Genomic DNA, 143496 nt, shown 5'->3' on the forward strand with positions numbered 1-143496 from the left:
ACATGAGCACGCATGGGACACCAACCCAGGTGATTTATACGCGTAAGAAGTTACAAACAGTCCCTTTAATAATTATAATAAGAATCACAATAGAAATACAAATATGGCACATTAAAAAAGAAAACATTAAAGGGTATCTATATTAAAGGTTTTCTAGTGTGCTGCATGGTTTGAATGTACTGTTGCATTTAATTTATTAACATTTTAAATATACGTTTTCTGTTAGAATTTGGTTATCTGTTATATAATAAAATGTGCTTTTGTGGACATGAATTTATAAAAAAAAAAATTGTTATATAATACAATTTTTGTTTTTATGGCAAACATCATAAAAAATAAAAAAATCTACAGAAATGTTACAACAAATATGAACATCTATCCCAACACATGATGAACTTACTGTTCACTGCTTTTTCAAATCAGCATGAAGTCCACTCATCAAGTCTTCATCCAGCAACTAGTCAAAGAGCTCCTGCAGCTGCTTCACAGTAACAGCTTTCCACCTGTTTAGGGGGAATAATTAGTTATCCATGTCTCGGGTGATTCCTTAATTTTAAAGGGTAACTATATTAAAGGTTTTCTAGTGTGCTGCATGGTTTGAATGTACTGTTGCATTTAATTTATTAACATTTTAAATATACGTTTTCTGTTAGAATTTGGTTATCTGTTATATAATAAAATGTACTTTTGTGGACATGAATTAAAAAAAAAAAAAAAGTTATATAACACAATTTTTGTTTTTATGGCAAACATCATAAAAAAAATCTACAGAAATGTTACAACAAATATGAACATCTATCCCCACACATGATGAATGGGTTGTTTTGATGTTTTGATGGCCCCCTGCTGGTCATCCGCGTTACTGCACCAGCGACGTTACTACCCGGTGTGACGTATGTTCCTGTGACGCGCAGAGATTTTAAACTATCGTCCTTCTCAGTGATGGCGGCTTCGCTTCGTTCTCCTCCTGCAAGCTGTAATAACAAATGGTACTACTCCCGGCAGCAGATCGACAACAGCCCATCACGTCGAGCTGGACTTGATCCGGACAAGGAGCTGTCCTACAGACAACAGGCGGCCAACCTGCTGCAGGACATGGGACAGCGGCTCAACGTGTATCTTTTGTCGAGGAGACGACATTAGCTTGTTGTGGCTAGCGAGGTTAGCTTCTCCGAGGAGCCGGTGAGGCGCACAGCACGGCCGGTGCTTTGTTATTGTGCTCAGTTAGAAGGCTTTTTGGTTGTTTGTATGTCTCCCATCTGTTTCACGCGGTGGTTCGTGATTTAAATCCGTTAACGGGAGCTTTATAGCGTTACTCCGGAGCGGCGTATCGGGCTAACCCGGGAGCACGAAGGCCTGGTGTGGTGCTCGGGCCTAGGTTAGCATGTTAGCATTAGCTTCGCCTCTCACTGTGAGTGTTGGTGGAGAAACTGTGTAGCTTTACTGGAGTTACTATGTTTAGAAACATTGTGTTTGTAGTATGTTTTAAGTATTTAAACGTTTTATCTTTAGAGTCAACCCTTTTATGTGTTAAAATAACTGCTTCCGGTTAGCATGTGAAGCTAGCTGTTGCTCTGCCCCTGATGTGATAGTGAGTGTTGGAAGTCATTAGCTTAATCAATACTTTTATGTAGGAATTAGAGCTGTGTTTCTAAATGCATGGGCAGTATTTGCTCCTGTGTAACATAGAGGTTTTGTTTTACTCCTCTTTCCTAAACTTACTGTTCTCTGCTTTTTCAAATCTGCATGAAGTCCACTCATCAAGTCTTCATCCAGCAACTAGTCAGAAGTAATTAAATCAAAGATACATGTGTAAGTTTTATCATGATTTGGAAAACAAACATTTAGGAAAAAGCTTTCAATTATTAACTGAGCCTCAAAGTCAGTGGATAATGTAAATTGGAAAGAAAAAAAACATTTCATTCAACCCTCCTATTTATTATTTACTGGAGCATCATTTTCTCAGTCCTGGGAGGCATTCAAGCATGTTATTTTTCATTTCTGTTACTTTTATGTAGGAATTAGAGGTGTGTTTCCAAATACATGGGCAGTATTGGCTCCTGTGTAACACAGAGGTTTTGTTTTACTCCTCTTTGCTAAACTTACTGTTCACTGCTTTTTAAAATCTGCAATGAAGTCCACTCATCAAGTCTTCATCCAGCAACTACTCAGAGAGCTCCTGCAGCTGCTTCACAGTAACAGCTTTCCACCTGTTTAGGCGGGATAATTAGTTATCCATGTCTCGGGTAATTCCTTAATTTTAAATCAAAAAGGTGCATTAAATCACCCACAGTTCCCCAAATCAAACAGAAAATGTGAGCAAGTTGAAGCAATGAATGTATTGACTGTGAAGCGTGAACGTTCAACATCTTTGCTTGATAAGAGTAGTCTTAAATCTAGATTCAGACATTTTGGTTCATTACTTTGAATATACTATTACAGTTATGACTAAGATGAGCAGATCAGATATCAGTGAGGTTCTTACTTGTTGGATAGAGATATGAAACCAACTAACTCTATCAACTCCTTCAGTATGCAGGACTAAAAAGTATCTAAAATATTCTCTCATTATAATCAGTGCAACAAGAAAAATTCAAATTTTAGACCGTGGAAATAGAAAAATGTGTAATACATTCCTTCAAAAGCTAATGTTTTATCTTTAGAGTCGACCCTTTTATGTGTAAAAAAAATTGCTTCCGGTTAGCATCTGAAGATAGCTGGGTTTCTGTTGCTCTGCCAATGATGTGATATTGAGCTTTATAAGTCATTAGCTTAATTAAAACTCAATTAATTATGTTATTTCGCGTATAGATCAATGACCCCAGTCATATACATTGTTGTGGTGTGTTAGTACGGTTTGCTACATTGTCCTTAACTGTCCCTCATCAGGTCCCAACTTACTATTAATACAGCCATTGTGTACATGCATCGATTCTACATGGTCCAGTCATTCACCAGATTTCACAGAAATGTAAGTATCGCTTGTGCACCTGAAGTCCCAGATACTGCTGTCCGTACTTTAATTCAATCATCTCATGAATTTATTTTGTTTTTTCCCTCAACAGGTTATTTCTCCTGCCGCACTCTTCCTTGCTGCAAAGGTCGAAGAGCAGCCCCGAAAGCTGGAGCACGTTATCAAGGTGGCCCATGCATGCCTCAATCCTCAGGATCCTTCACCAGATGTACGCAGTGATGTAAGTGTTGGGATGCGGTCAAAATCGCCTGCAATTGTGCTCTGTCTCCTCCCGAGCTTAGCTGATCGGGTACAGATTTCATCTCCATAATACTACGGCTTAAAGGGAGTGTATTATTTCATCAGTTGAATTTGTGAAGATTGATAATGTTTTAATAATTTTACTGATTATTTTGTGTTTCTTCAGAAGCAACAATTTGGCTGTAAACATTACTTTGTGGCAGCACTTTGGATTTAAATTAAGAGAGGGACTCCTTTTAAGCTACAAAATTTTGCTTGAATTTTTTATGCTCATCGTTTTGTTCTCTTAGAATTGATGTTTTCTAATAGCAGCTTGGATGCTGATGCTCTTATATGGAATGTATTTTGGCAATAAGTTAACAGCTGTTTGAGTTTCTGTTCTGTATTCTTGCTTTTCGCATTGCATTTAAACTGGGTACAATTATTTCATGAGGTGTTTTGTTTTGAGCTTCCTCAGGTTAGGGGTGGACGATCTGACGATTTTACATTGTGATCAATCTTGAAGGCATCCACAGTCTGCTTTTCAGGCGTATCATAGAGATCGCGGTATTTAATGGCTTCTTACTTCTGTTTTCAAACTTCACATAACCTCATTGACTCGCTGATCAGCGCTAACAAACTACTAGAGTGATATAGCCAACTAGATGGGCTATGCTTATTGGATGTGGCTCTTCCTTGGGTGATGTATTGTAAACAATGCAACATGAGTTATAGCTGGAGGCATGGCGGATAAGGAGCTTGTGCCAAAAAAAAACTCAGCATCAATTGTATGGGAAAGGTTTCGATATGCAGTGTCAGATATTTCCCAAGCCAAAGTTATTTGTAAACTTTGTTGAGCACTGGTTGGGCTCTTCTGGAGGTAATACAACAAACCTATTAGACAGTGCTTGATTCAGGGAGGCACAGCCTCACTCGTCCGCATCCTACAAGACAAAACAAAACACTTATCACTGACTGAAGCATTTTAGCAGGCAAAAAACACAACCAAAGCAGCAAAAGATTGAAAGCGGTAACTGAGATCGTCACATTGTATTTAGCGAAGGATATGCTGCCATTCAAAGTTGTTAACAATATGGAATTTAAAACGCTGGTGAAAAGTTTAGCTCAGCGGCATGAGCTGCCAAGCCGCAAATATTTTTTCCAGTACCGCCATCCAATATTGTGTTATTTTGAAGATTTATTTGCCAGTGTGAGATTTACAGAATTTGAAAAGAGCAATTTTGTGTTGTTTACATCTTACTAATTATTGTTTGGTGTTAACGTTTTGCTACTTTTTCTATCTGAGTTGTGAGTACTTAAAGTGTTATTTTGTGATTATCTTTTGACTTTTGTTTACAAATTCAAATTAATCTCAGGTTTTAATCCCCATTTTGAAACTTGTGTAGTATCTTTAATGCAATGGTGCAAATGGAGATTGTGACATTGATTTTTTGGCCAGATCGCCCACCCCTACCTCAGGTGTTGTTTTCTCTTGATACATGGGTCAAGAGAGCAAAAGACAAAATGCATCCTGGTGTCTGTGTGTGTATGATTTTCAGTCACCCAGTTAATGTGATGTTTAGCAGTTGTAAACCAAAAAAACATCTGTACTCACTGTATAGCTTTTAATAATCTCAGTACTTGTCTGTGAGGCTTCATCAGCTCTACATGACAGGTGGGTTCAATGTGTTTGACAACGGATAGAGGCCTCCCAGTGAGTAACTTGCCTGTCCTCTCAACCTCAGGCCTACCTGCAACAAGCCCAAGACCTGGTCATTCTTGAGAGCATAATACTCCAGACCTTGGGTAAGTTGGGAAGGAAGAACTGAGCCCCTTGATTTCCCTCCAGAAACATGTGATTATAAAAATAGTGCTAACCTGTTTTACTTTTGTCCACAGAAAGCCCATAAGCACAGGAAAGAGACATTCACGCTTCATATAAGCAGCACTGTTGCATTACAATGCTTCCGCTTTTGTTTCTATTATGTCCATAACTTTTTACATTTCCCTCTTTTTTTCCCTTGTCTACATATTTTTAAGCCATTTGTTTGAGGACTATGTGACGAATCGCTGCATTATGAACAATGGCTTTTTAGTATGTTCACTACAGCCGACTTAAATCCTTTCCCACGTTTTCAAGCTTGTAGGAAGAAGATAACTTTTTTTACGTTTTAAACAAGATTCAGTGTTATGCAACAAAGCAAGAGTTGGGAAACGACTCAAAATTGTACCGGCATGCCTTTTAATGTTTCACATTCATCTGTTGTTTTCACGTCGTCTAGGATGTTATTGGAAGCCCCCATGCAAAGCGATTATCCACGTTATTTTCTGCAACACTTAGTTTGATATAACTATATTTATTTTCTGGTTTTCAGGGACTTGAATGAAATCTATGCGGTGCATTAATGTTAGTTTGACTTCTGCATTTCATTTATCGAGGCTTGTCTCTTTTTGTCCCTTTTTTTATTACAGCTTTTGAAATCACCATTGACCATCCACATACTCATGTTGTCAAGTGCACTCAGCTTGTCAGAGGTGAGCATCGACTCTTCAATTTAGCGACATTCTGTTTGTATATTTCAGCACGATAGGAAGTTTGCATGTTAAATTGTTAACTCGCAGGTTTTAAAGTGTGTTTGTTTGCTCTATTGTTGTTCCAGCGAGTAAGGATCTGGCTCAAACGTCATACTTCATGGCCACTAACAGGTATATTCACAGTTCACTGTAAAACATAAGCTTCTGTAATTTTTTCATAGTCAAATGGCGCAGCATGTTTTTTATATCTTTTGTGTTTGTGTATAATCCTCTAACTCAATATGTCTGCTCTCTCTTCTCTCCTGCTGTTTCTGTTTTTTATTGCCTTCTGGGATGTATCCTGCCACGTAGTCTGCACTTGACCACGTTCTGCCTGCAGTATAGTCCGCCGGTTGTGGCCTGTGTGTGCATCCATCTCGCCTGCAAATGGTCCAACTGGGAGATCCCCGTGTCTACAGACGGCAAACACTGGTGGGAATATGTTGATCCCACGGTTACCCTCGAGCTGCTGGATGGTAAGTGCTGTAAATGACCAGTTCATTCCAAGTACAAGCAGGAAAAATGTGTCTGAAAAGTCGTATATCAGTTACTTAATCTGAAGCTATTTAAATTTCTCCAGCTGATCTGGTCTCCACTTCTTCATAACTTCTTTCAGAGCTCACTCACGAGTTCCTGCAGATTCTGGAGAAAACACCCAGCCGGTTGAAACGGATTCGCAACTGGAAGGTACAGACTTTTTTTCTACGGAGTACAGACAAGACATCCTGCGTTGCATTGACATATGTTCTTCACTGACTTTACTGTGATTTTCTGTTTTCTTGGCTCCCAGGCTGGAGGTCAGACACCAAAAGCCAAGCCAAAAGTCCAGGAGGAGGGTGACCAGAGGGACACCATGATGAGCATGATCTCCATGGCCTCATCAGAGAGCACTGTGGCAGGCTTGATGAGCCTCTCAGCTCCACCTTCCGCCTCCTCTTCCTCATCCGTTGGTGACAAGGACAGGGGTGAAGCTGGAAGTGCTGCGACTTGGAGTGGAAAAAATCAAGCTGGATCTGAGCAGCAGCAGGCCAACAACGAGGTTCACGCCCCAGCTAAGGTGTCTTTGAGTGAGTACCGGGCCAAGAACGCCGACGTCCTGGCTGCCCAGAAGAGGAAGCTGGAGAACATGGAGGCCAGCGTGAAGCGGGACTATGCCAACGCTGCCCAGGCTCTCGGTCAGCAGCAGAGGAAGGAGAAGCAGCAGCATCACCACCAGCAGTCCAGCTCCTCCTCCTCTGACATGTCCAACCCGTCGCCCATTATTCTGAAAATCCCCCTAGAGAAGGAGAGGCACGAGAGGACCTCCCTCAAAATGCGCTTCCCCCTTGCTGGGGGAGGCACCGGGCAAAGCGGCAGCGCCCGAGGTCAGGAACAGGACATCAAAGTCAGAATACGAGTGCCTGAGAAGCAAAGGGGGAGTTCTGGAGAGGAGGGCAAGAGCAGGGACAAGCACAGGGAACGGTCTAACCATCACCACCATCATCACCACCACCACCACTCCTCTACCGGTGCCTCACTCTCCTCTTCACACAAACATTCATCTAGTTCTAGCGGGGCTGTCGCAGGGAGCAAAAAAGTCCCCAGCGACTCCTCTAGAACGAGCTCTTCGTCCTCTTCCGCATCACGTAAGAGGACGCACTCCCAAGATCCCACAGCAGGTACTCACCCTTCCACTAAAGTCAGCAAGTCCTCTAGGAACCCATACCAGCTACCGTCCCTGTCTTCCTCCTCTGGGCAAACTCTGGGCCACGGCCCTGACATTCTCCCCGCGCTGGGCCACTCCCACCACCAAGGGAGCTATCCACACTCCAAAGGCGATAAGACAGACACTAATGGGCACGGTGCAGCAGGCGGAGCGCAGTCGAACGAGTACCAGGACACTTTTGAAATGCTAAACTCTCTTCTGAGCGCACAGGGGGTCCAGCCGTCCCAGCCGTCCATGTTTGACTACAGATCCCAGTATGGGGAATACCGGTACAGTGGTGGCTCCAGAGGGAGCAACCCCAGACCCCCACCCCTCCCTTCAGAACCACCTCCCCCACTGCCGCCGTTACCCAAATGAGTTCCTGATCAGGAGACGTATTATGTACATTGTACTTGACATCAAAAACATCCATCTTGTTACATAAAGTATTGTATGTTTTTTTTTTTTTTTTTTTTTAACTCACCCAGCATTTTTTATAGGTTTCAGTGTGACAGCAGTGAAATGTACTGGTGAGATAAATGAGTGTTTTTGTTTTTACACTTGTGGGGCAATAATGAGAGGCTTTAAAAGCTTAAAAAATGTGAGAAAAAAAATACAGAAAAGTGTAGATAATATTTTTTGCTCTTCTGTTTAACTCAAATGAAATGTGATGATGGGACCTGGTATTTTTAGCATCACTGTTTTGGAGGAAGTCTTGAAATCATGAGGAAACTAAACGATTTCCATCACATACCTGTTAGGTCTTCTTTCCGATTGTCTTTTTATAATGTTTTTATAGTATGTTATTTATTAATTGAATGCTTTTAAAAAAAACATAGCCCCCCTTTACTACCTTTTTTAAGGTTTCCCCTCTTTGTTCTTTTTTTAGGCAGGGGGATATTTCTTCATCAAGACTGTACAGGCTAGTTTGAGAGTGCATGTCTCCAAAGCCATCTTTTCAATATATTTGTCTTTTTTTTTTTTAACTTCCTCTTCTTCTTTCTTTTTTTCAAACAGCCATAACCTTAAAAAAAGGTGATTGCCCACCCCTGGTGTTTATTTTATTTCCTTCATTATTTGGAAAACCTGTACAAAGACTGTAAAATGTTTAAAACAAACATGAAATATTTTTTACATTTTGTTATGAAAAATTGCAAAAAAAGAGATGTAAATTAAGGAAGCTTGTACTTTTTTGTTTTTAGATTTTGAGTGTTGCAGTCATTGTTTTAAATGGTTGTAAAATATTCATATTCAGTTCTCTAATGATTACACTAATGGACAGAGTTCATACCAAGGATATGGTTTTATCAAAGGGTTCAAAGAGTTCAAACATATCGACACGGTATGGTCACAATGAAGGAATTCCCAACAAAAAAATCCCTCTAGAGAAGAAATGTGAGTTTTTAATCCTGTCGTGTAATTTGTCAATTGTTCATCAGTTTCCTCTGGAGGGCAAGTCTTTTTATGGTGATAATAACAGCTAAATGTAAAGACAGAAATAAGCAGAATATATGGATATACAACATTTTAAATGATGTTGACAGCAGCGCCCTGAAACTGTGCCGAAGGAAAAAAATAGTTTTCTGCTGGTGTTCGCTTTGTGGTGACCATATCGAGCACAATCCTCAATAAAAGTATTCACAATACTCTGTATCAAAGACTAATGAAACGCCATCTGTCTGTCTTTTATGGTCGTCTTTCGTTTATGCATTTCCTGCTGGGAATGTTTTTAAAATGTGTAAACTCCAGTGCACGCCTGTCAATTCATGCTGGTCTGATTTAATCATGTTAAAGCTGTCTTTTGACTTCATACCTTCAAACGAAAATAGCGGATATTCAGCTTCAGATTGTTGTTTAAAATCCATCCACAAGCCATGATTCATCAAAAATGTCTGCACGTGTTCTTTAGTTGTGTACATGATACATGGCAAGCAGGTTATCGACATACCTCCACTACAAGGTCATGAGCATGAAGTATAATACTCTAATTAATTTGAATTAATGATGAATTTGTATTGAAAAATAATGGAAGAGGTGCCACTAGTTGGCAAGAGAATTGGGTATCATCTGTACATTTAATCCATACTAAGCTTTATGTGGTTTTAATTGTAAAGTATTACTGCTCTTTACCTGCTTTCTTTTATCAGTTTGTAATCAAAAACATTTGATTAGGCAATTCACAGTAATGCAGTACAACAAATCATCATTGTAAAATATTTTGTTCCCGTGATTATATGGAAGATAAGCTGAAAAGAGTACAGCTCTTTGCTCAGGCAGCAGAGGTTTTATTGGTTATTCAACTCTTGGTTGTAACAGGGAAACAGTAAATGCACTGAATATTTATCTCAGTAGGTTTGCCTACAATGCAATTGACAACGTGTTACATGTATAATGGTTAGGCTATTAGAATAGATGTCCAATATATTGCCATTTTTGAAAATTGTTTTATTTGATCTGGACAAATCTTCCAATTTAAGTATTAACTTTATGCTGTGCTGTGAGAAAGTCACAAAAAAGGACACACATTTTAAAATAAAACCCATATCTGAGGAAAAATGGAAGACACTCATGCAACCTAACAATGCAAAATCACATAGCTACAATAAGTTTCATGTTTTTTCATGTCTTGGTGTTTTTAGTGACACTCAGGTCTGGAAATGAAACGTTTTGGGATTTTATTTGTTTTCAGTTAAAACGTTATATGTGAACACTGTTCTTTTTGATATAATGTGGTTGCTTTATTCTCAATTAAAGTCAATAAATATTTTAAGAAAACGCCCGCTGCCCGCATTACATGTTTTTATAAAACTTCACTGCTGCAGTATTCGTATCGTAAATTCGTGAGCCTGGTTTGATAGCTCGGGGCTCTTTTTCTATCCATAGGCAATCATTGGAGGGAGGAGAGAGGAGATAGAGGAGGAGCCGAGTTGGTGTTGAGGCAGCATGGCCCATGCCCGGCCAGTTGAGGAGTTTTTTTTTCTTTTGCTGTTTTTCTTTATATATATATACATATACATATATATGTATATATATATATATTTATTTTATTTTTATTTTTTTGCTCTTTTCCTTTTCTTTCTTTTCCTCATAACAAAATGAAATATGGATAAAACAAAATGGAGAGAAAAAAATAAAAAATTAAATTAAATTAAATAAATAAAAAATATATAAAATTAAAAAATTAAAAAATGAAGAAATAAAGAAAACTTAAAAAAGGACAACATAACTGCTGCAGTATTGTGGGTGGAAGAGAAATGTATACTGTTGATGCCACTTTGATTGGCAGGTTTTCTTTTTTCACATATGTAGATATATATATATATATTTCCCTTTTTTTTTTTTCTTCCTTTTCCACATAACAAAATAAAATGAAATATGGATAAAACAAAATGGAGAAAAAATAAATTAAAGACAGAATAAAATAAATAAACAAACGAAGAAAGAAAACTTAAAAAAAAAAAAAAGGCCAACATAACTACTGCAGTATTGTGGGTGGAAGAGAAATGTATACTGTTGATGCCACTTTGATTGGCAGGTAGATCGACCAATGAAATGCCTTGATCTCTGACCAATCAGCGCTGTGAGTGGGCGGGCTCAGCTGGGCTCTGCAGCAGTGGCTTTGGCAGTTATTATTGGGGGAATGCAGGAAAACCGTCGTAGTGTGCCTCGGAAGATAAACCAGGTCGGACCGCTGTGAGCAAGGTAAGCAGTTATGAACGAAAAACACGGATATGTTCATATACCGGCACCGAGGCATGTCGATGATATCGAGAAAGACCACCGTCTGTTGCCGTCGTTCAGCTAAACTCGCTTCTTTAGCCGCGAATTGTGAAAAGTAGCCGTTGGCTAACGTTAGCAACTGCTAACAAAGATGGCGAGTCACTAACTGAAAAAGTGACGCAGTAAAGAGAGGCGGGGCTAAAGAGAGGCGGGCTGAAGCCAAGGCCTATGGAAAGGAGGCTGGGTCACTCGTCATCAACGCGTCATATCTCCGGGGGGGTATTGTACATGCGCAGTAAAATCTGGCCTGCACAAAAGTTCCTTCTAACAGATAAGGTAAAAGAGGTGTCATTTGTCCACAGATTCTATCCAGTGAAACATTTCTTACAAAAGTTAAAGAGTGACATAGATGTAAATTGTTCCTTCTGTGAATCACATCCTGAAACTTGCTCTCATTTATTCTGGTCCTGTAAATTTAACATGTGAATTGTGGAAAGATGTCAATAATTTTATACTTGTTAACATTTTCTCAGATTTTGCACTGTACTATAGAAATATTATATTTAGGTTGCTATGATTACAGTGACAAAGACAGTAATACATTTTCTTATTCATTTAATTTTAATTCTTGCGAAGTTCCAAATTCACAAGTGTAAATTTACCCCCAAAAAAGCCTAATTTCTTTGTATTTATGAAAGAAATTGATCTATATCTGTCAACAATTTCTTCCTCGCATAACAAAAAAGCAATCAAAACAATGAATGTATGCAAAATCTTTAAAGATTTTAAGTGAAATTATTGTCACTCTCGCGTGGTCTTTTTTTATTATTATCTACTTATTTATTTATTTTTATTGTTTTTTTTATTTGTTGTTGGTTTTGTTTCATTTCTGTTGTCCTTTTATGTTTGTCACAGTAAATGTTTTTAATGTTTTCTGCTGTTACCATGTATACTGTAATTTAAAAAAAAAAAAAAGAAAAGACCGCAGCTTGAGTTACACTGCGCATGCGCAGCACCCCACACAAAAGACCCGTGTCCCATCCTCCTTCCATAGGCCTTGGCTAAAGCTCGGCGTGCTTTGGTGGCGCCTGGTTAGAAATGTACTACTTCTACTACTGCTTTTAATGTGTAATTTAATATTGTGTGTTTTATATCTTTTTTATGATGTCCTTGTTTTACGATCTTTTTTATCTATGTAAAGTGTCTTTGAGTTGAGTTGAGTGAATACAATTTATTATTATTATTACTAAATTTAAACCTACAATAATCATGAGTTTATTCTTTACGTTAGCAGGGCTTTATTTGTTTTGGTATTAATGACCGTTATGTATGTTAATAATTTACTTAAAAGTTAGTCTTCTGTAACCATGAACAATAACATTTGTAATTCAAACTGGATTGACTTTTGTTAACGCGGTTTCTATTGATGTTAAGTCATATAATAGCAGTTTAGTTCTGTTTGCATCCTGCGTGTACATACTACCTAACGTTAATGTTATACTTTTAACGTCTCTGACCTTTGGACCCAATTTGTGATTGAAGGGCTAAATAAGCCATGTGGATCTCTCAAACGTGGGCATTTAAATTCCACTAGACCGTGACACCTGCTCAAAGCCTCATGTGTAATTTCCACAATTTAAAGAAGAAATAACCATTTTCCACCCCCTTCTTCTTCAAACTGTTTTTCTATTTGCACAGACAGGGTTTGTGTCTGAAAACAGCTATGTGTGCCTCTGTGCTTTGGGTAACCACACCAGAAGGGGTCCATTCAGAATCATCTGCAATGACATGTATTTATTTTATTTGTAATATGTAGTTGGTGTATCCTCTAGCCTTCATATTACTCGATTAATCCTTTTGTCTATATAAAATTAAATGATGAAATGAGATATTTTGTCTGACTAGTAGTACTAAACCTAAAATGTTCAGTTTAACATCGTTAGCTAATTTCACAAGTGCCAAAGATTAGCAAACAGTCCTCACATATGAGTAACTGAAATGTAGGAATATTATATAATGTCCAATGATATTTGTAAAAGTCCTTGTTTTGTTCGACCGATATAACAACACCCAAAAATATTCTGTTTCCTGTCAGACAAGACAGAGAAAAACAGCAAATCCTCACATTTGAGAAGCCAGAATAAGAGTGTTTTCTATTTTTTCTTAAAATGAAACAAATGATTAACCCACTATCAAAATAGTTAATTACATTATTGGTCTCAGTCGATTTAATCAATCAACGGACTATTTGTTTCAACTATTTATTTTTGCAGACTTGCTATGAACAGGATACGAATCCACGTTTTGCCTTCGAGCCGGAACAGGGTGACCCAGACGCCTCGTCCTCAGGAGCCCCAGGCCTGCTCCTTCACCCAGCGACCATGCTCTCAGCCCCGCCTGGACGGCCTGGAGTTCTGCATCAAACACATACTGGAGGATAAAAATGCCCCGTACAAACAGTGCAGCTATGTCTCTGCCAAGAACGGCAAGCGCTGCCCCAATGCTGCGCCAAAAGTCGAGAGGAAAGATGGGTGGGTAAAAAGTCAAAATTTCATCTGATTTTAACAAGTGAGAAACAAGTTACACCTCAGCTTTATTATTAACTGTAAGTCTCAGTATGGAAGACACAGACATTAGACACCTAATAACAAATCCTAGCAGCTTTCTGACATTTCTTTTCCAATGTTTGTTCTTTAGGGTGACGTTCTGTGCAGAGCATGCTCGCAGGAATGCCATGGCCCTCCGAGCTCAGATGAAAAAAGCGTCTGCCGGTCCATCCCCAGAGTCACTGTTGTCTCAGCTTAGTGGATACAACCGTGCAGAGACGCACAGCATTGATGGAGGCCGCTCTGAAGCTAGCCGTATTCTAGGTAAATGATCTTGTTCAGACATTGTCAATTGTAGACCCAAGTTAATCTCACATGCAAAAAAAGGGAAAAAGTCCAGTGTGCTCGAAAGTTCAAATCAGTGTGATGAAGGTGCTCTTTGGTGGGGTACGCAAAGGTTAAAAAAAGGGGGGATTCCAAGGCACGCTTCTGGCAAAAAATATAAAAAGCCTTTATTCAATTGGCTATTTCATGATGAAATGCTAAAAACAATGCTGGTACATGTAAGATTGGGTAACAACCCACGCGCAGTGGCACAAACAGCCTTCTTCAGGGTGTAACCCTCAGCACACAGCTTTCCCTTTTTCAGAACATTCAGAGTGGTGATCGACTAAAATTATTACTGCATAGGGGAAACTTTTTACATCCACCAAAATGAAGGCCACAACATATCCAGGACTAAATGAAGAAATTGATTTTAGTCCATTTTTGTAGTGGCTCTTATGCATGTGGCCGGTACTGTATAAATGGTTATATATTATTACTTATTTACTTTTTTTCTGTCTTATCTGTATATTTATGTTTTCTTATTTTATTTTCATTATTTTCTCTGCTTTCTTGACATCCTGTAGAGCCATCTAGTGACCACATTTTGCACTTGTCACCTGAGAGTTTATTGGCCTCTTGCTCAGGTGTTTGCACCTAATCTCATGTGCATTGACATTTCTTCTGTTATGTTAGAGGTAAATCAATGAGGTCAGTCGTCTTGCAGTTTATATTAACCTGTGTGAATATGATTTTAATGTTTAACTACATCTTCTCTGGACAGACGAGGACAGTCTGAGTGAGGAGGAGCCGGGTCCCTTGGTACTAGACCAGACATGGAGAGGAGACCCTGACAGCGAGGCTGACAGCGTTGACAGTGATCACGAGGATCCTCTAAAGTAAGTAAAAGTATCTTACCATGTCTTAAGTTTTTCATCTAAACTTGCATAGTCATTTAATTGGATTTATGTTGTCGTGTGAATGTTATTTTTTGGATGATGGCTCAGACGTTCATTTACTGCCTTAAGCATTAGCTGTGATCCAATTCATACTACAAACTAATTCTCAGCAGGTTTGCGAGTATGTAGCGTGTTAACACCGGAGAGGTGACAAAATTAATTTCAGTCAAAAGTCAATATGCAAACTAAAGAAAAACACAGGATTTTTGAGTGTGCTGCAGATGTACAGTAGTATAGTCCCACAATACAATGAAACTGCAAAAAAAATATTAACACCGCTGCAGAAAGATCTTGGAGAAAAAAAAAGATGACGCTCAATATCTGTAGAGCACTTACTTTGATCTTAAATGGTGGATGCGCAGGCCGCAGGTTTCCACTCGGTGCTACCACAGATCCTGTATTAATTGAATGAAGATATTTACATTTAATCCTTTATTTTTAAATTAACAAACTAACTGAGGTTCTCTGCTTATTGAGCCATCTTCACCATGGCCTCGATCAAGACTAGCAGCTTGAGGTAGCTGCTGGTTTCAAGGAGAGCCTACATAAACTCCTTCCTGTGGTCTGTTGATTTTTCCCAGAGTTACAAAGGGGCTAATCATTTCAGTTGGAAGGTACAAAATCCTTTCCCAACCTGCCTTAATTTTAAACCCAAATCATTGAGGGTAGACTCAAGCACTTACTATGATCTTAAATGGTGGATGGCTGTGTGTCTGATCTGGCCGGTCGAGCTTTCGCTGCGGTGGCGCAGGTTTCAACTCGGCGCTGCTGCGCCATGCACACTGGCCGTGACTGCTCCGTCCTCCGTACCCCGATTGCCTCATTAACGTTATGGTTCCCTTATAGCATTGGGTTTAAATCTGAAATATTGCCAAATAGGCGCTTTTGCTTTTCGCTTTGACAACAAATCCTCCGCCATCTCGTCTTGTCTGTCAACTCTCTCTCTCGTCCTGCGTGAAATATGACTCCTGCTACTCTGTGCTAAGACTCCGCACGGAGCAGACACTTTCACTTTGTAGCGCTCGACTGTGTAGGCCTATTGATAATATGGCGCTGATATGTGGAAATGAACTAAATGTGTTTTATTTCTATGAAAGAAAAAGAAAAGGAGAACGACTGTGGGGGCGGTGGGCAAGTAATGTAACCGGTGTATGCCAAAACACTGTGTAACACTGACTACTGCGGCAAGCCTAGTAGTCAGAGTGGTTGCAGCTAGTTTAAAGAATACAGCGATGACATGGCCCTTTCACAGTGAATGTATTTGTTTATTTTTTTCTTTGTAAATCGTAGACATGCAGGGGTGTACACAGCAGAGGAGGTGGCACTCATCACTCGAGAAAAACTCATCAGACTCCAGTCCCTCTACATCGACCAGTTTAAACGCCTGCAGCACCTGCTTAAGGAGAAAAAGCGCAGATACCTGCACAACCGCAAAGTGGAGCATGAAACTCTAGGTAAATATACGACTAACCGGTTACTAACTACACGTTTTGCATTGTTTGCGTACCCGTTCAATAGTTCTTTGTAGGAAGTCACCCCACACCTTTGATGTTTGCGACTTCACAGCCCTGAGCATTATCTGTATTTGTTTATGTTGATCTCAGGAAGCAGTCTGCTGACAGGGCCTGAAGGTCTGTCCATGAAGGAGAGGGAAAACCTGAAGAAGCTCAAAGCTCTGCGCCGATACCGTCGTCGGTACGGTGTGGAAGCCTTGCTGCACCAACAACTAAGAGAGAGGAGGCAGGCTGTGACAGACGGAGCTCCTCAGGTGTGACCCCATCACAGTAGAAAGTAGTAAAAGGGTCCGTTCACCAAACCACAAAAACTGTCTCACTTACTCATAGTGGTATCTAGCTATGAAAATAGTTTCAAGTTTGTCTGTTCAGGTTTCAAGATATCCATGTCTGAAACTTCTGCAGCCATTCCAGTGTGCATCTGGGAAGGGAATTATGTTTGTTAGGGATGAGCTAGTACACCATCATCTGTATCTGTTCAACCAAATAAATCATCTGTATCTGTATCCATACTCGGAATGGGCAGGGTTTTCCCCTCATCCCTCTGTGTATGTGAGTGTAGATAGAACGTTTGCAGGCCCTCTCCCTCTAAACGGCGGCATTTTGAGGCTGTCTCCATGGATTATGCACCGCCTCTTCCACAGTGCCCAGTCCAGTGGCGAGCCTGTGTGTAATGCAGCCTCTGAGGTTTCCGCTCAGCCCTTTCAGACGGAACAATCGGATCTCAATGTGGACAACAAAATATTAACACCGCTGCAGAAAGATCTTGGAAAACAAAAAGATGATGCTCAATATCTGTAGAGCACTTACTTTGATCTTAAATGGTGGATGCGCAGGCCGCAGGTTTCCACTCGGTGCTACCACAGATCCTGTATTAATTGAATGAAGATATTTACATTTAATCCTTTATTTTTAAATTAACAAACTAACTGAGGTTCTCTGCTTATTGAGCCATCTTCACCTTGGCCTCGATCAAGACCAGCAGCTTGAGGTAGCTGCTGGTTTCAAAGAGAGCCTACATAAACTCCTTCCTGTGGTCTGTTGATTTTTCCCAGAGTTACAAAGGGGCTAATCATTTCAGTTGGAAGGTACAAAATCCTTTCCCAACCTGCCTTAATTTTAAACCCAAATCATTGAGGGTAGACTCAAGCACTTACTATGATCTTAAATGGTGGATGGCTGTGTGTCTGGCCTCTCCGGTCGAGCTTCCGCTGCGGGGGCGCAGGTTTCAACTCGGCGCTGCTGCGCCATGCACACTGGCCGTGACTGCTCCGTCCTCCGTACCCCGATTGCCTCATTAACGTTATGGTTCCCTTATAGCATTGGGTTTAAATCTGAAATATTGTCAAATAGGCGCTTTTGCTTTTCGCTGTGAAATCAAATCCTCCGCCATCTCGTCTTGTCTGTCAACTCTCTCTCTTCCTTTGTGAAATATGACTCCTGTTACTCTGTGCTGAGACTCCGCACGGAGCAGACACTTTCACTTTGTAGCGCTCGACTGTGTAGGCCTATTGATAATATGGTGCTGATATGTGGAAATGAACTAAATGTGTTTTATTTCTATGAAAAAAAAAAAAAGGAGAACGACTGTGGGGGCGGTGGGCAAGTAATGTAACCGGTGTATGCCAAAACACTGTGTAACACTGACTACCGCGGCAAGCCTAGTAGTGGCCACTGGAGACGCATATAAATACGAGGTGTAAATGTTATCAGGTTAAATCATATCTAGATACAATCTGGATACGAGATGCATTTTAATGCAGGGTGTAAAGGGTGTCAGAGTGGCTGCCCGTGACAGTGGTCTGTGTGTGTGTGTGTGGTGCAGAGCTGCAGGGAGCTCTCTGTAGGGAGGAAGCAAGTTTGGATATTGACACATTTTAATTTTATACTATACGCGTGCTCGTAAAAGGTACATTATTCGAATCAGATACTCGTTTCACCTATCACCTAGTATTCGGCTCAACGCTAATGTTTGTTGTAGAATGGTATCAACATCACATGTCATTTCTCCCATTAGGGAAGTTGAAGAATATACTCTATACTCATTTGGCAATATATGACTCATATTCTGTGTTGCACTACCGGACTAGAGATGTATTTGATAGTTAATATCTGATGACCTGACAATCATGTAAAAGTTTTGACGTGAACTATAAAAGTGACCGCTTGAGCTCTCGTCAGGGGCCGCTGTTTGCCTACCACTTAATCTCCATGTATTTACCATATTTACAAAGACACTCTTTGTGGAAAGAGAGGATGCTGTAGGCTTTTAATGTATTCTTTTTCAACGCTGTGAGTACTACAAACAAAATGCTATTATTCACTTCCACTGTATTGCGGTGAAAGCAGAAATCTGCATAGCTAGATAACACCAGAAGGGATATTTTTGGGTAATCTGGTGAACTGGCCCTTTATAAAGTGAACTGACCCCATAAAATCCAGCGTTCTGGAGCACAGAACCAAAACATCAGGATGCTGAGTGTAAAAGGATGTTCCTGATGTTTTGTTTGACTTAACATGACCTTTTTTTGATTTCAAAAAGAGAATGCGTCCCGTTTTAAAATGTCGATGTGGGCTTTATGCTTTAAATGTAGCGGGGCAGTCATGTCCTCTATTATGTTGATTACTACAGTGAATAGGGGAGAAAATGAATACTTTTGAGTTTGAGCTTATGCTCAACATATTTGAATGCAGCAGAATGGAATTTCTCTTCATTTTTATAGGCTTTTTCCTCAGACAATTTTGTGGCATCCGGGACTGATAATGTGTTTAAGGATGATTATAGTTATAAAGGACATACTGTTTAGGTTCTGTTTTGACCTTATCTAACGCTTCTTTCCTCTGTTGTAGCCACACACAAGAACAGCGCACGAGAAGTGCATCTCGTTTGTGGAGGGAATCCGGTGTACCAACCCCTGCCTGCCCATGACCCGGCACTGTGTCTCACGTATCCTAAATGATGTTTTCAGCATGTGTTTGACAAGAATAGTGTGGTCTGTTTACATATAAGAAACCACAAATCCTGTATTAATTGAATGAAGATATTTACATTTAAACCTTTATTTTTAAATTGACAAACTAACTGAGGTTCTCTGCTTATTGAGCCATCTTCACCATGGCCTCGATCAAGACCAGCAGCTTGAGGTAGCTGCTGGTTTCAAAGGGAGCCTACATAAACTCCTTCCTGTGGTCTGTTGATTTTTCCCAGAGTTACAAAGGGGCTAATCATTTCAGTTGGAAGGTACAAAATCCTTTCCCAACCTGCCTTAATTTTAAACCCAAATCATTGAGGGTAGACTCAAGCTTTTTATATTTTTCAACAGGATTTACATAGTAGTTTTGTCTATCAGCTAACGACAACAATAGTTTTATTGCAAGGACTTTTCTTTGTGTACTTCTAATTGTCATTTTAGTTGGATGGTGATTAAGCATTGTCCTGACACCAGTGTTGCATTGTGAACTGTACAAACCCTGCAAAGTGTTAATGCTCAGACAAAATCACAAAACCACTCAGGCATATCAATAATACAGTCGAGCCTTTTGCAACTTCACAACAAGTATCTTTATGTTGAGAAATAATTACAAGAAGATTTTTAAGATGGGAGCAGGTTTCTTTATTTCTTGAAGTCATGTTTGTGTATTGACATCATGTGTCATTGTCCTTGACAACCAGACCCTTAGACATCTTCCAAGACAGCAATCAGGTGCTTTTCAAAATGTGTCCAGGCTCGAAAGATGTCCCATGTGAACGCACCGTGCACATGGGTCAGTCTGACGATCCTCGTTGCCCGCTTCACCTCAACCTGCCTCCCCCCATGTACCAGCCCGAGCAGGAGCCTCCGCCACAGGAGCAGATCACCACAGCAAGCAGAGACATGTATCTGAGCGCAGCAGAGCTTCAGCCCACAGAGAGCCTTCCCCTAGAGTTCAGTGATGTACGTAGAAATGATGTTCCCCTATCACTGTCCTCTGATGTATATGCATCATATTAAAAATGTCATGTTCAGCACTTATGGTTAGGTAATATTGCTAGTGTTTTAGGGTGCTTTCACAACTACTGTAACTTTGCTGCTGCGGTTCAAACAAACTCTGGTGCGTTTCCCTGTGTGGTCCACTCTGGTTCGAGTTGGTGAACTTTCACGTTGGTGCGATTTCTTTTAAGACAGGAAAAATTTCAAGCGAACCAAAATGCATTGCTAAAAGCCACATGAGAACGTTTACTCATTGGTTGGATGCGTCTTGGGCGGGAGCGAGAAAGTAAATGGGGGGGGGGAGAATCTATCCATCTATCAAATATCAAGAACAGGTCAGACCTCGACATGCTACAGGACCTGTTTAGCTCAAACTTGCAGAGTATGTCTTGTAGTTGAGTAAGATCACGTTCCCGCCACAAAAGAACCGCTCCATTTGTTTGACCAAATTGAGGCCGCTTCTAAAGGGCCTCGATGAGGTTGCTTTGATCCTCACCGAGCACTATTATTGTGCTCAAATCTGCCCAAATGAAATGATCAAAGGGGGAGTCTGATTACACCGGACTAAACAACGCAGGTTTGAAAACACCCTAATGCCGGAATTGCACCAAGCAGTGGCAAAGTGCGGCCTGCGGCTGTTTGATTCTGCAGCGAAGTGCGTCCAAACTAAAAGATAGGGATAGCTTAACTTTTGGCGGTGAATTGTGGCACAGAATACCCGAAGCCAATCAGTTAACTCCTGTAACACGACCAATGTTACAAGAATTTCGTCCTGCCTGAAACACATGAACACGCCTCACGTCCGCAGAGAAAAAATGTAATGCAAGCCGCACTTGGCTGTTGCTTGGTGTGTTTCCAGCATAACTCCGGTCCGCTGTGTGATAGTGGATGTGTGATTTTTAGCATGAATTGAAAAGCTAAACCATTAAATTCATAATTCTTCAAATGATTATAAATTGTTGCGTGATCTATATATATATATTTTAGCAATTTCCTTCAGTAATCTTGGTAGCACGAGAGTACAGGGCTGATGATGCAGGACAATGGTTACAAAAACTGTCCATTAACTGTCAGTCAATATCACTTCAGCTCTTGGTTCGTTTGTAAAATGTCAGTTTGAACACAAACCAAACCAGAACTATAATAGGCAAAAATATATCACTTTTTTGCTTGATCCGGACCAAATGAACCGAACTATATGTGAAAGCACCCTTGAAATACTACGACCGGCATCTTTAGAAGAAGCAAAGGGCAAATGACTTGTGTTTTTAAGTGTAGTGACTGTTTGCAACTCTTAACAAGCCACTGCGGGGCTGCTACTGTGAGATTTAGTTGTGACGTCATGATGATCAAAAGTTGATTTATTTCACAGACGTTTGCAGCTCACCATTTTGGTGTTTCAGTATTGTACAATGTTCTATGAAAAGTATAAACACAAAATTGGACATACGCAAAGGCTGCATCACGAGCTCTGTCAAAAACTGGATGCTTCTCCCACATGCAAGGCAGCAACACCTGAAGCTGATTGCCTTGCCGTCTGGTGGTCAGAGGTGTAAACATAAATAAAACAAATAAATATATAACTTAAAATGGCTCCTACAAGTTATATGTTGAGATTTAGATTTCATCCTGTTATACAGGACCTGGATGTGGAAGGGGACGGTATGCAGGGTCCTCCGTCCCCCCTACAGTTTGACACGGCCCTGGCCCTGGAGGACCAGACCATCAGAGCCATCGCTGAGGGCCCGATGGACATCCTGACTGGAGAAGACCCAGACCAGGTTGACCTGGACGCCTCGGGACAGGAGCTCTCAGAAAGAGATGTGGATGCCATCATGCATGACCAGGTTAACTCTCACTCAGGGGCATCTTTAAGATCTTGAATCTTTCCTTTGAATGATGGCACCCATACACTGTTCATTGTATGTAATGTATGGGTCTAATAAAATCTTGGTCACAATCTGTGTCAGTAAAACATCAATTTTAAGGCGTGTCAGATTGTTGATGGTTGACTGGTAAATCGTAAAAAAGATGCGACTTGAAGGATCGCTTCACATTTTTGTTACATTTTCTGTTTTAAAACAACATGCACAGTACATTGAAGCAATATTTTTTTTCTTGCTACAACAATTCCTCCTGTTCATACTGACGTTAAGACATCCTTTCCTAACGTGCTGACAGTGTAAATTATAGGGAACAAAATCCACAGTTCTTTTATCTGAAGTTAACATGAGACTTTAGAAATCTGCGTTCATCAAATCAAGTTGATATATTCCAAACTCAAACTTTTTAGTACAAAAGTCCCAACATGTGTTACTCTCCCTCGACAGGAGCTCAGCAAGGAAACGGTGTCCAGGGAAATGTAAACAAAGATTTTCATACTAAAAAGATACATACACACATATTAACTTCAGATAAACTTTGGAAAATACTTTTTGCATAGAATCAGGACTGTGGATTTTGTCCCCCACCTCGTACATTGGGAGCATTTTAGGAAGGCATCTCTTCTTCGACCAGTATTATCCATAGACTGTATATAAAGATATATTTAGATATACAGTCTATGGTATGAACATGAGATGATTTTTGCAAACAAAAGCTCTTCCAATGTTCATATCACACCTGACGATAGTTTTCAGACAGTTTAGGAAAAATTGAGAACCTATTGGTTGATGACATCTCTCTGCTTGCGTCACCAATGTTTTGAAAATGTATCAAAACTATAAACCAGCTTTGGCTGTAGGACATAAAAAAAGGAGAGAGTGAAGCCGGTAAAAGACGGAAATATGGATTGAGGTAGTTTGACGTAGATGTTTTTTTATTGGGGTTTCCTTTTTGTTCAGAGGTTTAAGGTGCTGACTGAACTGCAACATTCACAGTTCAAGTCTGACTGATTACCTTTTGATGCATGTCATTCCCCATTTCTCTCTCTCTTTGCCACTCATTTTCTGTCATCTCTCTACGGTTGACTAAAAATATGACACAAAATGCCATTAAACATTTATATTAATGTTTAATTGTATTCATCCCCAAAAAAACTGGAACTTACAGTGCTCCCATCTCCCATCACCAACCAATGCTGATTGACCAAAACATGGGAAATAGATACCCATAAAATTAAACCACAGGTAAAAAAAATGACTATATTATATAATAATACTATTGAAAACTGTTAAATAGAACCGTCTAAACAACAACATAAAAGTAGATTAAAATCATTTAAAATCAGTTTACATGCAACTTAGAAATTTCTGGTCGTGCTGTTAAGAGAATAACGTTGAATGTGTGTGAGACAGCTGGTCTTACTGGGAATTAAAGCGTTCCTTCAGTTCTCTATCCTGAGAACCAGACGTCAAACTGTCTTCACCCGGCCAACTAAAATTTACTGAACAAAAAAAGTTTTCATGTAGAAATCTGCTGTGTTTTCATTAATTTATTGATTGACTGATTTTTCCTCATAGCCACACTGTGAGGGAGCCTTGATCAGTCATTACAGATACTGTTAATAAGTCACAGCATAGCAGATTGGGATTTGTGTGATTTAATTGCACCAGAAGGAGGAAAAATAGACCATTTAACCCGGCGGTGCGGTGAACAAGACTATCCACACTGTCCACATGCAGCGGATGTCCTTCATCCTCCAAAATCTGACTGAACATCTAATAAACTGCAGAGAGTCTGGGGTCTTGTCTCTTGTTGAAGCAGATTGGTTGGTTTGTAGATTTTGGTTGTAGCAGCAGTCACATTATGGGATTTTGGCCCTAAATCTCCATCATTTTTAGAATTTTGAGGCAGCCTGTCTTGAGCCAGGTTTCTATCCAAATACAGGGCAAATTGCAACCAAATTTTCAGAAAACTAGCTAAACAAAAAGGCAAATTTGTACACATTTCCATCCACTACTGTTCTTTGAATATTAAGATGGTAGGGAAGAAATGTAGAAAACATGATGTCAATATTGCATTTCTGTTTGTTTCATGTATTTATTTGATATTAAATTGAATTCAGGTGGTTTTATGTGCAAATTGAAAATGCACATAAAAACAGGTGGATGGAAACATACTTACAAAAACAAGCCACTGAAGCAAGTCAACAGAGAAAGCAATAACTTTACATTCTCTTAATGCATCTCAGACACAACATGAAGGAATTTCAGCCATGACATGAATGCAAATAATCAAAGCATTTTTTGGCTGAAAATTACACCTTATTTTAGCCAAAACAATAGAGCAGTAAATGTACTACTGTCCTCCTAACTTCCTGTTCTTCCACCTAGGTGGTGTCAGAGGATGTGGGAGGTGAAGAAGAAGAAGAAGCCACTGATAATTCACTCCAAGACTCTGCTGCAGTTGACACTCCTAGATAAACAACCTCTGCAGCATCACATAAACAACATGTTTCACTCCCACAAAGACCTTTACAGCCTATTTCAATAGATTATTAGACTATACATTCAATTTGTACATATGTTCGTCATGTGGGTGTATTTTTTTAGTTTTTTTCTTGGTTAAATTGCCTTAAAATTGTACCGAATCAGTTTGTCTGTTTAATTAAAAGGAGGACACTCATCTTTCATCCACAAATAAACAATTTTATGATATATTTTCTTGAACTTAATGATGTCAGATAGTATTTAAAGGTCCCATATCATGCTCATTTTCAGGATCATACTTGTATTTTGTGTTTCTACTAGAACATGTTTACATGCTGTAATGTTTTAAAAAAAAACTTTATTTCCTCGTATTCTCTGTCTAAATCTACCTGTATTTACCCTCTGTCTGAAACGCTCCGTTTTAGTGCATGTCAATTGTGTCGCTAGGCAACAGTTTGGGTCCATGTTTACTTCCTGTCAGCTGATGTCATTCACATACACTGCAACAGGAAATAAACTAGGACACATTCAGAATGTTTACGTTTAATACCGTGTAATGGTCTAAATATTGTAGATTTGTGACATCACAAATGGACAGAAATCCTAACGGCTTGTTTAAAACGCACAATTTCTGAATACGGGCTGTGTGTATTTCTCCGTATATTGAGCGTTTTGATAGTTTAACAGTATTTATAAAACGCTTAAACCTGCTTTATAATATAAAAGACATGAAAATCTCACGTTTTATAATACGGGACCTTTAAAGTGTGCAGAGAATATTTCAAGGCACTAAAAAAAACACATATACATGCAGCTCTTTAAAAAGTAGGCCTATATGGTGATGAAGTTATGTTTGGCAGCATGGGGACAGCCTCTAAAAAAAAATTGGGGCGGGTAATGCAATTTCATGCAATGACATCACTTTTCCTCAACCCAAAACACTAAACGCCGAGGCAGAGAGAAGAAAGCGGCTGCTGCTGCAGAAGGAGGACGCTGCAAAAATGAGCACAAGATAGACATATTTTAAAAGAAAAACTAGTGTATTTCTGTCTTTTATTAACCATGGAGAGGCAGCGTCGTCTTCGGCAGTTTCCAACCAAATGAGGTGAGTTTTGACCAGGAAAATGTCGTTTCATGTCCGCTTGGTCGAGAGATTAGCTGGAATACCGACAGAGGCTTTTGGCATGCTTTCACTGATTTAACAGCACCGGTGAAGTGAAGGTCTGAACGGATGTACAGCTAACTGTGAGGGTATCTGTCTTCAGCGTTAAACGCCCCGGTGTTTCCACCGTTTCTGTGCTTGTGGGGGAAAGGAAAGGGCGTAACAGCATCAGTAGTGTCGGAGGGGACTCATTTCGGTGCAGGGTTTGGGGTTTTTTTTTTATTTGGAGGGCCTGTCCCAGGAAAAAAAATGTAATTTTTCGAAGCCTACGTTTTTTGTTTGACTGCATGAACATGCTAGCTTAAAGCCTCGTTTAAAGAGGTGAAACCTGAAAGAGGAACATGGAAAAGGAACTGGCACCCGAGTCCTAACGGTACACTGTTTTATTTTTATCCTCACAATGATGCAGAAAAGAAGCATTTTTATGATTGAATTAAAACCCCACTATGTCAAACCTCCTGGCTGCGACTAGAGACAGTGAAACACACACAACCACCAGCTTTCTTAAATCAGCCAAATAATGAATGAATTAAGGTGTGAATGTGTCTGCAGCAGGGATGTAGTGGAGGATGAACCACCCTGGTTCATGTTATGTAAAGTTAGGATCATTTTAAAAGAGGATAAAACACATTAATCATAGTTTACCTTATCACTAGTCTTTAGGCATGCCAATTTAGTTTTACCAGCTGGTTTAAAGTCCCCCTCCACACCAAAATGTGCTAATTTGTGCATCATGTTTGAGCTTCATTGTGCAGAATCATGCTTTGGTAGAGTTTGATGCTAGAAGATTGTGTTCTAAGGGAGGAAGTTGACATCTCAACTAGTTTGCATGCTGATTATGATCTAATATGCAACTTCCAGCACTCATAAACTAGAATAGACTTTTCAGTAAAGTGGGTCAGGTGTTGGGAAAGGAAAAACATGAACATATTCACAGATTCTGGATTTTTCAATGAGAGAAGAAGTACAGTATATCATTTAAAAATGTGATAGTAAGGTTATTAAACTTTTGTGGGGAAAAAACACGACAGACTGAAAATGACTATCGATATATATTGTTATCAGATTTTTTTTAAACTCCCAAACATTGATATCAATAACAGCCTCAAAAACCCAGTATCGATCGGGCTGTAGCTGTAAACACCACAAAACTGAGAGGGAAAGGAAGTGAAGAGTCATTAGACAGATTTCTGTCCAAATGTAGAGCAAATTTTAATCAAATATCCAGTAAATTTGGCAAAAAAAGTGAATGAATGCACATGTAAATAAAAGAGCACCATTTCAATTTAAAATGGTGGGAAAACAACATAGAAGTTTGGCATTTTCTGCGTTTCCACTCAGGTTTTTTTATGCACAAAATGTAAATGTGCATAAAAACAGGTGGATGGAGTTTGGTGTTAGTAGCACCAAACTTACTATTTTCATTATTGATGAATCATTTGATATATACAATGTAAGAAAACAGTGAAAAATGGTTATCACAGTTTCTGAAAGCCCAAGGTGACTTCTTTAAATTGCTTGTTTTGACTGACCAAACTTAATGATCCTATAAAATGGAGAAGAGCAGCAAATCCAACTGAGAGGCTTTAACTGGGGAATGTTTGGTATTTTTGTTAGAAAAATAATTGACTAGTAGTTTGAGCTTTAATTGGGGTGCTCCCCTCAAAGTAATGGGCTGGATTGGAGCCCATGTTGGCCAGTACAGAAACTTATTTGGAGCAGTATTGGCAGTGAGTATGTGTTATTGGATCATACTTTAACAATGCTGCTTTTCAGTAGATGTGATACCCTCCACATTTTCTGAATGGCATTCTAATCACGAGGAGTGGATTGTTTCTTGTTTGTTTTCACATTGTGAAGGATTTAATTGGTCATAAAACACGTGCCAGTAATCTTAATAAGTTATAAGGCCTATTTGGAGATTTAAAACATCTAAAATATTGCTGTGTAGCTATTACGGAGTCCTTTTGAAGGGGAAAACATCCACGCTTAATGATCTGTGTCTGTTGGTTTAAAGCCAGATATACGCTCATGCTGTTTTTCATTGTCTCATCGTCTTCTGAACAAAGACCAAACTTTAGGTCGAAAGAAATGAGGATGGAAGGATTGTTTGAACTCTGGCTGGCGTTCAGGCTGTAAAATATTTAAGTTTTGCTGAAGATCTCCTATGAAATGCTCGATGAATCTTTTAGTGTTTGCAGAAATGACGTATCCTTGTGCCTTTTCCAAATTGTATGTTGATGTAATGGTGCAGTTTGTTGTTTTTGGCAATTGCAGACAAATACAGTATATCATATAAGAAATCCATCCTAGACTTCATGGCGCAAAGACTCATCGAGACAGTGACCTCATGATTGGAACAAAGTGATTGGCTTGTTTCCTTAACAAGTTTGAGACGAGGGGATTCAATCGTCTTTTTAGCATTTGAGAGGTCATTCAGATAAAAGTTTGATCTTCTGAACTTAAAGATCCCATCCAGACATGTTTTAAAAGCTCCACTGATAGATCATTGCACTCCTGTAACATTGTTGGACTCAACAAAAAGGATCAAAATCGATGCAGCAGAACCAGAGACATAATGCATTCGTCTTCCTTGTCAAAACCTTCCGCCTACATTACCCAAAATGCACCTCAACTGCCGCCAGTGCAGTCTGAGATTTGAGTGTGCTATGCTAGTAGCGGCTAATGTATCCTCGAGTCTCTAGCCTGCTGCAGAGATGAAGAGCGGGGTACGGAGGTCTGGGAAGCTCACTGCTTTCTAAATCCACACCCACAGTTTTCTTTTTTTTAAATTTTCTTCAGCCCAAACCAACACTGCCTCAAGTGTTGTCACTTGAGGCAATTTGAGGCATCTGTAAACAGACTGTGATGTGTAAAATCGTCGGAGTTCCCGTATAATAAACGTAAAATAATAATTTATTTCTAATAAGTTTTTCCGCAAACAAAATTGCGCTTGAAGTGCAGGTGAGCGTGCCCCACTGGCTAGCTTACAGCCACCACTCTGCACTGCTCTCATACAGCAGTTATAGCTGATAACGCCGTCCCAACAGACGGCGCCCTCAGGGAAGCTTAGCACCCACCCTCCGCATCCCCCTCAGGTAAACACCGTTAGCTCTGTCATCACTTTCTCCGTTGTTTGCACTGTTAGCGCTGTAAGCACCATTAGATGCGAGCCGCCGCCTCGCTGTCGCCGTCACCATGTTGAGAGCCGTTGAGAGGCAATAGAAATGCTCACAATCCTGTATTTAGCACCTTTAAGGTGAATGTTCCTCCTTTTAGGATATGAATGTGAAAACAGTCTGCTAGTGTCAAACATCATCCTGCACAGTGAAGGTTAAACATCCAAGTGAAGATGTTTGGAGTGTGAAGAGACGTTAATAATCAACCACGAGGGCAGAAATTCAGCCGCGTAAATGTAAAGTTCACTCTGTTGATTGGCTGGAATTATTGCTTCTTTTTTTTGGTGGATGCATGTAACAGAAATAATTTAAACATGAGCTTAGGAGGCTGGGGAGGATTTAAGAATAAATGTGTCACATTTGGAACAATATTTGGTCAAGAACACGAGGACCCAGCGGCCCTGTGAACATTTTATCCTGAGGAATGACCTCAGAGCTTCAGATAAATCTGGTTCCACTCTCCGCCCGCTGCATTACATTTACGGCCCGTGTGCTCCATGTTTGAGCTCGATTGAAGTTTTTGTGAGGGGCTCTGTCCCAGCGCAACTTTGAGATTGCATATCCAAGCTGCGCCGCATTACATCATGAAGAGCCGAGCCAGTGACTTATTCAAGTGTAATGGGCAGTATAAGTGCTTGCTCGCTCTGTTCGCCTCTAATTGTTCACAGATGTTCTGCACGCCTTTGTGTCCCACATCTTGTTGCAGCCACAGACGGTGTTCAGACTTTATTATAAAGGGGAAACGTGGCATGGAGTAAGTGTTTAATTTGGCTGTTGGTCCTGCTAACTGGTTTTAGTTATTTATTAGGTGTTGCAGTCCAAGAAACATGCTTCAGTTGAAACGATAAGTCGAGCACTTGATCATAATTACACAATTAATCAAATCAGGTATCAACCAACAAGCCTGATGACAAACAACGAAAGTCACAGAGGAAATGAAAGGAGGAAGTGCCATCACAAGCTATCTCTTCTTCATCTGTCAATTCAGGAAGCAGATTTTTACTACAAACAGTCACTAAGTAACAAATAAAGCCGACTAATAATAGTTGATCTTCGAAGAATTAATAGACAACTACTTTGATAATTGAGTAATCATTTTTCATTTCATTATCGTTTAATCATTCAGTCTATGAAATGCCACAAAAATGGCCATCACAAGTTCCCAGAGTCAAGTATGATGTCTTCAAACGCCTTGTTTTGTCCAACTAACAGTCTAAAACCCATATATATAATAATATATACAGTATGTTCACAGTGATATAAATCAGAGAAAAGCAGCAAATTCTCATATTGGAGAACCTGGAAACAGAATATTTAGCATTTTTCACTACATTTGCTTGAAAAATGGCTAAAACAATTAGTCGATTATCAAAACAGTTCCCTGTTTATCAGTAATTCAACTAGTTTCACGTCTACGCAGCAGCAGCTGTTGTGATACCATCTTGAGGCAAAAATGTGGGTTTTATAGAGCAAAAGACCTTACAGACTGTCAAGGTCAGTCCGTCTGTGAAATATCACTTTATTAGGTCGTAGTTCAGCCGTTTTACAGGGAGGAAAGAGCGACGGGACAGTAATTTAGTCAGTTTGAAGTCTGGTAGGGGTGCGCAGACGGGTCAGAGCCTCCTGCAGTCGGCCTATCTCTCCAGTATCGACCCCCCCTCCTCCCCCTCCCTTCTGCATAAACGACCATGCTTTGAAGATAGGCGGCTGGGGCTGAGACCTCCTTATCAGCTATCAGAGTTTTATCACCCCGCTGTCTGATGCATGTATGCAGGTACTGTAGTTACCATGGTTATACACCAAAGGCACTTCTGTAGCCTGCATTAGCATCGCAAAATATTCATTAATTACCCCGCAGAGTCGGCGCGATACAGCAGAGCTCACAGCAGAGCTCACAGCAGGAGAGAAGACTGACAGAAAGGGAGCTCTGCACCATCACCATCATGACTGTTTACAATGCAGATATTTAGATCAAAGGGATATCATCTTCTGCGTTGTCTCTTCTGAGTCGAGCCACCTCAACTCGAGTGTTATCGTGATTATTTGCATGCAGAATATCAGCAGAAGAAGTCGGAACAACTCAAAAACGCCGGCCTCGTCTTCTCCATCTTCACATGAACTGTGTCGGCTGCCCGCTGTGTCTGAAATATGCGTGATTGAATATGCCCGAGGAATCCTCATAGTATACCAGAGAGAGAGAGAGCAAAGAGCTCACACTCATTCAAAGCCCACCCTACAGAGGAATCTGTGGTCATGCAAACATTGAAGTTGGCAAAACACTGCTTTCGCTGCTGCAGCTGCAACAAACATCCAATTCATCGGTCTGGCCAAAGAAAATATGGCTAGGAATTTTAGCTTTAATCAATTCAAGCAAACCGGGTCCCCACCACGTCCTGTTTGGCCAAAAAAGGATTAAACAGCCATAATTTTATACTGTTTTTATGTCGACACGATGTATTATATCCCACGCTCAGATTTATGACCCGTGATAACTCGGATTAAGACTGTATAGATAAAGAATAACAGTGACAGTGGGAGGTTATCATCTACATTCAGGCTGTCTTGTATCCTAACAGTGTTGCTTTGTGCACCCCTGCTGTTTATTTTCATTTGTCTTAAAATAAAGTTGTTATAGGGGAGCTTTATGCGCCCCCTCCCCCCAGCCCTCCAATCCCTAAACCCTCTCCCACAAGGTGCTTTAGTGAACTGCTCCTGCTTCAGTGTTTTCAAATTCTCACGAGCTTCCTGTTTCAAAACTCCAACCTATATGCCTTGAAAAACATCAGCGCTCTTCCCTGGGAGGTCGTGTTTGTCGGCGTGGTGGAGAGCAGATTGTTTTGAGGCTTAAATAAGGATCTCCATATATAACCCTCCATATTATCTTTGATTCTGTACCATAAATAGGTCTTCCTCTTGGCCAGACCTTGGGAAGAGGATGTGGATGATGAGTATGCCCGACTCCTGGTTGAGTTTGAGCCATTGCGGCTGGTGGCCAGATGTGGAGACGCTGCCCATCGCCAAACCACTCACGCTCCTCCTATACCTTCTTTTATCTGATGTTCACATCATAAAGTTCAACTTAGTCTCTTTAGCTCACCTGGCTTCAGGTAGTAGTGATTCTAACTGGGTTTGCAAATGCATAAGAATGTGTTTCTTTTTCATTTATTTTGAATAGACAGTAGTGCAAGTTTCAAAGACAGACACAATCCTTTTGCTGGGGACTGAGGCAGCATTTTGCCCATTGGCAACTTTGGTAAACTATTGATAAATAAGGAACATTTCAAATGCTTCTTCTTCAAACAGGTCACAAAAGGCTATAAAACTGAAAAGCATCTCTTGTGCTATGAAATTGAATATACAAAATACTAAAATTAATAATAAAAACGTGTGCATTAGTAGGAGTGTTTTAATTAGTTCCACCATGTCTGTATTAAACATTCAAAGTACCCAAACAGTTATCATCCCTGGCACATATGGATGATGCCGTCGAATGTGCGTTAGCATGTTGGATGTGTTTCTGTTCACATCCCGTACAGCGATAGAGCAACACCAATACACCCTTATTGTCTTATACACAACCCTCTCTCCGTTGTTGTTGTTGTAGCTGACCGGTAACCGGCAGGCGGGTCTTCCGGCTCCAGCGTTTCATTTGCGCCTGACTCGCACGCCAATCAGTACATGTTGCTAAGGGGGAGCTGCTAGGGGGAACTCACGTTTCGGTTCCACATTACATGCATCAATCTACTTACCATGTGTTATGCGTGCGGCTGCGTGCACCGGACCATACCAAAACGGTTCGGGATGAATACATTAAACGTTACAGCCCTTCAGCGAGCTGATGGGTCAGTAGTCGGGCTGTTTTGACACGTTTTGATCCATGCAGCATAAGCTGCCATGATGATCTACCCCGGTTACCATGGTGATAAAAGTGAGCCAGCGTCATGACACCAGAAAGCCCAAAAATAGTTGGATAACTCACTAATCTTGGTTTTGTGGTACCTTTTTGTTTTACAGTGTGCTCATGCTACTATAGCAGCTCTATTAGACTGGACATGATGGCCTGGATTCACTTGTCTGGCCTCGTCACCAGCGTGTCTTGTTCAACCTCCACATATTTTCCAGGCATGTCAGGGTTCAGTAGTTTGGTGCGAATATGACTCACTGAGGAGTCAGGTATTAAAGCCGTTTGCTGACACACATGGAAATGTAGTGTGCAGCTGGACAAAATGTCAGTCTGGTTCCACAGCTTGTGGTCTGGTTGGCGGGGGACGCCACCTCTCTATGGAGTATTTACGGTGGTATGAAACCTGCCTTTAATAGAAGCCGCGACAAATGGCTTTCATTACTGTGCTTTTATGATTGTAGAAATGAACTGGAGAGCATACTTTGAATCTTTTCACCTGTGAGGGATTTATGAAGGTCACCGTAGCTCTGGAGTGATAAAAGCAAAGTTACCTCTAAAATCATGAATAAGGCTGCAACTAATGATTATTTTCTTTGAGATTATTTTCTTAATGAATCGGTTAATTGTTTGGTCTATGAAGTGAATCAGATAATAATGAAAAGTGCCTCATTTTCACAATTTTTTTAAAGTTTATATTTTAGCTATATATACTAACCTGTACTTCAGATTTGATATTGTACATACATAGCTATTCGCCACTTGCATATCTAACCTGTCTATTAGGGGTGGGAGAAAAAATCGATACAGCATAGTATTGTGATATTTTGCGTGGCAATATTTTATCGATACACGGACGTCAAGTATCAAGTATGATCAGTCTTAAAGCTTGTCGGGAAGAACGCTAAATAACGCTCCAAAGTTATGTTAAAATTTTGTCGTGGAAAAACTGACATGGCCATTTTCAACAGGATCCTTTGACCTCCGACCTCAAAATATGTGAATGAAAACTGAACAGAGTGAAAGCTGTATCTTATTAGATAAAACAGAGGTTGACAAACAGCCTAATTTTCATTGACAAAAGGTAATAAATCGCAATATATCTTATCGCAATACTCAGCATAACGCAAATTTTTTTAAATTGCAATAAGATCGTATTGTGACTTAAGTATCGTAATAATATCGTATCGTGGGGCCTCTGATGATTCACACCCCTGCTGCTTATATTTTTGCCATTGTGTATATTTTGGATTTGCACGCTTATTGATAGTTTATATTTGCACTCTTTCATACTTTTTTTCTGCAACTGCTGAACAACAACTTCTCTCAGGATAAACAAAAAGTTCTATATCTCATATTTAAATCACTTATTTTGTCCAACAAACAGTCCGAAACCTAAAGATATTCAATTTGATATCAGAGAAGGCAAAGAAATCCGGTAAATAGTCATATTTGAGAGGCTGCAATTAGTGATCTTTGGCATTTTTACTTAAAAAATGACTATTGATTATCAAAATATCTGCCAATTAATTTCCTCTTGATCGATAAATCGTTTCAGCTCTACATGTCAAGGTAATTTTCTACTGGCTTGGCACAAATAGCTAACATGGCTCCCAAAGCCACGGCTGATGGCTCACTGGCTTCAACTCCTGACTTCCTAATGAGGTCCGACTGAGCTGAGGCTTCATGCAAATTAACACAAGGGGCCTCCACCGACACCATCGCGGTGTTTATAGCCCCGGCTTTAAACCCTGCACATCTCCTCTCCGAGGCCTGAGTGTCACATTTCTTGTTGGTGGATTAGCTCTCCATCCTCACATGGAGCTGTGGCCATCAGTGCCCATTAAACTGTCGGACCCTCAATGGAGGTTTGTACCCCTCGAGTCTGATTTACAACTCTAATTCAGAACTTTCCTGACAGTTCCCTCGCTTCAGCCGCCATCTGACCACAAACACGTAATGGTGGACCATCTGCTAACGGATCGTTGCTTTCTGTATCTTTTACTACGGCTGCCGGCAACTAACCATTAATATCACTATCTGTTAATCTGCCAGTTGTTTTCACAGCTAATTGTTTAGTCTATAAAATAGACAGTCAAAGAACCCCAAAATATTCAGTTTATTTTTTGTTACCAACATAAGCGCAAAGCAGAAAATCTTCATATTTATCTTCACATTTACATGCAGTTAGGTTCCCAATTATGCATCAAAATAATATTTAATCAAACGCTGTACTCATTTTATTATTGATCAATCCGTTCATTATTTATTGAATATTTGTTTAATTGTTTGGGCTACAAAATGTCAGAAAATGTTGAAAATGGTCCATCACTATTTTCTAAATCCTTAAAGTCTTTAAATTGCTTGTTTTGTCTAAACAGTCCAAAACACAAAGATATTAGATTTTGAATTAGAATTGAGAAGCTTGAACTTCATATTTGGTCTTTTTTTGCTTGAAAAATTAACTAAAACAACTAATCGATTATCAAAATGCTGCTGATTATTTTTGTTGATCGACAAATCAATTAATCAATTAGTTTTTCAACTTTAGAAATTGCCCATTATAATTTCCCAGACCCCAATGTGACTTATTTAAATCGCTTGTTGTCTGACTGACAGTCCAAAACCCAAATATATTCAGTTTACAATCATTTATGAAATACAAAAAGCATTAAATCCTTTAAAGTGAAAAGCTAAAACCAGAGAATATTTTGCAAAAGATTAATCGTTGCCGGTTAATTTTCCATCTGGTTAATTGACTAATTGTTCCAGATCCCTTCTTTTTCTGTGGATGATATTATTCTTTTTTTTTCGGGGGTTGAAGTACTTCCTTGTTGTCATCTTATGTAATCAGGACAAGAGGAGCTGCATGTGTTTAAAATAGAGACGTGACGTCCTGTTTTACATGATGTTTGCATTGAATTTGAAATCAGTCACATGTGCTGGTCCAGTCTGTCTGTAGGAGAAGTTCTTTCCACTTAGTTTCCAGGCAAGTTTCCCTCCATTAAGAGACACCTTTTATTGCCCCTTGACTCTCTTTATGTCCACCACATTACCGAGTCGAGTTTTTTGACTTGGGGAAGATCCTCACTTGAGGGGAAAGTGGATGTCTGAGGGAGGTGACAATAAGGCTTTTATGTAGAGAGTTATCCTCATTTCCTTGTGTTTGCTCCAGGGGACCATGTGACCGGCTCTCATTCAGGTCATGTCGGCCTGTTCAGCCTTTTAGAAGGAAACTAGTCCCTCAATGTCCCATTCATGCCATACAGATGTCTGTGTGCGTTAATGTCTGACACAGCAGAGGTATGACGATCCCCCGACAGTCCTCCATTCAAGTGTTGTGTTGGTTGACTGTTACTGTGCTGCTATGTGACGTCTGCACTCGCCACAACAACACAGATTCCTCCATTTGGTTATTAAACGATAAGTTCATATTTTTTTTTAAGTCTGTCTTAAATGAACAGTGTGTAGCATTTCGGGAGATCTATTAGCAGACGTGGAATATAATATTCAGAACGTTTTCATTAGTGTATATTCACCTGAAACTAAGAATTGTTGTATTTTCATTAGCTTAGAATGAGCCCTTCATATCTACATAGGGAGTGGATCCTCTTCACGGAGTCCGCCATGTTGCTCCGCCATGTTTCTACAGTAGCCCAGAACGGAAAGAACCCCAAAACTGTTTTTATGTTACCTGAAGGCCACCGTAGTTCCCTGACACGCTTGTGAAACTGCAGTAACGCTAGCCGCAGAGTGCAAAACCGTGGTACCGCGAGTCGCTGTCATTATGGTAAGGATGGTTTTCCTAATATTCAAAGAACAGTAGAGGAAGTAGAGGATTTTCTTTTGCAGATTTTCTGGAAACTCTGTTAAAATGAGTGCTTAATTTGTATGGAAACCAGGCTAGTAAAGATATCTGGCTATTAAAAGACCCCCTCCCCCAACAGGCTTTCAGTGGAAGACATGGGGGACAAAATCCACAGTCCTGGTTGTGTGCAAAAATATCTTACATTTCTACTAACAAGTCGAGTCAATTTAGCCCAATATCACAACTTTGCCTCAAGGGGCTTTACAATCTATACAGCATAAAACACCCTCTGTTCTTATAGCCCCTTGATTCAGATGAGGGAAAGCTCCCCTCAAAACAACGTTTAACAAGGAAGAAAACAGAAGAAACCTCAGGAATAGCAACTGAGGAGGGAGCCCTCTCCCAGAAAAAAACAGATTGAGTTTAAAAGTTAGTCTTTTTAGTACGAAAGTCCCTCTTTGTGTTTCCCTGCACTAGTAAAGTTTCCATCCAAATTTAGCACAAAATTTATACGAATTTCCAGAAAATTTGCAAAAGAAAATGCAATTTCATGCACTTCTCAATGCGAATATTAGGAGTTAACAGTTGGTGGAGCTAGTTCTCCAGTTGGTGCTGTTGAAGCATTGCAGAAGAAAATGAAAGAACACTGGTTAAACCTGAAACTTACAAAAAGATGTGGAAAAGATAATGGAAACAGAAGTATTATCAGCAAAATGTACTCTTAAGTATCAAAAATAAAAGTACTTATTATGCAGAATGGCTCATTTTGTTATAGAATAGTAATATATATATATATATATATAATCCGTTTTTATCACTAATAAGTACATGTAAGAGCATTGTAATGTTGTAGTTTGGCAATTTTAGATTAGTCTTTTTATACTACTGGGTAGATTATAGTATAGTACTTTAGTATCACATAAATGTAATGGAGGAAAAAGTACAATATTTCCCTCTGAAATGTGATGGAGTAGAGGTATAAAGAAGCACTCAATTAAAGTATGAGTACATGTACTTAGTTTGTTCTTCATCTCTTATGTTGTTGGCACATAATGGGATCTTTTAATAACCGGTGTAAACAGGATGAATGATTAGAGCAAGTAAACACTGACTCGTTGTACGCACCTGACTGTTTGCACATCTTTTAAAACCAGTTTTAATTGAAGCGGTGATGTTCACATGCAGGTTCTCTGTGTTTTCCAGCCACTAGGTGGACACAGATTAGAGGCATGGCGATGAGGACAGACTGGGCCATATGTGTTCAGTAATAAGAGGATAAATCCTCCCTGGACACAAGCTCTTTTGATCTGGGTGATTTTTGATGTGAAGCTCAGCGTCTGTCGTGTGTTTTTTTTTCTTTGAAGTGGTTCAGTCTTCATGACCTGTGCAGTATTTTGACTTTGGGGTTTCCCCCTGATTTTCCATATTGTATTTATCAGTGCCTTTTTTTTGTTTCCAAGCATAGCTCTCCTTCTCTCATTACAGCAAACTTCCTCCTTCAGTTTATCACAAACAAACAGTCAAAATCACCAAATTTGGAGATGCACGGTTCTCACTGGACAGGAAGGAGCTGTAAAGTAACGACAGCTGTCAGAACAATGTAGTACAAAGTACAATACATGTAATGGAATAGAAGTATAATGGAAATACTCAAACTACAAGTACCTCTGTACGTAAGTCTGCTGTGAATCTGGGACAAGTTGTATACTCCCCAAACTGGCTAGACTGTTTTGGGCAGATCTGATTGACAATAGCTTGAAACAACTGATATTCATGTGAGCACCCTGGGGCGCTTGATTTAGACTATAGGAAGTCTGTTGTGGGGGCAAAGTCGATTCAGGTCAGGTCTCTTGTCGACTCAATTAGGGTCAAATTGAAAAAGCTCAACTCTGAAATGAGAACATATAGATCTGCTTTTTTAACACAATAGTTTGCAGAGGCAGTCGTTGGGTTGTTTTGTCTTCCGTTATTACTTTATCGTATTATCCTCCCACATTCTAGTCACGAAACCCGTGTTTTCCTCCTCCTGCTGTTGTTGTTGCCTTGGCGCCCAGTCATTTTGTCATCAGACTTGGTTTAGTGTGTCTGGTATGTCTGAGCATGATGTGGCTTCATTAACAAGGAGAGCAGATGAGTCACACGGGGGAAAACCTGCAGATGAACCACACTGAGACACTCGTTTAGAAAGACTTCATGCTGCTGACCAGTTGAAACATGCTGCTGCTGTGATATTCATTCACAAACAATCATCTCTGTATGTGAGAGAGTAACTGTAGAGTTGAAACCAAGTGTTGGTTAATCGATTGGTTGATTGACGAGTTTTTTTCAAACCAAAATGTTAAATATCTCTTGTTCCAGCTTCTCAGATGTAAAGATAATGTTAATTATATATGATTGTAAACTAAATATCTTTGGGTTTTGGGCTGTTGATCGGACAAAACAAGCTATCTGAATAAGTCACATGGAGCATTTTTCTAAAGTTGAAACGGTTAGTCGATAATCCGCAACCATTTTGATAATCGAAAATGGACTAAAATGAAGTAAATCTTCCCTCCAGAAATACCAACTATTCACTCATTACAACTTCTCAATTGTGACGCTTTTTTATGTGATAATAAATTGAGTATCTTTGGGGGTTTTTGACTCTTGGGTGAACAAAACAAGCTCTTATAAGAGGTTTAATTCACTATTTTCTGACATTGAATAGGCCCAACAATGAATCAATTAATCCATAAAATAATCAGCAGATTAATCTACGGCTACAACTAACGATTATTTTCAGTTTTTATTGAAGTGTCATCTATTTCCTCAATTAATCGATTAATCGTCTATAAAATGTATTTGTGAACATTTTTCTAAATTGTGAAAGATGCCTGCAATAACAGTCCAAAACCCCCAAATATTCAGTTTATAAACGGATATGACAAAGAAGAACAACAAATATCACGTTCGAGAAGCTTTAACCAGAACATTTTTGAATTATTGCTTGAAAAATTACTAAAACGGTTGATCGATCATCAAAATAGTTTAAGTATTTTGTAGTATTTCATTTTCTGTCGATTGACAAATCAATTAATCGACTAATCGTTGCTGCTTTAGATTGATTGATAATGAAGATACTTGCTGCCCTAAATTATTTGAAATCATTTTGTAAAGCAAAGATGCCAAAGATACATTCACTGGTTTCAGCTTCTTAAAAGTGACGATTTTTGCTTTTCACTTATGTCGCCATAACCCGACCAATACTGGATGTTTGAGCCCGACACTGATATTGATATGTCCTTAAACAGGAATACATAATGTAAACAAACAATATTGATACGTGATCTAGTCGTGATCTTGATCTTTTATATTAGATTTCTTGTTTTTTTTAATTTGTGACATTTTACAGTTTGACAATCCACTTGTCAGTGCCCTCTGGAGGACAAACTGTCACGGTGTCACTATTTTAAAAATGACCTCAAACCAGCCAATATCCACTGATATAGATATATCTGCAATAAGTTAATATGGGCTGATATATTGGTGTAGCTCTACTAGTCACATATGATGAGACAATTCAATAACTTTGGTTTTTAAAAAATAGTCAATTTTTCACTATTTCTTTGACATTTTATACCAAATGATGAATTGATGACACGAATGATGGTTAGTGACATCCTTATACCTCCTGTGACTTCTCTGTTCCTCAGCGCGGTCTCACAGGACTCAGTCCAACACTTATCACCGCTGTGATTGAGAAAGACAATCCTCTTAGCACAGAGCCTGTTTTATTTCTAGGGCACTGAATGACTCTTTGCAGAAGTCCTGTCAGTTCAGCCTGCCTGTCGGATATCCTCTCTCTGTTAAGTTCCTTTGTCCGCTACATGCTAGGGTCTCTTTTGAAACACAACCCCCCTCTCCACCTCTTTATGGGCCTGAGCCGGCAGCTGCAGGGTTAATATTTAGCAGCAGCGGCAACAGCAGCAGCAGCAGAGAGGCAGGAGTTGTAGGAGGAGGAGGAGGAGGAGGGGAGAAGGAGAGCGGCAGAGAGGTGGGGGCTGGTCCACAGCTGTTGTAGTAGGCAGGGTCTATTGGGGTAGGAAGCTTGCCTCACTCGCCCTGGAACAATGGGAGACATGGCAGCCTCTGCAGACAGCACAGACACACACACAATGCACATGCCCAAGGACAGGCCTTTTTCTAGCTGAAACGCAGAGGAAACCGGCTTCCTCGCCACACTAGCAGGGTGACGGCACTTCTAACAGGGATGAAAATAATCTCCTCCGCAGCCGGAAAACAGAAATGTAAGGTAGTGGCCTTTCTGTCGCTCTCTTTTTTTTTTTTTTTCCTCTTCTCCTTCTGGTGCCTTTCATTCTGCTGTGAGGAGATCTGTGGATGCGCTGACTGGATGACTGTGAAGGCAGCAGGAGGAAGGTGAGGTGACCCAAAACTAGACTTGATGGAGCGGGGATTTTTGTAAATATGTGATTCAGCTGACGTGATGTTTTCCGGGCTTCTCGCTGTGTCTTCCTGTTGTGACGGCGTCTCTGTGTCACGCAGATTTTTACTTGTATGAGATTTAAGTGATGTGACAGAGAGGGAGCACATGTTTTGTGAGGTTTTATGGTGTTGACTTGACATGAATGGACTTGATGACTCTTAAGGGCAGGTCTGATTTGGTGTGTGTGTGTGTGTGTTTAGGTTAACACTGATGTCCGTGGGTTAGCTTACATTTCAGGAGCTCTGTTACTACACAGAGTGTCGTTTTGATTTTGGCCGAACCAACCCTGAATGTCAGATTGTTTTGGTCGCAGCGAACAAAGTGTCATAAATCTGCCAAATGTGTACAGCAGTGGTGGATAGCGCAGCCTACGTGTTGTTTGTGGTTGATGAAACAAAAACACAGTGTGTGTTGTATCAGAGATGGAGGAGCCCGTGATGCGCTTCCTCCCTGGGTGTGGAGGTCTCCTGGCACAGATATTAAGAAGCATCCCTGCGATCAGTTTGATTGCTCTCAGCCATACATGGCGCACATCCAACCTTTCAGGCCCTTTTGGGAAAGAGAGCTTCCCCTCCTCCATCCTCCCCCACCCCCTCTCCGCCGCCTCCGCTCCCTCATCCCAAATATTGCTTGTGTGCGATTCGTCTCGGTTCTTATAGCCAAACATCAGACAGGAAGCAGCACCGAGGGAGCTCCCCCAGCCTGATTCTGTCTCACCCGCATCCCTCCTCCTCTTTGATATATTTATCTGTATTAATGATGCAGACAATCGCGTGGTAATGGTGTGTCTGCAAAAAAAAAAGGCGACTTTGGCCTACATTTTCAGTCTTCCCCCCGATCTTGTTTAATTCCACCATGTGAGGATTTAGGTTTTTGTCACATTGTTTACATCTCCCGCCTACACACTTTGTCTACACAGCAAGAACTTCAATCTGCCTTCCCCAGATTGGCAGATGGAAAGGGTGGTGTTTGACATATCCTGAGACGGCCTTGCCTATGCCAAATCCCCAAGAGTGCGACTGACATGATTTAAGGAGCTTTTGTGCATTTCTTCTCTCTGCTTCGGCTCAGTCGCCTTTGAAATTGTTTTTTTTTTTCCCTGCCCTCATTCCTTGAATCTCATCTCCTCCTCCTCTTCTGCAGCATCTCACCAAACCTCTTTGAAAAATTTGCTTTACTCTATATTTCATCATTTTCTCAGCGTCCAGCCGTCGAAAATCAAAGTCCGTCCTCGGTAAATAAATACTGGTGATGTGCAATCGTCGAGGTCTCTCGGGCTTTTTTACTTTTGAGCTCTGTGATCTGCCGTCTTTGTGATCTCGCTCTCATGACACGGATCGCAGATCGCGGCCTGCTTCTCTTCCCGGGACCAGGTGTACCGAGGAGGACTCTGCTCGACCAGCTGATCTGCTCTTGCTCTATTAAAACCCAGATTGAGAGGGCAGATGCTCAACACCGCTAATCCCCTTTCAGTTTGACAAGATCTAAAAGGATCAGGCCGTGTTACCCTTTTGGAAATGAAGAGTTACTGTTGCAGCTCGGCGTCTAAACATATCTGTCGAAGGAAGAGACGCCGCAGACGGAGCGTCCCATTTAGTTTTTTTTAAAAGAAACCTTTGTAGAATGTGAACATAATTAACAAGGGACTCTGTTAATGGGGAATCCCACATCAGACTGGAAAATCATTGTGTGGCACTCAATGTGTAAAGTCCTGCGTTATCAGAAAGACATAAAAGGGGAGTTCTTAAACGCTGTGTCTGCTGAATTATTCATCCATCTTTCTTTCATTACACTTTACAATGACTCAGAGATGAAAGGGAAGACGAGAGGAGGAGAGCGAGAGGGAGGGGTGGAGGCTTGTGGTCTTGGCATGGCTGGCGTCTGCCGAGCGCTGGTATCTCCCGAGGGCAATGCAGCGTCTTCCTCTCCTCCCGGTTTCCTGTTCGCTCGCAGATCGGAGGAAAGCTGCAGCCTTTGCCCTCCACATAACGGAGGTGACATTGGTCTCAACCCCCCCTCTGACGACCCCCAAACTCCTGCCATCAAACTCTTCAAGATCTCATGACAGACAAATCTTGTGGTTTCTGTCTTATGATTTCAAGACACAAATAGGATTGGCAGAGATGTCAGGAGGTTTTGTTTTTTTTAATCAGAAAGCCCGATGAAGAATGAAGGAGGCTGAGATTTTAATCATTAAAATGTGTCCTTGTGTTTTCTCTCCCTCAGCTCCTTGCTTTTGTTGTTGGGAGACAGAGGTGCCTGACAGGAGACTGACTCCTCTTCAAGGATCATAACAAGAGCTGAAACCGCAGGTGAGTGTCTTCATTATGTAGTCTACAGTAATGTATCAGTTCTCTAGAGCTACAACTAACAATTGTTTTGGTTGTCTATTAATCTGCAGATTAACTGTTTGGTCTATAAAATGTTGGAGAGAAAGTGGAAAAAGCCCTTCACAATAACCCAGAGGAAGGTGATGATTGGTTTAGGGCTGCAACTAATAATTGTTTTCATTCTTGATTCATCTGCCGGTTGTTCTCTTGATCGATCAATTATTCGTTTAGTCCAAAAAATGTCAGACGAAGTGAAAAATGCCCTCAACGTTTCCCGGAGTCCAAGTGACGTCTTCAAATTGCTTGTTTTGTCCAAAACCCAAGATATTCAATTCACAATGATATAAATAAGAGAAAAAGCAGCAAATCTTCACATTTGAGAAGCTGGAACCAGAGAATGTTTCAAAATCCGTCGATTATCCTGAACCGCTTATCCTATTCAGGGTCGCGGGAGGCAGGAGCCGATCCCAGCTGACATTGGGCGAAGGCGGGGTACACCCTGGACAGGTCGCCAGACTATCACAGGGCTGACACATAGAGACAGACAACCATTCACACTCACATTCACACCTACGGGCAATTTGGAGTCATGTTTCAAAATGACTGAAACAATGAATCTAAATCTAAATTGCTTGCTTTGTCCGACTTCAAGTTCGAAACCCCGAACATACTCAGAAAAGCAGCAAGTTGTCACAAAAATGATAAATCAATTGGTTAATCCATGATGAAGCTTTCAATTTGCTTTTGTCTGACCAAAATATGTTCATTTCACTATTTTATATGTCAAAGACAAACAAAAGAAAAGGTGGACTATCAAAATAGTTGCAGATTAATTTCCTGTAAGTTTTTTTGATTCATCTTTTAATGTCAGAGATAAGTGAATAAGTGAATATGCCCATCGAAGCTTCCAAGAGCCCAAATGTGACCTCTTCAAATCTCTTGTTTTGTTCAACAAACAGTCCAAAACTTAATGATATTTAGTTTACAGTGATGTGAAACAGAGAAAAGCAGCAAATACTCACATCTGAGGAGCTAGAACCAGAGAATGTTTTGGCATCTTTGTCAATCACCTAATCGAATAATCGGCGAAATGTTTCTGCTCTAAATTGATTGTAAAGCAGCAACTTGTTAAAACTGAGAAGCTGGAGAACTTAGGGATCTTTAATTGAAAAATACTTACTTACCAAAGTAGTAGTCAACTATGATTAATCATCTCAGTGTTTTATTTTGTTAGTTATTGACAGAATGTGGAGCAGCTTGTTGTAAAAAATCAGCTTCCTGAATTGACTTAGCTGAAGAAGAATTGATTGTTGACTTGCTTTTCCTCTGTCTCTGCTTGTTTGTCAGCAGGCTTGTTGGTAAATGCTTTCTGGCTTGGTGATAATACACCCATGAAAACTTAAACCGACATTTGCACAAGTCGCTGCGGGCTAATTTGTTTAAAGGACACGTTGCATATTTATTTACAGCATATGACACGTAAGTTTTCCTCTGGTGTCACGTTGCACTTTATTTGTTTGCTGATGAATGCTCACCAGTGTCCCCTCAGCTCACATTCTTCATGTACAGGTATCCATTTGAGAACAAAAGCAGCACATGCTCTCTTGGCTCAGAGGCGAACACATGATCCCCTCTTGTGTTGTTCAGTGATTGGACCTTTAAGCTGCGAGCGCTGAGCCTCGCTGCTCTTTGTTTACACTTGGCAATGTCGCGTTGAGTGGCTTTTTTTTTTTAGGCTGGATTTTCAAGAACAAAACAAAAAGCTCTGCGCTGACTTTGACCTCCAGTCTTATCTGTTCACTTCTATTTGTCTTCCTTCTTTTTCCTTTTTATTATCTATTATGGCGTCCTTTCTTTTATTTGATGCTATATTTCTTTATTTTTTTATAGTCGCAGTAAACAAAACAAAATGTTTTATGGCTCGATCATTGCAGATAGAACCAACTTGATTGTTATGTTTGTTACTGGGCAGCATCCATTACACTTGCCCTTCACCTGTGATGGTATCTCATCAGTAGGGCTGCAACTAAGGATTAGTTTCATTATTTACTAAACTGATGATTATTTTCTCAATTAATGGATTAATCAATTAAAAATTGAGAAAAATGCTCCCACATTCCAAGATAACGTCTCCAACAGTCCAAAACTCATAATATTCAGTGGTCTATCATATATCACAAAGAAAAACATTAAATCTTCACATTTGAGAAGCTGAAACCAGCAAATGTTTGGCATTTTTTTCTTGAAATATTGCTAAAATTGTTATTTAAATCGTAGCAAATTAATTTTCTGTCTATTGACTTTTATCGATTAATAAACTAATCTTTGAAGCTCTACCCACAAGGCCATTTGTTTATTGCTATATTGTTTTCTTATCCAAATCATTTGTCTCTTTATCTACAATTTTGTTTTTTGATGAAACACTTTTATTAGTTTTTATTATATATTTGATCTCAAATTTGCAATATTATCCCCACTGTGTGTTTTTAAAGTGACTCTTCCATGAAGTTTGGGGACTTTTAAGAGACAGGTTTAAAGACCTGAAATTTGGTAAAAATGGTGCAGCAGAGGCTGAGATATCCTGCCATTTAGTCTCTAGTGTGGGGTCAAAAACGCTGGGGTCTACATTTCCCATAATGTAAATGGATAGTGACTTTCTTTAGAACCTCCCTGCTCCCAACACTTCTTTCGAACTTTACACCTCCAGTTTTTAACGCAGACTTTGTGTTAAATATCTCGAGCCCATACTGCGGTAACCCCCTGATGACATCATAGTGACCTCATCATGACAGCATCAGACTTCAGTTTGCACAGATGTAAATTAATCTCCAAACGGATATAAGGACATTTTGTTTTTTTTATATGATGAATAGCTTGTGGTAATGTATATAGATGTGCTCTGAATATTGCATCGTTACATACTTTAGGATGCATGGCTTTCAACAGAGTATTTTCACAGCGTGGTCTTAGTACTTTTACTTGAGTAAAGGACCTGAATACTTGCTCCACCACTCAGCAGATCAGTGAGCTGAGCAGCAGCAGCATTAACTCTCTTTGCATTCCCCCCGTGGCTTCTCTCTGACAGCAGCAGCGGCTGTAAGTCTGCCAGCAGAGCTCTGTGGAAGGAGCTCCCTGGCACTGCAGCCCCACTGGGACGTATTGACCCTCTCCTCTGCCCCGTCAATGAGCCTCTGTGTGCTCAGTCACTGGCTCCCAATCCACCACCACGATTACAATACTGCAGTTTACAAAGCAGCCGGCAGCTCCCTCTCTCTCTTTCTCTCGGCCTTGTAAATTCAGACATTAAGACTTGTAAGTGCCGTACATTCGAGATAAGAAGGCATTTAAGACGAGATATAAAAGATACCAAGATTATAAAAAAAAGACATATATAGATTAGAGGTACAACGCTTAGTCGATGTCACAAAAATATCAAACTTCAAATGTCACACAAATAGATGTGACAATTTGATGCTTTTCTTTGTGATGAATGATAATACATTTTTGAGTTTAAGACAGTTGGTTGGGCAAAACTAATAATTTGAAGACATCATCTTGGACTCTGGGAAGTTATAACGGGCATTTTTCACATTTTTTTGTGAGGAGTGGGGGAACATTTTTTGTATCAACTCCATAATTTGCAGTTGATAAAAGGCAATAAATCACTATATATATATTTGCAATATATCTTATTGCAATACTCTGCAAAATGTTTAAAATCGCAACAAGATCGTATCATGATAACATCGTATGGCGGGGCCTCTGGTGATTCCTACCCCTAATTTTTGGACATTTTATAGACAAGATGATTAATCAAGGAAATAATTGACACAATTGATAATGAAAATAAGCATTAGATCAAACTACACCCACACAGTACCGATGAAGCAGATTAGCTCAGTTTTGAGTGTTTAATACTTGGGTATAATACCGGAGGATGCTTTTTTTTCCCTAACTCGCACATCAATGTTATAGAGACATATTAAAATTTGAAACCATATTTTCAAGAGCTTTAAGAAAGGCAAATCTATTTATGTTTCATCTTCCAACAAGGCAATTTAAAGTGCTTTATATAGGACATAAAAGGACAAGATATAAAAGAAACACAAGACAATATAAAGACTAAAATAAGATTTAAAGACAATAAAATAAGATTAAAAAAAATGGAAAAAAACAGATAAAACAAGATAATAAAGATTAAAGTGTGACTAAATACTCCCACATTTAGAAAAGTCTAAGTTTTCTGGGAGTTTTTTCCACATTTGTGCTGCGTTAAAACTAAGTAGATCAAACAGAAAATAAATTGGCGTCTATTTTGATCATGGATTATTAATCATTTTTGTCATTTTTTAAGCAAAGATGTGAATCATTCTCTGGTTGCAGCTTCCCTAATGTGAGGATTTAATGAATATTTTGGTTGTCAGCCTGTTGGTCAGACACAACAACACATCTGAAGACGTCACCTTGTGCTAAATTAACTACTTGGAAAACCAAGATGGACATTTTTCACTGTTTTCTGACGTTTCACAGACTAAATGATTCACTGAGTAAAACAATTGGCAGATTAATCAATGATTAAAATAATTGTTAGTTGCAGTATTTTGTCCCTAAACGTTTCAGTGCGTCATAAACCAACAGTATTTAAAGTACTTTGCCACATAGGAAGCCTGTGCAACGATCTGAGCACTGGACTGATTGTGTGACTAATAATGACTGAACCCCTTCATGTTCTTTCATCATTTGATTGTCTCTTTGTTCGGATATCAATAGGTCTTACATCCAGCACTGGTTTTAAGCCTGTTGGATTCTGGATAAATGGGACACAAGTTGTTTTAAGAGATGCTTCTCTCTGGTGGCATTTTCAGTGAAGCTTGTGACGTTAACTGTGCACATCAAAAAGAAACCGCAGCAGCAGAACCACATTTTCATGTTTATATTTAGCTGCACTTTTGTTTCTTTTGCTCCACGCTGTAATTTCTATGTGAATGTTCTCACAGAGAGATGTGAGCCTGTATCTAGGCCCTGCTGCCCCGAGCTTTAATGTGCATTAGTGAAGAGAAAAGCTGGTATTTATAACCGCTCGGTATCCAAGGTCAAACGGACGGCTAATAATCCGCTTCCGTTCTTAGATGGGCTGCATTGATCAGCCCTCCATTATACGTGTAGATTTGGCTGCATTCAGTCAATCACAGCTCAATAAGCGCCCTACTCTTTGGATGGTGCTGCTTAGGTTTGTCAGTCGGGCTTCACAATCCACAGTAATGTTCAATAATCTTCCTGTAAACGCTTTGCAAACAGCTCCAGTTACACAAGGCCAGCATGACTCTACTGATCTCTTATGAAACTATTGAACATTTCCCAGTATTGGCTTTTATACTCTCTGTATGTTTGATACCAGTGCCAATACAAAACCTGAGTGCCTGTAACAAAGACAACATGATGCATTAAGGCTACAACTAAATCTTATTTTAATAATTGATTAATCTGCTGATTATCTTTTGGTTTATAATACATCAAAAAAACTGTGAACATTTTTCAAATGCCCAATGTGTCTTCAAATGTCTTGTTTTGTCAGAGCAACAATCTACGGCCCAAATATATTCAGTTAACTGTAATAATGACATGGCATAAAAAATGGTTTGGCACTTTTGCTTAAAAAAGACTTAAATGATTAATGGAATTTAAAGGATAAGGCTGTTGTTGTTCTGTATTTTCATTATTGTCAACAAATCCAATGAAAAGACCAAAACCAATGTATTAGTCTGTTTCTCAATACTTTCCAACTTCCCCACTCTGGCTCTGAGCCCTAAGACCATTCATCCCTGCTGAAGACATAAATCATTTAAGCAGCTATAATCAATATTTTTATCCTAACAATGGATCACATGACTTCTTGTATGTGAAAGGAATCACTTGTATTGATGAAACCAAAGACAATTATCACCCGTCTCTTCTGTTCCCCTCAGCTCTACAGAACTTTTTAGCGTGTTTCAGCTCATTGTTTTGGTTTTATGGCCAGAGACTTGTTTTGGTTCACCCTCACCACTCTGATAAACCCAGTGGGCAACCTCCGGGGTCTGAAAAGTGAAGCCAATGCTGAAGTGCCTTAAACTTGCATTCTTTCTAATATCCAGCAGGGGGCGACTCCTCTGGTTGCAAAAAGAAGTCTGATTGTATAGAAGTCTATGAGAAAATGGGCCTACTTCTCACTTGATTAATTACCTCAGTAAACATTGTAAACATGAGTTTATGGTCTCAATACCTAGTTTTAAGTCTCCTTCAATACAGCATGATGTTCATTTAGTAAATTATGGTCCCATTTAGAGTCAAATAGATCATAAAGCAGGCTATACTTTAGGGCGTGGCTACCTTGTGATTGACAGGTTTTTTAGAGCTTTAACCCTTTCACAGTGTGTTTTCAGTTCATGAAAGTTAATTGTAACATTTTGATCGCCTAAAAATGTCTTATTCAGTGTTCGGTTGTCCTTATCTCCACCCTCTCGTGTCACTGGTAGCAAAAAAACAAGATTAGCCGAAGATTGCGACGGCCAAATTGCCGAACCTGAGGCTTCAAAACTGTAGTCCACCCAAACCAATGGGTGACTACGTCCACTGCTTATATACAGTCTATGGATAAACCCCATGTATACTAAATGTGTCTGTCTGCTGTTCGGTGCTGAGTAGGTAGAGACTGGCTGGTGAACATAGTGGAGCATTTAGCAGCTGATGAAGGCTCAGTAATTTCCTGAAACAGCTGTACACTGTAGTGGACTATTTTCAGTGGCGGTATTAATCCACATTTGGTGCTCTAGTGAGTATTTGGGGCAGCAAGATAATGTATGTAGGATTAAGTGAAAATAAACTACATGTGTGTGTTCATGGTAATGACAGAACATGTCACCCAGAGCAACAGTGAGGCTCTTTAATGTGTTTTTAATATTTTCTGGACAACAATTGAGCTCTAGGAGGAATAAGATATAGCAGGCTTTGGTTACACAGATATTAATTGTTAGTAGATAGACTCATTGTTGGTTTAGGTATTTTTATGGGATTTACTGACAACAGGATATCAATTGGAAATGTCTTATCAAAGAATAAATAAGAGTCTGATAATCTGACCAGGAATTTATGTACTCCAGTTTTTGAGTGCTAAAAACACATTTTAGTTGCTTGGTTACTCAGCCCTTTAAATATTTGAATGTCTCAGTGTACATTTACACATACACGGTTACTTTGTTTGTTTGTATGTGTCACCTGTAAACTGTGCCAGTTCCTGATTGGCCTTCAGCCACAGAATCAGACTCGTCTCATCCGCTCTAATGACTCCTTGATGTGATGTGACGGTTGGATCTCGGTCCATGTCGACACACCTACTTTACCCTCTGACACACACACACACACACACACACACACACACACACACACCTGGAGCCATGCCTACTAGACTGGTCTTCAGCCATATGTCCTGCAGTGTAGTGTGCTCACAGATTCAGGCAGCCTGTGCAGCTCAGTGTGGTTTCAGCAGGTTGAGCCGTGGACTCGTTTGAAGCTGCAGACGAATATGGAGACTTATCATTCTACTCAGTCTGTGTATCTGAAACAATGCAGGATGGATGGATTAATGCGTTTGCTCACTAATCCTCAATATTCAGTAGGTATTATGTCTCAGCCCTGTAGATGTGGACTGTCCATTTCCAGACTCTGAAGCTGTGTTGAAGCGTAAATGTTGTCAGATAAACAGAACATAAACAGTGTAACGGTGGTAATAATGTTAACGTCAGTGTTGGAGATGAGAGCAGTGCACGATGTGAAGCAGACCTCAGCTCCTTTAACTGGTGTTTGTTTTGGTTGGCTTGGAGAAACCAGCCGGGTGGGGTTTACTGCAGCAGAAACAGTCAGGTAGGGCTGAAATGATTAGTCGATCGACAGAAAATAAATAATCAGCAATTTTGATTAATCGTTTAAATAATTTATGATGCAAACATTTGCAGTTTCCTTCTTCTGAAATGTGAGGATTTACTGTGTTTTTCTGTTTTATAGATTATATTATATTAGATTAGATTAAACTTTATTTTCAGTACAAGTACTGAGATAACAAAATGCAATTTAGCATCTAACCAGAAGTGCAGTAGTGCAGAGTAATCTTCAAATATAGAATGTAGAACCAGCATTCAGGGGTAGATGTAAATATGCTACGATATATACTGAATGAATTTCATTATAAACTAAATATCTTTAGGTATCAGACTGTTGGTTGGACAGAAACAAGACATTTAAAGATGTCAGCTTTAGCTCTGGGAACATTTTTCAACATTGGCATTTTTTTTTTTACTAAATAATTAATCATCAGTGATGAAAGAAGTATTCAGATCCTTTACTTAAGTAAAAGTACTAATACCACATTGTGAAAATACTTCAACACTACAAGTAAAAGTCCTGCATTCAAAACTTCAATTAAGTAAAAGTATGTAAGTATTATCAGCAAAATGTACTTTAAGTATCAAAAGTAAAAGTACTACTCACTGTACAGTAAAACATTCTGTCAGTGTTGTTCATGTTGCATTAAACTGCTGTAGATGTTTAAGGTTGTGCTCATTTGAACTCCTTTATACTGTATACTGCTGGGTAGTTTAATCTACAGCAATGCATCATATTCTATAAAATCATTAAATGTTTGTGAGAACCGCGTATCTCTAAAAAGGTCAACGTTTCCTGAGCTCAGAAGAACAGGCCGGTTTCCAGCTTAGTGACGATGCATTTTCCAGCTGATCCAAGAGGGTTTTTAAATAGTTTACCGTATTTAGCTTAAGAAGTAGGAGGATTTCCTCAACACATAAAGAAACACTTCATCCTTCAGTTTATCAGAAACGTGCGTTATCTCGGACAGAAGTTTACTTGTTAATGTTTTTATGCCTCCACACCAGCGAGAGCCGTGGCCAGAGGCATTACGGTATGTCTTCAGGTTGTTCGTCCGTCCGGTCCATTCTCGTGAATGTGATATCTCTGGAACGCCTGGAGGGAGTTTCTTCAAATTTGGCACAAACATCCACTTGGATTTAAGGATAAACTGATTAGGTTTTGGTGGTCAAAGGTTGTGTGACCTCACAAAACACTTTTTTTTGGCCATAACTTAAGAATTCATATCCTCATTATGACAATTTCACACAAATGTCTAATAGGATAAAATGATGAAGTGATGACTGGTTGACGGAGGCATGCAGCTGTGAGGTGATAATTCGAGTTTTTCATTTTTTTTGGCACCCCAGCTGCAGATATGAGGATATAAAAAATCCTGTTTTTGTCCCCTTTCCACTTTTTACAGTTTTCAGTTTTAATTACTTTAATCTATGTAATCTCTCTGAACAGCCTCCTCCTTATAGTCCAGCCACCAACGTCTAGATGAGAGGAGCAGGGAGTTAATTAAAATGTTTATACGTTCATTATTACTGTGCGCTCACAGCGATTAGCTTTACAAGCAGCAGCGAGTGATTAGTGGACTTCTTTTGCCCTGTGTTCCACTGCCCTGTGTGATTAGGTTGTTGAGAGAGGAAGACACCCAGTGCTCAAAAAAAAGAAAGGAAAAAAAAAAAGCATTTCAAATTGTTTTTATTGGATTACCATTAGTATGGAAAGCACAATAGCAATACATAACACATAATAATAGATAACATTTAAAAATGATTTACTATAAGGAAATATTATTATGTGTTCTTCTTTTCATCTAATGATGACGACATGGCCGATAGCTAATAGTTTGAGTTAATTAGTCTTTTTTTGACCAAGATGAGACGAGACAGAATGGATCTTTTTAACCTATATCTTTTCATTTATTCATATTAAACTTTTTGATATGGAGTTAGCGGCTTAGGAGGATTTATTTTGCTTTTCGAGCAAATTTAATTTACGGTAGTCGTGGTACTTCTGGAGAATAGAAAGGAGTGCTGCTAAAATCATTATAATGTGTTGTGTTCTAGATTGATGTAAAACTAGAGTTGTTTTTTTTTACAATGAGTGAATGCCCCGGACTTTATTGTGATTCTGATACCTCAACTCAGGCTATCTCCAGATACAGAGTGCAAGTAATCCAACACCGGCACTCTCTTTTCACAAATTTAAGATTTGTATATCTCACTGCTTGGAGCTCATTGCAATTATTTTTATGTAAGGTAACATGAGACCAGGGGTTGCTGAACTGAGTCAGCAGCTTTTGGGTAGTAAATATGAATATAACTAATTACAGAAACAATACATTTTTATTATGATATTGACAATAAAAACTTGTATTTAATGTGCTGCATATCAGATTGGGTCATAGGAGCAGGATAACAGCTTGTGACAGACCGCTCAACTGTGAGGTATCCTAACAACCGTTAACTATTTCCAAATTTGTTCGTAGTTTCTGTCAGACCCAGATCTGATGTGTGATTTTAATCAAAAATAATCAGTTGTGTCTTGCAAATGAGAAGAACATTACACAGAAGCAATCATAGCTACAGCGCAGGGCAGCACAAAGAAATAACATTTGCTCTGTGACGTTTAAGAAATAGAGGACGGTCTCATAATGTTGAACACATTCCAGAGCAGCGGATGTTTTATTGCTGTGCGTTGTGTCCAGAAGCCAATCATTTGATTTGCTGTAGAGATTATGACGGTGATGGTCGCAGTGTCACCTTGTGTGTTTACAGATGAGAACAATGTCTGATGAGGCAGAACAGAGAATGTGTGATGAGGACTTTGGTTCGGACGAGGAAGGCGAGGAGGGAGACGTGGAGTCTTTCCTGGAGGACAACAGCAGCGAGCTCATGGACCGACTGAAGGAGCTGGAGGTGAGTAAACAAAGAAAACACACTCATCACGCATCACTAATTAAATTAAAGGAGTTAAATAAACTTGTGTAAGACCCAGTGCTGCCATGACGGTCAGAGATTGTCAGTCAAAACAACAATAAACATAAGAAAGTATATATATTAAAGGGATAGTTCGGGTGTTTTGAATCGGGGTTGTATGAGGTACTTATCCGTATTCAGTGTGTTACCTACAGTAGATGACAGCCAGCACGTCCCTAGTTTGGAGACACAGACAGGAGTTACCGCATGGAAGCAAATCAATGTACTGCTGTGGTCGGGCGGGGCCGGCAGCAAAATGTATTTTAGCCACCTAAAAGAAAGGTCGACCGAAAGATATTTGTTTAGTGTTCATTCTATGTGAAGCAGAATTGAACTAAAAGTCTAAAAGATGTTGTGTGCACAGTAATATTCAGATAAACTGCCATTAGCTTTAAAAAGAGTAAAGGTTTACGAGAAAAGACCTTGTTCGTTACAAGATTCAGGTGAGATTGAAGAGTTAATTTCATGCTGTATTGCTCGTTATATAATGCTTTAAAAGGCAGAGTTCGACATTTTGGGATATATGATTATTTGCTTTCTCGCTGAGAGTTAGATAAGAAAATTGATACCACTCGCATGTCTGTAGGTTAGCTTAGATTAGCATAAAGACTGGAAAGACAGGGGGAAACAGCTCGCCTGGCTCTGTCCAAAGGCAACAAAAGCCACCTACCAGGACCTCTAAAGGCTAGCTCACAAATTAACACGTTGTTTAAGCCGTACAAAATCAGAAATGTAAAAACAACAATTTGCCATTTTACATGTGGGGTTATGCACTGAACTATTAATTGACTGGGACCAGTAGCTCCCTTAGGTCTCTGCTAGTCGCCTGGCAACTGGTCTTTGCAATAAAGCAACTGAGTGTATTTCCCAAACTATTTTAATAAAATGTTCTTCCTTTCTGATGAGTTCTTCTCGTTGGATGATTATGAAAACGTTTGTGTTTTTGGAAAGAAACCTTTTTTTGTTGGCTAATTTTATTTGTTTGTTATTTCTTCGCATTGAAATGTCATATAAGAAGTTACACTGTGTTCACGTCTGACACATGTTTCACCGGTGCAACTGTATTTTTGGTGTTTTATGAGTCCATGTGAGCTGGGCAATTATATGTGCATGACACAATAAATAATGTTTTATTGTTGTTTCCCTTCCAGGCAGAAAACTCTGCTCTGATGTTGGCGAATGAGAGCCAGAGAGAAGCTTATGAGAGATGCTTGGATGAGGTGAGTTCACATTGCAGAATATAATTTAGAAACTAAGAATACAATTATAAATTCTGTGTCAAATGTGACGTTCTCTTGTGTTATCAGGTGGCCAACCATGTGGTCCAAGCTCTACTGAATCAGAAGGTAACATACAGCTATAGTTCTGCATCTGTGTTGGAGTTTAACCAACTGTAGCACCATCAGTTGTCTCACTGCTCCGTGTGTCACTGAACAGGATCTGAGAGAGGAGTGCATCAAACTGAAGATGTTGGTGTTTGACCTGGAGAGACAGAACAGAGCACTTTGTGAGCTCTTTCAGCAGAAACTGCCCAACCACCCCACTGCTCACTACCAGGTAAATCAACTGTAGTGATTCACAAATGAACTTCTTCCACTGCTGTATTCAGATCATTTACTAAAAGCTGGAGTTGGTAATCTTCTTCACAAACATTTTTTTTGCCTCTGCTCCGGCGAGGCATTATGTTCTCGGGTTGTCCATCTGTACGTCTGGAACATTCTTGCGAACGTGATATCTCAGGAGCACCTTGAGGGGGATTTCTTCTAATTTGGCACAAACGTCCAATGAACTGATTTGATTTTGACGGTCAATGACCTTACGTCCGTCCCATTGTGATAGCGATATCTCAGGAACGCCTGGAGGGAATTGTATTACATCTGGCACAAACATCCATTTGGACTCAAGGATGTACTGAAGGTCACTGTGACCTCACAAAACACGTTTTTTGGCCAAGAATTCATATGCTAATTATGACAATTTCACAGAAATGTCTTATAGGATAAAATGATGAAGTAATGACATTTTGGACATGCATGGATGTAAACTGCAACTTAACCGGTTGGCGGAGTCAGACAACCGTGAGGTGGTAATTCTAGTTTTTTATATTTGTTGAAATTCTCATTACATCCCGACAGCAAACAATGAATCAAATGCTCTGTCAAAAAAAAACAACAATCTGGTATCTGTGGCTGTTGCAGGACGGTAATAAGCCTGTCCAATCATTTAATTTGGCCCGAATTAAATAATTAGACGGGAAATGATTTGCTACTGTAGATTTCTGGACTTGGAGCTAGTGCTGCTAGCTACTGTTATTGGAAAAGAGTTTGCGACACTGGGCTTGTTGTTCAGTTGGATAATTATTGAAATCCAGCCTACTCTTGCTAGTTTCTTAAGATTACCAAACCTAGCTTTAAGTGAAAGTAGTAATACAACAATGTGAAAACACTCCAGTGCAAGTCCTGTATTGACAATGGTATTTAATGTCACTCCAGTCAGTGTTGGTTGAGGCTGAAGACTACAAGTTTGAAAATGAATAATCTGGGGGTGTGGAGTTAGAAAGAAGTGAGTTTACCAGACCGCTGCTTCAGGTTAGAGGCTCCAGACTACATTAGCTACTAGCTCCTAGCTTAAGGTACTTGGCATGAACTGTCAGCGGTGGAATTGCATTGTGGGTAATGTAGGTGCCAGGTCAAGGACGGAGAATGTGTGGAATAAAAAAAAGATTGTTCTGGTTTCTCCTGCATCGATTTTTATTCTGTCCATTGAGGGTCTGACATTGTTGAAGTATTATCAGCAAAATGTACTTAAAGTATCAAAAGTAAAAGTACTCATAATACAGAGTCAGTGCCCCTTTTCCAAATTGCTTAATAACATTATTGTTGTAGCTGGTGGAGGTGGAGCTCATTTAATCTATAACAATTCATTATAGTTTATTTGATGATCATATATTTGATATGTAAAATCAAAATCTTCAAAGTAACTGGTAACTACAGCTGTCAGATAAATGTTGTGAAGTAAAAAGTACAATATTTCCCTCTGAAATGTAGCAGAAAATGGAAAAATACTTAAGCAGAAGTACCTCACAGATTAGCTTGAGTGCAGTACTTGAGTAAATGTACAGAGTGCACAGCTCTGATTCTCAAAGACCAGATGGAGATGCTAATTTCTTTTTCACCTCAGCCTCATTCTTTCAGACGCTGCTGAGCCAGTAATGCATCTCAGGCTTTTCACTTCTGCTCTATATTGTTCCAGCAGATGCCAGAACAATATAGCTCCTAGTTGTCTGTGCATACAATAGCCTGTAGTGTATACAGTGTCATCATAATTGCCTCATGAATCTCCCGTTACAGGTCCAGGCGGGACCCCTCCCAGACTACAATGCACAGCTGCACAATGACTCTGCCAAACAGGTGGAGCCTGCACAGACTGAAGCACAAGCCAAGGTGGTGATTGCAAAGACTTTATCAAACATTGAGAGTGAAACTGTGGGATTATATCATAGCTTCTGAGTGAGACGTGTGTGTGACGTTATAGCGTGCTCTGACATTTGCTCCTGTTTTCAACTATTGTGCTTAAAAAAAGCTAATCTGCCCTGCCCTCATTTCCTGTACGCAAACACTCTATAAAGGTCTTTGGTGAAGTAAATTGTTCATTGAATTGCATGCTGATAGAGATCTCTTTCTGTCCAAAGGGAAATGGCTACCGCACACAACATGCCTCCCCCGGCCCTCGTGGCCCTGCCGCCTCCATGGAGGCCCTGTCTCCCTTCTTCAAGAAGAAAGCACACATCCTGGAAGTCCTTCGCAAGATGGAGGAGACGGACCCTCTGAAGTTTCACCCGGCCACCGCGAGCTTGTCTTTTTGTGACTACAGCCAGGTGCTCATGTCCACAGAGGCTGTTTTGGCCACAGCGGATCCCCTTCCACTACCAGGCAAATCCCACCACACACACTGCCACTGCTCCTGCTCTGACACTGACTCACACCAGCATGTCAACGGCGACGGGGCAGTGAAGTGTGAGGGAGGGAACACCTGCTGTTTACACTGCAAGAGGAGCCCAGACAGTCCTCCAAAGCCATGCAACCACGTCTGTAGTCCTTCAAAAGCCAACTCCGCCACCCAGAGCCATGTAGTTCCTGCAGCTGCTATAAGCGAATGTCACAGTAAGAGCAGAACGGCGGAGTCTGTTCCCCCGCCTAAACAATGCACCAAGAATGAAGCCAACCAGCAACCAGTGGGCGCCGCCACCGCCGCTGCCGTCCACTCTTCAGTCACAGAAGCAGCCGAGATGATGGAAGTGGAGCAAGAGCAGGATAGCTCTGAGAGTTGTCTAAACGCTAGTGCCTCTGAAGAGCTCACTGGTTTCTGTCCCACCTCCCACCTGCCCAGTTCTGTGAAAGAGAGCGCACAGATCTCCCACTGTGACATGGAGACCAGTGATGGCGTTCACAATGGCGTCAACACCGCCTTGTCGAACAACCCCTCAGCCGTCCCGGAGAAAGACGTCGCAGATCAGGAGGCTTCTTCTGTGAGAGCCGGTGCCTCCGTCAGCCCCAGCCCGTCCTGCCTCAGCGAGGTCAAAACCGCCGCCATCAACTCGCCGTCCAAGCTGCTCAAGTTTTTGAAGATCCCCTCAATAGGGGAGAAGTCTCAACCTTCAACCTCTGCTGTCCGTCTGAGCCCCCAACTCACCCGCAGCTCCAGGATCCCCTGTCGCACCAACAACTACGAGGTGTACCACTCTCCCGTTCCCACACGCAGAGCCACCACCACAGAGAGGTGCAGGCAGCCCCCTCCGCCGCCCGCCAGGTCCGAGTCCTACCCCGCCACACACTCAGCCCCGACCTCCCCTCCTCAGCCTGAAGACGTCTGCTCCCCGCCAGCAAAGGAAATAAGCTATAGCAGCCTCTCTGCACCTAAAGCCAGTGCTGCTTCAAAGATGGGCGCTCCTCCCTCCACATCCTCCTCCTCACCCAAAGTATCTCAGAGGGTCCCTCATTATGAAAATGTCTGCGTTATGTCTACCAACTCTAGAGAAGAGGAACCAACCCAGGGCCTCGAGAAAAGAACCACACTTCCATCCCAAACAAAGGTGAACGGCGGTGAGAGGAAGCTCGTTAAATCGCTACCAGAAAGTGTCCTCAACCCTCCTCCTCAACGGAAGCAGTCGTCCTCGTCCACGTCAGAGTCCACATCAGACGATGAAGAGGATTCAGACAGCCCAGTGTGGGTTAACCATCACGGCCTGCCCAACGCATCCGCCGTCGGCAAGGCCTCACAGGGCAGGGCCAACTACTCACAACCCAGAGAGAAACAAGAGGCAGATGTGAGGGAGATCACTGTGCAGAGCTCCGAGGTGGCCCAGCCGCCGCTGCCGCCTCCACCTCCAGCCAGGAGGGGTGACTCCTCTTCCATCCCCAAGAGGCCTGCGGCCGGGGCGGTGAGGCCCCAGGCTGATTCCAGTCACCACGCTTTCAAAGACAGGCTGGCTGCGCTGGGAAAGCTGAGGAGCTCTGAGGATTTACAAGTCGGCCTCAGGCCAATCGACACGGTGAATGAGGGCACTTATGAAGAAGAAAGGAATAAGGCAGCAGAGAGGCCCTTGGAGCTCCTTAAAGAGGAGCAGAGACATTCAAAATACACAGACTCTTTGGATGGCAAACCCAAAGTTAGTAGTGGTGGTTTGAAGTACCCGGGCTCATCTCAGCTGTATGAACAGGCTGTAAAATCTTCTTGTGCAGTGGTGGTTAAACCAGAACTGTGCGTGACCAAGACAGAAGGCTCCAAGAGTAAAATTGGTCTGCCGTCGCCCAACGCGGATGCTCCGCAGGTACTACGCAACAACATCAAGTGTCCTGGCTCCCTGAATCTGGCCTATAACCTTAAACCTGTTGGGCCTCACATTAGCAACAGCCCCAACAAAATCCCCCCAAAATCGCCGTCCAAACCTTGCCAGGGCCCATCCGTCCACAGAGGGGGGAAGCCAGCAGAGTCCCCACGTTACTCGTCCAAATCAGAGGAGAGGACCAAGATCAGCGGGAAAGGGAAAAAGAATCCGATGTTTGGAGACAGCCTGCCACCTCCTCCACCGAGACCTCCGATGTCAGAGGGAGAGAAGCCGTTGCCGCCGGTCCCCAGCCCGCAATCCGCCATCGAGCAAAAGGTGATGAAGGGCATCGAGGAGAACATGCTGAAGCTCCAGGAGCAGGACAGAGGAGGGCAAGGCAGCGAGGTCAAGCAGAAAGCCTCCAACGGCATCGCGAGCTGGTTCGGCCTGAAGAAGAGCAAGCTGCCCGCGTTGAGCCGCAAGGCGGACGCCGCCAAAGCAAAGGACGAGAAGAAGGAGTGGAAGATCAACATCCCCTCAGTGGGCAGGGACTCTGTGAAAATGGCCACCAGGTGTAAAGAAGGAGTGGAAGGCCTGAACATCTCGACTCTGATGGAGAAGGCGGAGGGGCTGAGGAGGGCGCTGGAGGAGGAGAGGGCGTACGTGGAGAGGTCGGGGAGGGGTCACTCCTGTGAGGTGGTGATGGACCAAGCTCAGGGACAGCTGGCTGTCATGTACAGGGGAGCGCGCTCTGACAACTTCATGCAACAGCTGCTGAACAGGTGAGGACTCAACAAGGTCAAGTGGATTGGAAGGCTGCCATAATAACAATTAGTAGTTTAAAGGAATAGTTTGACATTTTGGGGAAACGGCTTATTCAACTGGTCATATAACTTTTTTAAACTCTTTTTTTCAGCTTCTCAAATATGAAAATACGCTGGATTTTTTTGTTCTTCTCATCTAATTCTCATCTTGAACATGAATAACTGTATTTCCCAAAACTGAAAACTCTATTTTTATTCTCAGTGAAATCATATTATCCATTACAGTTTTGCATAATGACATAATAACACAGGAATAAGTAAAACATAAATACATAGTAAAAAAAATAGTAAAATAACTTAAAAAAAAAAAAAGAAATCAATAACAAGTCCGTCTGGATCTTTGGGGTTGCAATCTACTCTTTCCAATGGGAGGATGCTAACACTAACCTTTTGTGTGGTAAAGCTTGGACATCTTAACTGAAACCCAACTTATGCTTGATAAATGTAGAGTGGACGGGAAGGACGTGATCAGCGTGCCCCAGCGCCGGCTCTCGTTCGACTGTAAGAGCTCCAAGCCGGTGTTTTGTCAGCAGGGCGACATCATCGGTCACATCACCAGTCGTGACGATATGGAGAAGGTACTTCATTAGTTGCACTACTTACTTCTCTGTTGTCAGACACAAACTGACCAGATTTTTACATTTACAATAGCGATAAAACATCCTGACTGGGAGAAAGACACGACTCACTTTCCTTTAATGCATCAAGCTCTCAGGTTTCAGTAGTGCATCAGTAAAATACAGTACTTTATTTAAGTATTTCCAATTTATGCAACTTTATACAGTACTTCTACTCCACTACATCTCAGACAAATGTAGCAGAGTAAAAAGTACAATACTTAAACATCTGGAGCAGTAAAATGCAACATACACATTAATGCAGCAGTAATATTAATCCAGAAACATCATATATAATAGTAAAACACTAACGGAGAACCTTTTACTTTTCATACTTTAATTTATTAATTCATTTAGATTTTGTTGATAATACTTGTGTAGTTTCAGTAAGGCTTTGAATGCAGGACATTGACTTGTAGTGAAGTATGTTCACAGTGTGGTATTAGCACTTAAGTAAAGGATCTGAATACTTCTCCCACCGCTGGTGAAGTTAATTCTACATCGTATCAACTTTCACACCTAAACCTGGCTTGGAATTTGTTCGACTAGTTTCCTGCGTACTGATGTGAAGAGCCAACTTTCGGTACATTCACTCCTCCACCTGCTGCTTTGTTGTTCTTTCATGCAGGGATCAGACAGAATCGGCAAGATCACGTCAGATGAAAACCTCGCAGATTCAGTTCACTCTCAACACTTCGCAGGTAAGAGTGTCTGCCAGGAATTTATCAGAGCAAAGAAATATCACACATTTTTAAGGTTTATGAGCGTTACGACCTTCTTGAAGATCAAACCAGACTTGTGGGGAGCTAGAAATAGATGAATGAATGTCAAAAGAATTTCACAGAGTGAGAAATGAGTAAATGAATATATTTTTGTATGTATTATCACAGGAGAACACATCACAGGTGGAATGTACATTTACTCAAGTACTTCTTCTCTACTACATTTTAGAGACAAATATTGTACTTTTTACTCAGCTATAGTTACTTCTCTGTTAAATAATTTACATACAGAACATATAATCAACCTATAAAATATGATGCATTGTTATAGATTAAATTCTCAGTATAAAAAGTATTTAACATCAACTCTGCCTCGACAAGCTGCGATATTAATCTTTTCCATTCCACACCCTTTTGGCGGGAGATAACAGGTCAACAGTAGATGTCACATAGAGGTGGTGTACATCATCTGGGAACCTGAAGATTAATTTTAGATGCAGCTCAGCACTGTGTGCCAGGTTGTTCTCGTCACAAATCAGAAATAGATACTTAATTGATTAATTAATTAATTATGTAACAAAAGTCATAATATACTATGTCAAAAAAGTCATAACAAGTAATTTTATTTATGTTAGTGCTTTTACTTAACTCACATTTTCAATATTTTCTTGGGGGGTACAAATTTGTTTTATTGAAAGATGCACAATTTACAGTGCAATTGTAATATGTAAGAAACCTAAACATTTCCATTCATGCATGAGAACATAGATTTAAAAGAAAGGAAAAGGAAAAATATGCACGTACACAGATACACGCCAGTGTACTTGTGTATATATTATTAAAGTTGATGATAATCATTATTATGTTTTAAATTAACCTTTTTTTATACAAGTAAAACAGTGATGATTACTAATAATAAACCCAACCTATTGTAGTGGTAATGAATGAAAATGGTATCTATAAAAAATAAGAATTGTAATAATAATAATAACAGTGGCAATAAAAGAAAACCTTAAATAAAAATATAAAGTAAAGTGAAACGAATGAAGAAACACACACATATAAATAACAAATGTATTAATTTGAAAAATACAGGCACATATACATGTGTATTAATATTCTCATAAGGAGTAAACGCACCAGACCGTAGTTGATACATTTTTGAATGCTTTTTTATCTGTAATATACCATTACACTGAGGTGTTACTACTTGTACTTCAGTAAAGGATCTGAGTACTTCCAGCATTACAAATCTATAACAATCCATAACGGCTTTACTGAAACATAATTTGCATATTTAAGGGAAATAATTTGGCTCACACCTTAATTAGCATATCAAAGGTAAAAATAAATGAGGCCACGCCCCTGAGGAATATCTATTCAGAAGCTTCAGATAAAGATAGAATAAATTATGAGGAATTCATGAATTCACACATTTATTTCTTAATTCATTTGTGCCTTTTGTATTTATTAATTTTTTGCAATTATTCATTCATTTATGCATTTACACATCAGTCACAGAATCTCTCCCACGTCTGCAGGTTCCGGTGCTTCCACTTACACCCTGGACAGCGGTATCGGTACATTCCCCCTGCCTGACTGCAGCAGCGGTGCAGCAGGACGGAGCCTGTCCAAGACGAGGCCCGGGGCTGAGCGCCACTCATCCGGCTCCCCGGGGAGGGCCGGGCGACGGGCCCGCACCCTGGACAGAGAGCCCACGTCGCAGGAGGAGTGCTACACGCCTCACAAACAGCTGATTCCCACCATTCAGTACGCCTCAGTGCTGGAGGGAAGAAGCTCCGCCGGCGTCATCCGTGAAGGTGTCGTAAAATTGTTCGACTTTTTCCCATAATAACGGAGCATTCAGAGCATTGTTAGACGTCGCAGTTCTTTTATATATCCTCCAAACTTTGTACTTCTGTACAATATTTACATACTGTAGAACTTTGAGTCTGCAAATTGTACTGCACTCAAATACACATAAAGCAGGGATGCTATAACAAGAAGTTCTGGTCATCTAATAGGGAAATATTCTGATGATATCTTTGTCAATGTTTGATTCACAAGGATAAAAGATCAGGTGTTGATACTTTCTATTGCTATCTTAAAGAATATTGTTGTATTGTTTGTTTATTGTAGCTCAGACTGACGTGTGGCCCTGAAAAGAAAACTATAGTCATGCTGTGAGGCTGTAAAGAAAAGTAAAATGTTACAGACAAAAGTTTAGGTGCAAAATTTGTTTTTGATTTTTTAAAAAAAAAAAAAAAGTCACGCATAATTTGAAAATATTGGCAATTGCTTTCCTGCTCACATAAATTGTTCTGTTCATGTGCTTGTCTTAAAAGATAAACCCTTTACCTCAAAATACTCCTGGGTTTTGATAGTGAATATGCTTCTAGTTATGACGTAAGGAATAGTTAATTTATTATTCATCATTAAATTCAGTATCTCAGTTTTGTGTGTTAGCAGGTTAACATACCATATGCAGTTCAGGCTGATGGGAATGATGATAACGTTGAAGGTATTTGGTCATAAACCAAAGCTTTGAAAAAAAAAATGTTGATCTGATGATGGTGCCAGATGAGAAGTCACCACAGTTGATAAAGACCATGAATATCTACACCAGTAGTTATCAAGACATTTCACTCAAAACCACAAATGTCAACCTCATGGTGGGGCTAGAGGAAAAATCCGTTCAGATACATCCTCTAGGGAACATGAATGTGTGTACAAAATGTCATGGCAATTCATCCAGTACTTGTTGAGATATTTAAGTTTGGATCAAGTGTCCAACATTTTAGGTTGTCATTTAAACATTTTTAACCTTCCTCGCCTTGAAATGGGAATTTAGTCAACAGTTTCTGCTCCTGATAGATTCTGTTTAGTAATGACGTGTGGAAAAGAGATGAAAATGTGTTTTTAATCACTCCGTCTACAGACAAAGAGGCACATGGACCAAACATGTTTTCGCCTCGCTCGAAGACTTGGACCTTCCCCAACCTGAAGGCTCCAGCAGGACCTGCAGAGGTTTACCTGGCGGTGGAGGAGGAAGAGGAGGAAGCGGTGTCCTTTGGATCTCCATTCAGAGGGGTAGGGATAGAAGTTAAATGTGCAATAAGTATTAGTATATAAGTATGGTTCCATACAGCTGCTGTAACTGCTCTCTCTGTACCTCTCTATCTCTCTGACTCCTCCCTCCCTCTCTAGCTCCCAATTCAAGTCAACATGCTTTATTGATCAGCCATAACATTATGACCACTGAGAGGTGAATAACATTGACTATCTCGTTACAATGGCACCTGGCAGTAGGTGGGATATATTAGACAGCAAATGAACATTTTGTCCTTGAAGTTGATGTGTTGGAAGCAGAAAAAATGGTCAAGCGTAAGGATGTGAGCAACTTTGAAAAGGGCCAAATTGTGATGGCTAGACGACCGGGTCAGATCATCTCCAGAACTGCAGCTCTTGTGGGATGTTCCCGGTCTGCAGTGGTCAGGACCTACCAAAAGTGGTCCAAGGAAGGAAAACCAGTGAACCGGCGACAAGGTCAGACTAGGGGTGAGCGATACATTGAATATAGTTGATGTATCGCGGCCTGTCCCAGACCTCTCCTGGGCGACTGTTTGTGACGTATTTGGCCAGCGTGTTTTTGTTTATGGATGGAAGGAGTGGAGAGAGAAAACCCGGAGAAAGCGAAAGAACTGAAGCGGCAAAGCAAGTACGGTAGCGAGAACACGACCAAAGCAACCAGAACCAGCCCAGAGGCAAATGACTCTGGCTTCCTCGCTTTCCAAAGCAATCCCATATGACAAAAAAGTGCAAAATTGAAAGAAATCACGGCCGCTGTAAACAACTACATCACAACGCCGGTTAGCGTAGTTGAAAAGCCCGGATTCAAAACACTCATTAAGACACTTGATCCAAAAAGTTGGCCAACCAGCTAACTGATGTGACCCACTTCTCCACAACTACCGATCTGAACATCAGGCTAACATAACCAAAGCTGTGAGCCTGAATAAAGTGGACAAGACTGCAGTTTTGACCACAGGCTGCACCTCGCGATCGGTGAGTCTTTCTACACTAGTGGGAAAATAATAATTTTTATTATCAGCAATGTTATAACAGCTTACTGGTAAACATAACAATAAGTACTTTACACTTATAACACACCTCTAAAAAACAGTCAGTGTTATGTATTTATCAAAACATATAAAGCATTTATTGCCAGATAATTATTTGTTAAAAGTGAATACTGTTGGATACTGTTTTGTTAAATTTAACTTGTGATTTCCCCCTTTTTGCATGCAAGATTAAAATTGTTCCAATAGAAACCACTAATGAATATAAACAAGGTTTTAATGAGACATATGCTGCAGGGACTACAAGAATCATCATATTGGTGTGATTGTATGCACAAGCATTTGTGAAGTGCTTAGAGGATATTTGAAAATATCGCGATATATATCGTGTATCGCAATATCTCCGAAAAATATTGCAATATTATTTTTAGGCCATATCGCCCAGCCCTAGGTCAGACCCAAGGCTCATTGATGCACGTGGGGAGCGAAGGTTGGCCCATGTTGTCTAATCCAATAGAAGAGCTACTGTAGCTCAAATTGCTGGAAAAGTTTTCTTTGACATCAATATGGATGGATGGATGGATGGATGGATGGATGGATGGAGTTCGAGGTGTTGGCTTGGCCTCCAAATTCTCCAGATCTCAATCCAATCGAGCATCTGTGGGATGTGCTGGACAAACAAGTCCGATCCATGGAGGCCCCACCTCACAACTTACAGGACTTAAAGGATCTGCTACTGACGGCTTGGTGCCAGATACCACAGCAGACCTTCAGAGGTCTAGTGGAGTCAATGCCGCGACGGGTCAGGGCTGTTTTGGCGACAAAGGGGGACCTACTCAATATTAGGCAGGTGGTCATAATGTTAAGGCTGATCGGTGTATATAACATGTTATAATGGCAAAATGTAATCACTAAATTATTTACAAATCAAATAATGTATATTAGTCTAACGAGAGGAATTATAGGCCTACTGACCAGGTTGACTGATGTAAACAAAAGAAGAAGGAAACGAAAAAAGAAAATCTCACAATTAAAAAAGAAGAATCAAACAGTTATGTTTCTCAGGTTCCAGTGGCTGTCCTCAGGTCATGACATGGGGTGATGAATTTTGCTGGAATCCCCCAAGTAAATATGGGGGTTTCTCTATGTCTGTTATGTTTTCAAATTCACGGTGTATTTTATTATGTTGGAAAAATGTTTCTCCGGGCCTGGTAATTGGGGCATGAGGTGATATACATTATAGAATGTCGAAAGAAGTGATAAAGTTATAGAACATTACATTGAAAAAAAGTGCTAAAAAAGTCATTGTATAGTATGTCGAAAAAAGAGATAAGAAAGTCATTGTATAGTATGTCGAAAAGTGATAAAAGTATAGTATATTACTTTGAAAAAAGTGATGTAAAAGTCATAGTATATTATGTCGACAAAAAAGTCATATTATAGTGTGTCGAAAAAAGTCATAGTATAGGATGTTGAAAAAAATTAAAAAGTCAAAGTATACTATGTCAAAAACTTTACAAATTGTCATAGTATAGTATGTCAAAAAAAAGTCACAGTACAGTATGATCAAAAATAAATAGGTCATAGTATAGTAGGTCTAAAAAAATAAAAAGTCATAGCATAGTATCTTTAAAAAAAAAAAAAGTTTTAGTATGGTATGTCAAAAACTTTACAAATTGTCATTATATATTATGTCAAAAAAATTAAAAAAAAAGTCATAGTAGAATATGTTGAAAAAAAATCATATTATAGTATGTCAAAAACTTTAAAAATTGTCATAGTATAGTATCTCAAAAAAAGTTATAGTATGTCGAAAAAAGTGATACTATAGTATGTTAAAAAATAAATAAGGCATAGTATACTATGTTAAAAAAATTCAAAATGTCATAGTATACTATGTTAAAAAAATAAAAAAGTCGTAGTATAGTATGTTAAAAGACATGTCATAGTATACTATGTTGAAAAAATGCAAAATGTCATAGTAAAGTATGATGAAAAATGTCATGAAGACATAGGATAATATGTCAAAGTCAAAGTATAATATGCCATCAAAAATAGTCTTAATATAGTATGCTATAAAACTCAGTATAGTATATCATAAGAAAATTATAGTATAGTTCGCCTTACAAAAGTGCTAAAAAAGTCAGTAGTAGTCAGTAGTATGTCATAACAAAGTCATCAATGTAAAAACAAATCATAGTTTGTTGTGAAAAAGTCATAGTAAAGAAGTCATACTAGTGTATGCCATAAAAGCCATTAACAAAGTCATAGTATAGTTTTTTGAAAAATGTCATGAAAAAAAGTCATATAGTATGTAAAAAAAAAAAAAGTGATTAAAGAAATCATACAATAGTATGCCATAAGAAAACTTTAAATAAAAGTCATAAAAAAGTCACAGTATAAAAAATGGACTACATTTAACGGGGTAAAAACTTAAACCTCAGAAAGAGCAACAGAGGAGGGGTCCCTCTTCAAGGATGGACAGACATGCAGTAGATGTCTTGTATACCTAGTAAACAGAAAAGGCAAAATTATGTAAAATCAGGGTGACAATATTATAGACTTAACTTTGCAAATTATTATTCTTTTTTTCTACCAACATTAATGTGTTTTATTTTTTCTACTCTTACTGAAAAACTGCTTTGCAGGAGCATGCTAAAAGGAATTATCTGGGTCACGAACAAACTGAAAATACTTTGCAGGCACTAAAGTCGAGATACATTTTTAAATCTGCACTCACATCTTACATAATGTAAAAACACAGAACCACATTCTCCCGTTAGAAATTATTAATCAGCTGAATATTAAAGATTCACAGTTGGATTATTTATGTAGCCCACTTTTGTTTAGTTTTTTTGCACCTGAAGGCATTACATAAGATGAAACACATGACCTAAAATGTTTCTCATCCCATTCTGTATCCTTTCAGAGCCTGAAGGCCGGCGGTCCCTCCTCCAGCCGGGTGGTCGACCCAGGCAGCTTGCCCGTCCCAGCCCAGTCGGGGATGAGCCGCAGGGGGAAGATACGCACTCCCAGCGTCCCCGAGATGAGCCGGGAGGCCGGGCTGGAGCTGCTCAGGGAGCGGCCGGAGGAAGCCCTCTCTCCGAGCCGCCCTCAGGTCCTGGAGACCCCCGAGTCCCTCAGCGATTCTCTGTACGACAGTCTGTCGTCCTGCGGCAGCCAAGGATGATCCAGCCAAGAACGGGGGTGGAAAGAGAGGAGCTCATCTAGTCCACACACAAGAAGACCCAGCACCGCTCTGAACAGGTCTCCTGGTTGCTGGCTGTACTGTGATGCTGCTGACCCCACGCCACCTTTGAGGAAAAGAAACTGTGCCCTGTTGATGTCCGCAAGAATATTGTGGTGATGATGCTTTCTCATCAGCTGTTTCTCTGTTGCAACTGGAAAGATTAAGTTTAATAGACTTCTCCTCAGGATTTCAAATAAACATGAAGCCAAAAGCCACCCCAAATAATATAGGTTGTTCACTTTTTTCACAATCAGACTCGACTGTGGACACTCTTTAATTCATGTGTACAGGAAAAACAAAACGCATGGCTAAGCTAATGATTAGCACAAAAGTTGTCACTCCTGGTAGTTGTTCAGCAACCTGTCTTTTGTTTTTAAATCATCCTGGTAGACGGATCTTCATTACACGCATCACGGAAGAGCTGATCAGCTCAATAGCTGACGATCTGCATCAATACATCCATTCTGTTCTGGACATCATTTTGCCACATAATGTATTGGAAAAAACAAAACATGAAGCTCCCTTAAAAAATGAATGTTCATGTCTGTGATTCTTTATTGCTAAACTCATGCATCACGATTTTAAATGTATAAACGATTTTATTGATCATGTTGATATTGTTTTGAGGCCGAGAAAGGTTGTCAGAATATGTCCGTTTTAAATCATAATACATTTAAAGGTAATATATACCAGCAATAATAACATAGATAAGAGAAATGGCTACACTATTCAATGAATATGTATTTCTATTATTTATTTATTTTAAATGTACATCATTTGCAGTTGTCATCTTTTTTTTTCCTTTTTGTAATCTTTCTGTGAAATTGCAGTCTCTTCGCTTAGTAGATTATGTTCATATCTTGTATTTCAACATCTCTGTTGCTGTTCGTTCCCTAGCCAATAGAGGTCCTATGTACCTACTGCCGTTTTTCAACTTTCTAATTAAAATGTTTTGATTTATTTATTTGTGTGAAGCAGTTATTTTGTAGTTTTCAGTCCCAACCGACGCTGACTCGAGTGACCACACTTTTCAACAAGTGACATCCCTTGACGCAATTTTTGAGGCATCTAGAGAAAAATGTATACAACTTTTTTCCACATATGCAGTAATACTCCCCAAGACCTCTGCTTTGGTGGAAGTATTCAGATTTTTTAAATGCGCTAAATGAGTTCCAAACAGCCGTGGGTCGGGATGGTGTTATCAGTTGTAGCCGCCACAAGAGAGCAGTGCAGAGTGGTGGCCATGAGCTAGCCAATGGGGCACGCTCACATGCACTAAAAGGCATGCCCGGCTATGTCAACAAACATGGAGAAGCACAGAGGGAGACTTCTGGTTCACTACATTTAGTTGACAGCTGTAGTTACTTTGCACACAGGATTTTACATACAAAATATATAATAAACTTATAAAATATGATCATTGTGGTAGATTCTCAGTGCCAAAGTTGACTTCATCAAATTGCTTGTTTTGTCTCACCAAAAGTCCAAAACCTAAATATATTAAATTTACAATATGACAAAAAAAAGCAGCAAATATTTGGCATTTTTGTTTTTAAAAAAGTACTTGGTAAACTAACGATAAACAGTTGCAGATTATTTATTCAATCGGCTAATTGATAACTTGTCGTTTTAGGCCTTAACATTTTAAATGCATAACTATTACTTACAGTACATAAGAGTATTTTTTTTTTTTTTTTTTTTATATAGGTATTACTACTTTTACTTATTTAAAAGGATCTGAATATTTCTTCCACCACTGTTAACAGCAGCAACAAAAAAAAATATGCAGGGAGAATTTTAAAGTAGCCAGATTGAAAACGGGCAAAGATCACTTTGTTTCAATACGTTCAACACATTTATTTGAGCAAATGTATCAAATTATTAGTTTAAATTTTACATCCATAAAATAAATTCTTCACAGTATACACTTCCAAAAGATCGTAAAGGTTAACGTCACATCATTTGGCAAACTAATTTCTAGACAACAGATATTTAGAGAAATTTACACTGGGAGAAGTCTGAAGAACTCGCCTGCTTTTCCAAGATGGAAAGACAGATGGCACCGACTCGTCTTCCTCCACCTGCCAACATCCAAAATCCCAAAAGTCCGTCTGAATGAGTTAGTGTGGATCATCATGACTCCGACAGGCTTTCGGGGTTTGGGTCAGTGTTACCAGGCTTCACCATTTTTACTCAAAATGTTGGTCACAAAACAAAATTTGTGGGAACTAAAACAATTACAGGGAAATTTCTCAAAGGGGGGAATCTGTTGTCAAAATCATGGGACACCATATCTTGTGACACTCCACTAAAGAGAAAGGAGGAAAACTATAAATAAGCAAATCAACAACTGTAATTACATAACTTCAAATAAAACAATGATCAGCCTCAGAAGCTCACAAGACCCACTAAAAAGGAGCCTATCATGTCATTTATTTATGGCACTAAATAACGAGTATCTTCATTGAGTGCTGCCAAGCTTCTGGGAGCCTTCATAGGGCAACGCTCCCCTCTACAGGCCAAGCATGTTCACTGCAGCATTAGTCTAATTCTCCATTCACAGCCATGTTGGGGACTAGCATTAGTTTACCAGAAACTTACATTCAACCCTTGTTGTAAGTTTGAAAAATAAATCAAAGAAAAATTTCAATAATATAAGACCACAGAGGAGTTAATTCAATAAATGAAGACAGAAAGTGAAAAGCACCAAGTGCGTTGCAAATTGTGCCTCTTCTGACAAATTGTTTTTAATTTCCAAATGTTCTTTACTTCTTTTCCTTCTTCTTCTCCTGAAAAAGGGACAAACGATCAGCGTTATAAGACACGACCACATTACTCTTAGAAATTAAACGTTATGAAAACAAAACAAAAACTTTACTCAAGTGGTATCGAGCCATGCAGATAGATGTGGTTAAAGAGTGTGCTCTGATAGTTTGGAAACTGAAAGTAAAAGTACTGTAGCATTATCAGCTGATCGTACTTAAAGTATCAAAAGTAAAAGTACTACTCAATTTCTCATATCCAACACTATTTGATTGTTAATACTGATGCATCAATGTGTAATCAGCATTTTACTGTTGTTTACTGGTTAATCTACTTTATATAGAGTCAAGTAGTTTAATTCAGTGGTTCTCAACCTCGGGGTCAGACACCCTTCAGAGGGTCACGAGATGAATGTGAGGGATTGTGAGAGGATTAATGGGCGAGGAAAGAAGAAAAAACGATATTCTCCTACACAAATATATATACATTTTTTTGGACTTTTTAAAATTTGTTTTTTTTTGTGAAATATTGGATAACTAACTTTGGACTAAAAACAATCATTTAAATGAAACCATTTGACAAGTTTAGAGGGGAAATGTGTTTTTGGTAGAACTGCTAACGCCTCATAAACATCTGAAACATGAGAAGAGGTTCCAGCTAGACACTGCTATTTGTAAGAGGTCACAAATAAATCTAAATCTGAAAAGTAAATGGCAGCTAAAGCGGTCTACAAAATGTAGTGAAGTAAAAAGTACAATATTTCCCTCTAAAATGTAGTAGAATTGAAATATAAAGCACCATAAATAATCAAGTAAAGAACAACCTCAGAAAAGTATTTGAGTAAATGTACTTAGTTACTTTTCACCACTGGTAAACACGCAATGTGTAAAATAAGAGTTCCCCTTTAATACTTCTATTCCATGACATTTAGTTGACAGCTGTAGTTACTTTACACATTAACATTTTACATACAAAATGTATAATAAACTAAATATGACCATTGCTATAGATTAACTACAGAATTATTAAGTAACCAGTTTTCATGAGAAACCCTTTCTTTGGTAAAAATGTAGGTCCAATGAAAAAATCTCACAGATGTCCAGAAACCTGAACAAGGTTTTAAGATATGTTGTCGCTGAGTTATTTAAATGTCATTTGCTTTCTCATTGTTTTGTGCACCACAAACTAAATTCCCCTAACATCCCTTGCATTGTGGTGGCAGAAGTCTCACATACCTCAAAACCTCAGAAAATAAAACCAAAAGTATCTGCATGGCTAGATTCTACTACAGCTAAATAAGAAAATATACTGCTTTTTGTTGAGACAGACTAAAGGGTCCACACCAAGAGCAATAACTATAAAATGTAAAGATATACAATGTGAGCATCCACACTGATGAACGATAACGTTTTGTAAACAGTGGCACGAAGCATGCACTACGCGCTCCAGCTGTCCACCTCTTTCGGGCACTGTCACCTCAGAAAGGTTCAAATTACGTTTAAAAAAAACACGTAGGGTCTATTTATACACATTCAAATGACCTACATGTAAATGGCTAGCTGTTTATATAATGATCACAAAGAGGCGATAATCATCAGTTCCTGGTCAGAAACGACAGAACGTATGAACCGTAGCACTCAGGAGTACGAAGGTGTATTTGTTCTACACAAAAGTAAAATGGTCTTTGAAACTATTTTCTATCAGCAATAGAGAGTAGGCTACTTATTGAAATCAACAGTATCTCTCTCTCTCTCCCTCCCTTTTCTTGCCTCCATGGTGCTGAAAGATCCACAGCAGAAACTACTTTTCAACTGTTTTCTTATTCTTATTCTCATTAATAAGAACAAGATAAACAAAAGCTAAATCAAGTGCTTAGGAATGTTGTATCTGCCGTTTCTGACCACGAAAACTATTTACGTTTTTCATGTTTTTCATGTTGGCGCGTCCCAGCTCTGCAAATTGGCTGGTTCCCCCTGGCACTCTAATGCAATATATGGATAATCCGGCTCAGATTATTAATTGATTATTGATCATAAGGAGGCGAGACATTATAATAAATTTGGATGCATTTTGATTGGCTCCGTGTTTCTATTGTTCATCAAATTGCTCTGAAAGTGATCCCAACGATATTGCTCGCCACTGTCGTCGTTATTGTTGTGGTGTGAACTCAGTCATCCACTCGAGTTAGAACAACAAATTTGTAGTTATCGTTCTTGGGGTGGATGGCCCTTTATCCATTAACTTTTAAGGATTGTACTCTGTACCTTGTCGTTCATGGCGAGGATGACCATCAGTTTCCTGAAGATGGTGATGAAATCAAGGAACAGATCCACACAGTGCCTTAAAAAAACAAAGTATATCAAGTTTGTTTCAGAATCGTTACATATGCTTTTCGGAAAAACTAAAAACATCACCATACATGATTCAATAACTCAAAAAAAAAAAAGTCCATCTGTTGTCCATGTTGCACCTCTGAATAAAGACAAACTTATTTGAACCGGTCATTTTTTTTTTTTTTTCAGGAACTGATGCCAAGTTGTACACCTCACTATGAGATGATGTATTTGCATGGTATTTGGTTATTATGGTTGTTGGTGTGAGCCAACACATAAGGGAATACAAGAATGCAAGTCCTCACCAGATGTAGTCCTTGTCTCCGTTCTCTGCTTTCTCAATAATGAGCTGAGTGTCAAACAGGACGAAGCCGCACATGATGAGCAGCCCGAGGTACATGTGTGCCTGTCACAAAAGATGATAAATGTGATTTACGTCGAAACATTATGACACACAGCTGATCAAACGTTTAGTGAGGAATGGTGCCACTTGGTTCAGCTACCTTAAACAGCATCACAGATCCAAAGAACATGTTCATCACAGACATCAGGAACAGGAGGGAAAGGCCAGACATCAGTGTGCCTGAAAAGAATAATCAGTTAAGGGAAACGGCACGTATGGGTTAATTGACCCTTCCTAAGTCCCGCCCCTTTTCATTCTGTGCTCCAATAACAGTTGAGCAAGCTTGGAACCCGGCAAAACCACGGTCAACTTTTCCTTTTCGCATATACTTCGATATGCTACGTCTGTTCAAAGGTAACATAACTATGCAAGACAAATCGGACGCATTACCTTATACATAGTTACGAAGAACTTTCATTTTGTGTTGATTTTGGCGGTCCCTGTGGACAAAAGCGGTCGTGTTTCCGAGCACCAGAGTCCCTGTAGTAGGCAGGGTCGGACAGTCTACCCGGCGCTGTCCTGGTTATGATTCTCCCGTGCCTCCCTTCCCACCAGTGGGCCCAGCAATACGACCTTGGCTTCCAGCAGCGTGGTGCCGATGTTGGCTCCCAGAGGGGACCGGCAGAGCAGCGAGGCGAAGCTCTGCTCCTGGCTGGAGGAGAAGCCGCTGCTGCCGTGGTGCAGTGCCCTCCACCTCCCGCTAGAGCTCCGAATGCAGGTCGCTGCTGGAGGCCCCCGCTGGATTTCTGAGCTGAAAGTGTTTCTGGTTCGTGCCGCCCCAAAGTAACTTTTGGTGTTATTTATTTTGATATACACATCGTCTAGCATCTAAACAGGAAAAGTTACCCGAGTAAAGTTTATGATCGTGACTATATCCTTCCATCGCATACTGTAGTCCTTGCTGTCGGCTTCTAGAAGCTATATTGCCTGGCGCCCAGAAACTATCTAATAATAATACACATTGCAGCACCCAGCTAAACGAAACTGCAGCTCCATTTTTCTTTTTGTCAAGCTTGTCCGAGCTAGCAACAGTAACTAAGGGAAGTGAGACTTAGGATCGGTCAAGTAAACCAAGAGAAATTCTGCATAATGGCCAAAAAATTGGTGTACTTTAAAGTCTTGTTGTAAATGGTTGAGAAGAGAAGTATAAAGTGTAATGGGTCACAACATTAATTAACCGCCTTTACCTCCAAGGAACAGGTAGCTCCTGCGTTTGGCATAGAGAGCGCTGAGAGTGAAGCAAATGAAAATCACAGAGGTTCCCATGAAAGCCGTCACGATGATGCTGAGGAGAATCAAACCAGAAAAAAAACACACATTCAATTAGATGTGTACAGATTCACAGATGTCTACCAATCATTATTCAATACTCTTCTCATTGCTGTTCAGTTTTATAATGTTTAACTTTTTAGTCAGCTAGCTGCCACCCGCTTATGTGCAGGTGTTAAACACTGAGTTAACTTTTCACATACCTCGGATTGACAGCGATGACAAAGTCCAGTGTGGGGCCAAGGCCAACACCTGGGGAGGGATAGAGGAAGGCAAAGACTGCTCATAGACTCTTACATGACTGCAAATTAACCACGACAGGTCGGTTCACATGCAAAGTGACAATTTTGACTTTAACCTGCCCGCAATATCATTACTTTACCTGTGAGGAAGGCAAATCCTGCGAGGATTGTCAGTCTCTTCTTCTCTGTCTCAGAGTTGTGTGGCGTCATGGCGAGCCAAAACATCATCCCCAGGGAGCCGAGCACAGACAGCAAACCTCCCTGAGAAGAAGGGCACAAGGTTAAGATGGGGCAGGAAACATTGTGACTATGATACTGACCTCTCAGGTTTCTCCTTTCCTTTTAAAGGAAGTGCAGTGTCCATTTCTCACAGCAGCTGGATGAATATTGCTGAAGCTACAGAATCACCATAAGATAAATATAAGACAGAAAAAGTCCTTTCAGACAAATAAAGTTCTGTCTTATCTTAACATCTCATGGCGTCCGTCCAATCTAATGTATTAAACACAACAAAATTTTAAAACTTGTTAGATAAATGCTTTTGTTGCGAATCTTATCTTTCGACGTCCAGTGTACAATTGGTGGGTTGACCTCTAGAGAATATGTCTTAAGTCTGTCTTATCTTAAAATCTTATGGTGATTCTGATTCAAATTACAGGTTTTCCAAATATGATGATCTTTTTTGGCTAGGCCCAATATTTTTCCCACGTTGAGACCAAGAAAAAAGAAATTTTACCATCGGTATTTTATCCATCATACATTCAGTATCTTCTAAAACTTTAAATCCTTAAATAACAACGGGGGAATGCTGGTAGCAACGATGACACACACAGTCTGTTTAGCTCAGTTTCACTTTCTTCTACCAGCGCATATGCTGTTGTCACATGAAACATGGATAGAGGTAAATAAATAAAGTGGCTGTGATGATAATGCTCACTGTAAACTTCACAAACAACACTGACTTCAGGGTTTCCCCTCAGTGTTTTATAGGGGAGGCGGTTCGCACCAAAGATAAAGACCACTTCTGCTAAAATCTTAAAAAACATAGATTTATCTACAGTAAATTTTTGCAAGCACCAGGTAACTAAAACGTAATGCAAAAATTTGGTTAGATTAGGTAGGATAAAGTATTCCTTTCGGTGCTTTGCTTAAGGCACCATTTGCATTGAAATACAGGATCGACCTGGACAGGTAGACTCTGTTGTATCTTGTTAGTATTACCTGAAAGAGGCGTGTGACGACATGGACGTAGGAGCCAGCTGCAGCCACAAACATACAAACTGCCAGGCTGGAGTACACATTCTTCAAGTGCACCTGGGTGGAATGAGATCTGCAAAAAAAATTTAAAAAAAGATAACAATGAACAAGGCTGGGCAGTGGACACTTGAGTTATGGTGGACAAAGTATGTGACTGAGATAGCAATCTTCTGCAAGCTTACGCACATTTGGGAGAACTTGAGGAGGGAGTCAAAGTTGATGTTGCGGTCAAACACGTTCATGATGGAACCAAGGATCGAGATCTTGAGAAATTCTTGAACAGACAAACTCTCCTGTGAACAGAAACGCAGAGGATTAGGCCTACACTTCACTTCTGCTTTAATGGTCAGAATCAAAATTATTTTAAAACTATAACTGCAGTATTTAAAAGGTAGCACAGGTACAACCATTTGTTAATGATCAGTACTGGAGACAACTAATTACATTTACTCAGATACAATTTTGTATAGCCAAAATGTATACAAACATTGGCTCACATTTATTTATAAGTCCATTCTTGGTATACTCCCCTCCTATCTGTGCACTCTCAAATCACGCAACACTGGCAGCTATAGCCTACACTCGTCTGATCTGTACTTATTATCTGTACCTAAGAACTAGGTAAGATGGCCTTTAGCTACTCCGCTCCCTTTTCCTGGAATACACTGCAAGCTAGGTTGAAACTGAGAAATCTGATTACGTTTGATGAATTTCAAAACATTAATGAAAGACCTAGAAGCAGAGTCAATCGGGAGCTGTCTGTTTCTGAATATTTTCACTTTAACGTTGGCTTCCAACACTTGATTTTTTATGTGTTTTGTATGATATTATGCTATGTATTTATTTTGCACATGTTTAAAGTTGTGGCGTCTGAAACTATAATGTATGCTTAAATGCTGCTGTCTTGGCCAGGTGTCTCTTGCAAAAGAGATTCTTAATCTCAATGAGTACTACCTGGTTAAATAAAGGTTAAATAAAAAAAATAAAAAAAGTACTTTACTTGAGTATTTGTATTTTGTGCTACACCACATTTAATTAACAGACTTAGCTACTTTTAATATTAAGATTTTACAAACAAAACACATAATCAGTTAGTAAAATATGGTGGATTAAACAACTCGACAGTATAACATCAATATAAATGATCCAATAATCTAATAACATGACATGATTTGTTCTTATAGTTACTATATTTGTACTTTTACTTAACTTAAGCAACATGTATTAGTATTTTGGTAATGTTGAGAAGAGATGGAGTCTAGCAGAAGGAAAAATATAGTTACATGGGTTAACACGCATGGAGGTGACCTGAGGTAAAGGAGGATGCATGTGTGTGCCCATGTAAATTATATTACTATATATCTGTGCTACCCCCCTTTTATTTTCTATTAACTTATTTGTTGATTTAATTTATTATTACTCTCGTATTTTTGTATTATTATTGTTTTTTTTTTGTTTTTTTTAACTCTATTCTTTCTTTTTGTCATTATTATTATTGTTATTTCTTTTCTTGGTTTTGTTTCGGTTTTGAATGTTGAGCTTGTTTTCTCTGGTGTACTTGATGGGTTTGTCTGTAAAGCTCATCTACTTAAAAGTTGGTTAATAAACTGTTGTAATAACGAACAGTGGATTGCATATATGAAAACAGCCTTGAAAAAAAGGGGGAAATAAAGTATAAAAAAAGTATTTTGGTAAAGTTCATCGCTATTTCTATGTAAACAGTGTAGTTTAAATGATCTGAATACTGCTTCACCACTATAATATGGTATGTATGGTCCTGATAGATGGTACTATCTCATGCCGCAGATCAAAGTGCGCAGTTTAGTCGTATGATGATTTGCGACGTTTAAATTGCACAACAGGTTAACGGTAACTGGTTAGCATTTAGAGCTTAGTAAGCTAACAAGCTTCCTACAAACATGCTGTAAATCCCTGTAAACGATATATATCCACTGAACTGGCAACACAAGCAAAAAACAACTCCTTTAAATGAACACGCTGTTACAAATAGGGCAGTCGAACAACTGCCAACAACTATTCTTTGACGCATGAGACTATCATGTTAACAGCTAACGTTGCTAGGTAGCTAACGTTGCTAGGTAGCTAACGTTAGTTAAACACCGACCAGCTAGGCTAGCTAAGCTACCTAAGCTAACTAGGCTAACGTTTAGCTCGTTTAATCAACACAACTCGACGTCTCGTCCATTCCTCAGCAACATAACGCCATCAATGTGACAGTTAACGTTATGGTAGCGCTTACCTCTCATCAGCTACGAGCTAACTACTGTTTGGCAGCCTTTCTTCTTCCTGCTTTACTTTCTGTCTTTTTTTTTTTTTTTTTTTTACAAAACACTACGTGTCAGTCGCCGGATGACGTCACCATGGTAACGCCCAGAGAGAGTTGTAGTTCTTTTAATACATCCATGGTTGTAGTCCTTACTCTCATTATGTAAAACACGGTGGTTTTTCCACTTCGCTAATGGACATAATTAAACAAGTAGTCTATTTTATAATTACTGAACGTTGAACCACAATTTCTTGTTATCTTTACGTTGTCAAGAATCCTTTATATGAAAAAGGTACTTCCGGGTGGTGTCACCGAGTAATGTCCCCGGGTACACCTAAAATGGCCGACTCATAAATGTAGCTGCACCATTCCAGAGCAGAGACACTTCTTCTTTCAGTGCATCCATGCAGAGACATGTAACAACCATCTACATGTGTTTTATAGCAGCCTTAACATTTGAAGTCTCGACCATACGTTTATTAAACGCTATGAAACAGAGACTAGGCTGTCTCTACCATACCGTAATCTAAGAATATCCGTAGGAGTGTAAAGGAGTGTGAATGTTGAGCAATCAAGACAAACATGGTGCAACAGCATGCAACATGTTGTGAATGCTTTTATTGAAATTCTACATTTTTAAGGAGTAGATGTCTTGTGTTTTTCTTTGATATGTAGTAATGTTTTGCAGGTGAAGTTATACAGGGAGTAGTATTATTTGTGTTATTATTATTATTATTATTAATAGTAGTAGTAGTAGTAGTAGTATTGATATTAATCCTGTTTTTGTTTATTTGTTTTGCACAATTTAAGACTATACAACATAAAAAAAAAATAAAAGAATAATGTACAGTGCAGGAAGAGGCAAAAAAAAACCACTGGGCTTATCTGAAGCCTCCACCTAGAGACAAGATTAATATAAAGAAATAATATGACTACATAATAGTGAAGATTATTATTATTAGTTTTAAATAAATGATTACTATTGTTTTACTTTATTTATTTATTTATTTTTAAATGTGTTCTGTGTTTTGTAATGTCTTTTGGCATACGTTTGTTTATATGGAGAAGCATGGCAATACCACGTTATCTTTGAAAATGATGCTTCACAATAAAAATATTTGAAACTAAATTATACATTTTACATACACGTATCTCTATTTAGACTTATAATGAAAAATAAATGTATGTTGAACTAGTATCTGTGGTGTGGTGGAAGAAGTATTCAGATATTTCTCTTTAGTAAAACTAGCAAATACTCAATCATATGTAAAGGTCACACATCTCAAACTGTCATTTAGTACAAAAGAACAACAACGAAATGTAGTAAAAGTCAAATAATTATACTCAATGGTCCTTGTCATACTTAATTATAAATATAATAATCAGAATAATTTAATTAAACTGCTTTATTAGGAGTTGGATATCACATCCTGGGCTTTTTATCTAAAATCTTAATTTGAAGTAACTATAGCTGTCAGATAAATGTAGTGGAGTAAAAAGGTATAACAGTTCTGTCTGTAGAAGTATAAAGTAGCATAAAATGGAAGGACTTCACAATTGTTCTGAAGCTCAGTATTTGAGTAAATTCCACCAATGTACGTGTTTAAAATATAAAATATATTCAGAGTGGCCAGAGTTAGGATATGGTCATGTATGCAAGAAGTGGATAAAAATAAAAATGACACTTTTAATCTACTTTTTCTCTAAACTGTAGTAACCAAGAGATGTGAGTAGAACTTGATAATACAGTATGTATTTGAGACCAAAAAGGTTTAATGATTTAAAAGATACTCAATCTTTGTATGAGAGGACATACAGCGAAAGTTATTTTATACTTTCAGACAATGAAGAGATGTATTCTTTAGTGTCACAGACAAGAAAAACATGCACAAAGACAGCATAACATAACCAATTTTTATTTAAAAATAAAAACTGGTAGCACCTTGTCTTTTAGAGTTTTGGTCAGATCGGATAGACAAAATGAGTGTTTGATTTATTCTGATACACAAAGACAAATTGTGACTGTCTAAACGAATACTTTTGGTCATCACAACTGGTACAATTTCATTGTCATCTTTTACTAGTTAACATGCAGGCAATAATTGCATCAGACTTTAAACATCATAGAAAAACCATATTACCCAGGAAACATAACCCCACAAAATATCTGTTGTACTGAATTAAAAATGGAAAAAAGAAAATGTGTTCTTGTATGATTGAATTTTGGATTTACATCTATTTTTTTTTTATTTGATTGAACTGCTTAAGTTTTTGAATTATTTATGATCTTTGACAGCAAAATGTGTTATCTAGGCACAGATAAAACAGTTAAACACAAGGCCAGCCTCAAAGTAGGCAAGTGGATTACAATACAAAATGTTAAGCAGTAAGAAGTACTGGACAATACAGATTTTTGGCCAATAAATATAGAAAACAAACGCTCACACATGCTAAAAAAATCAAATTTGATATTTTCAAGTGTTGCACTGCAAGTACCACAGCCACATGGCATTACACTTGCTCTTGACAGTGTTTTCTCACGCTCAGCATGACACATCAGAGTGTGTAGGCCTACAAATCTCTTTTCAGGCAGAACACCATTCTCTGTCCGAATTTCAAAGGCACAGTTTTTACTTTCAGCACTGTCAATATAAAACAAGTGCAAGTTGTTTGTCACATAGTAATACAAGAAAAACGTTGTAACAAATGAATTATTATTAAACCTTGACTGAAAACTGTGGCATTTACGGTCGTCCTATGTGCCAACATATTCCAGTGTGTCTGCTTTCAACGGACCATCAAAGACAAGATTTCACCCTGTTTATTTAACTTACATCAAATATCTATCCGACCACTATGATGTATATTTGCGTGGTTTGTAGAAATTATGCTTATAGTACAAATAAGTAAAATACACTTTTGTTTTGCCGCTCATTTACAGGTAAATAAGGCTACAGTAATGTTTACATCTGCTGAATGCAATTATTGACTGGCTACTTCGGAGGTACTGTCCATGTAATTACAGAACTGGGTTGCATAGAGGAACCATGTTCACTGTTTAAAAATAGATTTCCTTATAAAACAACCTATAAAAAGAAATCAATAAATGTATAAAATCTGGTGGAAATTTCAAAAAAGAGCTGATGTTGTTTTTTTTGTTTTTGTTGTTCCTTAAAAGGCACAAGAATGAAAAAAAAACAATGTCCAAAAGTCAAGTCAGGGCAGGCAGGCTTCTGCTTTGGCAAAAGAACCACTTTAATATTCTAACTGGAGTGATTGTGATGGTGATTGCTTTGGTTGTTGTTTCCCGCTCTTTCAAATAGTGGTTGTCAATAATGTCAGCACTGAGGTTCGGAAGAAAGGCCTCAGATTGCAATCTATAGTTTCTGCTGAGCCGAACGCATTGTGTTTTCCAGGCTTGGAATTTCCTTAAGCCTCATGTTAATACAATTTTCTAAACGAAGGATTTTGTGCAGAGGCAAGGAGAACAACGTCTGAAAACTCTAGTATCTATTGTCGACGTATATTGTAGCTGAAGAAGTGTGAAGCTGGAGCTCTTAACAGGAGCTGAGGAGCGGGTCCATTGAGGGCTTAATGTCCACGAAGCTGGTCCAGCTGGTCGTAAACGTTATCAGCTTGACTAAGTTCCTCGAACACAGGCAGAAGGTTGAGCAGCTCAGCGTCGTCCACATCGTCAAACCATGACACCACAGGAACCTGACGGAAACAAACTGTCACTCACAAACTGTTTGCTTTTAGATAAAATAATCACATATAAAACAAATACAGCTGCTTTTCTTTGTCATATATGAGAGCAAACTGAATGTCTTTGGGGTTTTGGACAGTTGGAAGGACAAAACAAGACATCTGCTGGCATTATAATGGCTATTTTTCATTATTTTCTACCATATTACAAACAAAACGATAAATCGAAAAGGAATCTGCAGATTTATCGATGATGAAAATAATCATTAGTTGCAGCCATGATCATGATGAAATTAGAATACACTTTGAACATTGAATATTTCTCAAAACACAGGGGACTAAATCTTCTAATTTTAGCCAACTACTTTGTTTTCATTTTGTGGGATTTGTCATTTTGTAAGAGCATATTGTCGGACCTCATTCTCATCAAGCTTGAGGTCTGGAGAAAAAATTGTCAAAAATTTAGGAATATAAGATCTAGACTTTAGTACAAACAAGTTATCTTTTGCACACTTTTTTGGTCCCAGTGTCCCTACCATTTTTTAAAAACAACTCTTGTGCCTGCCCAGGCCTCTGTGAGCTTGATGAGACAGAGGTCTAAAAGCAGGTGCCACATCTTTTGAATGATGTTCATCACAATTGTGAGAGCTATTTCCAACACAAGGAGGTACATCATAGCTGATAGAAGTAGAGGAAAACTCACAGCATTATTAGGGTGGAAGATGTAGGAGGCAGGAGAGTTATCCAGGATGAGGGTTTTGTGGAGGTCTCGGCCCAGGCGGCTCAAATCTTTGACATAGCAGCCCTGGTGGAATACACAAGATTCCCGGAACAACCGGGTCCGGAATACGCCACAATGATCCAGCAGGTCCGTCACTGGGTCTGCATACTGGTGGAGGCCGGGGGAGGTGGCGAGCAGGAGAGGGAAAAGCAGGTTGGACTAATGAAGCACTTTCAGCTAATGATGGATATTTAATTCTAAGAAATAGCATCACACATCCCAAAAAATGCTCATCTGGATTAGGTTGCACCAGCTATTCGTAAACCGATTCCTACGTTTGTGTTGTAAAGTCATCTTTAAGTTCTCAGTAACTACTGAGTAGTCAAACTGATGGTTTACTAAAGTGGGTTGCACCAAAAATACGTAAGGAAGTCACTGTAGCACCACAAGATGTAACATGAAATAACACTTTTAGGGGGCTTTACTTTGATTAATTTACATATACTGGATTAATATGTGTCTCAAAGTTAGTAGTATTCGTGCATTGTAGAAGTATAGTATAACATTTAGTAATCTGAGATATATTGTGTTATGTTTTTTTATGAAAAGTAATTTAAAATCTTCCTAGTTTACATCATTATTAAAAAGCATTTTATCAGGTGCCAGGTCAGATACTGTATGTCGACAATATAATATTGCCTCTTTATCTTCAATCTAAACAGGTCATATGTTAGCGAGCTAACAATAGCTTTGTCGGTTGGTTCAGTTATCCAGGTAGCATTTACATGTAGCAGCTTGTATGTGTAAGTATTTAGTAACAGCTATCTACATAGTGTGTGTGGTGCAACACATTTTAATGTATTTAAGCGTAAATCTCTGCTTACGTTACAACTGGGCTAAGTTAGAACTTAAAAAGAGCTGATGCAAGCGGCTCCAGATGAAAACAGAAACAAGCTATAGCTTTAAACGTGAGCAGGGTGTCTACTAAGGTGACTAACAGCATGTTAAGAAACTGCTATCACAGTAAAAGGAGAACTAAAAGGCAAGAAAAAAGCAGAACAACCTCTGATAGATCAGACATGACATCAAACAGCAAATACTCAGTGCTGAATAAAAAAAAAAGATCTATTTTAGGATCTGTGTCAGTATCTGATGTAAAGTACCTTTGCGAGACTGGCTGTAAACAGCACACATTCAAACAGCTCTCCCATTCTCTGCAGGAACTCGTCTACGTACGGCCTCTTCAGTACATACACCTGGAAAACAAACAGGCCATCAGGAAACAGTCACACCGACAGGACTATTTAAAAAGTGTTTTTGTCACATTTGTACCATTATCGTTTCTGTCCGTTGGCTGCTAATGGCCAGTTCCTGAAACAAGTAATCAAGAATAGGCCGTGCTAGTGTTAACCAGCCTATCCTGGATTACTTGAACCAGGCAGAGGCCCACAGTGGCATGGGGTCCCGGGAATCACATTTCTGAGTTAATTACATTTCCACATGTCCAATAGCAAGAAGCCCAAGTTGAATGAATGGTCCAACACAGTGTGCTAGTTGAGCACTTTTTCCAACATCTTCACAGAGGCAGTAATATGTTCTGCATCACTTATTAATTACATTTTAGATGGACTGGGTTGAAATGACTCATTTTACTGCTGAAGCATCCACTTCCACTTTGCGTTTCCCTGTTTAACATCTGGCCAGTAGAGGGCTCCGTGTGCCCGTCAGAGCAAAACCTGGCTGATCAGTTACAAGACCCATCCCTTTTCAGCTCAGCAACCACTGCAAACACATCAACATACATACACAAACACAGCCCCCCCACCCCCACCCTCCCCTCCACAGCAAACACACTCACACACAGCATTTTACCTGGTGTGTGGTCCCCTCTATCTCCACAGGCACGATGAAGTCTGCATTACTAATAGGCTGGAGGGGGGAGAACACAGAGGGAGATGGTTGGCATGCTCATTCACATGAGCCGAGCTGTGTGTGTACATTCGCATGGCATTACATAACAACTGAACACACCGCTGCCATAAATCACAGTGAAGAGCTACACAAACAGAATAGAATTCACTTGATGTTCCTCAAGCACATGTGATGAATTTAGAGAAGAAGGATTAATAAACAACCACAGCAGAACCAGACCAATGTACCACTGCTACAAGATGCCATTATGTATAAAATAAATAAACATTTACATGATGTTTGTTACTTCTGGTGAATCAGAAGGGGCTTTCACTCAAACTGCACAACAATACTAAACATATTAAACATGGACATGAAGAAAAATATCCTCCAAGTGAAGGATTTCTTTGCTTTAGTACCTTGAATGAGCTGTGCACCAGGGTCTCGTCCAGGTCTATGACCACACATATCTTCCCTTGGTCCTGGTCCTCCATCTCAGGCAGGAGGCTTGGTTCATATTGCTAAGGAGACACACAAAGACTTGTTTTTAATGCCACTGTCCCACACACACCTGTATAATTTGTCTTGTGCCATGTTTACACCTAAGAGAGCATGATTAGTCCTGATAGTACAGTGATTCATATGAAAATCAGACCTTGGCTGTTTCATTTTACCTCTGGGAAATTAGATCAGACTCAGTTTTAGAGCTGCATGTATGTGTGGATGAGGGTGGGAGCCTCATTGTTTACTGTAACAGCTTCCATGTTGTATATCTGTACAATTAGCATATTTATGTCTTTCATTATACGTCCCAAAAGCATCTCTACAGGCCTTACCCTGGAAGGCAAACGCACATTAGCTTGATATGATCTCATTTTTAGATATACAATTTTCCCCCTTTATTAATTTATTTCATTCTAGGCTCTTTATGAGCACAATCAATCTGAAATGAATTATTAATATATTACATAACGAAAATATCTTATCCGTTAAGGACGGCAAATTAAGAGTGAGAACAAATACTATAAATGAGCAACGGCAATCTTATTTCGCCAACTAAAAACGCAAACAAAAACCCCATTGGCGCCAACGTTTTAATTTGGTTTCATTTCGGTGCCAGACAATAACCAGGCCCTACAGACGCTGCTTCCTGTTTGCCCCTGACGCTGGAGGACACTCCTCAATGTGAACAAACATGGCATCTCATTAAAATGCCCCTTAACATGTTACTGAAGCTCTAATCAGGCTGACAGCGTTCACCAGCGTGGCCAGCCGTGTGCAGCAGCAGGCGCTCTGGGCTTTATTTTTCTCCACCTCAGCAATTACAGGGCACACAATACACCATTCTCCGCCTAAAGGATTGATAGTCGCTCTGTCGCCCTTATCTTCCTTGGAGGATCAAGTGTGAACATCAAAGTGATTCCGTATCCGCAGACAGTTGCGGTCAGCTTTCAAGATGTTCAGAGCAGGTGCAGTAGTGGTTTTAGTGTGCGCTGCAGTTGTAAAGAATAATGCTTGAAGACAAAAATAAGCAAATTTTTACAACAGGGTGTTTGGTTTATTCCTACAGATGGCCAAACTATTCAAACACCTCCTCCTTTATGGCAAGCAGTGTGTGTGTGTGTTGGTGTGTGGGTGGGTGCGACAAGGAAGTGAAATCTTAAATAAACAATAATAAAGGCAGGACTGAACTGAGAGCTTTGAATTGTTTTCGGTGATGTGAAACATTGCTGGAATGAGAATAGTGTTACCTTGACAACCATCCCATTTTCCTGTGACTCCAGCAAGGCCTGCTGGAGAGGTGGTGGTGTTGGTGTTGGTGGTTTGGGGCCATCCTGAGCTTGGAGGCAACAGAAGAGTGCTTTGAAGATGTTACAACTCCGAGGCTGTTTCAGGGCAGACCGGCTCACCTGGCCTGTTTAGGGAAACAGAGAAAGGGAGACTTTCATGAGGAAACCAAGTAAACGCATGCTGTCAACACGGAAATGTTAAGTGGGGCCTTGAATCACACGTCAGATACACGTAATGTTGTTTTTTCCACACACAGAACAAATCTTGTTACATGAAAATAGATGAAAAATATTATTAAAATCAGTATAATTAATTAGGAGCCACTTGTAACGTGTAGAACAAGCTTTCCCGTTCCTAAGGGGCACCATCCATCTGTCTACAGGGATGGCACAGCCCGCACATGAAATCTGTTTTTAATGCGCCTGCCTCTGCTGCTGCTGCTGGAAATGGCTGGTACATGTTATATAATCACAGAGGGCGGGAAAACCCACACTTTTCAGCACTACCTTCAACAGAAAACACAGACAGAAAACATTCCAACCATTTTAAACTCAAAGACCTTTCAGGGCTGCCTGAAGCTAGCCAGAACAGACAGACAAGCAGTCAGTCAGTCAGTCAGTGAGCCGGACAAGCAGTCACACCTCAGTGCCCTGTGCAGGTCTTTGATCAGTCACCGCAACCATGAGTGTCCCAGACCCATGTAGTGAAAGAACGGGAGAAAAACATTCCTGCAAGGTCCCATCGGAGTGTTTCATGTGAGGACTTGCAAACATAATTTATAACCCATCAATCCAGAGTCATCATAGTAAATACGCTACTAGAAAGAGGAACTGGTGATAAACAGTCAACTCAAAAGTGGAGAGAGAAACACATTTTTTTTTATCCCTAATAATCTACAGTTTCAGTGCTCTGAAGACATAATGCAGACCTGCCAACGACCATGTTACACAACACCGTGTTTAAGAGGACAAAGGAGCATGATTTGGTCATTCCTCAGATGTCCTTCATTAATCCTGCACAAATATCCAGATATCCCAGTTCAATATAATCCACATGATTAATGTGAATCTGTGTAAGGCAGCCTATTGATTTCCCACAGGAAGGCAGCATTGGCCATGTATGACATAACACATACATTATATCCTCCTCACCCCCCAACCCCTGCATTTGAAAGGATGGACAGATTAAACCAGAGATCTATATTAGTGACAATATATATCACTTTAGATCTAACAAAAAAACATGCGGGAAATAAAAATATACACATTATTTTCTAAACCAGTATCTGCAATCATGCAATATGCACGATGTCATAAACCAAGTAGTGAGCCAGAATCAATGAGCAAAAGCCTCTTTAAAGCCTGAGGAAGGCGTGCAAACAACGATATCTTTGAAACGGTGCTACAATGGGCGTGTGCAGAGAGGGGTGTGTTTGTGCATTCCGCTGTCAACACCGCGGCACCTGGTATTTCTATACACACTCCTCCTGTTAACCAGCAGCCACTCTGGACCCCTAATACACCTATACCAGCCTGTAATATGTATTGTGATTTAATACAGACACTGCACTTGTTTGTGTGTCTAGTAAAATACAAGCAAATGTGTGAAGAGTGCAGCAGTCTTTAAAGCTAATGCCCCCCCCCCCTCCTCCCTCTTAAATATAGGAACAACATCATAGTTTATAAATGAACCCAACAGCTTGGCTTACACTGTACTATAGCGCTGCCTGTGGTGACAGACGAGCTCCTCACGCTGTACCTGGTAGTAGTAGGATATGGGATGGTGCCAAACAAGCTGGAACCTGATCGACATAAATACATGGCAGCTTGGTGTTTTTTTGGAGAACTGTGTGGCCCATGATCACCAACCAACCACCACTGAGAAGAACTCAGCCATAATCACAACACCACATGTGTTAGAAGAGAGAGATTTACACACAAAAATAAGAGATAAAAAAAAAAAAAACATTGGCAAACCCAGTGCGTAATGGAGTCTGTGAACTTAAACTTGACCTTATATTCAGGGGCAACTTAAAGCTACATAATAGATGCTATTTTATTTTTTATTCAGTTTATGATCTGCAGGGGGAAGAAAAACAGCTTCTGGGCTGAAATAGTATCAGTAAATAAGCACATTATGATTCGTTCAGACTCTATGGCTCTGTATTAAATGGTGATTACATCTAAATATTAAAGATTTGTTTGATAAATATATAAAAAAGGAGGCAATGCGCCTCTTTGACCGCGCTCAACAACCAGCGTCCGCAGCGCTCAAACTGTCAAATGGGCGCACTACATTACAGGCTTTCTCTCTACAGGCTTTCTTTCTCAATATCACAAAATACTCACATAATACCACAGCAAAGGAAGCAGGTATGATAGTATTTCAAAAGCACACACACAATAATCCATCTCACCTGTTTTCGGTGACACTTGAACGTCTTCTTTCTGCACTTGGGTGATAACAGAACTTTCCATCTGACAATCACGGAGCCCTCAAAATCCTCAAATCCTGTCCCCGAGCACTGATGGGCATCCCTCATTGGCTTTTATTGACAAGTTGACTCAATTATTTACCGAGGTAACTTGTCATCCGCCTCAGTAACAACAATCCTCGATGAAGAGAGAGTAGGAGGATTTATATATCTTGTTCCAGTGGGTTTCTTTATTCTAACCACCGCTTCTTCTTCTTCTTCTTCTTCTCTCGGAGCTCCGCCGCCCGTAGAGGGGGCAAGGCACTTGTGTTGTTTTGGAGGCTATTTGAGAGTCTGTCAGCTCGGGTTTACCACTACTATTAGGGGTAATATCAGCGAGCAGCCCCCCTCTCTACTGCTGAAGTCTTCACTCTTGCAGCAACAACATGGAGAATCCAGGCGAGAGAAGAGAAGAGAAGGAAAACAACCGAGGAAATGGGGCAAGGGATGGCGGTTTCAAGCCCCCCCCTTACTACAGATAAACAACATCGCCCGAAATGACATAAAGAGCGACGAAAAACACCCGGAGTCGACCCCTACGGTCCGTTTCGATTCAATAAAACGGATTCCCGGGTGCAGTTAGATGTAAAAATGTGAGTTTTGTTGTTATCCGGGGCTTTGTTTTTCTACGGTCGGGGCTCCGCGGGCGCCTTGAAACCGTGTCTGCTCTCTGATTGGTTGCCCGGGAGGAGGGGGCGTGGTCAGAGCATTCCACCCCGTCCTGCACGCGCCGCACCGAATACATTCCAGCGCTGCTCGTTCGAATGAGATTGATACATTGTTTGTATATGATTTAATAATAATGTTCATTTATGCAACTACATTAACATGTTATTCATTTATATGTATTTATGAAGGGAGTGAAGTATGTATTATGTGTCTTAAATTTATTTTTTAAATTTGTTTAATCTGTTGTTTTCTTTATTTTTATTTGTTTATATTTATTACTTGTCTGTCTGTCTATGGTAAAAGTATGTCTATCGTATGTGTACTTTTTATCAAACTAAGCTGCCTATGGATGCAAAATGAATTTCAGCGCAAACTGACAATAAAGTTGTATCGTATCGTATATTTTAATTCTATAAATATAGGCTATTTATTAATTTTTTTATAGTTTGATTTTTAAACTGTTATTCAACTTTAATAAATGTATCAGAGGAGTTGGAGGTATTATAAAATAATGCAATTATTTCCCCCAAAAAAGTAGCGTACTTAGGTTAATCGTTGCCTTTAATGTTTAGTTTTGTAGGCTATTATTATTAACATATGGTTCATTTATATGTATATGCAGGGAGTGTAAGTATGCATGTCTCTTAAATTGTTGTTTTTTTATTTGTTTAATCTGTTGTTTTCTTTATTTATTTATATTTTAATTCTACAAATATAGGCTATTTATTCATTTTTTATAGTTTGATTTTTAGACTGTTATTCAACTTTAGTAAATGTATCAGAGGAGTTGGAGGTAGCCTACTTAGGTTAATCGTTGCCTTTAATGTTTAGTTTTGTACGCTATTATTACCCAGAAGTTGCTAATTGTGATAACTTACAAGCAATAAAAATCGCGGTTTTAACGTGTAAAATCGCGATTTCACAACCTCTGATTTGCAGGGAAACCAAAAACAGTAATTTTTTACAGGCTTAAAGGACATTTTAAGTCAAAAACACTAAACATACAGTATGAATGATGCATGTAACAGCCTAGCAGATGTTTCCAGTTTTAATTCATCTGATGGACCCCCTCCTCTGCATTGAATATCCCCCCATCTTAAGAGTTTTGCTGTAGCTCCATGCAGATCTACATGCTAAATGTCCCTCAGTAATTATTTATGGGGGTAACAGAGGGCAGAGTGAAACCATTGACCCTGGCTCCTTTCATTTTCTCTCTCCTTCTGCTTTCCTTTTCTGACACAATAGTAAAATGAAACTGTAACTTGTTTTTGCTTAAAAACTGCTGAGGGACTTTTCCTGGGAACCACCGTGTTATTGCAATCACCGAACACTTGTGCAACAACAAGCTCAAATGCAGTTACTTTACCATGAGAATGCTGATCATAAACATTACATGGTGGTTACACCATGTAAACATAGAGACAAATGTAATATTTAATCAACCCTGTTAAGATTAGTCATTATTTATGTCTAAATCCAGTCATTAATTAGAAAAAAATACATAAACAGTTGCTGTTTCTATTGTTTTTAATTAAAATAAGTTGTAGTCAGCTGCAGACAAATTCTGTATATTTTATAAATATTTTTCATTATACTGAGTGAAACTAAAACAGAAAACATTTGTTTTACCTCCTTCACATAAATAGAAGTGGGTTTGACATCATGGTAGGCAATGTGGTCAACCAGTGGCTCCCCAGATATTTATATTTACAGCATGGAGGTTCTGTAGCGCCTCCTTATCGTCTGAAATCTCTGAGTAAAACCACAGTGATCCCCTTGCTGTAATGCAAGGTGAGCACCTGTGACGTAAAGCAAATATTTGCTATATTTAAGCACATAAAACACACATATAATTGATGTAGAGAACGTGCATACATCCTTAAAACTGTTTAGCTGAAGAAAACATTGAGAAACCATAAAATAAACTTGTTAATAAAGGAATATCTACACAGTTGAAATAGTCACTCTCCCCATTGCAAACACATGTGGACCCATTACACCACAAGCTCAGCCAGTGCCCACAGTGGCCACAATGCAAGACATAAACAAGAATGGCTCTGCTGTTTGCATTCCTGGTGTCGGACATTTTAGGGCAGCACTGACAGATCCGTGTAAAAATATATACTAAATAAGTATGGACCGCACAGCTGGAAAATGTCATGCGGTTTGCAGCTGATGCCACTGTTTACTAAATCAACTTGAAATTCATTATCTTTGCCTGATCACTGGTGCGTCTTGCCCTCTTTTTCTTCTGCATTCCTCTGAGAGGAAGAGTAAAGGGGGTCAGCTGGCGTTTGAGGCCCTAGACTGAGCTTAGTGTTGAGACTGCTGCAGATGTTGTACCCCTGGAAAAAAGCTGTCCAAAACATGTGAATTCAAACATCAGGTACAAGTTAAAGCTACATCCATCTTTCACCAGTTAATATGCAAGCAAACAGGAGGTGAGAGGAGAAATAAATCACAAGTGTGGCACATTTCAAACCTGAAATTCATCATAATCACAGAGTGAAAGGAAAATATATAAAGTGCAAACGAATGTGATTATTTTTAAAATAATCATACAATTCCTGTATTTTCATGCTGTGGTTTATTGTATTTGTTCAGTGGGACTGTTTGAATACAATTCAATAACGCATTTAATGATTTTTTTTTATAATTGCATTTCATTAAATTAGTCAGTTCTGGCAAGCCACAATAATAAAACAACATGGGGCTTTCTGCTATAACAAATACATCAAGGATATCTTTTTGCAAAAATAAATCAACGACTTTAGTCCGTTAATCTGTTACATGTCGACACATTAAAGCAAAATATACAAAAACAACACCCTTAAAATAGCACAATAATCCAAATCAATTGTAAATATATGAGAAAAGATTCAAAAATATTCTGTACAAAACTGTTCATCAAGTTATACTGCATGGCTAAAAGCTATGGCTATGTTGACATTATTGGTAAAAAAAATTTAAATCACATTAACTTCTTACAACCACACACACCCCCACACATACACACACACTCCATCCATCAGAGGTTGTGGTTCTATTTCTACATTTCACACCTGGGAATCCACGGCGTCTACTTACAGCCTCATGCACTCTGCCATGCATTAGCTACATCCAACCATGTTGATGACAAACTAGCTGTTGAAATGTGCTTGCAGCATCTGAGCCTCATGTAGGGCTGGGACTGTAGGGTCTACCATCATGTGATTTGCTGGAAGCTCCCACCCTCCCTCTCCCTCCCTCCTCTCCTCTCCTCCCCTACCCTCCCACCTCGCAGGCCTGCCCCTGAGTGGCCTCTGCTAGGCTATGTTTCCAGGAAAGGGGCCTACTGGACAGGCTGTGAGGCCTAGGCAGGGAGACATTGGCTCATTGAGAAAAACAAAAACAGAGAGGGGCGGTGGGAAGACTCTCCCCTCTTACATAACTCTGCCTCCATGACAGGAAAAAAAAAAAAAAGTTCCCCGCCACAATGCAAAGAAAAACCTGTCCGTCCGCCTCTCCTCGGGCTTGCGAACGTTGGAGCACTTCAGGACTTGGAATTCAGGCAACACTGAAACCAGCAGTGCTTGCTTGCAGTTACACAATAGTTGCAACTCGTCAGACATAACCACCACCTCAGGCATGACAAACACATCTGAATGTAGCTCAAAGAATATTACAGTGAAATCACTGCAACTCATTTGATTTGCTTGATACAAGAATGCCGTTCCTGTGCAGCTCTAAAAACACATAAAATGTGATGTAACACACCGTGTCATTTAATGTGTTGTGTTATGTTGTTCAGCTCTGGTGGTGAGACATTTACTGTATCTGAGGAGTGTCTTTGGTGGCCTGCACTGCCTCTCTATGGTCCAAAGGGAAACTGCACAGAGTCTTAAAAAGCACAGTTAAACAGTTTCCTTTTTTTCCTCCTCAGAGGGCATAAGAAGGTCTTAATTTTAATTTACAAAAGTCTTAAATATTTGATTTGCCTGCTTCTCTTGCAGGATGTCTGGAAACTTTACACAATTATAAACTAAACATGGAATTTTTGCAACAGTTGATGCAGGAGGCTGTTGTGTTTTTTAATTGGTTATCTGGGTCCAGGTTGCGTTCATTTAATTAAATTATATGAAAATGAGATAATTTGCATAATTAAATTAATATTAACTACATATATAAACTGTATTCTGTTCTTTAATTTAGAAAGGGAACTACATAACGTGGTGTGCCTTGCTTGCAATGTTATTAAAGGCGGAGTGATATCATGTAAGACAGTGAGGTGATGTATCGCGTTTTGTTTTCAGTGTTCAATTGTCCTACTCTTGAGGCGGACATTAAAGTGGACCAGGCGAAGCTTTCCATGTGCTTCTGCTTCCACATACCAAAGTGGTTTTAATGAAACAACTATCAGCTTTATAGTTAATGCTAAGCGTAACCAGCGTTACAGTAAAAATTCATTCGCAGCTGTAAACCTGTTGATTTGGCAAAAATCATCTTAATTGTTTTGTATAATCAGTAATTGGGGTCTGACTAAAGATACAGACATTAATAATAAGTTTCTTATTCCATTCATTTCTGAACTTAAAAATAAATCAAATAAATAAATCAGCACTTAAAGCAACAGTGTGTAAAATTTTGAGGGATCTATTAGCAGAAATTAAATATAATATTCATAATGTGTCCATTAGTGTATAATCACCTGAAACTAAGAATCGTTGTGTTTTCGTTAGCTTAGAATGAGCCCTTCATGTCTACATAGGGAGCGGGTCCTCTTCACGGAATACGCCATGTTTCTACAGTAGCCCAGAACGGAAAAAAAAAACATTGTTTCTAGAGACAGGCTTTCGCGTTTTTACATTAAACAGAAGGCCACCGTAGTTCTCTGACACGTTTTTAAAACTGCGGTAACGTGAGCTGCAGAGTGCAAAACCGTGGTACCACCAGCCGCCGTCTGACTTCTGTTGCTCCTAAAGTAGTGTTATTATGGTAAGGATGGCCTCTGAGAGAGGTGAACGGCGTTACCACAGTTTTGCACTCGGCGGCTCACGTTACCGCAGTCAGAGTGAGCAGAGGGGTACTCAGTTGGTTGCAATCTGCAACCACAACGCTAGATGCTGCCAAATCCTACAGACTGTCCCTTTAAGAAGACTAAATGTGCTGAAAGAGAGTCAGTCGGGTTGCTCACAGCTGCAACTTTGAAATAAATGTCCACCTTTAATTCAGGAGTCAAACTCTGGCTGCGGCTCTATCAGGATGGTCGTGTCGTTCTCTCTCCTGGTGGTCCAATCCAGGCAGGGAACTCCAAGAGCTATCAGACACAACCACACCTGCAGCACAGACGGAGAGATTAAACATTAATCAGTTGATTGATCGGACAAAGACAACATATTCAGTATAAGATGCAGTATCAAATAGTGAACAATGCTGCGGTGTGATATCACCATATTTTACTGTATTTACTGAGTTTTCCACGTTATACAAAAGAAGTATCCCAGCATGCACAAACAGGCTACAACAACACATTTAAAATCTAAAATAATAAACCAAAGGAATTATAATATAAAAAGAAAGGTATATGTTGATACAGTTCATTCACAAGATCCTATATACGTGCACATAAGGGGTGCTATGGGTCACAATGATTGTTTTCATTATCGATTAATCAGTTTATTATTTTCTCGATTAATTGTTTGTTCTATAAAATGTAAAAAAAATAGTGAAAAGTTTTGTTTTTCCAGAGCTGATTAGTCCAATCAACAGTCCTGAAACTTAAAGATATTCATTTTAGACTAAGAAAAAAAGCAAATATGACATTTGAGAGGCTGGAAGCAGTGAATTTTTGGCATTTTTGCTTTAAAAAAAGACTTAAATTGATCATCAACATTGGTGCAGATAAATTTTCTATTGACAAATCGAATAATCATTTTAGTTCTATGGCAATTTTTTATCCAAGTGACCATGGAAAAATAAGACATGGAAAGTTGTTCATACTTCCCTTATTTTATCAGATTTTCTCCAGTTTGACATGAAACCTTCAACCATCTTTGACGGACTAACGGGCAGCTTTAAAGCAACAGCATTGTAAATATTAACGGACCAGTCAGCATTCTCTGGTTTTGTGTCTATACTTTGTGACATATTCTGACTATACTGCCTCATAGTTGAAGGTTAAGTTGCTGGAACGAGTTTTAGGTTTCACAGTGGAACAACCGAGACCCACTTCCCTAACGTTACCTACCAAATATCCCACAAATGTCAGGTATGCTAGGCAGAGGAACGCCACCAGCACATACAGCCACACACTGTTGAGGGCAGACACGTAGACCACGACGAAGTACATGTTGATGGCACACACGATCAAGATCACGACTCCTCCTCCGATCTTAAACACTCTGCAGGGAAAAGAGAATGAGTTGAAGGAGAAACAATGATCATTTGTCTTTGTGTCTTTATGATGTCGATAAACTTACAATCCGTTGGCAAACTCATTCATGAGAGATGGCAAACTGGTGAAAGTGAGGATGGGAATGAGGGCAAATGGCAACTGTAAGAGAAGAATGAATATGAGTTATAATATTAAAATGTACTACAGTCTAATATACCCATGCCTTACTTACAGTAATATTATATGGGCAAGCACTTTCCCCACATATCTTCATAAAACTCTACTGCAGCAGAAATGTTTTGTCAGACTTTTCTTGAAATGTATGTATGTATTGGCTATTGATATTAACATTATTCAAATATGTACCTTTATTTTGAAAGTGAAGTACATGAGTACAGGCTCGCCAGAAAGCTTTAAAAAAGTCAATAACCTTGACCTACCAATACATTCTACATCTTGAGGACAGTAATCGTTAAAATACCCCGGAGTCCAATTATAGAATGCAAACTTGTACTTTGACTGATTCGGTCTTTTTCTATATACAAAATGAGACTCAAAAGTGCTTCGATGTCAAACAGATTTTGTATTGAATAATCTTGATTTTGTCTTCAGCCTTTTTTGCCGTAATCTATAGCAGCCCAACTTATGAATAATATCCATGTCCATATGTATATCCAGAATCTAGAAAATGAATGATTGTATTTTGTTTTTTCAACAGCAGCTAATCATAATTTACAATGTGACTAGCCATGTAAAAGATATGCATGTTAATTGATATTTTATTTTGCATAGTTATATTTTATTTTACATATTTATATATTTTTCTCTCTTTTAGGAGAGCTTTTTAGATAAACCCGTAGTAGGTTTCTGCCTCACCTGCACATTTATTTCATTTCTGTTTACTTTTTCTCTGTTTGACCTTTCTTTTAAAAAATGTGTAAATAAAACATAAATTTAGTTTGTACCAATTCATGAGAAGTACGCAATTAATAGATATTTCAAATCAAAGTTAAAACAGATGTTTTTCTTACTGTACACATAAGAGAGGGTTTGGATTTCCCCCCCAAAAAAAGACATGATAATAATAATTTAAATATATATATATATATTTGTACTTTAAAAAAGCAATGTGCCTTGATGCTTTAGGGGAATTTGTGTTTTTTGTGTGTTGCATCAGGAGCACTTGCTGTGTCAGATAGTGGTGCTTCTTCCCTTGTTTCTATGAGATATTTTTCTAACTCAATTTCTATCACATATTATTATTTAGATATGTATTTAGCTGCTTTTCATTACTGCTACTTGCTTGAATGATTTTGGTTCAACAGCATTTTATAGAATCTGAATCCAGTATTTTGATCATATTAATGTCCTCCTTTTTTGTATCGCAGGTTATAAGATTGAATTGAAAATCACTTCACAGGTAGAGCGCTATGAGATCAAAAGGTGATCTAAAAGGTGATATGCTAGAAAGATAAAGCAAGGGAAGGTGGGGTGGTGTTTATGAAGCTGACAGTGAACCAGCTGTCTGACCTGCATGCTCTGCAGCACGTTGAGGAAGTCGTTCATGCCCGTCAGGTGCTGCACGTCCTGGAAGATGGCCACCAGCAGGGTGGGAGTGATGGCGATGGAGCGGGTCAACAGCACCCGAGCGAAACGCGACCAGCGCAGGTTCAAGAAACCCTGAGGGCGGGAAAACACATCAGTCTGTGACATTTACAAGAAAACTGCACTTGTTTGTGACAGCAAAGCAAACAGTGAGCATATCATTACCTCGCTTAAATGAATAAACCCTGATTTCACACTGACGTTTTTAATGTAAAACTACCAAAACGGGGCTACAACTAAAGCAAAAATCTTTAAACAATTGACTGATGTGTGACTGTGATGAAGGTAAAGACAGGTTGGACATTTCCACTGTTTGTGCTACACGTGTGTGTTGTTGTGCCCTCCTCCACTGACCTCCATGACAAACTGGCCGGAGTATGTTCCAGTCATGGTGGAACTCTGACCAGCAGCGAGGATCCCCACGGCCCAGATGTAGAGCGCTGCCGGGCCAAAGAAACAGCCGAGCACCACTCCCTGCAGACAGACAGACAGATTAGCTGGTGAACATAGTGGAGCATCTAGCAGCTCAGCTAAAGAGACAGATATTTCCCTCAGGAGTTGGTAGAGACCATAAATAAAATATTTTTAACTTTCAGAAAGCCTGCATTACAAACTAGGGTGCTTTATGGGAAGTGTAGGATCCAGGGTTTGAGGAGCTTAACTCAATGGTGGAAGAAGTACTCAGATCTTTCATTTAAGTAAAAGTAGCAATACTTCAGTGTAGAAATACTCTGTTACAAGTAAAAGTCCTGCATTCAAAATTCTTAGTACGCTAACTTTTAAGGCCCTGTCTGGCTTGGCACCTCCTTATATCTCTGAGCTGCCCTTCCCATATGACCCATCACGCTGCCAGAGATCCTCAGGCAGAACCCCGTTATCCGTTCCAAAGTCACGGCTTAAAACTAAAGGTAACTGTGCATTTGCTGTTAGAGCCCCCAGACTTTGGATCGCTCTGCCTGAGGAGATCAGGTGTGCTGAAATCCGTGCCCCATTTTAAATCACTCCTCAAAACACACTTTTACAGAGCTGCTTTTAATTCTTGATTCCAATGCTTTTATCTTTGTTTATTTTGGTTTTCACTTATTTCATTGTCTGTTTGTTCTTTAAAACAATTGTATTGTTCTTATATTCATATATTTGTAATTGTCTTAGTAATACTTGCTTTGCTACCTGACACTGACCTATTTTGTCTCTTTCACCCATGGCTTTTCATTGATTTGTTCTGTTTTATGTATTTAAAAAAAAAGAAGCACTATATAATTAAAACTATTATTATTATCATCATCAAGTATTAGCATCAAATATACTTAAAGTACCAAAAGTACTCATCATGCAGAGTGGCCCATTTCAGAATAATGTATATTATATTATTGAATTGTGTGTTCATCACTGTAATGTTGCAGCTGGTAAAAGTCAGAGATAATTTTTTACTTTATATACTGCTGGTTGGCTTGCGAAGTTCCCCCCGGAGATCAATAAAGTTTTATATTACTATATAATATGACATCATAATTTATTTGTTGATTATATTTTGTGTTGTTGATCTAAATCTGCAAAGTAACTAAAGAAATAGTCAAGTTACGTACAAGTACCTCAAATTTGTACTTAAGTACAGTACTTGAGTAAATGTACTTCATTACATTCCACCACTGCCCATACTGGAGACTAAAAGTCAGGTTGTCTCTGTGGTTTCGATTTTGACCGTTCTTTTATAAATCTGTCTCCACTACTCAACAGCTAGAGAACCTCTGTTACCTCAAGTAACGTTAACTTGCTGAACGATACCAACAGTGCTGTAGTAATAGTGGCTTAAGTAGCAGCTTTACACTCACCCCTTTGTAGAGGTTCACCTCTAGAGTTTCATTGTTCAGAGGGAATATATCGGAATGAGGACTTCCTGATTCATTGCAGACGTTGTACTGGAATAATAAAAACAAACACACACACACACATCTGTAGCACACCAGCCATAGAAAACACACTTTCTTTTGAAACTCCAGAAGATGGCGTGAAGTTTCACATAAGAGCGGCTGCAGAGATACTCACCACCTCTTGGTTTGTGCGTCCATAGAAAGCCTCGGCGAAAACAGCCACCACAAACACGTTGATGAGGAAAGAGATAAACAGCGCAATGGTCGCCTCAATGAAGAAATACTTGTTGGCCTCTTTTACTTCTCTCTTCTTCGACCGATCCACTTCTCGAGACTGAGGGGACATTTAGATACTTTGCTGATACAAGTTTCATACAGCTGATTGAAAAAAGGGTGCTATAAATATCCGGCAGCTGATCGCACCTTGACAAGAGCAGAGTGGAGGTAAATGTTGTGAGGCATGATGACGGCTCCCACGATGCCGACGGCCTGACCCAGCTGAACCGGCCCGCAGCCCTCGCAGTATGGCACGAACATCCCCTTCAGCAGCTGGCCTTGGTCTGGACTCACCGTCACATACTGCCAGAGAGGAAGCAGTGCATGATAAGCAAATAAGAAGGAATCAATAAGTAACCAGTCCAGACTTGATTACACAGTGTAACCAAAAAGTTGGCTCAGAAATGAAGTCTTATTGTAAAACACAAACAAACTGTTTCATAGAGCCATCTTAGGTCTGATGTGAGCAGACTAAGTCAAGCCCAGTTTAAAAAACATACCCGAGACATCAGGCAAAGAGCTCATCAAGTCACAATAAAGAAAACTGAAATGTAAAGAACCTACGATGTTCACAGCCTCAGTGCAGCACTATGCTAAATATATATCACGGAGAGTATTACAGCAAAAACAAAAGAATCACTGCAATCAACAAAGCTAAATAGAGCTAAATTAGAAGCTAAGAGCTCAGAATTTCACAGAAGTAGAGATGGCCAAGAAAGCAAAATTCAGCACTTTACTAGTTTGCACTCTGGTTAGATGCAAAATTGCATTTCGTTATACTTGTACTATGTGCAATGACAATAAAGTTGTATCTAATCTAAAAAATAATAAGATAATAAGCAGAAGAAACACAAGTTTTCACAGGTTATGTTACTCCTCAGCCCTTCTGGTATTTTCAGGGTGTTTGTTTCTTTAATTGTATGTATATGTTTAAGTGACATTTTAAGAGTGAATAAATGGGGAGAACGTTTTTGGTTATGAAGCTCTAGTCATGGGTTAAAGTTGTTTATAAGCTATAATTTACTGCAGTGCATTTAAAATTACACATGCTACGTTGCATGGATTACTAAATTTACGCTTACAAGTTCAGAATTTAAAGCAACTACAAGGAGTTTTTAAAACGGCAGTAGGCAGTATATCTTTGTCATCATTGGGCAAAAATTTGATAATAACCTTTCAGCAGATTATAATTAAAGTGTTCTGAGAGAAAACTAGACTTCTGCACCTCCTCATGGCTCTGTTTTCAGGCTTTAAAAAATATAGCCCGTGGCGGGAGATTTTGGCCAGTAACAGGTCATTTCAGAGAGAGAGAGCGTTCCTATTGACAGCTCCTATTGGCTGTGCTCCAGCTGGTGGGCGGTGCTTGGCATTTTCTCACCAGATCTCAACATGGCTGTCGGGTCACAAGGTTTCTCAATTTACAGCTAAACAGTGCACTACAAGATGTTTCTGAAAACATATGAGGCAAGAAATAGGCATTACAGTAACAGACTATTGATTCATATTTGATCTTTGAGCGCTGCCTAGTTTGACCGTTTGATCGGAGTGCGCAAGTGATCGACAGCTGCTCAGAGACGGCAAGGCTCCAGCTCGTCTTCGACTGGTTGTTTTCTTCCGGTCTGTGAAATCTTGCAGATGCCATTAGGAGCACCGGAGGACACCAGAGGACACAGAGGCACATGTTTTTTTCAGATTACTTGTCTCATGCACTATTATCAGGATATAGTGACCGTTTTATGAAAATAACTTTTTTTATTTGCTCCAATTCTACCCACTGCAGCTTTAACTGGTTATGAAAGAGTCTCGATTTAATACTGATGCCTCTATATGACCAACAAAAGCAGACGAGACCATCAGCGAGAAGAGTGGCTATTTCCCGCAAAATCAGACGTAACGATTTAGGACACACAGATCGAGCTCTTTACGACATGAGGCGGAGTTGCTAATGTAAAAAACACCACCACTTTTGTCCACAGGGGCCGCCAAAATCAACACAATATGAAAGGTTCTTGTTAGTTGCTTTAAGTCTGCAATAAATGTGAATAACGAGTTAAACATGATTAGTTCATGAATATATGTGAATCAATCACACTGACCACTTTCATGATATTTATTACTTAATGATTATTTCATAGAGAATCTCCCAGTCTGTTCTCTAGTAACTCACCATAATCTACTATATAATCCTCCATTAGGAATTATTAGAGAAGTATTTATTAATGATTCATCAATTATCAAGTCGTTCCTTATTTCATTTCTCAATTAAATAACCATTAACTAATCATTAGCTACTCTATACAATTTGATTAGGAGTTACTCATTAGCTAATGGTTCACTAGCAGTTTGTTCCTCATTTGTTCCCTGGTAACTACTCGCATTTTTGTGTTTTTTTTAACATTTCCAGAAGAATTAAATGTTCAAACGAAGGATGTGATATGTGTAAATAACAAAATAAGTTTTCTCTTTAAGCATTTGGGTGTTATCTATAGTAATATATGGTCCAAAAGCATTGAAATCGCATAGTTTTAAGTCGAAAACCCCCAAACCCAATGTCTCCTAGCCTATTATTCACTGTAGAAATTCAGAATGTAATAATGATTGCCGATACCGGTCGATTCACACAACTCCAACATGTGAATAAGTACTGGAGAACTGGCACTTATATTTTTCCACTTCAAGCACTGTTTACTTGAATTTGTTTTTATTGTTTGTGCCACTTCCCTATTCTAACTCCCTGAGGGAAAATTCATAGCCACATCCCTTGAGTCAGCCTGAGATTAAATGTGCTGGTTGTTTTCGCGTGTGAAATTTATGAGCAGTGACCAGCGATTTATCACCTTTAGTTGCTATTTTCTCTGTCAAACTAAGGGGATTATTGAAGTATATGATAAGAGCCACATTGTGGGAGTGCAAATCGGATCTTTATTCTGTCTGTCATATTGTGTCCTATTCAATACTGCTGACCGGCTCAGGACTGTTACTGTAAGATGTTATAACAAGCTGACTGACAGAAGAACATAGACATGGTTGGAGGAGAAACGTCCTGTCTGCAGATATGTGAATGTTTATACCTCGTATCCAAAGGTGATGGCCATGATGGTGATGAGGAAACCGAAGAAGGCTTCCAGCTTCCTCAGGCCTGCAGAGACAGAGATGAGGAGGTTTTATTTATTGTTGTTGCAGCGACATGTTTCACTGTGAGAGTACGACCACAACCTACCATACTTGTCTAAGAAGAGGAAGACAAATGTGTCAATGATGGTGATGAGGACACCACCCCACAAGGGAATCCTATTGTTGAACACACATACAAACACACACAAACAAACACAGTGGAAATAATCAACACCAAAGAAGTAATCAAGCCATTTTAAAGAACTCATCAAACTGTGACTCCGTCCCAGTGAAGCAGTGGTGGAATGTAACTAAGTACATTTACTCAAGTACTGTACTTAAGTACAGTTTTGAGGTACTTGTACTTTATTTGAGTCTTTTCTTTTCATGCTACTTTATACTTTTACTCCATTACAATTCAGAGGGAAATATTGTACTTTTTACTTAAAGCTTTAGTTACTTTACAAATTAAGATTTTTTTTATACAAAACATATGAAGAGCGTATAAAATATGATGCTTTATCATAAATTAAACTTCCCAACCGTTTATACAAGTACAGCTGAAAAGATTAGCAATTAGTAGATTGACAAAAAATTAATTGCCAACTATTTTTTTTAATCCTTTGTCATTTTTTAATGCAAAAACACTTTTAATGTACTTTTAATCATTTTGATGTTTGGACTGTTGGTTGGACAAAAGAAACATTATGAAGGTGTAACTTTGGGCTCTGGGTAATTGTGTAGCATTTCTCACTATTTTTTTAATTTTTACAAAACAAACAATCAATTGATTGATGGAGAAAATAAACGGCAGATTAATGAAAATAATCATTAGTTAATAGTTCAAAATGAACTCCACCTCAACCAACTACAACAGTAAAATGCTGCTTTTAAAAGAATGCATGAGTAATACAAATCTGATGATATAATATATAATAGTAGTAACAGGGGACGTTTTTCTATTTTTAATACATTAACTACATTTCCTGATTATACTTGCATACTTTTATTCAAGTACCATTTCCAATGCAGGACTTTTACTTGTAACAGAGTATTTTTACAGTGTGGTATTAGTACTATTACTTAAGTTAAGGATCTGAATAACTTCATCCACCACTGCCCAGCGGCCAGTAAATGCCTGTGTTCGTTCACATCACCTGCCGGAGGAGAGGAGGTTGAAAGCGATGGCGCAGCCGATGACCTCCTGCATGTCTGAGCCGATGATGGCCAGCTCCACCATCAACCACAGGATGATACGAGGCACCTGGACAGACGACACGAGTTAGCATCACGAGATATTACGTCCAGTTTTAATTAAATGTGATTATTTAGAAAACACAATCCATGCTAACAACAGATTTACCAACATGAAAAGATGAAAAATTCACATGAACATCTGAGCTCCTGAGGGTAATCAATTGAGCCTGAATAAAACTGATCAGACCTCTGTCCTTACAGGTTACATGATGCAAGAAAAGTTCAGGTGAGTGACTGGAAACACCTGAATTGTATCTGAACCGGAAAAATGAAAATTGTACAATTTAAAAATGACCTTCTGGAAATTTCAAAGAGGGGAATTTAAACCACATAAATAAAGATTGAGATAGTTTCAAAGTCAAATATTTCAGTGATATTTACAGTAAATGTCAACACTCAGTAGTCCTGTTTACTATGATAACTGTATTCATAATGACGGTTTGAGGAAACAGGCCCATTCTAGGTCTGGACTATCAGTGCTGACATTAAATAACACTAATTATTGCATTGCATTAGTCCCCAAAGTCGGTTTCTAATTCATTCTCAGTGAAATGCTTTACACTTTAAAACAGTTCATGTACATAAACACTGGCTTGTTCCTTTCATGTAGTTCCCTGCACACTTTTCTCACACGTATTGCAGCCTCTTAAAATGTGTCCAGCAGAAACACAGTAGTTCTGCTGCAGAGAACAAAGGGCTGGTCACATGATTTTATAGCCATATGGTTAACAGTTCCACTTCACGTATTAAGGAAGCAGAGACATTTTTACACAACAATTACAGTAATTTAAGGAACAGTGTGTAACATTTCGGGGGATCTACTGGCAGAAATGGAATATAATATTCATAACTATGTTTTCATTAGTGCTAGGGCTGACCCGGATACGTTGAGGCTTCGACCATTGCCATGGTAATCATCCTCCAAATCAGTATTCAAATGCTTCGTTTTGCTTTTCTTTTTATATACATAAGTATGTTATGATAACGTATAAATCCCCAAATATCCACAATTCATATTCAACATTAATTATTATTAGCTATTCTCAGACAATATCACTGTTTGTTGTGTGTAGAGATGCGTGTGTGTACAGTAGTGCGGCACCAGCACTGTTCCAGGCACTGAAACGGTGGAGATGGAGACAGACGAACATGTCAGCCTGCTGCACCATGCTGCGCAGTGAAGCAAAGCTTTGAATAACTTTGAATATTACTCACCTAAGTTTTGAAGCCCAAAAAATGATATTTGGGACAGCCCTAATTGTGAAAAAGTGTATAATCACTTGAAACTAAGAATCGTTGTGTTTTCGTTAGCATCGGACTTCTTGCTCCTAAAGTAGTGTTATTATGGTAAGGATGACCTCTGAGCGAGGTGAACGGCGTTACCACGGTTTTGCACTTGTCAGCTCACGTTACCACAGTCTTGGAAAGGGAGGAGTGAGCAGAGGGCGACTCAGCTGGTTGCAATCTGCAACCACACCACTATATGCCACTAAACCTACAAACTCTCCCTTTAAGTGACTCTGGAATTAACTGTAAATTTAAACAGTTTTGATTACAGCTACTGTGACAACAAAGCTCAATGATGGTTATGCAATGAGGCAGTTACAGTAAACTAGGACTACTTCTGCTTCCAGCCTCTTAGTTATAACTGAGAGAAGCTATCTATAGATCATTTCTGCATTGCTGGAGAAGCCAATCACAAATGAAAACAGTGAACACATGTGAGTGTCAGCAGACGCTGTAGATATTTCATAAAAACAGATCATGACAGATCACTGATATCTCACCGTGCGGTACTGGCGGTTGCAGACTTCGGCCAGGTGCATCCCAGTGACGACGCCGAGCCGAGCTGCCAGCCGCTGTAGCAGCAGGCCGATGATGGTGGCGGCCAGCAGCACCCAGAGGAGCTGACGGGACGAGAGCAGAGTCAGGCACCACACATTAACGATGGCTCAGTTTCCATCAAGTGTCCCAATAAGCCTTGACAGTGAACCAGCATGCACATGTCACGCAACTAAATACAAAGCAGTCATTTTTAATGTTATCAGTTATACACCTGTGCTTTAATCATAAGAACACACCTTTCTCCCTCACTGTACAGCCAGCTGTGAGCACATCTGTGAGCACGATTGTACATTTTCCATTTGTTGCCTACCTTTTCTAATTTTCCAAATAAATTTGCCACCATCTGTCACCTGTTACATTTGGATAAGCTCTTACATTATCCAACAGTTGCCACATGCCCAGCTGAAAAACTTTTGTAGGTCTACTATATGAAATAAATCTTTGCTGGGATGCTGGAGTGAGTGAAATATATACTTTCTTCATAAGTTTCTGTAATCCTTTTGTAAATGCATATAGCACAATGTAGTCTAATATGATAAATGGGTAGCCTACTGTAGATGGACAGAGGAAAAAAGAGTGTTGACTGATAGATACTGTACATCTGTATGTTGTCTGTATGTTTTTGCATACATTACAGCTCTGTGCAACACAGTATGACATAGTTTAACATTTTACAAAGGTAAAAATGCTGTATGTACTATATTTATTCCATATTATCCAAAAAACGTGCATCATCCTGTGATATTTTACGTCTTTGCACACATTGATGATGCCACTATCATCTCCTCTCTCTGTAGTCCTCTAAACCTGTAACTAATTTTCCAGTTATTAACTTCTCTTCTTATTTCAGATACATGCTATTCTCCACCTGGCCTGTAGTTGCCCTCACTCACCAGCCCACATGTTCCCCATTTCCCTTTATATACACAACAGCCCTCTTTCTTCAGTCTTTTGCCATATCGATTAATGTACTACCCAGTCTCAGTGTTTCAGCCTTCATTCTCGGTTCTGCCTGCCTGCCTCTCGCCTACTTTGTGTGCCCTGTTGCTGAACTCTGACTTGAACTGCTCAACAAGTAAACCATTGATTTCTGTCAACGTCTCTGCCTCTGAGTCCTGCATTTGTGTCTCTGTGTGCAGAACCATTACAAGGAGCAGCTCTGAGGTGACTGCTGGTAAATGTGTAGTGTTTATCAAATACAATTAAATCACTATTTCATACTGGTTCAGTTGTCTGAAAACTGAAAGAGAAAAATATGTAAATAAAGAACAAACACATTGTGAATTTGGCAGCAAGAGGAGCGAAGTAAAGACAACTTTCTCCGCTATTGATCATTTTGTACGTTGATATGGCCGATGCAGTTTTGCTGTTTGCCGAATAAAAAGAGGGGCGAAGAAGAAGAGATGTAGCTGTTTTATGTTGTACAGGTGTTTCTCTGTGGACTTAGGATGCTACAAAAATAACTGGAAAACGCTAAAGTGCAGACAAATTGTTTTCACACAAAAACAGTGATGATGGCTTAATGAAGGCGTAGTCTAATTCTTTGTGTAAAACCTCACCGTTGATATAAAAAATGTCTTTACACATTCTCAACTCTTTTCTACATGTTCATCAACTTAAATATTCACACAGCTTTTTCACAGGTTTACAAACGGTGTTTTACAATTTCAGACATTGGATTTATCTGTGATTGTCGTTCACAACCTAAAAAATCTTTCAGGCACTTTGTTGATGCCACAACATCTGCACCTACTTCCCCTTTTGCAATATACAACAGTTTTTTGTGGAAAATCTAAAAATGATAAAGGAAGTGTAGTTTTATTCTTACATCATGCTGCCAAGCAGGTTATACTTTCACTCGTGTGTGTCTCTCTGTTTGGTCTGTTGGGATGGGTGATACATCAATATAATGTTCATTAGCTGAATGAAATCAACCATAAATGTTTCTAAAATGAATGTTTCAATTTAATCCTAACAATATTGGGACATTAAGTATTTTACAAATACAAATAAGTGATGTTTTTTTGCCAGTATTTTGCAGCCTCATCCTGAAAACTTCACACAACATTGGGTCGACAGTCAGGCTTAAGGCAGAGGGCTCGGTCACTCTGTCAATATTCACTCCACCTCTCATTCATTTTATCTGAAACTCCTGCGGCTAATTCATTCAAGAATGTGTTTCCGGTTTTTGCAGGACAAAGTTCACCTTTGTTAAACTTTGACCTGCAGTATCGTGAGACTCTCTAATGTCGAGCCAATGTGAGAGAAAATGGAAATGACCCGTCCTTCAGGTAGTATTATTGTTAGTATAGATTAAATGACTGAATGGTGACAGAACACAAACAGCAGAGTGAGAGGGAAGCTGCATGTCCGGCGGTGATTAAGAGCACAGACTGTGGGAGATGACAATGAAGTGTTTGCTAAGAAGCTGTATCATTTTACCAACTTGTTGAATTGTATTGTTATCCTACCAGTCAAGCAACTTATACTCGCAACCCCGCCCACATTATTTACAGTTTTTCCTGCTTAAAAGCATGCCTACAACATGTGAGCTTATTTTTATATTGTCAGCTCTGGTCAGAATTCAATCAATTACTGTAGTAACATTAGGAGATTGGGTGTGACAGCAGCAGGTCGTATTCGTATTTGTTTTCATAAATTTTAGTGATACACTCTTCCATGTAGTGTTAGAGCTAGGGCTGTAACTAACGATTATTTTCATAGTTTATTAATCTGTCGATTATTTTCTCGATTAATCGATTAGTTGTTTGGTCTATAAAATGTAAAAAGGCCCATAGCCCAAGATGACGTACTCAAATGTCTTGTTTTGTCCACAACTCAAAGACATTCAGTTTACTGTCATAGAGGAGTAAAGAAACCAGAAAATATTCACATTTAAGAAGCTGGAATCAGAGAATTTTGTCTTTTTTTTCAACAAAAAAAATGCTCAAACCGATTAGTCGATTATCAAAATACTTGCCGATTAATTCAATAGTTTATTACTAATCGATTAATCATCGCAGGTCTAGTTAGAACCTGGTGATCGCTCATTGTCTGTCAGTGAGATCATTTTTGCTGTCCAAATTATTTTTTCTGTGCAATCTGCAATTAAAGGAAAAAGCTTTATTTTAGAGACCCATTATTTCCCAATAATTTCCTAGAAAGAACTATGTAATGTGGTTCTAATTATAGGGAAAATAAAAACGGATTTTTAGACTGTTATTTTAATTAGTTTAGTAGTTAATGGTGTTAATTGGGAACTTTGTTCTTCATACAAGTTGGATTATATGTTTACCTGCAGACAAACTGCACATTTTTGCAAGTTAAAGGGACCCACAGTGCAAAGACTAGGAGGTTACGTTAGCTTAGCATTTAATTGAAACTAATTAATTGGAAGTGTACCTGATGTAACTTTGTCTCTATTAAATCAAATAAGTGGCATTTTAAAAAACAAAATTAGTTATTGAAGTTTCTGTTTTACCTGTGAAGAGCTTGGTGTCTCTTGTAACGCATAACAGTGGAATACAGTACACTGCTTTGGACATCAGTTTAATTATTGTATATGTGTTCTGTGTACATTTACCATACGGTGCTATCGATATCAGAATATATCCATATTAAAGGCACAGTGTATAGTATTTCAGGGGATCTATTGGCAGAAATGTAATAATAATATACTAATAAGTAGGTTTTCTTTAGTGTATAATCACTTGAATCAATTGTTTATATCTACATAGGGAGCGGGTCCTCTTCACGGAACCGGCCGCCATGTTTCTACAGCCCAGAATGGACAAACCAAACACTGGCACAAGATAGGGCCTTTAGCTTTTTCAGGTTTTCACGTTGGCGTGTAGTTGTCTTACACTCTTGGCACACGGGAAGAGTTTAAGTTGGTTGCAATCTGCAACCTCACCGCGAGATGCCGCCAAAACCTACACACTGCACCTTTAATATGATACTAATTATTTCAAGCACACATTAGGCCATTCCTAATCAACCAACATAAAGTGAACACAACTGTCAACGTCAATTATTGTAGCCCAAGCATTGCTTTAGATACCTTGAAGCCAGCTTTGGCACCAGACTGCAGGTCAGACTCGATGTTACCTGGGTCCAGGTATGCGATGCTCATCAGAAACCCCGGCCCAGTGAAGGCCCACAACTTTCGAAAACTGAACCACCTCTATAGGAGACAAAATTACAAGCTGTAACACTTTACATACTATACTGCATGCTGATGGTAATCAATCTAAAAAAATCAATCTTAAAAAAAAAAAAAAAAAAAAGTCTATAAAGTAAAGTGGCAGAACTTTGAATACAGGTTTTCTTATTTGGCACTTGTCATGGACTCATGGATTACCTCGCTCTCTTCCTCAGGAACTTGGACCCTCTGTTCAAAGTAAGTGCTAGAAACTGGTTCATTATCCTGTTTCTGGAGGAAGGCGGAGGGGGCGGGGACTCTGTGTGTGTGTGTGGTCTGGACCACTGCTTTCTCTCCCTCGACATCACCGGCTGAAACATGACAGAAAACATGGTGCGATGACAAAAAATCGTTCAAGTGTATTGTCCTGTACATTAAGTAGTACAGTTGTACATTCAAAAACAGTGAAATGCATCTACTCCGGTTCTCTCATCCCTTACAAAAAACATATATATTATAATAATAATAATAATAATAATAATAATAATAATAATAATAATAAGGAGATTCAACAACAATAAGAAAAAATTCTACTATAATAAATAAATAAATCACTGCTGTTGTTACAGTTTTTCTCATTCGCCTTGGCTCAATTCTTGAATGAGAATAAATTTTTTTAAAACAATGAGCTCAAATCTCTGGACAATTAGTTTGTCGTTTCGCAACAGGTTTGAATTTCTCATTCATTCAGGCAAGCTACGCGTGTTTTGGCACGTGTGCAAAAGAGTGTACAATTTCTAAAGTTTGTCCAACAACCACTTGCACATGTCTTGTTGAACAAAACTGATGAGTTGATTCTCAGTGAAACTGTCGTCCTCTTCACAACTTCTAAACATTCTTTCATCGTTTGAGCCATCACATGTACAAATGATCCATTCAATTATCAAAATCTGTCAGACATACATGTACTGTATATTCCATTAATATCTATGACATGGTGTCACCCACTGTGAGGAGGTACAATCTGTTGTTTTTTTGCATCACTTATTTTTGGCATGGATGTCATTTTGTGGCAAATATTCTGTTCACTGTATATGACTTTACATGAAAGATCAAAGGTGAATTTTCTGTTAACAGTACATGTAACACATTGCTACATAAATAAATTTACTGTATACATACAAAGGTGCATATCCTGTTTCTGTCTACTACAGTATTGTACAGTACTGACTTTTCCCAGTAAACCTTTACCTGGAATCTAAAAAGCGGTACACAACAGCCTTCAGCTAGACAGAACTGACATTCTGGTATAGTACAGTCAGCAGTCAGTGTCAACAAAAAGTAGAACAAACAGAGATTTGCATATAAGACACATTTCTAGGGTTGAATGGCGTTTCCTTTTGGTGGCGTTGGCCAACTTACTGACACGATAACGAGGTTTTGAAGCATGAATAAAGTGTTTTGGGTGAGTTACTACCTTTTGCAGACATGCAATAGAGTTGTGATGTCCAATGAAACAGTTCTGACGATTTAACTTACAGTTTAGAGAATGTTAAGGCTGTTATGAAAAATGAGCCAAACCGATTGAGAAAAACTGTAAAGTGCTTTGAATTGTAAAGAGGCCGTTTGTGTCCATTAGCAGAGCAAAGTCATTCAATTAGGTGAAATTAAGTGTCTTAGGTGTAAAACAAAACAACTCCTGTCTGAGATGTCTGAATGATTTTCATGCACAATTGAGCCTGTAGAGACAGACAGACAGACAGACAGACAGACAGACAGACAGACAAATAGAAAGGTGGTGCTCATAATGACAAATGCTATTGCTATGCTAATTGCTTATTGTTTTTAAATGTCATTCTAAGGGCGTGGTCACATATGCGCAAATGAGGCGATATGCGTGCTGAATGTGGGCGGTGCCAAGTGGAGTTAACGACACACACTTCTTTTCTATTGATTGAGACAGCGACTTCGCAGGTCAAAGTTCACCAAAGCTGAACTCCACGTGATGCGAAGATGCGAATTTCACATATGTGACCATGCCCTAATGCTTTTCTTTGCCTATATAAAGCACTCTGAATTGCCTCTGTATTTGAAATGTGCAATATAAATAAAGCTGCCTTGCCTAATAGATGTCAGGTGAAAACTCTGAGCTGCTGGCGCTGGAGGAAAAGTCAGGGGGTCACTAAAGTCAGAAGGATTCATCCTCTGTTCCTCATTAATATCTATGCAAACTTTCATGGCAATCCATCAGATAGTTATTGAGATATTTCAGTCTGGCCCAAAGTGGTGGACAATGGCTAAACAACACTAGGATCATGCTCTGAATATACACAGTGACATTTCTTGGTGAGTGAAAGCAGACAGATGAAGAGTGCTGGATGAGCAGAGATTCATTAGTAACTTAATGAGTTTGTTTTGGTATTAAGGGAGAAAGAATGATGCTTCAGGATCAGAGGAGCCATCTCTCTCTCCCGACACACAACAAAAACAAGAAGTGTCTACAAAACAAACATCCTCACCTTCCTCACCTTCTCCTCCAGTTGGTTCTGGCTCCATGTCTGTGGGAATACTGGGCGGCAGAGAGGAGATGTGGATGTCCTCAGGTTGGGGGTCTCTGACTGGAAGCAAACAGGTCATTATACTGAGATTAGAACGCACTTTACGCCATCACAGTGCACACAAATCAAAATCCTATACATACAGAGAACCATGAGAAAAGAGTGCAAAGATAATCTTCAGGTTATCATCATTGTTAGTCGCAGCTCTTGTTTGCAAAGTGATGTTATAATGTCAATAATTCTGCTCATGTTTCACCTCTGCAACACTATTTTAGGTGTTTAGTCACTTGTGTGTGCGTGACAGTCGTGGAAAGTAACTAAGTACATTTACTCAAGTACTGTACTTGTACAATTCTCAGGTAACTATACTCTACTTGAGTATTTGAATTGTATGTTACTTTCCACTTTTACTCCACTCCAATTTGGAGGCAAATATTTTTACTCCACCACATTTATCTGATAGTTGTTTGAATGCAGTATAAATGTGTTATTTCCGCCTATTCTAAAATTGTGTATTTGAATATTTCTGCATACTGGGGTCCCTAAACAGTCTTAGAATTGCATTAATTGGGTATCACTGTAAAGCTGAGACTTTTATGGATCCAATGAGCCCAATTGTGTTCATGTGTGATGATGTTAGTCCTCATAGTAGCTATTTCATTGTAGTGAGACCATTTCTTGAAACTTGACCTCACTATATAAAATGACTTGTGGTGACCTCTAGGATAATCACAGCCTCATGAAACTTTACAGCCACAAACTAGAGACCTAGAGCATTCAGAGGATGTATGGCTTTTCCAGGTAGATTGACAATAAGGGGGTTTCTGAGCAGTTTCCAGAACAGAAGTGCTCGACATCCTATCACCAAAAAATGCTATTCTTGCAGAAATCTCAAAATGTCAAAAGTTTCTGATACCAAATCACAGCATGGCATGTGGTATTTTGAAGGGATTATTTTATCAATTCTCAATTAGTAAAAAAAAAAGTTAAATTTAGCACCAAATTTGTGTAACAAATGGTATCCACCCAAAAATTGCATCTCAGACTTTTTCACTGTTTTCTGACATTTTATAGGAGACCAAATGATTCATCAATTATACGTACACACTACAATTATTAAGGTTTTAAAAAGAAAAAAAGATTTTGAGACCCTCTATAAGGCCACAAGATAAGTCAACAAAGGACCCATCTCAGTTGTTATTATACTTAATGGTGCAAATTCCTAAATAAATTTGCAATTAATCAAATTGCAACCAATTAATATGGAGTGAATCTGGGGTTTCTGTTGGTAATCCAGCCTCAACTCAGCAAAACAGTAAGTTCCTGTGAGAACTTTATGGGGGATGTTATATTATATTATACCACAGGAAATGATAAATGCCATTAAACCTGATGAGGTATATTTGAACTTTGTTACACTGTAAATCCTTTTTAAAATGTTATGAAATATATCAGGAGACATGTGAGGAGAAAAGTCATCTCAGGCAACATTTGATAAGAAGAGTATAAACAGTGGTGGAAGATGTATTCAGATCTTTTACTCAAGTAATAATATGCAATGTAAAAATTACTCCGTTACAATTAAAGAAGTCATGCATTCAAATCCTACTTCAGTAAAAGAAAACTATTAGCTGCAAAATGTACTTAAAGTACCAAAAGTAAAAGTTCTCATTGTGCAGTAATGATATAGCTACAGCATTTTACTGTTGTAGTTGCTCGAAGTGTATAATATTCAGACTCAAGCAGCAACCTGTCCACATTCAAATCATAAATCAAACCTCACCTTTTAAGAACTGTTTTTAATGTGTGATTAATGTTGTGTTTTATATATTAGGATGTTCTTATTCATGATCATTTTAACTGTGTAAAGTGTCTTTGAGTTTCAAGAAAAGCGTATAATATTTTTTTTATTATTATTATTATTATTCAGTCAGGTAGTTTAGCCCAGTGGTTCTCAACCTAGGGGTCAAGACCCTCCAAAGGGTCACCAGACACATCTAAGGGGTCATTAGATGATTAATGGGACAAAGTTCTTACACACAAATGTGTAAAAAAACAACAACAAATTAATTATATTTATATATATATATATATATACACACATATATATACATACATATACATACACATATATATACATACATATACATACAAATACATATATATATACACACATATACATATATATACACATATATGTATATATATATATATGTATATGTATATATATACATATATATATATATATATATATATGTATATATACATACACATATACATATATGTATATATGTATATATATATACATATATACATACACATATACATATATATATATATATATATATATATATATATACATACACATATATATATATATATATATATATATATATTTTTGCTCTTTTTGTAAAACATTGGATAATTTGACATCTTTAGATTAAAAACAATCTTCTGTTTTTTAATGTAAAACTATAATCTTAATTTTTAATGAATTAATCTTAGTAAAAAGTACAATAGTTCCTTCTGAAATGTAGTGAAATAGAAGTAGAAAGTAGCATAAAATGGAACAAGTAAAATAGGCTACAAGTACCTCACATTCATAGGTACATAACTTGAGTAAATATACTTATATTTACATTGTATATTCCACCACAGCAGGCTTTAACATGAGAGACTGACTCACCTATCCGCAGAAAGGAGAACATCTTCCTCTTCCTCTGTGACATTAATGGTCTCTTTAAACCCTGTAAAACTTCTAACCCATCAGAGGGAAAGCAGCCGCTACATTCCGGTAAAGTGATTCATTGTGTTCTCCTGCTCGCTGCTCTGTGATCTCCACTTTATGGGGAGCAGGTACATCCGGCAGGTTGGACATCGTCCCTCAGACTTACGTGTTGTCTCACCGGACAGGTGAGGACCGAGGAGGTGGTGGAGGAGGAAGAACCAGGGGGGAAACCGCCTGAGGACAAAGTACACTACCTACATCAGCGACACACCGACACCACCGCAATGTGTTTCACTATGAACTCGATGTCCTGTTTCTGTCACGTGACCCGGTTAATACAGTGAACCAGTCTGAGCTGATCCTGGATCAGTTCAGGAGAGGAAACCAGACACACTGACGAGGTAGACACTTCAAAATAAAACACATATTAAACAGGCTATTTTTTTTTTTATTCAATTATAATATTAATATTAATATATATATTGTTTTACATTAAACAGGCTATTTTTGTTTCATTCAATTATAATATTAATATTAATATATATATTATTTTACATTAAACAGGCTATTTTTGTTTCATTCAATTATAATATTAATATTAATATATATATTTGTTTTTAACATTAAACAGGCTATTTTTTAATACATAGCCTATATAGGCTATGTATTAAAAAAATAGCCTGTTTTATTTTGAAATCTGTAACTCCTCAGTTTTATATTATATATATATATATAACAAAAATAAGATGATGACTGAATTGTACACTGATTGAATTTAATTGATTATATGTATATGTGTTTTTGTATGTGTATATACTGCGTGTGCGTATATGTGTATGTATGTATGTATGTATATATGTATACAGTATATACTGTTTATGTATATATAAATAGATTTTATTTTATTTTATTGTTTTTTATTTATTTTATTTATTTATTTTATTTTTAGTGGTGTATATTTTTTTTTACTTATTTATCTACTTTTTGGTGTATAATATGTTTTTCCTGTATCTATACTGGCTTATTTTATATTAATATTAAGTTTGTTAAGTTTCTTTGTACCGAGATTGTTATTATTGGGGACGTTGTTCTGTTGTTTCAAAATGAACAAATAACCCATAAATATAATATTGAAAAAAAACAACCCCAAAACAAACAATCGATAATAAAAAAAACTGTCAGTTGTGGCCCTATTTTAGATTCCACGAGTCCAAGTTCCTCTCAACATATAATACCTATTTCAAAAAATAAAGTAAAATGTTAAAATTATTTGGATTTCTATATTGTATATTTTATCTATTCTGCTAGCTGTTTAATTGTCTGTAATTTTGTAGAGCCAACATAATTTAAACGCTGGTTCAAAGTCGCCTGGACTCTGCCAGGATTAAAACTCTGGCTGTTTTTATCAAATTATTTATAATGATTATTTATTATAAATATTTGTCAATATAATTATTTTTTGGTTGGCCTAAAAGTTGTTTACAATATTGAGCGTTAAGATACTGGAATCAGCCTATAATATATCCACCATATGTTTATTTTAAAAAACATTATAGCATGTAATATAATTTAAATCCCCCAAAATGAATGACCTCAATGGTAGAGTAGCTACGGCCAATATACATCTATATTTGCTTTGATACAAAATCTAGATATGTATTTGAAATGAAAAGATGTATTTTACAAAGCAATTTAATATATCTTTTTTGTTCCCTCTATATGGTCAGAAAGGAGAGATGATATAGAAGATATTCATGCAAAAAAAATATACAAAGAAAGATTCAAAACCTTACCAGACATGTGATGTCCAGCTCCCTCCTGCTGCAGGTATCTATAACACCCTCTAGCAGCAGAAAGCAGTGTGTTGTGTTTTTCATGTCCTGCAGAGAAAAGAAATGGTTTCATATTGAAGGAGTGAGAGCAGGAACAACCACTGGGTGGAGACAAATACTCACTGATTTTTCTTTTTTTGTACTGATACATTTCAGTTACACATATAAATGTCAGGGTTTGAATTAAACACCACCACAAACCAAATGTAGGACATTTTTCCTTCTCTAACCCAAACCTGATCTGGATTTAAATATCTTTTCACTGCAGACATTTGACTCTGTCGCAGCAGGAAGAACAGGTGTTACTACTAACACTAACAAAAGGTCCATTGTATTCAAGTGTTCCAGTAAGCTATGATGACGGTGTGACAGCATTCACAAACCAGGATCCTGAAACCAAAGCAGCTAAGACCTCAGCCAGCATTCATTTGATTATGTCAGAAGACAATGTTTATTTTTTGCTTTTTAGCCACACTATCAGTCAGCCTGTTGGTCCACCACTTTGATCCAGACTAACATAGCTCAACCTGATGGGGTTGCCATGAATTTATACAAACATTCATGATTCCAGATGATTTATCTGACTTGACAATGCTGTTTCCTCTAGCTTCAATATGAGGCTGACATTTGTGGTTTTGAGTGAAATGTCTCGAGCATGTTGCCATGCTAACATTATTACTGTTTATAGCTTAAAGCCCCGTTGTCCCCAAAAGAGAGTGAACTGCTCTTGTTAGACCATCAGGTGGGCGTTGAGATATTTCACATGATTTCACAAGTGAAAACTTTGATCTGCTGGTGGTGCTACAGGAAAGTCAGGGGATCATCAAAGTCACCAAGCTTCATCCTCTGGGGACCATGAATGTCTGTAGAAAATTTCAATCTACCCAAAACTTTTTGAGCTATGTTAGTCTGGATCAAAGTGGTGGACCAACAGACTGACTGATAGTGTGGCTAAAAAGCAAAAAATAAACATTGTCTTCTGACGTATATTGCACACAATTAATAGAATTGCACATTAAAGAGTCTGATGGCAAATTAGCAACTCAAACTATATTTTTTGGACCAGGGCCTCCATTTCCTCTCTGTGTGAGGACAGTGCACCTGACCAGCAGCACCAGAACCATGAAGCGACGTAGGATGCTTCCAGCAGGAGAAAAACAGAGGCTAGTTAGAGAGGTAAGCTGTGATGTGTCAGTTTTCCCCTAGAATTTTTTTCAGACCTAGTGGTATGTAGAAAACAAAACTATACAGACACAGAGGATTGCATATTGTTACAGCTGATTTCGGTCGAGTGATGCTGCAGGCAGTCTGCATTTATATATTTGCATTCATATTTTTGTTCTCCCGGTAGATTCCAGGTTTAAGACAGAGCAGTCACAGGAAGCGTGAGGATTTCTTTTTGTCATCCAAACACATAGGAAAGAAATAGAGTGTATAAGGCATCCTCACATGTAACAGCATATATGTGGCTAATTTATTGCAATGCCTCTGTAAACCTTGTTTTCTTGGAGATACCAATAGGGAGTTAGAGATCAGTAGAAGTAAACATACTGTAAAGTACAATTAGGAATAATGCCGTTAAAACCTTAATAGTCACATATTGGATTTTGAAATATGCATGTGTTCAGAATCACTTTCATCAAAATAGCTTTATTGCATATTTAAGCTGATGATATATCTTCTACAGATATGTGATACCATCCTGATGCATGCCAAGGAGCGGTTTCTCCTTCTCCCAGCACCTCATCAGCGCAACACTGTTGCATGGAGAGTTGTTCCCACAACACATTGTGACGTTCCTTGACACAGCACTTGAAACAACAGTGGAGGCGTACCCCATGTTGAACAAGGCCAAGCTCAAAACAGAACTGTCCCTCATCTATGAGAACAGCGAATTCAAGGCTTGCAGTGGTGCGGTGTCTCTGTACCAGTTCTTCCTGGAGAACAACCTTCAGAGCACTTTCACAGAGACGATCAGTCTTATCAAGATCCTCATCACCACACCCCATGACAACAGCTGAATCTGAGAGGTGCTTCTCCACTTTGAAGAGGATCAAGACCTTTCTGAGAAACACCATGACACAGGATCGCCTTAATGCTCTGGCCATGCTCTCCATGGAGAAGAAACTCATCAGAGACATTCCTGACTTTAATAAGAAGGTCATTGAGAGGTTTGCCACTCAGAAGGAGAGAAGAGCAAAATTAATTTACAAATAAGCTGTCAAAAATATGCAGGCTTTCTCACCACAGTGACTTTTCTTGTACATAGTTGTCCTCAGTCTCATTTGCTTAAATTGGTCATGGAGGCATCACGATTTAATTGAGAGAGGTAAATTAGTTGTATTGTTCTTGTTAACTGTATTTTATGTAGTATTAATATTTGTGGTTGTGCCTTTTGAGTAAGGTGAGAGAGTTTTGAAGCAGAAGTGTTGCTGGAGTTTACTATCTCTACACCTCAGAGCACTTGAGTCCCGTGCTTATGTACATTCAGGTGTCTGAATAGCTTCAGGACTTAACAGCAGGTTTCCTAACTACACTTCATGTTTACTTCCACTGATCTTTGCCTCACTATTTTTTTGTTTTTCCCAAACAAAGCAAGGTCAATAGGGGCATCACATTAAGTAAACAGTTTCTATTACATGTTATATTGTTATATTATATTAGTATTGTATTACATGTTTATTGTATTATAGTGCATGCAGTGTTGGAAGAAGTGCTCAGATCTTGTACTTCAGTAAAAGTAGCACCATGTAGAAATACTCTGTTACAAGTAAGGGTCCTGCATTCAAAAGTAAAAGTGCCAAACATAAAAGTACTCATTATGCTGAATAATGTATAATTTTGTATTCTAATTATTGATGCATTAATGTGTTCATCACTTTAATGTTGCAGCTGGTTAAGATGGAGCTCATTTTAATGACTTTATATACTATCTATAATATTACATTACTTATTAGTTGATTATATTTTGTATTAATAATCTGACTCTGTAAAGTAACTAAAGTTGTCAGATAAATGTAGTGGAGTAAAAAGTCTAATATTTCCCTCTGAGATGTAGTGGAGTAGAAATAGAAAGTAGCAGAACATGGAAATACTCAAGTAAAGTAGAAGTACCTCAAAATTGTATTTAAGTAATTAGTTACATGAGTACATTTTATACTGTTGTGTTTTTCAAAGCATTATTTACCCGTCCTGTTGCAATAAAGCAATTGTTAATTATTTAACTGCAAAGTAGTAATATGTTTTTGATACCTTCACTTTTTTTGCATTAAATCATACCGGGATGTTTGCTGAAATTGATTGGATGTGGCACAGCCCCGCCAAGAAAAAATTCCACCAGCCGCCACTGACCTTGTATAAATATATATAAATAAAGTATAAATAAAAGTTCAATGAATCATGACTGAATTATTGTAATATTGTTTTGGGGGATTTATGTGTGTTTAGAGAGCTTGTATGACATTACTGTAATCATTTAGGCTATTAAATGTTCAAAAGTGTCACTATAGGCATGTTTTGATGTATTCTTGTATATTCTTACAGCAAGTTATAAGGTATCATCAAGATTTATAGTGATTTTTATTGTAATTAATGGGATTTTTTTTATTACTATACTATCCAGTAACACTTAATAATACAGCCCCTGATTTACAGTATAATGTTGTTTATGCTATGGGTACTTAAATGTAGGTACAGTGGAAGAAAACAAGACTATGAGGAACCAACCATAAAATACAGTATATTTTTGTTAATACTGGTATCTACGGGGTTCTGGGATGTTTGGAAAAATGGTGATAGCAACACTGATAATCTACAGAACCTATAAAGTAATTATAATATAAAGTATTTAACTGTTGCAATATGCTACCAAAATGATGACAGCTGTACTCATCAATGCATAATTTGTTGTTACTGTGCACGAAAGAGTAAAAACAGCCCTGTTGTCATTTTGGGAATGTAACACATATTTGATATGTTCTTCAATAACCCCTCCATCTGAGATTTGTTACCTCACTATACCCTCGTAGTTTTATTGTAACTATGAAATACTATATTGCATATTTCTGTATAGGTTCCACAGAATTTCAGTGTTGTTCTTTTTCCCCAAATTTCAGTTTCATTTCATAGTACTGTTCCCTGTAGGTTCCTCGTATATGCAAAAATACTAGAGTAGAATTTATTTCTCCGTTCCTCTTAGATGCCCAATAAGTGACTGACTTGTTCCCCATAGTGTTTTCTTCAACTGTGGGAACCAATAATTATTTTATTGCTATCTGATTCAAACAAATGTTATAATTTTTAATATTTATTTTTACTTTGTGATATCTGTATCACTTCTCCCTATTTGTTATCATAGTAATCAATCTAACAGTTTTATTGCATACAGGAATTACAAGAGCTGCAAATATTAATTTATAATATTAGAGGTCTGATCAGTTTCATTCAGGTTCGACTGATTATCTTTGGGAGCCCAGATGTTCATGTGAATTTTTCATCTTGAATTTCGGTGTCTGGATTTAAGCAATACATATTCAGCAACTTGATTTTGCTCACTTGAATTTTGAGATCTGAAAATGACAGACTGAATTCCAGCAACAGTTTTCTTTGTATATTGGACACTTAAATAAAACATTAAATACATAAAATCAAGGTTTTGAAATGGTACTAGGGCTGCCACTAATGATTATTTTCATTATTGGTTAATCTGCCGAATAGTTTTCCAATTAATCAATTAATTGTTTAGTCTATAAAATGTCAGAAGATAGTGGAAAACGTCCACCACAGTTTCCTTCTTTTTTGTCTGACAAACGGTGCTAAACCCCTAAATATTCGGTTTTACAGTGATATAAAATCAACACATTGGAGAAGCTACAACCAGAGAAAGATCGGCATTTTTTTGCTTAAAATAGTGCTTAAAAATAGTTGCCAAATAGTTGATAAACTAATTGATTAATTGACTACTCGTTGCACCGATCAAATGACCTCTATCAGGATCTGCTTGCCAGTGATTTCATTTTACATACTGTAAAGAAGAGTTTTAGTTCAAACAAGTTAATAAATGAAACTATTAAAAATAAAGTATAAATAAGTAAAAGAATATAAAGGTCCCATTGTCATTCCCTAAAACAACATTGTGTCACTACATTTACAGCAGGAAACAGCAGCACACAGGACCAGACCAGGCATGCTTTCAGCTACAGGTGGAGTAAAGAAGAGACTGAGTGAGACAGAGTAGTAAGAGATCATCTGATCCCCATTTTTAATCCAATAGTTTACTTATTACCAAATCTGAATCAGCACACAGCAGCAACAATCTGTATTTTAGCTGAAATAGCTGTAACACACTGCCATTTGTCATGTTGACAAAAAGTTGGTGCAATGAAATCAGATGTCTCTAAAGTGTTTATTTTGGCAAGCACCATTCGAAATAGAGCAAATTTGTCATGTGCTTATGTTATGTGATGAAGAATAAAATTATATACCCATGCAAAATTCCCTGTGAAATGTACATACGTATCTTTATTGCAGAAAGGTTAAGTGTTACTGAAATCGTACTGATTTCTTTTTTTATTCTTTTTTTCCTTTTCCTTTTTTTTTTTTTTAACTTGTAATGACTAATTGTTCCGTTGTCACCTCTGTGTTCCCCCTCATGTTTGTTTGTTTGTTTGTTTCAGTTTTCGGTCTTTTTACCAGCATCTCATTATACATATTTGTCTGAAAATGCTTGGCATGTATGGAGTTACATGATTTCCTCTAAAATCAGACATCCGTACAAAATCAAAGTGAGTAAAAAACAAACAAAAAAAGAATAAAGATACAAATCAAACCGAGAGGATCAAACCAAAGAAAAATGTCTGTGCATCCTGATATTGGACTGGAAAAAACGTCTCATCATCTTGGATTAGGTTATAAAGCCTGTTTACACTTTTTTTTCCGCTCCATCATTTGATGTCTTTTAATGCATCCTTATTTTCATCAGTTCTGTAATTATTGAAAGGGAGCATCTGGCTTCCTTTTGTTGTACAAAACAAGAGGAGAAATCCTCAAGTGTCTGTTGATGTGGCATCACTCGGCTCCTCTCTGGGCTCCTGTCGACTACACAAGTCTGTAGTATTTAATAATAGGTCCACGAGTCCGTCCTCTCATATACATCTGGACACAAAGACGAGGTCTATCCCATCCTCGCACATGTCTGGCCCGACTCATACAGTGGTGACCCTCATCACCACCTCCCGGTTGGTGGTTGCGCTGATCCGAGGGTCGTGGGGCCGCAGTTGGCTCAGGATGTGCAAGATGGTGTATCCACAGTGGTGGTTCAGAATAGTTCTTAACCTCCTGCTCTGTCGCCCGCCGCTGCTGCTGGCCAGACCGTGAGGGTTACCGCGGGAGCCGCGATTCCCCGTCTTGCTGCTCGAACTCAGCGGGTCGCCCAAGTCCTTTGATTTCTCATAGTTCAGTACTTTCCACTGCTGATTGACAGCCTGCCATCGTTTGAAGATTCGATACACGGATGATCCCTCGTGGATGATGAGGCCTGGGCAGAAAGAAGAAGGACAGTGCATGGATGAATTCCCACCGCTTCACATCAAATATTATGCTTTTCAGCATCATAGGTAGGAACTTTCCAACTCGCCCGTGGATGAGAATAGACAGTTGGCAGTAATCACAGTGCAGATATCTGACGCCATCTGTTCTCCGGGTTGTCTTACAACTCACTGTTACACAAGAACAGTCAACCAGGTTGCTCATAGAAGACAGACTCTCTTGTTCTCTGCGACATCTTCAAAATGTGCTCTTTCAGTGGAGTTGTCATCCTCCTACCTTTGCACCATCTGCTTATTTAGTTTGCTTTCTGTGTAATTTTCTATGACCTTAACAACCAACAGAATGTGAACTGAATACATGTTTTTTAGTTTGTCCTTGCATAATGCAACCTGTGTTTATTAATATATTTTTGTGTTGTTGCATAATGCATCCCTTCGTGCTCTGTAACCCAAACTTTCTACTACACCCATCTTTCCATGTGATGTATTCTTATACAATTAATCTATAACGCCATTTATTAATACTGCCATGTGATTTCATGTTTGCAAATTTTGGTTGCAACTTTACCTATGCAGACGATGTCCATGAAGCCGTACATGCCGTAGCAGATTTGGAAGAGCAGGTCCTGGCGTTGCCACTTGGCCGAGGGGCTGAGGGAGGACCAGATGAGCCAGGAGATGCTGGCGATGAGGAACAGGGAACCCAGGATGATGGCCGCTATCTGCACCTTCTCTATCACCGTCAGAGAGATGGCCTGCCACTGAAAGAGGAGGAAACACGTTTAAATGAGTGGCGGAAGAACTACTCAGATTCTTTCCTTAAGTAAAAGTACCAATACAACAATGTAAACATACAAATAAAAGCCCTGCATTCAAAATCCTGTCCAAAATCAAGGTTCATTTTTGCTTTATGCAATCATTTTTTTATTTTATTTTTTTAGCACCTTTTAAACTGTCCTTACCCCGACTTGAGAGCTGCAATGATTAATCGATTAATTGTCAACTATTAAATTAATCGCCAATTATTTTGATAATCAATTAATCGATTTGAGTAATTTTTTAAGAAAAAAAAGTCAAAATTGTCTGATTCCAGCTTCTTAAATGTGAATATTTTCTGTTTTCTTTACTCCTCTATGACAGTAAACTGAATATCTCAGAGTTGTGGACAAAACAAGACATTTGAGGACGTCATCTTGGGCTTTGGGAAACACTGATCGCCATTTTTCACCATTTTCAACATTATATAGACCAAACAACTAATCAGTTAGTTGAGAAAATAATCGACAGTTTAATCACCTATGAAAATAATTGTTAATTGCAGCCCTACACAACATGCATGATATCCCTTTTATTCAGCACAAACTCAGCTATAAATCTATTATATAACAGTTCAAAGTTGTAAAAAAAATATTGTTTCACTACTTGTTCACACAAATACAACAGAACAATGTACAAAATAAAGGTATACTACAGTCTATTTGCATGTAAAGTGATTTTATTCCAACTCGTTTTTGTGCCATTGAAAATCACTGAAAATATATTAATTCAATGGTGGAGCTAGTTTTAACTTTATGCTGTATACAGTTTGATGGTTTAGTCCAGTGGTTCCCAACCTATGGGGTTGGGACCCTCGAAAGGGCCACAAGATAAATCTGAGGGGTCATGAGATGATTAAAGGGAGAGGAAAGAAAAATTCTCTTAAAGGTGCAGTGTGTAGGATTTGGCGACATCTAGTGGTGTGGTTGCAGATTGCAACCAACTGAGTACCCCTCCGCTTACTCCTCCCTTTACAAGACTGCGGTAGCGAGAGCTGCCAAGTGCAAAATCGTGGTAACGTAAAAACGTGAAAGGCTCTCGCCAGTGTTTGTCCGTTCTGGGCTACTGTACAAGCATGGCGGAGCAACATGGTGGACTCCGTGAAGAGGACCCGCTCCCTATGTAGATATGAAGGACTCATTCTAAGCTAAAGAAAACGCGACCTTTCTTAGTTTCAGGTGATTATACATTAATGAAAACATAGTTATGAATATTATATTCCATTTCTGCTAATAGATCCCACGAAATGTTAAACACTGTTCCTTTAAACAAAGTTATATTCATTTTTCAGACTTTCTTTAATCTTTTTCTGTGAAATATTGGACACTTTTACGGTTATTTAAATGAGAACAATGACAAGGAGCCCCAATTAGACACTGCTTTATGTAAACCCACATCAGATGAGCTCAAGTACCTCCTCTTCATCAACACCACCTGTCATGTTCCAAGTGTTGTAAGTGGATTTGAACTATTTCAACAGTTTATCCATTAATTTTAGGTAATTATTTCAGCCATTTATACTATTAGCTAATTATTTCAACTGTTAACTCATTACTTTTAGGTAATTATTTCAAACATTTTCTTTCGTACCATACAAATAAGGATGATTTAAGAGACTTAATGTTTCATGAAATGACTCGACTAAACCCTGAAATATTCTGGTGCTCAGATGAGCAAAGATTGGAAAGATTGTTTAAGTTTTGCCACTTTGGTCTCAAAAGCCTGGAAAAAAAGGAAAGATAGACTGTTTGATTAGTATTTATTTAAAGTATTTATTTGGATTTTTCAGTACTACATACTGTAGTAAATGTTGCTGTGAGTGATGTATGAACTTTGTTCTACTGAATGATGACTTGATTATGAAAGATGCTTTAGTTGTTTTTCAATCGTCTTTGTTGTTTAAAAATGTGTGCTCTGGATTCTGGTCCAGGCTTATTTGATTTGGTGTCTTGTAAGCCCATGAGGGCTGGGCTTAATTATATGCATAACATAATAATCCAATTATTATTTCATATGTTTATCCTCTCTTAGCTAACTATTCAAAACATGTATCCATTACTGTTAGCTGAAAATGTCATCCTCTCTGCTCACTTGCTAACTAGGTTTCAAGTAATGGTAATAAGACATGGTATTTAAGGTGTTATAACTGACTCACAATATAACAGTGGGAGGTATTTACTATGCAGTCGGCCCAGCTGGCCGCTTACTGGTTATTGTGACAGTAAATATACTAAAGATCAGCATTTGGATATTTATTTCCTCCTACTCACAAATATGTGGATACATTTTTAGAATCAAATCATTAATTTCTATTTTTTTCAAATGAGTTGAGCTTGACTTTTACTAACAGAGTATTTCTACACATTCAGATGAATCAGACTCAAGCTTAGCACATGGGATTTAATTTACACCTCAAACAAGTACTGAGGGGTCATAAACTAAAAAGTAATAAAAAGTAAACAACTAATCTGTTATAATAAATAGTAAGTGTATCATGTGGTTTTTTTTTTAATGTAAAATCTTAATCTGTGAAGTAACTATAGTGACATAGCTGTTAAATAAATGCAGAGGAGTAAAAAGTACAACATCTTCTGTCTGAAGTGTGGTATAGTAGAAGTGTAAAGTAGCATAAAATGGAAATACTGTACTGTAAATTGTACATGATTACAGTACTTGTACAGTTTCCACCACATTATATCTCACCAGAGAGAGAAATCACCATATATGAATCCATAATGAAAACGCACATTAACAAATATGTCAAACAAAGACACACGCATACACACACACACACACACACACACATGGCATCTTCTCAATAGGTTTCAGAGCCATTGGCTGCCGCTGTAAAGGAGGGCAGAAGGACGGTGACGCAGAGGGAAAATGTGTCAGCACAATATGGCAAACAGTCCTCACACCACGGCGACGGCCTGAGATTTGTTCTATCAGAGAGAGTGTTGGGTCTGATGCAGCAGCGTTTGTATGTTGTATGTGTGTTATTATGAAATGTCTCTGTCAGCACTGACTTTTTTTCCCTCCCATACGATAAAGATCTCTCTGCCTGATTCATGAATTCATGAATTTTAAAAGAACAGCATGACAGCGTCTGCATGAGGAGACGAGGTTTACATATGCACATAAACTATCTCCATCTTGTTTGTGTGATGTTTATCCAATAACCTGAACCCTGTGTCAAAAAAGGGTGTGTTGGGGCGTGTTTCGTAAAGAAATTGATGAGGAGACTCTTTCACACCAAACTGAACTGTTTGTAAATTAAATCCCATGTGCAGCTTGAGTCTGGTTCATCTGGACCGGCACAGGATCAGTGCTTTAGTGGCTTTTCAGCAGTACTCAGAACTTTTACTTAATTAAAATTAGTGATACCACAGTGTAGAAATACTTTGTTAAAAGCAAAAATCCTGCACATTTAAATTTTTACTTCCATAAAAGTACAAAAGAATCAGCATAAACATATACTTACAGTACCAAAAGTAAAAGTGTTCATTATGCAGAACGAACTATTTCAGAATAATATGTGTATGCCATTATTGGATTATAACTAGTGATGCATTAATGTGTTCATCACTTTAATGTTGCAGCTGGTAAAGGTGGAGCTCATTTTAACTACTTTTGCTGGGTAGCTTCCTCCCAGAGGATCAATAAAGTTGTATCCTAATCTATAATAATGCATTATAATTTATTTATTGATTACATTTTTGTTATTAATCTGAATCGGCAAAGTAAGTTAAATTATCAAATAAATGTAACGTAGTAAAAAGTACAATATTTTACCCTGATTTTTATTGGAGTAGAAGTATAAAATGGAATTACTCAAGTAAAGTGGTACTTACACACCAAAAACTGACAAGAACTGCACTTTACTGTACACCAACTGTCTAGCAGTACTACTCAGGTGTAATTCATAGTGTGCAATATCATTTTCCATTTGTGCAATTTTGTTAATAGTCTGTTTATTGTCAATACTGTATATACTGCTCCTATTTTTATACTTCCTTCTATTTAAATGTTTCATATTTTGTTACACTTTGTTTAGCTCTTTTTTACTGTGTTAGCTGCTGCATCTTGTTTTTTGCACTATCCCCTTTGCTGCTGTACACTGCAAATGTCCCCACTGCGGGACTAATAAAGGAATATTTTATCTTATCTTTTCTTAAAGTACAAGTACAAGTACCTCAAAATTTTACTTAAGTACAGTACTTGAGTAAATGTACTTTGTTATTTTCCACCTAAGCTTTTCAGTTCTGTAGGAGTAATAATCCAAGACAGGAGCGTGAAGCCTTGTTTTCCCCACAACAATTGCTTTTCTTTGTGTTAAAGTGTGTAACCCCACAGTGTGTGTTAGTTGGTGTGTGTTGCCTTCATGTTACCTGCAGAGGGTTCTTGGTGCTGATGGCGAGGACCTGGTACTTGAAGTAGCAGAGCTCACAGCTCCATGACCCCCTCTCGCTGATCCAGCGGATGAGGCAGGGCTGATGGGTGCAGCGCACTGAGCCGTCACAGCGGCAGGGGCTCAACAGCTCACCCTGCAGCACAGAAAAACACAGCATGATCAATTCAGTGGTAAAACAAATATTTAGATATTTTCAAAAAATATATTCTGATTTAATTCCTGTTAGTGAAATATATGGATCTTATTTAGAGACCTGCAAGTAAGAATACAAACAGAGATGCTGCTTTAAATAAAATATATTGTGTTTATCGTAAGGGACTGTATGACAAGTATTGTAGAGGGGTGGAGGGCTGAACCTTACACTTTTTAAAACCCCCCATTGATTATTAATATTTTCTTTGGACCTTCCCCTTGACTTAGAAAAAAACACCCTCCTCTCCAAATTATACAACAGTATTGAAAAATTATTAAATTTGCTTTCTGCCAGAAAGTTAGATGAGAAGATCGGTTCCACTCAGATAATCTCATCTAACTCTCTGCAAGAATATGAATACAAATATAGTCCAAAGATGTGCAACTATTCCTTTAACCATTTATAACTAAAAATTAAATCATTAGAAATGATGTACCCCGATTTAAACATTTAATATCTTAACCCAGAGGTTATCAAAGAGGGAGGGGGGTCTCTCCAACCCCAGGGGGGCTCCAAAATGTTTCAGGGGATGTTCAATGAATGGGAGTGAAAAAAATTACATTAGTTATTTCATTAGTTATCTAAAAGAAGATCACATAGAGTAGTCTTAATGTGTGGGATTTGGTTAAACAGATTTTTACTGTTTTCCCACTTTCCCAGAGTCAGAAACGAATAAATGCATTAGGACAGACCTTTTTTGATGTATTTGATGTAGTCTGAAGTTATGTCAAACTGTAATATTACACTATCTTGGCTCATTTGTTGAGTGTCTATGGGATCAAATAATAATCATGATCCAAACAAGCCAAACAAATGATGCGTCCCTTTTACCAGATATTCCAGCCACTCTCTAAATTCTTGTTTTATAAGTGGATTTGGTTTTACATGTAAAGTGATATATTATGAACAAAGCTACAAGTGTTTTAGTTACAGTTCGGTTAACTGTGGAAGAATGGATGATTTGTTTGTGAGTTCAACTGAAAATGTGAGAAATGATCATATTAGATTAGATTTTAGATCATATATGCTTCATCTCCACTGAACTGCATTGTGGGGCTGAACCTGCATTACAGGCTAACTTTATATCATACATTTAATGTTACTGCAGTATTTTCTTTGTGTGTTTCTCAAAAGGCCATATTGGTTCCTCTGCTTATGGAAAAATGTTCCTTTATGACCGGTGGCACACATGAAAGCATCTTATGGAACCATTTTCATCTCTTTTTAATGTAATAAAACTCGCAAGGGATGGCTGAAATAAAATATAAATACTAGGTGAGAATAAAAAAATGAGTCCCAAAACGTCAGACTACTCCTTTCAGCAAAAATAAAAATGACAATACCCTCCTCTTATTCTGAGCATCCCTTCTCTCTCTAATCGTTTTGGTACAGTCTCTAAGAAACAGGTTAGTCTCTCTACAGCACCACTCCAGCACCTCCAGCGTGTTGGCATATCCGCCACATCAAGGATGACCACATTTGGGCTGTCATCACCGCTCAGCGTCAAACATCCATTTTGTCAGAAGGCTTAAAATTTGAAGGCATGTTTTGCCTCAGACGTCAGCAAAGTTCTCACTTAACTCTTGCGTCACAACTGAATGAAAGCTTTTACAACAACAGTGCTGGGTACATCAGTGTGGATCACTGGTAAATCTTGATGCAGGGCCCAAGATGTGCGTGCAAAGCTTGTAATAGCCCCACCTGTCCACTAGAGGACAGCGTGTCAGTGTCACGTTTTGCCTCGGTGCAGTACCAGCAGGGTACAGCAACAAAACCACTCAGTTAGGTTTAGGAAAAACGTCATGGTTAGCCTTAAAGTAAGTACGTTAACTAAGTATAATATGTATGGAAACAATGCAACATCGCTACGGAAAACACATGACAAACGTCTCCTGGTTGAAAGTCCTGTGTATGTTAGACCCATCCACTTCCCCTCCTGCCCACCATAAGCAGTCTCTCTCATTTTTTATTCTACGTCACTAGCTCTGAGTGTAGCATATTTACGCAGATGCATTTACATTGCAGTCAGCACAGACTACATGGCGTGAAAATGCCACGCCTAAAGCAAGAACGGCGTTCCGCTTTTGCCTTGCACATTATCGTGTCATTCGCACACCTTTTCGTGCGATCGGGCTGCCCTCGGCATGGAGGAATGCTAGGGGCACCTCTGCGCCCCAAATGAGGGGAGGAAAAAAATACAAAATGTATAACTTTTACTGTATTTTACTAATACTATTTCAATACTATTATTTCGAAATATTACAAAAATAGCCCACAACAACATAACTACTTGACCTATTAAATAGGCGCTATATTTTCTGGGTTGCCCTCAGTATCACCCGGGTGCATTTGAGGAATACACTGTCTTTTAAGTGTGTTGCATAGTAGATACCGTCGGAGAAGACTGGTGTTAGCCTACTTTGGACGATATGTTTGCTAATCTAACTATAAAGCAGCAACCCCAGGTCACGGTTACTCCCGTGATCCAGCGTGTATTTCACCATTTTTTCTAACCGTGTGTAGCCTCGACTTGGGTGTGTGATGCAACTATGTCGTGTCAGGTGTATTGCAAGGAAGCGCAGTGTCAAGCGTGAAGTTTTTTGTATGAGCGGTTCTCAAGAAAGCTGCAAGCAGCAACACCTCAGGCCAAGCATTCAGCCCGGGCACTGCACTAGTTTAATAAATAGCAAGACTTAACGTTGGTTGCTTTCACTTTAAATTCATTAGGAAAAGTTGGAAAGACTATTCAGGTGTTTGGGGAATAACCTACAAGATCATTTTGAGAAATACACTTTTTCTTTAAAGTGTGATCTGTATGGCTTAATCTCTAAGACATAAAGCTATGCAGTTTCTGTGTGAGTGTGTGAACACAATGATATTGGCTGCGATGCAACCCAGGCAGCTAATGTCTTGCCTAGGGCACCAAATTGGTCAAGGCCGGCTCTGCTCATATAGCAAACTTACATCTCTCAGACATCAAACATACATACATATCGACTGCCGGGAGAGTTCACTTCAGTGGTGTTGAATTCAACAGTTGTTATTTTTTGAAAAGCATTAACTGTTTGTAAACTGGACTAAATTACAAAACATGAACCAAATGCCTTGATGAACATGTGAATTTAATGATGTTTATTTAGTAAATTATGGTCCCGTTTAGAGTCAAATAGGCCATAAAGCAGGGTATGCTTAAGGGCGTGGCCTCCTTGTGATTGATAAGTCGCTACCATGGCGTTGTCCGTCTGGGAGTTGTCCGTGTTTTCGTCTTAGAACTTTAACCCTTTCACAATGTGTTTTCAGTTCATGGAAGTTAATTATAACCTTTTTGATCGCCTAAAAATATCTTATTCAGTGTTTGGATGTACTTAGCTCCACCAGTGTCACTTCTGGCAGCAAAAAAACAAGATGCCGAACTCAAGGCTTCAAAACGGCAGTCCACAAAACAATTGGTGACGTCACGGTGACTACATCCACTTCGTATATGTGTACCACGCAATGTCATACATTTTTCACAGATTGTTTTGTACTATAAAACAGAATGATTGGATTTTCTCTGGAAAAGGGAAAATATATTTAGTTTTAATGAATATTATATTGTAATAATAGAGTGGGACAGGCTCAATTTATAGTTCAGTTGCTCAAAAAAGTGAATTTAGAATTAAGTTTTATTTCCTTGCAGTGACTAAAATAATGGTGGAAATCAAATTCAATTAAAAAGCAGATTAAAATCAGCTGATGTCAATTTGCTGTTTCCTGTACAAAAAACGTCAGCTCAAATCAAAATCTTTCATTTCCGAATGGTGACTCAGAATACATGTATAGTAATCCGCCAGAGAATCACCAGTGTAATCAATACAGATTTTATGCACCGGAGGACCGCGTTGACACAAATAATGCTTCATTTTTTTTGCTGTCTGTCTGCACTCTGTCGGTCCCCCATCTGGCTCGTTTGACCTTCCCACTTATAATAAAAGACTTGAAGTGTCCCACCGCATAAAAGATTGGGTTTGGCAGATGAGCCACATGCCACTCATAAACTTTAAAATAACTTGCCTGCTGACATTATAAAGATAACGCGGAGAAGGTCACAAGTATATGTGAAACTAAATAAAAACCATATGAAAGCAAACATTTCTAAAATGTCAAGCTGTCGTTGGAAAGTGTGTTCCTGTGTATGTGTGTGTGTGTGTGTGTGAGGAAACATTTTCAGGTTTGTATGAGGACGTTAATGTCAGAATCAACTAGAACGAAATAAAAACAAAGACCTTTAAAAGCTGTGATTATGATTTTTAACCATCTCCTCGAACAGAAGCCGTTTAAGCAGAAAATATGATAATTTTTTCTAAATTAAGTCTCATCTAAGAGAAAATCAAGAGGCGCATTTTCTGGAGCTGCTCCATTAATGATGAATAAGAGACACCATATTTTTGAAAGGGATTTCCTCGGCACAAGCGTGCAATTATCACTATCAAGTAATAAAGTGTATTTATATGTAAAAGCTTGTGTTATTTGCACAATCCTTCAAAGTGTCTCATGAATTCTTCCCAGAATAAGGTTCAAGACTCAAACTCTGAGGGCGCGTTGTTTGATGTTCACAAAATATCGATCGACCTCACAGATCACAGGATGTACGTTTAGTTTTGGGAAACTGAACTGCAGGTGTGAAAGATGTTTTTTTGATGTACAGAAGTCTAATAATGACTGAACATAAAACATGCTTTTAGGGGAAAACTTTGTGTCTCCAGAACAACCTGCAGGAAATCAAACCTTGTTTTGAGCTTCATGCAGTAAAAGATGTTCTGCAAATGAGGTCAATGCAAAGAGGACAGTACAGTTAGTAACATAAGATTTACCAGAATATCACAGCTGCATGTTTATCACATATAGTAATACTATAAGCTAATGTGCAGTAATACTTTCATATGATGATCCGGGCTGCGGGGCAAATAAAAAAGCTATGAAACTGAACTGAATCAAATCAAATTGATTAAATCCAGAAGCAATTAACTAAATAAAAATAGAAGTAAAACACACACACATTTACAGTTGGCCGATATGTATTTGTGTAATGTGACTTTTGTATTTGCAGGTTCTCCTAATTAATCCCTACACCTGAATGCAACAAACGGTTAAAATAGGACGAGACATGAAAGGTCACATCTGGACTAACAGGATGAACTGATGCTCACATAAAACTAGAACATGTGGAGTTATACTGTGTTTGAACAAACAGTGAAGCCGACTGTAAAGCAACATCACACTTTACATTAACCTACTTCATTTTAAAGGCGAGGGCTGGAGTTTTTCTATATTTTTGTTATTGAAAATAAATCCTGTTAAAAGAGCAAAATCAACAATGTGGCTCCTACTGAAAATCTTAAAAAATGGCTCACAAATATACAGTTAAATGTTTTAAAAGAGCTAAATAATTTGCTAAAACAACTAGTCACTGTAGTTTTTAATCAAACGTTAGTGAAATAGTGTATTTTTTGGGACTATTTTCAGCAGCGGATTAATCCAAATTTGGTGCTCTATAAGCATTTGTGGCAGCATAATACACTATGTGTGTGTGTGTTCATGCTAATAAAGGAACATCAGTCACCCAGTGAAACAGTGTGGCACTTTAATGTGTTTTAGAGACTTTTAGAGCCCCTAGTTGAAGTGACAAAACCCTCTGGCGGCCGAAGTAATTATGACGGGAGTGGCAGATGAATGGGTCAACAAAACATCGAACTTAACACAGGAAGCCGCTGCATAATGAATACTTTTACTTTTGGCACTTTAAGTATATTACGTAAAAGTAATAGCATTGTACTTTCACTTAAGTAAGTTCTGAAGGCAGGACTTTTACTTATAACAGAGTATTTAACTCTGTGGTATTGATACTTTTACTTAAAGGTACAGTGTGTAGGATTTAGTGGGATCTATTCGTAGAAATGGAATATAATATTCCTAACTATTTTTTCATTAGTGGATAATCACCTGACAATAGGAATCGTTGTGTTTACGTTGGCTTAGAATGAGCCTTTCATATCTACATAGGTAGAAGGTCCTCTTCATGGAGTCCGCCATGTTGCTCCACCATGTTGACTCAAGACTGACTCTAGAGAGAGCCTTTCACGTTTTTACGTTACCTGAAGGCCACCGTAGTTCTCCCACACGCTTGTGTCGTAATGTGAGCCACAGAGTGCAAAACTGTGGTACCGTCAGCCGCCGTCTGACTTCCGTTGCTCCTGTTATTATGGTATTGATGACCTCTGAGCGAGGCGAACGGCGTTACCACTGTTTTGCACTCGGCGGCTCACGTTACCACAGTCTTGGAAAGGGAGGAGTGAGCGGAGCGGCTCAGTTGGTTGCAATCTGCAACCACACCACTAGATGTCACCAAATCCTACACACTGCACCTTAAGGTAAAAGATCTGGGTACTTCCTCCACCACTAGTTGATCGTGGCATCAGATCAGAAAATGCTATATGTGGCGTATTGTGTTGTTTAATTTAGAGGACGTATGTTTTGAATCATTCTTGGACAACAATGGAGCTCTGCAGCACAGATGAATAAGATATATCTGGCTTTGGTACACACACACAATACTTGTTAGTAGATCAATTCATTATCGGTTTTGGTCTTTTCATAGAATTTACTGACAATAAGAAACACATAATGACTATTCCAATAAACATAAAGGCTGCTCCCCACGCACACACACACACACACACACACACATTTGTCCTACTCGAATGATCTGGCGTGGGTTTGTCCCTCAAGGCCACTTCACAGAGCAGGAAGGTGTTAATTTGGTGTGTCACTTGTATGACTAAGGAAATGGTCTTCCTCAGCTGTAACCTTTAGACAAAAAAATCTGCCCCCCCCTGAGATGCAGCCTGTGTGTCACTGTGGAAACACGCTGTTGGGCACTGCTAGTGAAAAGGGCAGGCAGGGGTGATCACCACCACCTCCACCACCTCCACCATCACCACCACCCCTCCTCCTCACTCCAACATGCCTGTAGCCTCTCTCCATGCAAACCGAACACAGCCAGCCCCTCCAGCAGGCTCTGGCGCCGCTTCTGTGAATCCAGACCTACTGTACCGCGACACACACTCTTACACCTTTGACAGACAGTTAATAAGGATTCATACTCAGTGCGGCCCACAGAGCAAGGTGATTATGTCTGTAGGTAATTGGCCCGCTGACAGCGACATGATCCCGGCCCCTGTTGTGACCTGCTTGAATAATGAAATAACAATAAAATGGCAAACGTGAGCCCCCCCCCCACACACACCCCCACCCGGCACCCTGCACCCAAGAAGGTAGCCTATAAGGCACTCTGAGTGCTGTGGAGGCAAAAAAAAAAGGCATATCAGAGCTGATGTAGTAGTGTAGTCTCAGGGTTTTCCCTCAGTGCTTTGTTTGCTCGCTCTTTGTCTGTAGCTAAAAGAGGCAGCTCAGAGCCATGTTGCACGATGAGTCACCTTGCCGGAGAGCCCAAAGCCCCAAACACCAACCTTTTATTAAAGGAGGATCTTTGACTGGGCAAGACAGAAACCTGGGGTTGATCCCCGTCTGTAACATCAAATGGCTTCGTATCCAAAACAAGCCCGGACTGATATACACTCTGTCCTGTGGCTCCCCAGTTTACTATGTCTCACAATAGAAACTCTCAGGCAGATGCCATAAATTAGCACATGGGCTGTAATAACACTAAGGCCTATATACGCCTATCTTAGAGAAGTGACTAAATGGTAATATCCATCTGTGCTCCTACAGGATTTACAGTGTTTCTAATTATCTCTGGCTTCAGGACTACCTGCTGAGCCAGGCGGCACAGGTTTCTGCACATCTGGTGAGATCGACATTTGGCCACAGACCAAAGAAGATACTTATTGTTTTGTTTTGGGGCTCCGGGAAAAAAAAATTAAGCAGAGAGGAAGAGGAGGAATAGAAATAACCCCAAAAAAGGATGACAAATTCATTTAGCTTGTCATTTGTCGTCACAGTCAACACCATTGTCTGGCCAGGAACAAGGGATTGTCACAAAATCAATAGTTGATCATCCTGTTCTGTGACACATGCGGACGAGGGGGGACAGTTGATTTACATTTACAAAATGATTGTGACTCATGCATATTCAGTCCCTCTCACTCTATTTGTCATCCTGCAGACCTAATTGGCTAACTTTCTTTGTTGCTATGCTGGCCGGATTTCAGATGTGTGGGAACTGCTGCCTCTCCACCGCTGATTAGCTTAGCTATGAAAACAGTGTTATTTAGATAACCACATCACTGAGCAATCATCAGGGGGAGAAAAAAAAGGACAATAGTGGCATCCAGATCCAGGGTTTTAGAGACAGAGGGTGTGTGTGGATGTAAAGCCACCTATGAGGCAAATCTGTGATTTGGGGGCTATAGTTAAATGAAATTATTTGACTATTTTACATGATTATAATCTTGGCTTCATCCTAGATTGTGTTTTTTGTTTTTTTCAAAGGAGGTATTTGAGGGGAATGTGGGTGGGAGAGAGAGAGAGAGAGAGAGAGAGAGAGAGAGGAGAGAGGGAGAGATGGAGAGAGAGAGATAGAGAGAGAGAGATGTAGGACAGGATGGTTGTAGTAGCTCCTCTGAATCAGAGATCCTTTGTGGTTTGCTACAACAAAATAGATAAATCATAATGGCAGATTACACTAAAAGAACTTGAAAAATTTACAACTTCCTAAAAAAAAAATACAAAAAAAAAAAAAAAATCCTGCATCCATGCATACATACATACATACATACATGCATGGTTGAAACGGCTCTCCAACAGCAGCACAAAGGCTCAGCAGCACAGAAACAAACAGTGCGTCTGATCCACACAGGCATCACTAGCATTATAGGAAAGCATCTCTATGTACCTGCTCTAGGCCCTGGAAGCAGATCCGGCACTGGGGGCTCCTTAGGCTGCTGTTGGTGCTGGCCAGGGACACGGCGTCCAGGCCCACTGTCAGCTTGGGCTCCTTGTCCTCAAAGGCCAGGCTCCGGGGCCGCGGGTCGCTGCCGTAGTACTCCTCCTCGTCATCCCGGGAATGGCAGTCGAACGGCGGCCAGCCGCAGCCGCCCATCCCCAGACCTCGCATGGTGCTGCTGGTGGTGGTGGTGGTGGTGTTGTTGTTGGTGGTGGACCTCGGTCTATCTGTGTCTGAGCCGGACTGTCTCGAATCGGATCGCATAAACACCAGGACTTTCAGTTCATTAAAAAACATGCGGATCCGATACTTGAACATGTTTGGCTACATAAAGAATCCACCAGATGGGAATAAAAGAAAGTGTCTCCCCTTCTTCCTTTATTATTATTATTATTATTATTATTATTGTTATTATTTTTCGTCATATACCCAGTGTGTTCATTCTTATTGTTCATTAATAACCAGGATCCAGAGGAATAAAGGCTCTCAGCCTCACTGATGGCATGTGTGTGTCTAAGCCAATGCGGATGAAAGATTTTCCCTTTCAGCTGGCCGACACACTCTTTCAATATTCATTACTCAAAACAACTCGCTGCTGCCTTATAGATAGATGCATCCTCCACCGCACCCCACACACACACACACACACACACACACACACACAGGAAAAACACTACAACTTGGACTGGTTCTGGTCCATTTTCCTCCAAAAAGACAGCTTGTTGTTTCAGTGTGCTTGCAGCAGCAGCAGCAGCAGCAGCAGCAGAGATCAGCCTACATGTTTTGCTGCTACCCAAAGCAGAAGACCGCGAGAGAAGAGTGGACGAGTGGAAGAAGAGAGAGCAGCAGCAGCAGCAGCAGCACAGAGCCAGGAAACAGGAGATGGGATGTGAAATACAACGACCTGCCATCCATACAGTCACATCTGGGACTCTTGTCGAGAATCATAATCCAACAACAACAAAAAAAAGATCTTTTTTTTTTATTGTCCCTCTCACTGTAGCATCCCAAGCGTCAGATCATGGTCCATTTTTTTCTCCCCCCTCTCTCTCTCTCTCTCTCTCTCTCTGTCTCTCTCTCTCTCTCTCTCTCTTTCTCTATTTCATCTCCTTGTTGTGAAGCCTCCACGAACAATCCGAGCCATTCACCCAGACAATCCACGTCGAGATAAAAAAAAACACAATCCTTCTCATTTCCTCAGAAAGCTGGAGGCACATAAAGCCCCAATGTTTCCCATCCTCGCCTCGATGTCCATCAGCATTTCATCGCACCCCCCCAGTAAAAAAAAACACGGTCAGAGAGAAAGAGAATAATAATAATAATAAAAGGCACTCTGAGATTTCTATAATCAGAGAGAAAGACGCGTGGAGATGTCTTCGCATCCGAGAGCAATTACGCAGCAGTAATGGCATTGATTATTGGATCAGATAGATGGTGGTGCTGATGATACTGCTGCTGGCGCTGATTTTTCCTCCTCGAAATGGTCGGCTTGGAGATTGAACCAACGCAGCAGCTACTTCCGGAATGAGGAGAAGAAGAAGAAGAAGAAGAAAAACCTTCCATCCTGTAAACAAGTCGGTGTTTTTTCCTGTGGTCCATCCATCCGCCTCTGATGGGTGATGGTGGTGATGCGCCTCTCTCTCTCTCTCTCTCTCTCTCTCTCTCCCAGTGCGCCCAGCAGCTCTAGAGCTGCTCTGTTATTGACCAGCCGCTGTCCCCTGTCCCCTGTCCGCTGTCCAGGGTGCTGATCTCTCTCTGCTGACGTGGACGCTGCGGCCACATGAACCGGGAGCCCGCCAAGTACGAACCGGACCTTGACCTCTCTCTCTCTCCCTCCGTTAATGTGTGTTTGTAGGAAAATGTCTAATATGTGTGTGAGAGCAGGTATTCATTGAGTGGTGGAAGAAGTAGCTACACACAGATCCTTTATAAGTAAAAGTACCAATCCAACAGTGAAACAATACTCCTGCATTTAAAGGGGGCATATCATGAAAAACTCACTTTTTCAGTGCTTGTTCACATACATTTGGGTATCTGGAGTGCCAACCAACCTACAAACTGTGAAATAAGACAATGGCTGCGTTCCAAATCGCATACTTTTTCTTACTTTTAGTACGTACTTCAGCTGCCCTTACAAAGTACATACTACTGTTGCATGCAGTATGCACACAATTGGGAAATACTACTTCGTCATAACATTGTGCCTTGAACTTTGACCCTCTTGCTCATATATCTGCTGTGCAGAGGATTGTGGGTCATAATAGCCAGAAAAAAATACTTGATTTGACATACTATGAAATACCAAATCTTTTTTGGCATACTAAATAGTATGGTAGTATGAGTATTGGAGGAGCGCATGGCCGGTCGCATACCTCTGAGCAGTGAATAGATGAGCAAGAGGGTCAAAGTTTGCGCAATGTTATGATGAAGTAGTATGTACTGCATATAATCGGGACAATGTTATAATAAAGTTGTATGTCCCAATTGTATGCATACTGCATGCAACAGTACCTACTTTATAAGGGCAGCTGCAGTATGTACTGAAGTAAAAAGAAAAAGTGTGCGATTTGGAACGCAGCAAATCAGTTTTTTGTGGGCTGCCTATAGATCAGAAAACATGTGATTCTACAAGCCAATCAGGTTTTGGCTCCCTTTCCTATGTCACAATGCAGTCTCATTAGAATATACTGCCCCACAACTTGAGAACTACCCATAGACTGAATATAAGAAGTGGACGTAGTCACCGTGACGTCACCCATTGGTCTGTGGACTGCCGTTTTGAAGCCTCGAGTTCGGCATTTTAGCCGTCTCCATCTTGGTTTTTCGTCCGTCGCCATCTTGTTTTTTTTGCAACCAGAAGTGACACGAGAGGGTGGTAAGTACAATAGAACGCTGAATAAGACATTTTTAGGCCAAAATGTTACAATTAAATTGTCATGAACAGAAAAAACATACTGTGAAAGGGTTAAAGTTCTAAGATGAAGACACAGACAACTCCCAGACCGGACAACGCCGTGGTAGCAACCTGTCAATCACAAGGAAGCCACGCCCTAAAACATCCCCTGTTTTATGGTCTATTTTACACTAAATGGGACCATAATTTACTAAATGAACATCATGTTGTATTTAAGAAGACTTGAAACTAGCGATTGAGACCATAAACTCATGTTTACAATGTTTACTGAGGTAATAAATCAAGTGAGAAGTAGGGTCATTTTCTCATAGACTTCTCTACAATCA

General features: G+C 39.1%; 7 protein-coding genes, 1 long non-coding RNA gene and 3 other non-coding genes across 19 annotated transcripts; 6 read left to right on the forward strand and 5 right to left on the reverse strand.

Moving 5' to 3' along the window:
• The first annotated feature begins 894 nt into the window (after nucleotides 1-894).
• Nucleotides 895-10226, forward strand: ccnt1 (cyclin T1). Of its 2 annotated transcripts, none has more exons than XM_037772029.1 (9): nucleotides 895-1115; nucleotides 2890-2971; nucleotides 3066-3194; nucleotides 4939-4999; nucleotides 5666-5728; nucleotides 5854-5899; nucleotides 6080-6243; nucleotides 6384-6454; nucleotides 6558-10226. In XM_037772029.1, the coding sequence occupies exons 1-9, from the start codon at nucleotides 943-945 to the stop codon at nucleotides 7827-7829; spliced, it is 2061 nt and encodes a 686-aa protein (XP_037627957.1). In that variant the 5' UTR covers nucleotides 895-942; the 3' UTR covers nucleotides 7830-10226. The 2 variants fall into 2 exon arrangements, with proteins under 2 accessions (XP_037627957.1, XP_037627956.1); XM_037772028.1 differs by having other exon boundaries at nucleotides 896-1115; nucleotides 5845-5899.
• A 769-nt stretch (nucleotides 10227-10995) lies between these two features.
• On the forward strand, nucleotides 10996-25083 carry kansl2 (KAT8 regulatory NSL complex subunit 2). Of its 2 annotated transcripts, none has more exons than XM_037772891.1 (10): nucleotides 10996-11153; nucleotides 13445-13702; nucleotides 13869-14041; nucleotides 14826-14940; nucleotides 16291-16454; nucleotides 16605-16768; nucleotides 19365-19461; nucleotides 20196-20449; nucleotides 22126-22332; nucleotides 24760-25083. In XM_037772891.1, the coding sequence occupies exons 2-10, from the start codon at nucleotides 13452-13454 to the stop codon at nucleotides 24847-24849; spliced, it is 1515 nt and encodes a 504-aa protein (XP_037628819.1). In that variant the 5' UTR covers nucleotides 10996-11153; nucleotides 13445-13451; the 3' UTR covers nucleotides 24850-25083. The 2 variants fall into 2 exon arrangements, with proteins under 2 accessions (XP_037628819.1, XP_037628820.1); XM_037772892.1 differs by lacking the exon at nucleotides 10996-11153 and adding an exon at nucleotides 11456-11507.
• LOC119490695 lies at nucleotides 15489-15622 on the forward strand. Its single transcript, XR_005207468.1, has one exon. It is a non-coding gene; the product is annotated as a small nucleolar RNA SNORA2/SNORA34 family (small nucleolar RNA).
• LOC119490697 lies at nucleotides 17477-17610 on the forward strand. The gene has a single exon (XR_005207469.1). It is a non-coding gene; the product is annotated as a small nucleolar RNA SNORA2/SNORA34 family (small nucleolar RNA).
• LOC119490698 lies at nucleotides 19630-19763 on the forward strand. The gene has a single exon (XR_005207470.1). It is a non-coding gene; the product is annotated as a small nucleolar RNA SNORA2/SNORA34 family (small nucleolar RNA).
• A 662-nt stretch (nucleotides 25084-25745) lies between the features above and the next one.
• nckap5l (NCK-associated protein 5-like) lies at nucleotides 25746-70885 on the forward strand. 4 transcript variants are annotated; one of them, XM_037771708.1, is made up of 13 exons: nucleotides 25746-25960; nucleotides 43615-43700; nucleotides 54404-54544; nucleotides 55756-55824; nucleotides 55912-55950; nucleotides 56042-56161; nucleotides 57955-58047; nucleotides 58296-61213; nucleotides 61704-61833; nucleotides 62501-62573; nucleotides 64136-64414; nucleotides 65533-65684; nucleotides 65802-65946. In XM_037771708.1, exons 3-13 carry the CDS (start codon nucleotides 54404-54406, stop codon nucleotides 65829-65831), a joined length of 4044 nt encoding a protein of 1347 aa, XP_037627636.1. In that variant the 5' UTR covers nucleotides 25746-25960; nucleotides 43615-43700; the 3' UTR covers nucleotides 65832-65946. The 4 variants fall into 4 exon arrangements, with proteins under 4 accessions (XP_037627636.1, XP_037627633.1, XP_037627635.1 ...); XM_037771705.1 differs by lacking the exon at nucleotides 65802-65946 and adding an exon at nucleotides 69603-70885 and having other exon boundaries at nucleotides 25748-25960; XM_037771707.1 differs by lacking the exons at nucleotides 25746-25960; nucleotides 65802-65946 and adding exons at nucleotides 26127-26390; nucleotides 69603-70885.
• On the reverse strand, nucleotides 66018-67174 carry LOC119489382. The gene is made up of 3 exons (XR_005207161.1): nucleotides 67132-67174; nucleotides 66433-66437; nucleotides 66018-66146 (listed from the first exon to the last, which is right to left on the reverse strand). It is a non-coding gene; the product is annotated as an uncharacterized LOC119489382 (long non-coding RNA).
• An 870-nt stretch (nucleotides 70886-71755) lies between the features above and the next one.
• Nucleotides 71756-80617, reverse strand: tegt (testis enhanced gene transcript (BAX inhibitor 1)). The gene is made up of 10 exons (XM_037771709.1): nucleotides 80451-80617; nucleotides 78377-78483; nucleotides 78155-78263; nucleotides 77074-77194; nucleotides 76895-76943; nucleotides 76610-76707; nucleotides 75523-75602; nucleotides 75325-75425; nucleotides 74951-75026; nucleotides 71756-72712 (listed from the first exon to the last, which is right to left on the reverse strand). Exons 2-10 carry the CDS (start codon nucleotides 78430-78432, stop codon nucleotides 72689-72691), a joined length of 714 nt encoding a protein of 237 aa, XP_037627637.1. The 5' UTR covers nucleotides 78433-78483; nucleotides 80451-80617; the 3' UTR covers nucleotides 71756-72688.
• A 1615-nt stretch (nucleotides 80618-82232) lies between these two features.
• ctdsp2 (CTD (carboxy-terminal domain, RNA polymerase II, polypeptide A) small phosphatase 2) lies at nucleotides 82233-91715 on the reverse strand. Its single transcript, XM_037771816.1, has 7 exons — nucleotides 91022-91715; nucleotides 88566-88729; nucleotides 87234-87335; nucleotides 86776-86832; nucleotides 86067-86159; nucleotides 84886-85071; nucleotides 82233-84194 (listed from the first exon to the last, which is right to left on the reverse strand). The coding sequence occupies exons 1-7, from the start codon at nucleotides 91080-91082 to the stop codon at nucleotides 84069-84071; spliced, it is 789 nt and encodes a 262-aa protein (XP_037627744.1). The 5' UTR covers nucleotides 91083-91715; the 3' UTR covers nucleotides 82233-84068.
• A 5040-nt stretch (nucleotides 91716-96755) lies between these two features.
• Nucleotides 96756-117864, reverse strand: LOC119489424 (natural resistance-associated macrophage protein 2-like). 4 transcript variants are annotated; one of them, XM_037771818.1, is made up of 17 exons: nucleotides 117682-117862; nucleotides 117474-117534; nucleotides 114749-114847; nucleotides 112449-112600; nucleotides 112149-112271; nucleotides 108031-108150; nucleotides 106144-106250; nucleotides 105093-105163; nucleotides 104944-105011; nucleotides 102020-102175; nucleotides 101772-101930; nucleotides 101558-101644; nucleotides 100080-100199; nucleotides 99651-99800; nucleotides 98206-98279; nucleotides 97974-98127; nucleotides 96756-97062 (listed from the first exon to the last, which is right to left on the reverse strand). In XM_037771818.1, exons 2-17 carry the CDS (start codon nucleotides 117514-117516, stop codon nucleotides 96955-96957), a joined length of 1791 nt encoding a protein of 596 aa, XP_037627746.1. In that variant the 5' UTR covers nucleotides 117517-117534; nucleotides 117682-117862; the 3' UTR covers nucleotides 96756-96954. The 4 variants fall into 4 exon arrangements, with proteins under 4 accessions (XP_037627746.1, XP_037627747.1, XP_037627745.1 ...); XM_037771819.1 differs by having other exon boundaries at nucleotides 114758-114847; nucleotides 117474-117863; XM_037771817.1 differs by having other exon boundaries at nucleotides 117474-117861.
• Nucleotides 117865-124580: 6716 nt separating this feature from the next.
• Nucleotides 124581-142078, reverse strand: march9 (membrane-associated ring finger (C3HC4) 9). The gene is made up of 4 exons (XM_037773970.1): nucleotides 140206-142078; nucleotides 131097-131252; nucleotides 126461-126653; nucleotides 124581-125882 (listed from the first exon to the last, which is right to left on the reverse strand). Exons 1-4 carry the CDS (start codon nucleotides 140572-140574, stop codon nucleotides 125551-125553), a joined length of 1050 nt encoding a protein of 349 aa, XP_037629898.1. The 5' UTR covers nucleotides 140575-142078; the 3' UTR covers nucleotides 124581-125550.
• Between the last annotated feature and the right edge of the window lie 1418 nt (nucleotides 142079-143496).

Source organism: Sebastes umbrosus, chromosome 6 (assembly GCF_015220745.1).
Source record: "Sebastes umbrosus isolate fSebUmb1 chromosome 6, fSebUmb1.pri, whole genome shotgun sequence".
NCBI lineage: Eukaryota > Metazoa > Chordata > Actinopteri > Perciformes > Sebastidae > Sebastes > Sebastes umbrosus.

Excerpts from the sequence above, each read along its gene's own strand:
- nckap5l (XM_037771705.1), top strand. The coding sequence starts at position 54,404 with ATGAGAACAATGTCTGATGAGGCAGAACAGAGAATGTGTGATGAGGAC. Across the intron at positions 55,825-55,911 it reads ATGAGAGATGCTTGGATGAG|GTGGCCAACCATGTGGTCCA; the intron begins GTGAGTTCACAT and ends TTGTGTTATCAG. Across the intron at positions 61,214-61,703 it reads ATGCAACAGCTGCTGAACAG|AGTGGACGGGAAGGACGTGA; the intron begins GTGAGGACTCAA and ends TGATAAATGTAG.
- kansl2 (XM_037772891.1), top strand. The coding sequence starts at position 13,452 with ATGAACAGGATACGAATCCACGTTTTGCCTTCGAGCCGGAACAGGGTG. Across the intron at positions 16,455-16,604 it reads AGTGGAGCATGAAACTCTAG|GAAGCAGTCTGCTGACAGGG; the intron begins GTAAATATACGA and ends TGTTGATCTCAG. Across the intron at positions 20,450-22,125 it reads TTCCCCTAGAGTTCAGTGAT|GACCTGGATGTGGAAGGGGA; the intron begins GTACGTAGAAAT and ends CCTGTTATACAG.
- ccnt1 (XM_037772028.1), top strand. The coding sequence starts at position 943 with ATGGCGGCTTCGCTTCGTTCTCCTCCTGCAAGCTGTAATAACAAATGG. Across the intron at positions 3,195-4,938 it reads CACCAGATGTACGCAGTGAT|GCCTACCTGCAACAAGCCCA; the intron begins GTAAGTGTTGGG and ends TCTCAACCTCAG. Across the intron at positions 5,900-6,079 it reads TACTTCATGGCCACTAACAG|TCTGCACTTGACCACGTTCT; the intron begins GTATATTCACAG and ends CCTGCCACGTAG.
- march9 (XM_037773970.1), bottom strand. The coding sequence starts at position 140,574 with ATGTTCAAGTATCGGATCCGCATGTTTTTTAATGAACTGAAAGTCCTG. Across the intron at positions 131,253-140,205 it reads GCTTCCAGGGCCTAGAGCAG|GGTGAGCTGTTGAGCCCCTG; the intron begins GTACATAGAGAT and ends TCTGTGCTGCAG. Across the intron at positions 126,654-131,096 it reads GCACCAAGAACCCTCTGCAG|TGGCAGGCCATCTCTCTGAC; the intron begins GTAACATGAAGG and ends CTCCTCTTTCAG.
- ctdsp2 (XM_037771816.1), bottom strand. The coding sequence starts at position 91,082 with ATGGAAAGTTCTGTTATCACCCAAGTGCAGAAAGAAGACGTTCAAGTG. Across the intron at positions 86,833-87,233 it reads TGGTGCACAGCTCATTCAAG|CCTATTAGTAATGCAGACTT; the intron begins GTACTAAAGCAA and ends TCCCCCCTCCAG. Across the intron at positions 85,072-86,066 it reads TTACAGCCAGTCTCGCAAAG|TATGCAGACCCAGTGACGGA; the intron begins GTACTTTACATC and ends GGCCTCCACCAG.
- tegt (XM_037771709.1), bottom strand. The coding sequence starts at position 78,432 with ATGAACGTGTTTGACCGCAACATCAACTTTGACTCCCTCCTCAAGTTC. Across the intron at positions 77,195-78,154 it reads TCGTCACACGCCTCTTTCAG|GGAGGTTTGCTGTCTGTGCT; the intron begins GTAATACTAACA and ends CCTTCTTCTCAG. Across the intron at positions 75,426-75,522 it reads GATCTGTGATGCTGTTTAAG|GCACACATGTACCTCGGGCT; the intron begins GTAGCTGAACCA and ends CTTTTGTGACAG.
- LOC119489424 (XM_037771818.1), bottom strand. The coding sequence starts at position 117,516 with ATGTCACAGAGGAAGAGGAAGATGTTCTCCTTTCTGCGGATAG. Across the intron at positions 112,272-112,448 it reads TTCCTGAGGAAGAGAGCGAG|AGGTGGTTCAGTTTTCGAAA; the intron begins GTAATCCATGAG and ends TGTCTCCTATAG. Across the intron at positions 100,200-101,557 it reads AGGTGAACCTCTACAAAGGG|GGAGTGGTGCTCGGCTGTTT; the intron begins GTGAGTGTAAAG and ends GTCTGTCTGCAG.